At 46.2% G+C, this 140,760-nt stretch overlaps 2 protein-coding genes across 5 annotated transcripts; one reads left to right on the forward strand and one right to left on the reverse strand.

Moving 5' to 3' along the window:
- Positions 1–7,365: 7,365 nt before the first annotated feature.
- MTMR6 (myotubularin related protein 6) lies at positions 7,366–36,433 on the reverse strand. Of its 3 annotated transcripts, none has more exons than XM_048294909.1 (14): positions 36,336–36,426; positions 30,391–30,507; positions 28,279–28,441; positions 27,189–27,346; positions 26,354–26,482; positions 25,165–25,299; positions 23,961–24,093; positions 19,216–19,325; positions 18,043–18,168; positions 16,777–16,826; positions 15,781–15,981; positions 15,088–15,222; positions 14,882–15,008; positions 7,366–13,057 (listed from the first exon to the last, which is right to left on the reverse strand). In XM_048294909.1, the coding sequence occupies exons 1-14, from the start codon at positions 36,390–36,392 to the stop codon at positions 12,797–12,799; spliced, it is 1,902 nt and encodes a 633-aa protein (XP_048150866.1). In that variant the 5' UTR covers positions 36,393–36,426; the 3' UTR covers positions 7,366–12,796. The 3 variants fall into 3 exon arrangements, with proteins under 3 accessions (XP_048150866.1, XP_048150867.1, XP_048150868.1); XM_048294910.1 differs by lacking the exon at positions 36,336–36,426 and adding an exon at positions 34,401–34,512; XM_048294911.1 differs by lacking the exon at positions 7,366–13,057 and adding an exon at positions 13,745–14,057 and having other exon boundaries at positions 36,336–36,433.
- Positions 36,434–37,018: 585 nt separating this feature from the next.
- NUP58 (nucleoporin 58) lies at positions 37,019–72,960 on the forward strand. Of its 2 annotated transcripts, none has more exons than XM_048294913.1 (16): positions 37,019–37,306; positions 41,121–41,260; positions 42,579–42,617; positions 44,047–44,199; positions 45,209–45,343; positions 45,828–45,938; positions 48,654–48,678; positions 49,122–49,187; positions 49,972–50,146; positions 51,423–51,502; positions 52,145–52,263; positions 54,363–54,445; positions 57,405–57,606; positions 63,467–63,565; positions 66,362–66,457; positions 70,983–72,960. In XM_048294913.1, exons 1-16 carry the CDS (start codon positions 37,197–37,199, stop codon positions 71,150–71,152), a joined length of 1,803 nt encoding a protein of 600 aa, XP_048150870.1. In that variant the 5' UTR covers positions 37,019–37,196; the 3' UTR covers positions 71,153–72,960. The 2 variants fall into 2 exon arrangements, with proteins under 2 accessions (XP_048150870.1, XP_048150871.1); XM_048294914.1 differs by having other exon boundaries at positions 42,582–42,617.
- The last annotated feature ends 67,800 nt before the right edge of the window (positions 72,961–140,760 follow it).

The raw sequence follows: 140,760 nt of genomic DNA on the forward strand, positions 1-140,760 counted from the left end.
ACGTCTTCACTGTATAGCACAATTGCTGACCACGACATGAATGGCAATTTTTATCTTGTGTTTCAAACTCTGCATTTTCAGAGAGAAGAGAGAGAGGAATTTCCTACATGTCCAAGGCAATAAAAGCTTCGCCTCTACACAACACCTGGGGCTTCATCCCCAGTGAGGAGCACTGCACTCTATTCAGCAATACAGATCCAGCTCTTCCACTTCCCAGTTAAATGTATTCAAATTTTGGCATCACTTCTCATCCTCAGACCTTGGTACACCTGTGGCATCGGGACACATCCAGAACATGCCTTGGAAATAATGAGGATCCAACACTAGTACCAGTGAGCCCTGTGGGAAGTACGTATGTAGGAGGAGAGCAATATCCCTTGGGGACATCACAATTTAATCACACAAAGTACATCTCCTTTCAGCATCACAAAGCTCTGCAGAAAATTTCTTTTTAGTTCTAGGCTGGTTTTCTCAGCACCCTACTTACAACCCAGACTACTTCAGACGTTCGCCCTTTCAGAGATAACTCATCTGCTTAAAAGTCTCTGGCCCATTAGGCTCAAATCTCCCTACCTGGGACGGGGACTGGTTCAAAGCCTTCTCCTTATGCAAGGTGATCTCACAGCGAGCTCTGAGCCCCAAGGAGTCCCAGAGCACTTGGCCAGGAAGATGAAGACGAGGGTTACAGTGCTGTTCTTAGATGAGTACACACAGAGTGGTACTCCCTTTTATGCCCCTTTTCTTCTCTTTAATTAATGTATCTTGATTAGTTATCTGGAGGCCAGCCTTGCTTCCCTGGAGGGCTAGGAAGCCCTCTGGTGCTCCATGGCAAGCTTTAGTCATCACAGAGAGGCCCAAGGAGAGACCAAAGGTAAGAGGGGGATGCTCTCTCAGGGTTTCTGCTGCACTGCAACCCTGCTCAGCCCAACATGCAGCCCAAGTGCCAGGACAGCTGTGCCTGAGAGGTCTCTGCCTGAACCCACCCAGGTTTGTTAGAAAAATGAACTAGAGCCTCTCCTTTCAGGTGAAACTCTTAACCAGTACATTAATAGCTAAAAGGCAGCAGAGCAGGAGGAGGATTTGGGACCTGACCTCCTTGCCTCTTTCACCAAGCACCAGTATCCCTTGCTGGCAGTATCTTAACCAGCTCCCTGCTCTTCACATCAGTGTTTTGAATCCTATTCTTCCATGTCTCTTGCCAGCCAGGCAAACCCATCTCTGGGCTGCAGCCCAAGCTTTACTACCAGCAGGATGAGACTTCAGTCTCTGGTATCTATAAATAGCATCCTGTGAGTCCCCCAACTCTCCACAAACAGCACAAGATGCCTTGCAGTGCTCCCCAGTGCTGCTCTGGAGGCCACTGCCAGGAAGTGCTCCATCCAATAACCACTGCAGTGTTGAACCTCCAGGCACTTTGCTCCTCCATCAGCCCTTACTTTCCCGGGCATGCTTCTGAGCTACTCCAAATTCCAGCCCTTTAACCTGTAAAGGCAGCTGGGATGTGACTCACAGTGCCTTGTGTGGCACGACTGAGGGGGTCACCTGAGGCTCCCTGCAGTCAAATGACAGAAACAGGCATCTGCACCATGTGGTTCCTGTGACCCATTTCAGACGTGCACCATCCCCAGGGCAGCTGTGCACCAGAAGCAGCTGTTGCTCTGTGCAGGAAGCCAGGGGTGACCAGCTCAGAGGTTACAGCTGCACAGAAGTGGGCACATAAAGCTGGGGATGAATCCCACATGGTGCCACTGGGACCTGGGTACATGCCAGCAACTTGTGATTCCTCCTTCAGGTTTGCTGGGAACAGTGCCCAAGGATTTTGATAATTTACATGGATACCGGCTGAAGTGGGCAGAGTAATTTCATCTCTCCATTGCTTGTGTATGATTTACAGCTTTGACGTGTATTTCTGCACTGCTCCTGTTTTATTAAATTAGTGTTAGGATCTCTTGAGGCAACTTTTAAATAATTTGCACAGCTTACCTAACATTACTTGCTTGCTCAAGGTCTCATATGAAATTTACTTGCATTCAACCCAAGTCTTCCAGCCACTTAAATGTATTACTCCGGAAACAACTGAGAATTTCAGGATTGATGAATTGTTCAGCAACCTCATCATTATTCTGCAGGTTTACATTCCTATTTGCAGTCTTAGAGGACTTGATAAAAGTAATGTTTTGTATCTTTCCCTAGGAAGTTATACAAATGTCTTTCCCCACCGTATTTGTGGCTTTCAGTTTTAAATAAAATCTCTTTTTCAAAAATCAAACTTTTCCAACTAAATAGTCTGATAAAACATAATCCACCACATATTAAAGTCTACAAAAAATGGCAGAAAGAAAGAGGGCAGTTGCTATTATCTTTGTAGTACAGAAAGGAAAAGAGTAATGCTTAAAGGAACAATAAATCAAGTTCTAGCTGAAAATGATAATGTCACAGCAACATAACTACATTACGTAAGTATCCTCAGGCTCTTTCCATAGTTCTGACTCAGCCTAGGTGGCACATAAAAGCTCATCAGACAAGGATTGGCAGTGGGTGTGTGGCTCCAGCCACACTGTCATTAGAATGGCAGGAAAAACAAGGAACTAAACAGTGTGGAGAGCTGCCTCTCAAACCCAGACTGACAGTAGCTAATATTTCAATTTTCAAGTCACCATAAAGACCAGTTCCAGTTATTTTATGTTCTAATAACAAGGTATACTTAGCTTTGACAGATTTTTTCTGAAGAAGCTGCTTTTCTCCCCCACTCCCCTGCCCTGGTTCTGTTTAGCTTTATGTCCAGAGAGTCAAGGTCCCTAAAGCAGAGCAAGCAGCTGGATGAGGATGTCATGAATGCAATTCTGTGCTGAGCTCTTCATCCTCCATGAGGGTTTAAAAATGAGGCTTTACTTAGCTTGTCAATATGAACTGGAGTACACAGGCTTGACAGCTCCCTCTCCTAAACATCAGCGTATTTGTAACACTCCAGAATGGGCAATTAAAGCATTGTAGAGTAAATGTCATCATAATTTGATGGATATTAATAAAATATGCCACAGAGTAAAAAAAATTTGGAAAAAATATAGAGACTGTGGACACAGCATTTCCTTCACCCAAAACAAGTCTCTGCCTCTGCAGAGTATCTGACTAGGAACATCTTCAAGACAATGGATCACTTTGAAACACACCTTGCATGTGTGTTTCATCCTATTCCTAACAAAGTTAGGAAAATATTGAGGAAATGTTGTGGTTAGCAAATGTTGAGGCCACAGTGCTCATGATATTGTCTTCAGAGAAACTTTACTTACCCACTTCAGAGAGTGTGAATCCATTACAAAGAAAAGTATGAAAAAATTACACCAAATACTCAGTATTATTTTCAGAATTAAGCCAAAAGATATCTTCATTGTTTTGTTTTTTCCTTTCTTAAAACTATATGGATTAAAAAGATGTTTTACACAAAATCTCACCAGTTTTAAATTGCTACATTTAATTGAAAAACTATTAAACAGACACAGGAACATGCTGGATAATTTTTTCCTCCTATAAAGCATACTGTAATTTGTGGCCAAACACAAAATTTGTTATCTAAAGTGAAGAACTCAGTTTAGTCCAAGCTCTACCAGAGAGCTGTGAGGGCAGCTTTTCCTTAATTTAGAAGCAGTAGACATTCACTTAGTGGTGTACTTGTAGTTCTGTTTAATGGACCAAATGCTGCTAGAAAATCAAGTTCCCTTGACCTGGTAAGACCTGAGACTCCTTAGCTCCTCCCAGGCTGTGATTTCCAATTCTAACCACCTTCCCAGGGAAAGAGCACATCCTCGGTGCACACACTGCCTGCTTAACCAACATTAAAGGCAACCCCATTATCTCTTACATTAATAAGCCTACAAAGCCACAGACTGAGCATGAGCAGCACAATTTCAGAATCCCTTTTAATTGCAGGAAATCAGAGCAGCTCTCTCTAATCCTCACAATGAAAGAGCACCACACTCTTCAGATCCTCAAGTGCTGCTCAGAAGTGCTGTTCTTGCAGCACTTGCCTAATGGTCCTTTTCAGAATGGGGCCAGGCCATTAGGAAATCTGCAGACCTGCAGATACCAATACTAAATTACTGCACTGTGCTGCAGCTCAGACCCAGAGTGGTGCATGGTTGCTAAAAATCCCCAGTGGTGGTTTTCCACCTTGCTGACTTGGATAGCTGCTACCAAGAGGAGCAGCTCAGTAGTAAACCATTGTCCCTTGGCTGACCTCTGCAGCTACATGTGAACAGCTCTCCTCAGCCTCACTTGCCTTGGAGTCGGACTGAATACGGACAGAGAAAGGAAAAGCAAGAGAATAGCAGAAATCACCAGAAACTGAATAGCCATTAGAGCACTTAACCACAAGAGAGCATAGGGGACTCAATACAAATCTGCAGATAAGAGAGCGGTCTCTACCAGGTTTTGCTCTTTAAATAAACTTTTGGCAAGACTTTAGGACAGCAAAGCAGAATTTTACATATGGATGCTCTTCCTAAAATAGAACAAGCCAAATAGAGACCCAGGAATTTGAACTTTTAGGACTATAAATAACCCAGCTTTAGGGTAATATAAATAGATCAACTGCTCTATACATTATGATACTTCAAATATCAACTACTTGAACTCAGTTAAAGTAGTTCTTATTGCCAACCCTAATCCTTTCCCTACTGCCCAACTTCAGCTGACCAGCCTTTCCTGCAACAGTCCAAGGAGAAATTCATCCTCTGATAATCACTCTTGGTATGCAATCTTCTCCACATGATCTCTTCTTGGGAAGCAGCTCTCCTTTCCTTTTCTTGGCTGGTATCAGGAAATTACCAGATATCAGTTATCTCTCTTCTCCCAGGCTGTCTTTTGGCAGCATGGATGGACCTGTGTGCTGTGGGATACAAGCAGCAGCAAAGGAATTAGAGGGCAGTTCAGCCTCAAATGTTTTTACAGCTACCAAAACCTCAGTGCTCTCCTCTGCACCGCATTTCCCAAAATTCATAGTGATGCTTACATTCAACTGTGCTCCATGTCCCCCCTTTACATTCTCCTGCCTCAAAATGCATTCCATCCAAAGTCAACTCACCATAATGTTAAAAAGAACCATTAGATTAATATTTACAAAGCCATCTTGATAAAGCACCAGGCTAAAAGTGCTTAGGCATCTCTTTTGAGACTACTAACCATGCACCTCTTGATGCATTCACACTGGAATTTAAATCACTTATGAAGTAGCATTTTCAAAACAAATCCCTCCTTAAATGTAGAATCAACATATGCATAAACATTAATCCTTTTTCATCCACTTATCATTCCTTTCAGTATGTGTCATAATAGCTATAGGTAAGTCTCCTCTGACATTTCCTGGACGCACAATGAGCATTTAAAAGCCATTCATATAAATGATATAATACCAATTAGAACAATTTTTCCTGCTAGCGTGCTGTCTTTATCACAATCAAGGAAAAAAGTACTCAAAGTTATTATTCTATCTTGTCAGACACACTTTAATCTCTTGAATATATTGTGGACTAATGGGACACATCACCAGATTAACCAGAAAGCCAGTGCACATGCAAAGTCCAGCGACCAAGCAAAAATCATTTGGTTTATCAAGAATCATTTCCTCCGCCAATATATGACAGAGAACAAGTTTACTAAAAGCTTAAAGTGGGATTAAAAGATAAAGAAGGATCCAATCACTGACAGCATTTTCCTCTAAAGCATTCTCACATGAATCTTAGAGCACTAAGCTGCAGCAGTCTTGTACTTTCCTAGAGGGACTCAGCTTGAGCAGTGTCAGAGCCGAGGAACACATCTAACAACATTCACACTGCTGAATATTCAGAGAACAGCCCTGTCCTCTGCCAAGCCATTCTCTTGCAAGAAAGCAACCATCTTAAGTGTGTTACCCAGGGCAGCTTCAGGGGATGGAAAAATAAACACAAAGCAGACAGCGTTTTTAGGATCACTCAATCTTTTGTCAGATTCTGGAACTAACTCACAGCCAGCATTAAAGCCCTCAAGCCACTGCTATATCAGCCTTTCCTCTTCCCACAGCCCAGTGGGGCCACCACAAAGATGAAGAATGGCATATCCACGTCCATTTGGCTTTTATATAGTTTTTAAGTCCCACTTGCTTCACTTCAATCCTTCTGCACAGTAGGCAGCTATTTCTCACACGTGCTGTCTGTCCTCTGTCTGAACACGCACTCTACAAGTACTGCATGAACTCTGGCAGGCTATAGTTGTAGACAAGAGAGGCAACGACTGCACCCTGGACTAAGGCAGTGAAATAAATCAGCCAGCCTGGTTATACTCAGAGCAAGTTAAGCTTAGCTTTTCCCCCCACTTGTGTATGCACATATGGAACCAGTGCTTCCACCACAACCAGCAGCATCCACACACAGGAGATGTGGATGAACACGCTCATGCCCTTCGTGTTCTGTGCCACTGGACACAGAACCAACAGAGGCCACCATCGTTGTGGCATATGCTTAAATCATACTGCTCTGACTTCTGAGTTTTGACATTTTCCCCTAATGGCACTAGCCAGATTCTCCCATCGTGTATTCCAACCACCCAGCCTGCCTTACCTGAAAGGAAGCCATTGAGTAAAATGGATCGAGGAGAGCCCTCTAAGTTGCATCTACCTACGGCAGGAGGGTCCCATTCTGTAATAGACATCACATTGACTAGAAACTGCACAGTCCAATGCTCCAGTGCATGAGTTTCCACCTGTACTATGCACAGAAACCATATTCTCAGCACAGATCACGATGAAGCTGGATGTGGCTTAAATAAATATGAGCTGTTGGAAGAAGCCTGAGCACTGTGTAGCAAGCACTAATTAGGGAGAGCTTTAGCAACCATTTTTGCCATGGTACTATCTTTGCTAAATGAGGAATCAGCTGTATAGACCCTAAGAGGCCTCAGAATTAAGAAGAAAACTGTTTTTAATAGTTAATGGAAAAGTCACTGAGAACAGAAGCTGGCGTTTTCAGAAAATCACTCCAATTTCCTAACCAAATGTAGTGTTGCTGTTGAAAACACTTGTCTGGATAACCAAGTATGCAGTAATGGTAACAATAAGTAAATACAGTACTCTCTTCTCCTGACACTTAAGTCCTAAATTAAGCTCAGAATTGTGCCTGTAATTAACAAGCCAGCAGTCGAGTCAGTAACACAAAGCTGAGCCAGTCTCCCATATCTAAAAGTTACAGAGGCATTCAAGAAACTAATAAATAGGTCAACTCATTTCTGTATTCTATACTCTGTATCAGGTATGATTCATCCATAAAATAAAAATGTCAGTGTTCACACAGTTTTTATAAATGCTTATATATGTTATTATAAATATTTAATGTCCAGTTAGATTGGCAATATTAAGATCACTTTATTTTAAGCCATATGGATTTTGAAAACACATACAAATAAAATACTTGCTACAAAATTCCATTTGCTAAAGTTCCTTCAGGAATATACATCAAGCATGATCCCAGCACACAGATAAATGACTTTTACAGAAAACATTACATAGAGCAATAAATGCTAGTGAAACAGCCAGTCTTTCCAGATACTTTACAATGAAAAGTTCTCTTTCCCTTTGCCATATCTAATATTGGACTAAGTTTTATATTTATTTATTTTAAATAGCCATGTCTGAATTTAAAATGTGTAACCAAACTGACTGTGGAAGTCAACAGGCACTGCAAAGCCCCAAAGGGGAGAGTAAGCGCTACTTTTCAAGTTCACTAGTTCAGGGGTAAAAATCCCTGAGAGACAGAAAAACACTAAACCCATTTTCTTCGATGGAAAGACACTTGTCAAGGGACATTGCCAACAGACAGCCATAAAGATAAACTGTAAGGCTGAAGAGCAATAGTAAAACAAAGCAAGGAAACCAATCTGTAATGTTAGGTAACGAGGAATGCTTGGTGGAGCAGCATCATGGGACCAAGGCTGCCTGCTTGCAAGAAAAGCACTCAGCAGAAATATATGCAGAGATACAAAGCACAAGATATGTATGTGCTAACCTTGTCATTAAGATGGAAAACACTTACAGTGCGTGCCAAAACTATAATCCCACCTAGTTACAAACAGTATGCAACTGACCTCAAGAGTTAAAATATAAACAAGAATAAACAAGATATTGTGCTCCAATTTCAACGTCACCTCAGGACATTTATTACATGAAGCCAGTAGATTAAGAAACACACACCCATATATATTTTCTGCTCCTCGAGGCCAGCACAGAACTGCTCAGCAACAAGTGTTTAACAGACCAGGTCACTGAATTCTCTGGGACCTGGAAACTGATCTCAGAAGCAGTATGCCTCTGACCTTCCACCTCAAGTCCTGGAGTTGCTGCTGGACATCAAAATAGCTCTACTGCTTCTACTTTATGAGTCATACCCCTGCAGTGTCCTGTTCCTTGCTACATGCTGTGACAAGGGTCCCCGACTCCATCCCTTTCCTTAAGCCTATTGTGCGTACAGAAGTTGCACCACTGAATGATGATGCTGTGCTGAATTTCAGTGTTATTTAACATGGAGGCAGGTCAAGCTAGCTAGATCAAGCATGAATTCACTCACACTGTTCACTAAGGCTGATGTGCGCCTTCAGAGTAGTGGAAGAAAGCCACAGAACCCTCAGGTTATTGAAACATCCTAAGCATTAAGAAGCCCATTACATCTGATGGTTGTCAAGCACCACAATAAGCAACACTAGGAGGAAAGTGTGGCGTAAATGGTGAAAGCAAGTCCAAGCAGACCTCAATCTAAAGACCTAATTCTAAATGTTAATATAGGTTTCACAACCAGTACACTTAGCCTATGATCAGCCACAGGTTTGAAACTATTAGCAAATAAACAGGAGTTCTAAGAGCACCCTTTAGGTTATGACCTAAAGATCTATAAATACCACTGGGGGGATGATCTAGTTTGAAATCAGATTATCTTTAAACTAACTAGAAAGCAATCGTGCTTACGTGAGGCCCTCATGCCAGTCACACTTGCTCCAGAGCAGGGCAGCACTCTACAGAACTGAAGTTGACAACATGTGCCCTGTGCTATTTTAACATCCAGTTTCCCTGTATTATTTATATCACTGCCTTAAGAGAACAGTACTTAAGCCAAGCTACACCAGCGTCACTTCAGCCCTACCGTGCATCCAGTTTTGTGCTCAGTTTACCGGAATGGGAGGAGCAAGTTCTCAGAGATTTGCTGATGTGTTACTTTAGCAAAAGGCCTCAGGAAAACAGCGACTAGAGAGGAAGAACACATCAGCTTTCCCAGCAAGGCATTCTCCACTGAGCTTACCCTGAGGAGACACATCAAACTGTCACAGTTTGATTTGTGCTAGCTTTCCCTCTACAAAACCAATATATTAGGGCATCTGTTCCACATAGGGATGTGCGGTTTTATGGAAGGACTGCTGCTCCAGTTCTCTAAACGGACACTCCAGACTTCAGGCTTCTGCCCTAGATTTAGGTCACTAGTAATTGGACATGGGTAGAGAAAACGCACAGGCTCAGTTCAGTGCTGCCTAATTAATTTCTTAGTCTGTTGATTTGGCAGTCGCCCTACAAAACAGAACAGTTGGATACTTCAACTTGTATTGAAGAATACTTTATGACACTAGCAAGCCTCCCAAAAAAATAAGCCCAACTCTTTCCATACTAATGAAATAAATATTTTAAATTGCCTGGAGTACCAAAGTGAAATCAGTTTTTTCAGGTGAGACTATCAGCTTGGTTCATTAAAAGAATAAAGATCAAGCACAGCACAGAATATAGAAACTCAAAAGCTTCACCTAAGGAGACCTCCTTAAGATGAAGCACAGAATTGTCAGGTGTCAAAATCTTGCAACCTATGGAGCAGAATCAAATGTACCAACTTTCTGTCTAGGACATTATATTCCCAAGCAACTGGTGAGCATACCACCCACAAACTAATGTCACAGCCTGAGAGGATTCTGCACATTATTTTGATCTGTATGAGGTGCCTTTCCGTATGTAACTGCTCTTGGAGTAGCATATTCAGGATGAAGAAAAGCTCATCCACTGAAATTAGAATTAAAATTAGTTCTTTTCCTAGGCTTCTGCCACAGTATTTTAGTTCATTTGCTTGATTTTTTTTAAAATCCTTCTCGAAGGACACAGAACAGCCCCACTGTGCTGAGTCCTGGCCATCCTGCCAAGCTTTCTGTTGGAGCTCACTTGACTACCATCTATTCACTTCACCACAGGTCCCATGTGCTTTAGGTAGTTTTGGCTTAGACCTAAACAGCAAATGAGAAGGGACAGATGCCTCTCTGCAGGAACTTTCCTCACTGGTGACCCTAGGGGTTGAGTTGGCAGAGCTACCTGAACCTTACAAGGTGGTTGCTCTACAAAACAGCCTTATAAAACTCTATTCACATATTAACTGGAGTAAAATATTTACTTCACATCAGGAAGTATTGTATTTTTTGATGGGGAAGCAAGCTCAGAGAGTTTTATGGCCCTTTAAAGGTGATCTGACGTGCATACCTTGATTTAAAATATAAACACATTCCAATTTCTTTCCCTAAGAAGTGAACTCTGCCAATAAAAAGGACCTGAAGACTGAAATAAACTCACTGTAACCGTACTGGAAGGGAACAGATTTCTCTCCAAAAGCCTTGTATACAGGGGCACTCAGATGGCTGTTACAGTAAAAACAACATACGACGATATTTGCAAAAAAGCTTAATATAATCTTTTGAGTCTATAAACTCTAAACAATAAATAGGAAAAGTGTACATGGCACACCAGAGCAGCTAAATATTAATACAAGTACAAATTGGTAACACCTACCTATATTGTCAGCAATAAGTTTGTTTCACTACTGTGATACAATACAAGCTTAATATACAAGATGTTTTTACAAAGGAAAACCATGGAACAAAGTTAATACAGAAGGTGAGGGAGAAGAGGAGACAATAAATAACAAGGCACAAAAACCCTCTCATGCTGCAACCCTGTAAGGCACCACTTGTGCACACATGAAACTATCAAAACCTGTAGTGGAGACATTCTAAATGTGTTTAAATAACTGGACAATGTATTTTAAATATGACACCATGCTTGTATCTTTGGAAATAGAGATGCTTATGTTTTAAAAATTAAATAAGTGAAATGGGTGAATTAATAGCCCAATACAAGAGTCACAGCTAGTTTCTCCCAGACAGCTCCACAAGTGCACCTTGATCTTGACCTATACTGGCCTTGCTAAGAGCCCTGGATCCAATATGGTGCAGAGGGAAATGCTGCCAAATTCTGTCAAATTGTGCACACCAGTAATTGTGACAAAATACACTTCAGGGATTAGGATGAGAATTAAATTATTTTCATTTGAAACCAAAAATTATTTTAATCAAGATGTAAAAGGTCACTAGCATTAATCTAACATAATTAGGGATCTTAATACCCAAAGTTATCATTCATACCTCTATTTAAAAATGGACCAACATTTTTCTCCCTTATTCTGTTACATGATCAGAAAATCTATCATGAGACAAAGTTCAGAAAATCCTTCACCCTTACTAGAAGATTACAGATACATAGTTAAGCACACAAACTGTAAATTTCCCCCTTTTTTCTTGTGTTCCATGATCTCTACTGCATGCTGCTAGAAGTTTTTGTCCTCTCTCCAAATACATAAAAATCTCCAGATACTAAAATTACTTAAAATATGCACAGGTTGGACACGTTTTTACAAGGTGAGAAGGGTTTTCACGAATAATCAAAATTTTCTTCTACTGAAACATTTAGGAGGCACTCCATTTCTCATGAGCTTCAGACACGTGATTTTTTTTTTTTCTAACTTGGGAACAACGTCAGTAGACTACATTTCTAAAAGTTCTGCTTGCATTCTTGCACAGTAAACAATCTGAATGAACCTGACTATTCAGTTATTGGCTAGGTTTTGTTTTCTTACGTAACATGTCTTATTTCACATTTAAATACCTTGCCACAAATCAAAACACTTAAGGTCAGACAACCTGCAGCTTTAATGATGCTCAATCTACTGAGCTGCCAGAGAGGAAAATCAGGTCAATCTATAATATTTTAAACAACAGAGGAAATGGAAGAAAAAAGTCTTAAGTGATAAGTTAACATTCATATAGCTATTTGCTGAAAGGCTGTGCCAGCTTAGGCATGCTTCATTTGCTATATTCAGTCCTGTTTTAAGGATATAAAAATTTGAGCAAATACAATGTAAACAGAGCCAGGTAGACTGCAGTAGTAAAGGACAAAATCATTGATCTGACAGGTTTAAGGCCAACTATTTACGATTTGAAATATGTCATACTTTTCCATGGCACTTAACACACTGAAAGTTAGTACTCGGTGACACTAAGCAAGGGAATACATATTCATATGAGATATATACAAGTAGCTTCAGTTCCTAAAATAGAAAGTTCAAGTTTTCTTGTCCAAATAAAATCAACTTGTGAAAGACCACCTGTGGTTTCCTATACTGAATAAAGAAATATTACTATTTAAATCAATTTAGTGCAAACTGACCTAAGTCCAAAGACATACCACTCCTTGATTTTTTAGTCACTCCTTACCAAATGCCCTATTCCTTTCAAAAAGACAACTACATCTTTTTTTCCCCCCCCTTAAAAGAACAGCAAACACTTGACAACTAGCATGCTGTTCTAGTCTACATTGACAAAACTTGCAGATATACAAATCGTGCTTTGGTCATGCAGTCCTGAAAATGACCCATCTCTCCATTTAATCAGTCTAGAAGAACACAGGGCCAGATTTCAATTAGCAGGTCATCCTGGCCACTCCGTACTCCAAGCTGACAACGGCAGGCTCAGCTTTGGAGAACTCGGACACAAGTTCGCTGTAGCGGTTGTCTGCCGTGTTGCTGCCCTCTATGGTTCGCACGGCGTCATTCACTGGCATCGGCGGCTGCTCCTTCTGGAAGCACGGAGGGGTCTTCTGTGCCACGGGGGAGAGACGATCCGTCTGTTCCTGCTCCTTCACAAGGACCACATCTGACTGGCCGTTTCTCTGCTTTATTTTCTGAAATACAAAGAACAGTTACTAACAGCGTGCATGACTCTTTACTGATAATATTGTGCTTTTAAAGGAAATGTATCCCCTTCTTTTGCTGGCTAACTCAGTGTCTGCAGAACTCTGTGTTACATACCCTAGGTTAGACAGGTAACAGTATTGTTGAATGTTAGGCCATTCCTTATGATTTTATTCCCCACAGTTTACAGCAGATGCTACAAGCACTGTTTGCTTACAATTTGCAGATAAGCAGAAAACAAAGAACACCTATCAATATCTCAAGAGAAGGAGAGGTTCCTCCAGGGTTGTCCCTTGTTTGGTTGCTATCAAGATGGGAATACTTTCTGGAGTAGAGGCAGAGGAAGACAGGCCTTGGTACTGTAGCAAACAGGGATCTTGCCGTCTCTTAAAGACCACGAGTCTCTTAATGACAAAGCAGTTTGATACCTAAAGCCTTTCTATCCTTCATAAAAACCTTCAAAAACATCTTTCCTTTAGATCCAAGAAATGCCAATACAGTTTGTTCAAATGCATGAATATGCTAAAAAAGTCAACTGAAAAACAGGAAAGGGGAAAAGAATGTATCCTGCCAGCATGAGCAAGAGAATAGGAAAGATTTGGATTGAGGGATTTCTCAGTTCCATGGTTCAGGTTGTTTGCTTGTTTTGTTTTTGTTTTTAATTCAAACTCACTCACCCAGTAACTGGGAGCTTGCACTAGTTACGTGAACAGATTTCTTTGTTGATGTGCTTGTGTTTTATTAGAACTGAGACTAGAACCAGAAGACTGGTGTCTCTTGACATCAACTTTTTATAGATGACAACAGCAATAGCAAAATCTACATCAGGATTTCAAACAACTACATCTCTTCTTCACTCAAGTGAGAAATGTAGGCTCAGGTGAAGTTAACATCTTGGAATGAGGTTCTAGAAAATTCAAAGCTGAGGCTCCACTTTCCATCTTGCTTATTCTTTGGATGGCTTCATCTTGAGTTTTCTTCACCTTACTGCTTCAATTGTATAAAAATTTTAAAATATAAAATTAAGATTTGAAACAGTATTAGATTAAGTGACATTCATTCATTACATTACAGGAGGATCAGTCTAATAAAATCTCTCCTCCTAGAAAAGCTGTACTTCCTCCCTTTCCCTCCCAACATAATATACAGGAGTTGTGTAACCATTTCTATCCACACACAAGTATTAAAACTTATAGTCAAAAGACTTTTGCATTCTTTAAAAGGTTATTATTCTGAAGTTTCAGCACCTTAACTGACTGTAACAGAAGTATCTATCAGCCTTTCCTGGCTGTTTACTGTAGCACCTAGAAGTCAATTATAGACATCTGATCGCTGGATTTAGCCCTGTCTTCATAAAAGCATTACAATGTCCATGACCCATCATTATGGTGACTTACAACAGCATGCACCTGCATATGAAGTTAAAAGAAGGACAATACTTACTGTTTCCATTTTAGTAGCTATAATGAAAATAAAACATTTTCAGTCTCCTTAGTTTAGCAACACAGCTGCAGCTACATGGATACCTCATTACCAAAGACAGCTTAATGTAGGTTAAGCTTCTGTGAAACTTACCATCAGTAAGGCTTTGATAGTAGCACTTTCACATAATACAGTTCATTAATAAAGCAGAATAAATAGTGCCTTAGAGCACTGATCATAGAAGCAAACAGTGAAAGTCCAAGTCACCATTACACAGTGAAAGTGCTAGGCCATACAGCAGTGACATTCATGTGAAAGCCAGCAGCACTATTACAACTGTCATCTGAAGAACAGAACAGGTCACAAGTACACATTTATTTTGTAATACTTACAGCTTCCAGTTCTTTAATGTCTTCCTCCAGTTGTTTATTTTGCTCACTCGTATTCATGATAAGATTGAACACAGACTGCCTGGGATGCATACTTCGATCAAACTGATGGTACATATTTCTCCAAAACCTGCACAAAACAGACAGGTTTAACTATGCAAGATAATGACAGAGCTGAAGAAAAAATACTGTATCTTATTTAGACTTACTTAAAATTGAATGATACTGTATTAGGCTCCAAAAGAGTTAGTTCTGGAGAAAAGTCTGGATTATACAGAGGATTCTGGTATTTCTTCTGTTCAGCCAAAAGGAACGGCCACAAGGAATAGGTCTTCTCTTTTAGTCTTAAAGCAAAAAGAGATAGAGGTCAACACACTGACTGCAAGCAGAAAACCAGAAGATACTGCTTATGGTGTTCAAGTTTTGCCTATTTGAAATAAATGCTTTTAAAATACAGTGTGAGATGAACTGATAAAAACTTCACAGAAGTTTTCCAACTAAATGCATTGGAAGATATCCTACTAATAGTTCTAACTGAGTAGTCTTGAGCAGGCAAGAATTTTAAGGTTACCTAAAAAGAGATTGGGAGAGGAAATGCCATGATGCTTCCAAACTTAAGCTTACCTACTTTTAGAGTGAAAAAAAACCACCAAAAACTAGATGAGGAGGAAAGATACTTTAATTTTCCCTATGAAAACGAAGCATGTGATTTTCTCCCAGTATTAGAAAGACTGTCTTCAGCACGTAAAAGCACAAGAAGCACTGCTGTTCCCTGATGCAGTTCAACATAGTTTTCAGTACTACCAATCCTTCCTCTATTCAGAGCCTAAAATGAAGAAGATTCATGGAAGTTCTTAGTCTTCCAGAATAAACAAAAGACACATTACAATGTGCCTGCTTACTTTAGCTCTTCTCGTTCTTTTTGACAGTTTCCAAGGAAGTTACCAAACTGGCACGAATGGACGTGTTCATGGATTTGAAGGAGGAAAGCTTCATTGTACTCAAAGGCTTGTGGAAACTGCTCAGTCAGATTCCACACACTTTCTAAAAACTGGGTGAACACTGGTGAGATCTCTTTTGGATCACCATCCAACTGACAACACCTGAAAAAGATTCCATAAACAGATTGAAACTGGTTTAAGTTAGAAATCAAGAAAGTTTTAGCTGCAATTGTTTTTAAATGACAGCACCTTAATTTGACACTAGCTTTGATTTGGAAATTGAGCACCTAACTTCAAGAACTGGGACAATTTTTGAATAGAAATAAGTCTATATTTAACCTGTTTTTCTGACTTGTAAGTAATCACATCTATATTAAGTACAAAATAGCAACATAAGACAGTTAAGTTCCTTTGTGTCTAACAGTCACAGTCAACATGTGGAGTATACCAGCTAAAAGCAAATGAATAAGCAGTAAATAGCAGCAAGGCTATTGTCATACGTGATGACAGGCAGATCAAGGGAAAAAACAGAACTCTTAACATAGAGGACTTCTAAAGGTAGGCGTGACTTCATCATCAAAGTAAACGTAAATGCAAACTTATCTTTAAAGATATCAAAACTATGTGTTTCATATTGCCTAAATAGCTGGGATGTAGTTTTAGATTGGTTTTGCACTGTCTATACATAGGTGCAGACCTTGCTGCAGTCATCAGCTTCTGAGAACAAGGCACCAGGAGCACTAAAAATTTATGTCTGCAATAAAGATCAATTATCCAACAGGTATTCGAATAAATTGCAATACACTGTAGACAGCAAGACGAGTGCCTTGTCTCCTGAAAACAGCTTACTCACTGCTGGACTGGTGCAGCGTGTCTAGAAATGTAAGCTGTCTTTTGTTTAAAAATACTTAGTTCGGTTCACTGTATACACGTTCCTGTATCGGAGGAGTGAACTACCTGTCAGAGAATTTGTGCCCAAAAGAGATCCAGTCTTTCTCTATCAAGACCTGGAGGGTAAAAAAACCAAAATGTCATGTAAAATATTACTCAATCTTACACCTACAGTATTAACCCCACAGGATATCAATATATTGTACTTTAAATCTGAGTCCAATAAGCTACAGTAGAAAGAACTATTTATCACTTTGTAGCTTCTTGATTTTCTTGGAAGTTTTTCACACGATTCTCAAAGTACATTTCTAAAACTAGTAAAAAAAGTTAAGCAACTTGCTAATCAGGTACCTGATAATTTTAAGAAAAACGTTGCATGATTTCACTAGTAGTTTATTAACTTTCTGTGGCAAAGAATAGGAAAAATTGCATGCCTGCTATCAGAGTTTACATAAAACCATGTAATATATTCTTTCTAACATTTATAGCAGTAAGTTTGTTAATATCCACACCAGCTTGTTTTATCACTTTGTTCACTATCAAGCACCAAAAACAACACAGGACCTTCACAGAAATTCATGTGAAAGCAAGGATTAATCAAAACCCAAAAAGATTAAATTACTTCCCTAAAGATTACACACATTCTCACTATTTACAATAAATTAATCCTCTTCTAATTCTTCCTCAACTTCACTTTCAATGTTTGTAATATTTGTAGCAGTTAGGTCTAGCCAATACACTGAACTAGTTTTATGTATTATTTTTGAGGAGTTCCCATAACACCTTGCCTTGTCACTGAAGGACACTGTTGATTTTCCTAGTCTAAAATTTGGAATAATTGTATTGAAATTCTTCTCTCTCTACAAAAAGATGAAGAAATTTAGACTGCTTAGACATCTTTAAGTCTCTATCACGGGGGGAATTGTCATTTTTAGATTTTAAAAATGTTGGTTTGGAGACAAATGATAAAACACAGAGCTGCCGTAATTTAGTACATGGGCTACCTCACATAAGCACTTTGGAATCCTTCTATGTCATAGATAAGGGACTTGTTTGGATGCAAAAGGCAATCATTGCAACATTTCTGCAGGGTGACTAAAGCAATCTGCTATTTGTATTTCAGTTTTTTAGATTTTAAATGAATGTTTTTTTCAAGTAGCAAACTATTTCTATATGAAATATTTATCAATATGCTGCAGATCTCATTTTACACTTGTAACTACAAAAAAAATCCCAAACAGCATGTTTACTCTGCTCCCTTTCACACTCAAACATTTTACACCCTTTCTTTACCAAGGAAAAACTCAACATTGCAACTCAACATCTACTTACCATGAATCCTTTGATTGTTCTGTAATAGGAATCTAGCAAGAGAGCTCCAAGAGAACAAACTTGGGAAGTCCTATCCCAGCCATCTGAACAGTGCACCAGTACACTTGCACTCTCAACTGCTATTGCCTGCAAAACACAGTTGTTTCTTAATCAATGATCTTTTATAGACAGAAGTGAAAAACTAGTAAATAAACAAAAACACTACGTTTATTTCCAACTCATAGCATAGGCCATCTTATTTAACAAAGCCAGGAAAATGTTTACTATGAGGAAAAGAATTAACATTATCAGAAAGTAGGAACTTCTCTTCATGGAAGTACAGAAAACTCCTTGAAGAAAAAAGGAATTCAACTACCACCTTTACATACCCCAACCTCTTCAGGGGTTCCCCCTTCTCTCTCTCTCTCCCTCGTAAAACTAAATTGACAAGAAAACCTAACAATAATTAGATTGCACATTACAGAGTACAGATTAAAAAAAACCAAACGACATCAACACATCATTAAGGATACCACTTGTTCATCATTATGCTACATAAAACTAAAGGCCTAGGAAATGCTTATTAGCTTCTGCTGAGAAATCAACTCCTGTTGGCTCAGACATTTTTGAGGGTCATCTTTGGGACCATCACCCACTTTTAACTGAGATAACTCCTTATTATTTGACCTAGCAAAAACAAAGATCCAGGTTTTTTCTTTACCCACTCCCATGAGATCAAGCCCTTGCCTTCATAAGTGCTTGGCAAAGGCAATTGTTCCTCTGAGTTATTCACAGAATCCTATTTCCTTGCCAAATGAAGTCAGCATAGCCACCTTGGCTGCTCTACAATTACTGCTCCGGTTCTATTTTTCAGGATACGCTGAATAATAGTTTGTTCCATCCACCACTAAACTGGTTACACCTTTCAAAAATACCTATAGAAGCAGGAAGCATAAGAATCCCTTTATCTCCCAACAACTTGACCAAATAGCATTCAAAAAATCCCAGAACATTAGCTGGAATATTTAATATCTCTAAACATAAAGAAACACATAATACTTTAACCAGCATATTAGATGTACTGGTCTAGATACTAAGCACCTACCTCCAAAAAGGTCAGTTGCAGAATTTTATACATTACATAATATTAAACATATTTTTTTCTGGTAGGTTTCAGCTTTTCATGCAAGTTACCTTGGCTAGAAAGACAGCAGCATCCAACACAGCTTTGATGTGACGCAGCCATCCAGAATTCTCCAGACCAGACAAAAAGTCATTGACAGACAAACCCCTTGTGCCACTGACTGAAAGAAACCAAGAGTTAAAAAGCCTTAAGCAGTTGCAGATACCTACACCCTGCAATGTGGAAAGAAGAATAAATGCATGTTGTTTCTAATCCACTATATTCTAAGTTGAGTGGTGGTTTCATTTCGAATCAAATGGTTAAGGGAGGGGTACTACAAATGTTGTCCAGTCAGAATTCAACTCTGCAGAACTACATAACCACGAGTGACAAGAGTACGATCTTTGTGTCTTTTTAACAAAATGACATTCCAAGTAAATACAGTGGTTATCCCCACTAGGAAGCCTTACTCTTGTCTTACCAAGGAAGGCAATGCAAATGCCAAAGACTTACTGGAAACTTAATTACTACTAGTAGGAGGGAAGTAACTGCATCCAGACAATATACACAGTTCAGAGCAGTGACACTGCCAGAGTTTCATCACTTCCACCCTGCTTAGGAGAATAAAGTAAGTGCAGTACAAGAACACAGGGACGAAATCAAATCCATTTGAGATTTTGTCTACCTTCGGACTTGACACACTACATTTCTGACTGATCTCTACCATTCTTCCCTAATATACTTGGATCCTGTAACAATAATGTCAATTCAGAGGGCAAGGAAGAACTTAAATTAAAGGAAAAATGCTTTGCAGTGTAGCAGCAAGAAACGCAGAGGTAGACCAAAAGATTCGCACACAGACACCAATTCACATGTGAGACAGGTAACCTGGTTCTTGTACAATTTTGAATAGTAACTCACACAGTTACATTACTGTCCAAACATGACAAACTTCTGACCATTAAAGCAAAAATTTGCTGGCTAACATAACTTCAGCTATATAATTCTAAGAGAAGATACCCAAGGCTGGCAGCTACAAAAATACCTGCCTCTTCCACAGTGGAAGCCTACTTTCCACTAAGCTTAACAGCTGGACTTGATGATCTTACAAGTCTTTTTCAACCTAAATGATTTTACGATTCTAAAGCATTGGGCCCCAGATGAAAATAAAAAGGTTCTGTAGATGAAAGTCAGCAGTAGGGATACAACAGCTGCAAAATCATCTTTATATCTGACCATGGAAGGAAGTGAGTCAGCAGCAAAAGTAGAGAACAAAATTCATCAAATCATTCTGTGATGCAGCTTCATATTCAATCAAGTCCCCTGATGTAATGAGGGCTATAAACTCAAATCACTGCATCAAAGAGCTTTCCTGTATCTGCACTAGATGTTTCTCAGCTTTCAACCAAACAAGTTTTGGTACACTTCCCACTGCTCAGGAAGATTCATAGTGCCAGGTGCTGCTAAATACTAGAAGAATGACAGGCTTCCAAATAAGTATTGCAGCACCTTTTCTAAAACCCACAGATCTTCATCAACTACAAAACTATCTAGCAAACCACAGCACAATGAGGTAACAAAACACCAAGAAATCCCAGGACAGAAGACCTACTTTTAAAGGTTAGTCTGTAAATATCAGTAAAAGAACTAAAAGCAAGCCAGCTTTCCTTTGTCCTTGAAAGGCATCATTAGGCAAGAGTTCTGCTTCCAAAAGATCTAGCACGTGAAGGAAATCAGATGAGAATGTGAGCTAGCTGAATGGATCAAGTCATTCTCTATACCAGTGGTTCCATACACCTCATCAGTCACAACAGTACACAAACAGGTCCACCACTCTTTGGTAAAGGAAAGAAACTGAAAATAGTCAAGTATCTGGAAATTCAAACATCTGCAGGGAAGGAACTGGACAGACGAAGCCATGTCTAGAGATATTCTTCATGGCAGCACACCCACACATTCTGTAACTTAAGAGTATAAAGCACAAGCTTTCCCGCTAGAAAATAAACAGGCTTCCAGCCCTCAGTTTGTTTTCACCCAGATACTGCTGTCAAAATCTGCTTCTGATCACAATTTTCAGCTTGGCAGAAATATTTCACCACTAGTATTTCCCCTTTCTAGCTAGATTTCTATATTTTTATAAATGAAGGCAGAGATGGGAACACATATGTTGAGCCCCAAGAGTTACTTTCCATTTCTGTTAATTAACACAGGCATTTTTATACTGGTTGGTGATTCAATCAACTGCATTGATACTGTTCCAATTCTTAAATGCTGAAAAAAGTTATTTTCCAGTTCCTTATGGTCTTCTAAAAGGTCAAAGATGATTTATGGTACCATTTTAGTACCACTAAGTTAATTCAGCTACTTCACAATAAATGAGATTCAAGATAGTTCTGCCTATATGGATCCCATCACAAAAAACACAAGCCCTGCATGGATGTAAGCCCCAAAACCTCAATGTTCCCTTGTCCGATTGTCATTATTCACACTACTAGCAAAGCCTCAGGCAGCAGTTCAGGAGGTGACTAGACCTGCAGAGTGAAGCACAGCAGGTTGTAGACAGAGGTTGTTTTTTAACAAATAAAAAAACCTAGCTAATCCCTTTCCCTATACAGAAAACTCCACATAACTCACAAAATGGCCTCAGTTAACCCGCTTCCACCATAAAAACATATGCAACAGATCGCAGCATCTGTTGGGCTTTTCCCCCAAACATCTGCAGAAATGCTCCCTCTTGATATACACAAAATCCTTTTGCTTATCAGAGTTCAATCTCTTCTGTTATGCAACTTTGTAATTTAAATATATAAAAACTGAACTTTGTATTTAATATCACAGCTACAAATTTAGCCTATGTGAAGTTTCGCCCATGAGTGTTGTAGTCTGCTCATTGGGGGCCAGAGTCATTATGCTCATGCTGAAGAAAACTATTTTAGAAAAGTTTTGAACCACTGCATGCAAGATATTTGAGTAACAGCTGAATCCAAAATGAAGAATAGACTGTAAATCCCCCTAGCATGCTCCATGGTGTTGTCCCATTACAAGAGGATGTTGGGAAGGATTACGTCTCACATTCGGCTTGCCGCTGGAATCATTAGGTTCTGAAGGAAATCAGGCAGACAGACACAGAGCCAAGGAGCAGGACACACACCAAACAATGAATAACAGTTGTTTGGTATAAAAAGCCCAAACAACTGAGGGCAGTCCCAGTTACAGTGGTGCTTGAACAAACAGCGTCACTGGTATCACGCTCTGATTTGAGAACGTTCAGTTCAGCACATTCAGGGGAAATGAGTACACAGAAGCTAAATGGCATTTTCCTCATTTCAAGCTATGAGCCATTTTCATGGCATTTTCTCCCTGATCATCCCACCAATGGCACATTTCTAGAGGGGGATGAAGAGTAAATTATTGCATACATCCCTAAATTTTAAGGGTCCTTCCTACCCCTGAAGAGGCTCCTACTTCTAGAGTGGAATTCAGCAAAACTCTAGTGAATCTCAGTACAGACTGAACAGAGGTAGAACAACTGAGTTCATTTACTAAAAAAACTTATGTGGAAAACAAGCAATAGAGATCACTCATTACATTGTTCAATAGTGTTTAAACAAACCAATTCTCCACACAAGGAAAAACTAAAACATATTCCATCTTTAAGGAAAGTTACAGAAACATATTTACTAAGTTTTGCTGGTGGGATGCCAATTCAAATGAAAGGAATATGAAGTCTGTGAAGCTTAACTGTGTGATGCACACACTTCTGCATCAGACATTATTACACAGTAGCAGGCCTCCCAATAAAAATAAAAATAACAATTAAGATTTATTAGCTAGTTTTCTAGAATGGAACGTATTAGTAAGAGAAAGGGGGATTATGTCAAATCTAAAAACTCAAGCTCAGGATCATGCTTCTCATCTTTCCTTTAGGAAAAAAACACATGCAGGAATAACCAGAAAGATACGTATTATCAAAGCTCAGTAGGATTCCGTGCAGAGGGCCTGAAGAATAGGTTAGCAGCACATCCAATCAATGAAAGTGAAGACTACACCACTAGTCTGTAAGATATCTTGATTAATGTAGCCAGGATCCCTTCATCAAAATAGGCTTCCATACAAGCATAAACCTTCTCCACGACTGGAAATACTTGCATAATTCTAGAAGCCAAGCACTTACACAGATATTGTCTGTCAGGTGTGGAAACCTCACTTCTGCTACTGTATTCTAATCTCAGTATTGGTACTAAACAAAATGTCTTAAATTTTCTTTCAGCTGTCTACCTAAATAAAATATTAACACAATTATGAACACATTTCTGCCTCCTCATTTTCACCACCAGGAGGCAGGCAGTGGTATGGTGAAGTGGCTCTTGTTTCCTCCTGCCCCTTCTCTACAAACACCTACAAGCACTCAAGCGGCTCACCAGGTCAAGGAGCTCAAATGTTGTACATATGCTTATTGTGAATGCTGTGGAACAAAGTACTCCTTGAAGAAATGATATTCTGTAAATGAAAATGTATCTACAGACACACACTTGGAAAACACAGCAGTCTTTCTCACTGACATACTAATAAAGTTCACTAAAGATGTATGTGCCATTCAATTTTCTTCAAAATAACCCCATTCAGTTGGGTTTACAGTTTGAAGGTCGAGGTTTAAGGTAATTCGTTACCACAGAGCGCAGCAAACTGGTTCTAAACACACAGCTGGAATAAAACATAGAAATGTCAACGCAGTTTGTGAAAGCTACTACTAAAGGCTTCAGAAAAACACTTATCCTGTTTTCAAATACACTGTTTTAGTACAGTTAAAACATACCTTCCAGCAGTTTTTGCAAGCTAGATCTCATTACATGAATATTTTCAATGCCAACAAACTGGAACCTGATGTTTGAGTAGTTGTCTTCGTTCTCATAGCCTTTCCCAGCAGCTCTGTTAGCCATTGCATTAAGCTTAAAAGAGGAAAATAAAAATACTGAAAAACATTATTGGGATAAAAATATTAAATTAAGAAACAAAATTCAAGCAATTTCAATTGAATACATTGGGAAAAAAACACAAGAGCACATAGTATAAACAGATTCTAATGCACAGTTTGTGGCAAACCAGCTTGAAAGCACTGAAGAAAGGGACAGTATCGATATAAAAAAAAGAAATAGTCTATATTTAGAACTGATACATCTGAATAATGCATTTAGTAATTTCTATCCTCTTCTCCAGATTCCTAACTAATGAAGCTTTACTTGTGTCCAAACATTTCTGAGCAAAGACACTACAAAACAACTCATCTACAAAGGAAAGAGTAAGACCCAGACATTTTCAGCTCCTGTGTTCAGACACTTGAGTGAAATTAATACTAACTGAAATGCTGATGGGTATAAAGAGTGAAAGTTACCCACAGATTGTAACACAGGTCATAACATAATTCAACTTAATTTATTAACAGAATTTAATTTAATTAAACAGTGATGAAGTATGATGGTGAGGCACTGGAAAAGTGCCCAGAGAAGTTGTGGATCCTGGAAGCGTTCAAAGCCAGATTGGACAGAGCTCTGAACAACCTGATCAGAGGGGTTGGAGATGATGTTTAAGACCCCTCCTAACTCAAGCCATTCTATGATGACCTCAGAATGTTACAACAGAATTTCCCCCACTTCCTCCTTTCTGAGACACAGAACATAGTACTCTCTCCCATTCCAAAAAGAAACCCCATCACAGCTCACCATCTCATGAATTTCATTTCAAACAGTTAAAGTACTTGGATCCCACTCAACTATTACTTCTTAACTACGATTTAAGTATATTTTATATGCACCTCTCAAAATTCAGTGGATTCTAGCTGACTACTGGGACAGGTTCAACTTCTTTAAGAAAGCAAGTAATTAAACACCTGAAGAGAGGCCTAACCTTATCTTTAAACCATTTTTGCTTATACTTAACTCCAAATTTTTCAGAATTACACTCTATCCCTGTACTCTAATGTTCAGGAGGGGAGGCTTGTCTGTAGCACCCAGAGTACCTACCTTCGGCCTGGTATCCATCACGTACATGTAGCGATTTGAAGGATTTGCTTTACTGATGGCTTGCAACATGTGCTCATCTTCCAGGCACCTGGCACTGAAACCTGAGAGAGGTTGACTGCATCTGCAAATTGCAGCCTACCAGAGACAACAAAGAACAAATTAGCATCAGTTTAACACCTGTACTTGAAGTGCTTTGCAGAATCTCAAAAGACACTGAAACGAATTGTTTCATTCAGCCGATAGCACCAGGAAACTGAATAAAGTTCAGGTGTTCCAACTTTTTAAGCGCATCTCTTGGAAACCTTACAACACAGTACCTACATCTTAAACCTACAGGTTCATCAAAACAGTTTTTCAGGTTCATCTACACGGGCAAGGTATCAGTTTACATAATGGACATAAAAACTCACAGAAGTACAGGCTGGAAAAACTACACTTTAGGAAAGCAAGCTACTCCCTTAATATGGAATGAATTAAGTGTGGTTTTATTAATGCAGACATGATTTTATTATTGCAAGTGCAATTTGTTATCACCTAATGTAATTTTTGTAATGTAATTTTCAATGATATGTTGTATTTCAGAAGGCATCAGCTACCTCTTCCAATGTTTAAATAATAACATAATTATGTTTAAATCCATCTAGTAGCTTCACATTCATCAGTCAAGATCTTTAACTCACCAAGGTGACAGTCCTCTCCTTCCACAGCTGAGACTCATACATGCTGCTTTACATCCCTCTCTGCAAAATCTTATTTCCTACTCTGTAGGGTTTTTTACCTTGCAAATAACTCCTTAAGGAACCAATTCTGTTATTTTGTTGGTCCATCATTGGTTTTGTTTAGGTTTTTTTCCCACTATCTTGACCTAACAGATTTTATTCCTGATACACCAAGGAAGACAGATCCCTTAACAGAAAGCTATCTTCAGTTACCTTAATGTTAGTTCCTGAAAACTTTAGGAGATTCGACTGATTATCAGCTGATTACTTAAGGATTTCTTTTAAACTGCCTAGGCTTACTCAGCATCCTGCTAGGCATCACTCCTGTCAGCTGTATTCAGGGTTATCCTGAGTCACACCCTTGCCACACAAGCCACTGTACTTGAACCTCCTTACCAGCCCTTGAACTACTGCCAAGTGTTGAGAAACACTTTTCAGCACATTTGCAGCAAAAGGAAGTCACACTATACCTCTTTATTTTTGTGATAATATGACAGCACTGGGAATCTTCCTTTGCTTCTGAACTTGGAGCTACCAACAATTATGGGCTTGCTTGCAGTTCTGGGAACATAAAGTTCTCTAGGATAGGTTTCACAAATCTGAAAGACACAGACAAAAACGATTTTATGGGGAAGGTACAAAGTCTGCCCTAGTTTTATTGTATTCAATTTGAAAGATGTAAGGTGAATCAAGACACAAAGGATAAACACTACCATGTTTCTTTACACACATGTAAATAACTCAAAGGAGACAAGCCATGGATAAAGTAGAACAAACTGCTATCCAAGTTACACAGCCAAGCATCACCATACCAGCATTCATTCTCAAACAGGCAACTCTGCAGTAGAAATGCTAAGAATGTGTTTCAGATAAAATACTGCAATTATTTCCCTCTTTTTTAGTATTTGCAGACCACAAAGTAAGATGAAATCTAATCTCAGAATCAGCCACACCACCACAGCCAGCACTGCAAATGCTAAAGTAGAATCCTGCTCAGTTAAGAGAGAGATCACAAAGCTGCAGAGCTCCAGAATCACTGGGGCTGAGCTTCCAACAGTAAAGTATACTCTCCAAACAATCCCAAAGAACCCATGCATCCATGCACACATGCTCTCTCAATGAGGCCTCAGGAAAAACTTCAATCAGGAAGTTGTAAGATTGCACACTGATTAAGGAGTTAACTCTCTCTCCCTGCAAGTTTTTGCTTGTATTGCAAGCCAAGTGATTTTATAGTATTAGGCTGTTTTCTGTAGGTCTCATCAGAAACAGATGCAGAGCAGAATGTGTTTCCATTACAACACTTACCTTGTAATCACGATTTGCATCAGACAACTGCCAGTAAGCATTTGGCACTCCCATTCTCTTATATTCTTCTGCTAGATCAATAAGTTGCCAACCTTTGACTTGCTCAGATTCATTTTGTTTTGGATTATAAGAAAAGGCATAGAGTTCTTCATATTTTGCTGAAAGGTAAAGAATATGTAATGGAGAGAAAGTCTCAGGCTTCAAGATTCACAGAAGCAAGACTAAATAACAGATACTTGACACGTTTGAAATATCTATTTGCAAATATCCTACAGTTAACTGACACAATTACAGATACTTAGTCAGAGGTAGGTTATGAAAATTTTCCTGAGTGTGCTTGACCTATTTCAGAAGAGACATTTCTAAAGCCGTAAGGGCAAAGCACAGGTCACAAAATGAAGACTGACAAACTTAAGGCAAAAGGCAAAATTATTAGAAGACTTCACAGGAGCTTAAAGAACAAACTATTTTGGGAGGCAAGAACTGAAATTTATACCTACTGACCTTTAAAACACTAAATTTTAAAGTTTCCCTGAAAAAATAAAAGCTTTCAAACATTTTGTTTTTCCTAGTATGCTATTTACTTATCACAGATGACACTTTGCACTGTTCTAAACACAAAGCAGAAAATGCAAAAGACCATACTAAGTGACAGAAGTCTCTTGCAAAGCTGAATTGGTAATGTTATTCTAGCATCAAAATTTCAGCTTTATTTTTGAAACTGCATGAAATTAGTAACAACTGATTTGCTTAGTGGGTTTTTTATCTATGAAACACAATTAAGAGAGACTACACAAATTTATAATCACAATTTCAGGAAGAACACTAGAAATGCAAAAAAAAACCTAAAGGGATCTCTCATGCTGTTAAGAAACATTAATGACATACAAAAGCCAGACAACACAGCTTCTAAATTTTTATGCAGATTAATATTTAATCAAAAAAACTATTTATATACCAAATCCATGTAAGACTTTACATTACACGTGTTTAAAAAAAATAAATGAAAGAGACATGGTTTACACACACACCCCCCCCAACTTGTTATCCATGCATATACTGCAAAGGCTTTTTTAGCTACAAGTATTACCTGTTCTTGATAGCTGAAGCAAAGAGTTATAAATGTCATGGCAATCTCTCTCTCTGGGTACAACAAAGTGAACTATCCTGAAGTTCTTGCACTGGATGACAAGGGGGCAGCCAGAAGTAGTCAAGGGAAGCTTTTCCACTGCAGCAATGTGATGATGTAGTATCTGTGACATACAAAAACTCACAGAGTAAGCATGCTGATTAAAAATAAGAACAGCATACTGTTTAGATCAGCAGATGTAAGACAACACACTAAGCAATGCTGAATATGGATTTTGACTAATTTTGTCGGTCAGTTATAAAAAGAAATACATTTAGAGGCAGAAATCCAAAAATGCCATTTTGATCAGGATACTAAAATTTATAAAAATTTAATTATTCTCTTCTGTCATTTTGAAGTGTTACCTAGTGTTTGTAAGAAACACTAAATATCCTTCTAAATGCAAAAGTGAAATGTAAAACTCCAATGTGGTTGTTCAGTCTTCTTTTAACTTTGTTAACTGACAGGCTTATATCTCATTAGGCAGTGTCCAGACAAGATATCTATTTTATTAAAGGATCTACAGGAACATACTTCAGAATTTTCAGACAAAATAAAGCAAGTAAGGGAAAAGAATTCAATGTTTGAAAGATAAAGAAGATCCTGAAGATGTCAGAACTCCAGTATTTAACATCTACAGAAGAAACAGGACGTAAGAAAAACATCTCCTATATTACTTGCTGTATTAGATAAACATGACAGTTTCTCAGCTAAATGTTCATGACCACTTTAACAGAACTGCCACAGCAATGGACATACAAAAGCCTTCTGTAGATTTATCTGTGTGGCAAATCTACACAAGATTTAGGTAAACACATGGAAAGTAACATCTGTTCAACTGTAGGAAGAAAGGTCCAGATACATTACCTCAACTGAACAAGATGTTCTCGATAGAATTTCAATTACCTCACTGAAGCAATCAAATCCTCTTAAACATTGATCAGAATTTGACAGGCATATGAAAACTATGCTGCCAAATATGCATTTACAAAGAGACTATCATGGAGACATTATGATAATTATACTTGGTATTTGCATTATCATCAAAAATGCAGTACTTGGAGTATAGGTTCAATTTCCCCACAATGAAACCTTTTAATGTAGTGCATAGGGAAGTGCAAGCAAGCAATGCTTCTGAACCATGTTCTCCCCAAAAACCCATTCTGTAGGAAAAGATAACAGTTTGGTTTGTACAAAGTTGTACGTTGTATCCAAGAAAAAATAACAGAAAAATAAATTTTCTTGAAAGCACCACAAGGCATTTAGTCAGATAACCAAGATACAGGATTAAGGGTAATCCAGGAAAATACACCTACAGAAAAAAAAAAAAACTACAACCACAGCCAGGGAGATGATATTTCATCCTGGAGGATGAAAGACTTAAGGCACTAACTCAAGCCAAGTGGCTGGGCTCCAGTGGGAGCCACAACTTGATCTCCACATGTATGCCATTAGGGCACTGAGCATAAAAACTAATGGGAATTACTGTACTAGCCAGCTTTGACTGCACAACACTGGTAATGGTCAACAAAAAGCTGTGGCCCCATCTGAAACCTTTTATTCCAGAGATGAACACTTGTGAAGAAACAGCTGCTTACTGCTCTAAAAAAGTGCATGTTATCTTTGATATTCCACCAAACCCGAGATCTTAGGATTTTTGCTATCTCATTTAACCTAAATACAATCTAATTACAATGTAAGTTAACTCTGAAATTTTAAACCTGATGCTTAACCTATGTATCAGGTCTCCCACTCCTGCCTCAGAATTATGGTGCCAGTCAGTTATTTAAAGAAAACCACTACACATGCATTCAGAAATACCAGTTAAGGCTACAGAAGAAATTACAGCAGCTTGAGGAAAAGTCAAAATTTTCAACATGACCTGATTTCAACTGCAGCAGTGTCACGCAAGAGTATAATCTGTGAACCATTAACTTATTATGATACCATGAAGGAGGAGAGTAGAGGTAACAACAAAGAACATTTTAGTAAACAAATTCAACCTTAGATCAGGAAGAACAAATGCATCTGGACAGCCCATGCCTTTAAGCTGCAAGCATTCATTATCCTTACCCACGTCTCTCTCTGGCTTGAATCTATGAATAACAGATGAGTTGCTGTAAGGTACAGAGTTCCCGTCAGTGACTTATTGCTTGTGCTGAACCTATCCAGTAATTTCACTTGCTCTACCTGTAACAAAAAAGGGGAGTGGGGAATAAAACTTAATTTTTAATTTTTGCAGAGATGTAAATCCTAACTTAGCAAAGGCTTTGTCAGTTTGTGCAATAATTTTGAAAATGGTAGGACACAGCACACACAAGGCTCTTCGGGCCAAACTATAGTGGTCACAAGCTTTGAGACCAACTAGTTCAAATATCCTGTTTCATTACAGAAGTATTAAGCTTTTTTTAGTTTCAGGCTTTTTTACAAGGAAGAATTATTAATTACTAAGCTTTTAGGCTGCTTCCCCAAAAGACAGCAAACATACACTAAAAATTTCCTGTTATCGAGGTGCCAGCACTGAATTAACAGCTGATCTCAGCAACATGCTTTATTGGCTGTATGCAGGCTCCAAGACATAAAGATTATGCTCTCCTGATTTCAATTTTAGCTACGTACTGTCTTTTATAAATTCTCCAACTTCAAAAATCTCTATTATTATAACCTTGCCTCATAGTCAAAACACATTCTTAACAAAATGCAAACATTATACTAATAATTACAAAAACCCCCTAGAAATTCAAGGACTGTGCTGGCATTTGAAGCAGATAATTCAGGCCTGAGCCTCACAAGGGCCAATGACTCCTGGTATTCCATCAACATTGTTATCTCAACCCTGTGGAAAATATTTCAAAAGAAAAATTATTTCTAGATAGCCTGCATTTTATCTGCTCCTCCTAACTTCATGGGCTCCACAGAGTGCTTTATTTGAACCAAGCATTACCCGATTCTTTGTGTGCAAGAACAGGAAAGGAGTGCATCGAATGGCTTATCTCCACACATTCCTCTATTTCTTGGCAGCACTATCTCGTTAATGCCAAGTTAAAACTATGTGCTACCATTAAATGCATGGCAGAACGCCAAAAACTTCCACACCAGCAAGACCAGCACCCAGAGGAGGCAACAAGGAAGAGCCCAAATCTACTGTGCTGATGTTAAAGCAATTTTTAATTCCTATGTACAAATCTATCTAGCATTTACCTACTAAAGGTACATACAAAACAGAAAAAACCCAGGTATTTCTTATGATCTAGAAAGGCCTAATTTTGCTTTTGAAAGTTAAAAAACCAACTTAACAAACACAAAATAGAATGAAGGAAATACAAATGTATACTAGAAATCAACACTACGATAGTATTCTAGATTTCAGTTTAGAAAGCTAAAAAATTGGAAACTACATGCCTCAGTACCTTAAAATACATTTATGTTGAAACCCCCAAGGTATCAGTCCTCCGGTATAGAGTGGCATAAGTGAATACACCACAGCCAAAACACAGAATTCATACTGGGCAGGTCTGCAGCAATAATTGCTCCGGTACCTGGCACTGCACCTCCCCAGCAAACTGAGAAGTGCACAGAAACTGCTCCAGCTTTGCTCCAGTAACACAACCCACAAAATCCTGGCATGCAAGGTTTCCTTCACCTCCGTGTAACAAGGCAGCTTTTCTCAAAGCTGTATTTCTACGTTAGATGAGGACAGCCATTGGTGCTCCAACTTCCACCTAAACAGGTAAAGTCTTCAAGAATTCTGTAAGCTAAGTCATAGATAAACTTTTCTTAAAGACAACTGAAGTGCTATTTTAGATTCAGCCTCCATAGATGACACATTCATTTAAACCTGATTCAGGTTATTATACAGCTTATTTTTTGTTGTTTAATTTCATTTAGCAAACTAAGCAAAATTTTCCATCTCCAATAGAAATCCAGCAGTATTTTCACTAAAACAAATTTGATGTCAAATATGCAAACAGATTTGACTGAAGAATTTTCAGTCTTTTCTACTACATTTTGCTTTAAAATATCCTTAAGGATACTAAAGATTCACGGTAAAACCACATAATTCTTAATTTCACCACCACACTTAATAAATTGAGTTTGATCATTTGTTACTACATAAATATAAATATAAAACTCTCAGAAGTTATTTTTAAATTGACCTCACTTCCATATTCAACATAAATCTGTTGGACAGTTTAATTTCACAAAAACCTTAACTTCAGGTAGCTGTGTTGACAGTTTTAAGAAAATTTTAACTTCACCATTCCCAGCAAACTGAAGTTGGAGGAGGTATAAAACCTATTCCATCACCTTCTCCTGGGGATAACAGCTGCCCTGTACAGCAGTTAATTTACACAAGACAGCACTGTTATTTCAAGTTTATTTCACTATGACTTAACTAAACTAAACTGAAAAAACAGGAATGCCATCAGAATAGACAAAGCAGGGATGTCTCAGAACAGTTGGCATGAGATCCAACTTGAACCTACACACAAATTGAACTTTAAAGACCCACAGTGCAGGTTGTACTTTACTTTTCTTGCTTCCTATACCTGCAATGCTCTCCTATATGCATTTTAATCCATCTAGGTATTCGATAAACCAATAGCTTACAAAAAGCTAAGCAAGAAACACAGTTGTAACAAAAGAAATACCACACTATTTCTCACCATGACACTGATTTTTTAGAATGTATAATTTTTTTTTGGTATGAATTATAAAAATAACTCCTTCAAGTAGTAAGTCTTGCATCTTACAAACTGTGTTCAGAGCTCATTTCTCTCTTCAGTTATATTGTTATATGAAGTATTTTTTTCCTTAGCAGCGCTCCAAAAACATGCAGAAACACAATCTGATGCAAGGAAGTCAGCAACCTGCAGCCTTTCTAGTCTCAATTTCAGGTCTGAAACTTAAACAGCTACTCTGATCATCAAGTCTCGTTGGCCTTAGTCTAGCTTTAATTTCAAAATCAGCTACTGACTGTAACAATACAATATTAAGTTTCCAAACAAGGACTTACATGTTTATAAATAAACAGGCTGATAAAGAAACTTTATCTCCAATCTGTCAGCATGGTGCAAGATTAATAAAGTGCCACTAACAGTAATTTCATCAGAGACCTTCCTTCTGTTTCACATATACACGTGTATATGAAAAATAAAAGTAGCTATACACATTTATATAAAAGTTACGTAAGCTGTTACTCAAAAAATTTAAAAGTCTGTTCCTTTATGTAATTATTGGTTATAAATCCACTATTTGGACAATAATATGAACACTCCTTCTCTAAACATATCTATAAATCCACTTTAAAATCAGACTACCACGTTCAGGAATTAATCACTTGACAATTTCCAGGACCCAAGAGACAGGGGGAGTCTTTTCAGCAACCTCTGCAGTCAGGGATGATGAGCAAGGTGAGAAAAATACTGTTAGAAATTTAATTCCATAAAAGCTGTGACTTAAAAACTTTCTTAAAAATTAGTCACAACAAGAAAACCTTCCTTTTGCATCTTCATTATACAAAGAATACTAACATACTAATAATAGGAAATAAAAGTCAGAGAAGTCCAAAATGTCAACTACAGCTTGGCTGACATTTTTTTAATAGCCTAACACATTACACATGCACTGACGGCCTGCGTATTTAACAACACACACTAGAGTCTTCAAAAACAAAAAAACCAGATCAGTTGTTTTCAGAACCGATTTGCCTCCAAAACTAGAAAAAGCTGCACAGAACCATATCCAGAGCACACAAAACAACTGCAGTCCTCTCCCAGCTCGCTTCTCCTGCTCCCCACTCCACCACAAAACCCCCTAAACCAGGATTTTTAGCGTCTTCCCCTTATTACAAACATGGGGCCCCACTGGAGCAGCATGCCCCGAGCCCTCCACCCCTCCGAGCGCCACGGGCCGCTCCAGAGCCCCTCGCGGGGAGGCACGAGCCACAAAACAGCAGGAGGGAGGGAAAACAACAACGCCCTCGCCCGCAGCGGCCGCGATGGGCTGGGCAGGCCGTCCCGGCCCCACAGTTACCGCGGCTCTCCTGCCGCCCCCCGCCCGTGCAGCAGCACCGGGAGTACCTTGGTGGTGCGGATGTGCTCCATGGCGGTGCCGCCCCGACCACAGCCACCTCCCGCCCGCCGCCGCCACAGAGCCGGGCCGGCGGCCGCTCCGGCTGCGCTTCCGGGGCGGGGCCGCGCCGGCAAAGGGGCGGGGCCAGCGCGGCGCGCGCCCTTCAGCGCCCCCGCGCGGCGGGCGGCGGGAATGGCGGGAGCGTGGGCAAATGACTGGGGGTAAAACGGTACCGGTGAGGAAGGTACAAGGGAAACACGGTTGTTACTCCCGGGTGGGAAAATGACTGGGGGTAAAACGGTACCGGTGAGGAAGGTACAAGGGAAACACGGTTGTTACTCCCGGGTGGAACGCGGTCGGCGCACCCGACCTCCCACACACAGTATAACCCAAGGGGGACTAAACGGAGGGCGGAGCAGAGGGGAGACTCCGCAGCCAGGTTCAGTCGAAATCCTTGCAGATGTGGGGACTTGGTGATGCTTTCCAGCTGATAAGCTGCACAGCAGCTGAAAACCAAGGGAGATAAAGAAAGAGGTCCTGCTGTTGAATCAGCAGCCATGGTGAAATCTCTCTCCTTGGGCTGATACATGTTCCCATCACCAAGTTATTTCAGGTACTATCCTGAGATACCCCCCTGCCAAGGTACGACCACCCCTCACTGAGTAAGATACATTACTAAAGTCACTCAGTCTCCACCTAGACATAAAGGAATAATACAAAAGTGAGTTAAGAGTGAGAAATTAGGGAAGACTCCATCATAACTTCTGGGATCAGTCAATGGGCCAAACCTGTCTTCTACCCCATGGAGATGTCTAAGAATCGTACCCGTGCGTGCTGAATGATTGTCTCCTCCTAGCTTTTGTTAGGGATTACAGTTTGTTAATATATTGCTTTGAATTAATACATTGCTTTGAATACATTTTTGCAGTCAGATACTATCCCAGGTGGAAGGAATAAGACGAATGTGTCTTTACAAATAGACCGTGTGAATCCACTTGTGGATAGGGCTAGGAACTTACAGATAGGGAAGCAACAGAAGAAACTATTAGTTCTGCAAAAGGTTACTAATCAACACAGACCCTTGCTCAGCCAAGGCAATGTTAAATTCCTGAACCTAGAGAAAAAGAACAAAGACTTAATAGAATTATTAATTGTTTCTTTTTCTTTCTTTATATAACAGAAGGGGAGGTGCATATTAAAGGGGGGCATAGAGTAGGCGATTTGGGAAGTCTGTACCTTCTGAGTACCTCAGCCAGTGGGGAAGAGGGTGATGCACCTGGGAACTTAGGACAAAAAGGGGGCTGCGTCCCCCAACAATTTAAGAGACCCCATGGGAAATGCTCCATGGCCTCTCCCTTTACTTGAATAAATTACAGGACTCCTCTGTCTCCTTTTTGGACATAAACCAGTGGCATCTTGGATTAATTTTCCTAATAACGGGGTGACAGTAGGTGTGTGGGAAATGAGCCATTCCCTGGTTATCCAGGCCTCTGTTTCAGTCTGTGAGTCTTGCACATGAGGATATTCCTCGAAGATGGTTCTTTTTGTTGTCTCTGGATGTGCCTCCAGAGACACGTGCCTAAACAGGGCCCCTCTGAGCCAGTTGCCCAAGACCATGTCCAGGCAGTTTTTAAGTATTGTTAGAGATTCAGACTCCACCACCACTTATTTGGGCAACTTCGTAAGTTCTCAGTCCCTCTAGCAGTGTTTCCTGATGTTAAGATGGAACCTCTCATATTTCAGTCTGTGCCCACTGCCTCTGGTCCTGTCACTGGGCACCGCTGGGAAGAGCCTGGCTTTGTGCTCTTTGAACCCTCCCTTCAGGAATTTATGTACATTATGTAAGTGCCCCCTGAGCCTTTCTAAGCTGCAGACTCCCAGCTCTCTCAGCCTTTCCTCATATGAATGGCATTCCAGTCACGCACACAAAAATATGGACTCACCAGGATCCTTTCTCCGACCTGCTGGCAATGCTTTGCTGGTCGACAGTGGCAGAACATGAGCCAGAAGCGTGCACCTCCAATCCTGTGTTCAGTTCTGGGCCCCTAACTACAAGAAGGACATTGAGGGGCTGGAGCGTGTCCAGAGAAGGGCAACAGAGCTGGGGAAGGGTCTGGAACACAAGTCCTGTGAGGAGCAGCTGAGGGAGCTGGGGGTGTTAGCCTGGAGAAAAGGAGGCTCAGGGGGGAGCCCTGAGCTCTTATCGCTGTCTACAACTGCCTGAAAGGAGGCTGTAGCCAGGTGGTGGTCAGCCTCCTCTCCCAGGTAACAAGTGACAGGATCAAAGGACACAGTCTTAAGCGGCGTCAGGGGAGGTTTAGGTTGGAAAGACCTGGAACTCAGATTCCAGAACCATGCAACAGTAGGAATTTCTTCACAGAAAGGATGATTAAAAGAAAAAAAAAAAAAAAAAAAAAAGATTAAACATCAGAACCGTGGAGAAGCCACCGTCCCTTGAGGTGTTTAAGCGACGATATGGCACTCACTGCCATGGTCCAGTCGACTTGGTGGTGCTGGGGCATAAGGTGGACGCACCAATCCCAGAGGTCTTTTCCAACCCAACTTCCGGGGGTTACTGTCTCTTTAAGGGCCGTCAGGCCGTCCCGTGGTGCACTGCGGCGGGCGCGCGGAGGGGAGCGTGGCCGGTGTCCGTCCGCGCGCTCGGTGCCGCCGCTCGCTCTGCAGTTGGTGGCGGGCGCCATGCGGGGCTGAGGGGCCGCCATCCCACGACCGCCCGACCTACTCACCCACCGGCCCTCGCCTCCGGCTCCCGGCCCCGCTCTCCGGCTCTTCCCGCCGCCGCCATGTCTGCAGGCTTCTCCTTCGGCGCGGGCACCCTGGGCTCCACGGCGGCCGCCGGGGCAGGAGGAGGAGGAGCAGTCGGGGGCTTTTCCTTCGGAACCGCCACGCCGAGGTAACGCGGCGCCCCCGCCCCTCTCGGTTCGGCCGTGCCGGCAGCCCCCCGCGGCCTGAGGCTGCCGCGCGGGTCCGGGCCCAGCCCGAACCAGGGCCCCCGTGGTGCGGAGGGTCGGGGTGGCCCGTGCGTATGTGTGTGAGTGAGCGAGCGAGTCCCTGCCCCGGGCTCGTGGCTCGGCGCCTCGCCCACTCCTGGAGGGGCCCGGGGCTCCGGCAGTCCCGGCCGCAGGGCCCTTGGTGCGCGGGCGAAACGGCTGCACCGTGTCTGCTCCGGCCTCCTTGCCTTGTCTCCTTCCCGGCGTGCGCCTTCAGCAGAAACGTAGGGAGCGACCTGTTCAGCAGCTAATAATTAAGAGAGTTGTTCTTCTTATTGTGCTTTGGTTTGGCTTTGGATTCCTCCCTCCACGGTTCACCCTGCCGCTCTGAACGCAGGATGTGAATCAGTTGTGTATCCAGGTTTCTCTCAGAGTCAGCCTGAGTTTGTGTCCGCGGCGTGGAGCACTTTGATGCCAGAGCCCACGTGTTCAGTGTCCAAAAGTGATGTTCCGTACGTGTTTTCAAAGTTAGGTTCGATCTTACACTTTCGGACAAAAATAACCTTGTGTTTGGCGTACAGTATCTTAGAGGAAAAGGAGATCTTTGTGCATGTGATATACAGCAGGCTCTGTACTCAAAGCGTTATGGTTTAGGCTTCTTAGAATAACAGGTAAGTCTTTCTTGTTGGTGGGGTTTTTTCTGTTTTCTGTTTCTTTGCACACAACTGGACTAGCAGAGCCTGTTTATTCTGACCTGCTTGCTGTTGTACTTCTGTTGAAGAATAAGGCTTTTATGGGACTTTGTGTCAGAGATTTTCCCAAACGTGATCAGAATTGATCACTGTAGTGTAAACTAAATGGACAGGGGCGATTACTCAAGGGAGATTCGCTTAAGGTGATACATTTGGAAATACCTGTTAGAAACGTCAGGAAATAGGATTGTGAGATGGAGAGAACAGAACATCTGGATCTGAAGGACATCCATTTAATCCTTGGATTAAATGGCAGTATTGCTTCTTTGGAAACCCATATGAGAGGGAACAAGATTTCTGAGTTTCTTGTAATAATGTAGATGTTGTGGTTGTGACAGATTGATGACTTTCTTGTGTTATTGCTGCTTGTTTTGGGGGGAGGGATTATTTGGGGATTTGGGGGTTTTGAGGTTTTTTTGGGGGGGGTGTTTTTTGTTTTGTTTTTGGGGTTTTTTTGTTTGGTTAGTTTTGGGGGGTTTTGTTTGTTTGTTTGTTTTTTGGGGTTTTGTTTATTTTAACTCCTGTAGTGAAACTGATGTGGACTTTAGGTAAAGAGTTTTTGCTCTTTTGCTTTATGCCTTCTTAATGTAGGTTTCCTGTGATTAAAATGAACAAGTTAAAATAATATTTTTTAATTCAAAACTATTCTTCTAAACGTAGTGAAATAAGGGAAACTCTTTTATCTTGTTGATATGCACCTTAAAAAACTGCCTGTTGAACTTAAATATTTCTGTTTGGTGGGGTTTTTTTGTGTTCTGTCTGGCTTTCCTATCCCTTAAAAAAAGTTTAATAGGTGCTAAGTAATAGCAGTACGGTGCTCTGCATTTTTGTTCATTAATTTATTTTTACAAGCAGGACCAGTCTTCAGAGCTGTTGGTCAAGAAATATCATAGAGGAAGGGGCCTTCTATCTGCTTCTTGAGCATCCCTATGAGATAGTTTGCTTGAGAACATGTTGGAGACTGTAAGAAGAAGCTGTTCTTCTGATCTGGGTCTAAGATAATATTGCCAGGTGTTGGGAGAAAAAGAATTTGGTTGTCTGGTCCAAGCATAAATAATATGTGACCAAAGACTATATTCTGGTAGCCAAAAGCCTTTGTGACCTGCCAGCCTATCTAATTCCTGCTTTGCACCAGTAGCCTTTCAGGTACTTGCACTCTTTTTAGTTGGTGTTCTGCATCTCACGCTTTAGCCAGGTGCAGTGCTTCAATCTAGCTCTAGAATTAAGAGTTCAGGCCTGACTTCAGTGACGTGAGCTCTTCTTCCTTCCATCTGTGTCCTTCTGGCCCATGCTTTCTCCTGCTGGTGAGAATGCTGCCATTACTTTGTTCCTACATTTTTGGATTCTTTCTACCTTGGAAAAAAGGCCACTTCATTTTATTTGTGTTGGTTTGGGGTTTTTTTTTGTCCTCCTATAGTGCTGGGTATCATAGTTTGTACCTTAGCTTTCTTCTATGGGAATGCTGTAACACAAAAAACTTTAACAGAAGCATCATCTACTGGAAAAAAGATGAGACACATAAGCTCTTGACTAGCGAGAGAAGCACCATTTTGTGTGTTTAAGTTTACAAGCACTTAGGTCATGGTGCTGCATTTTGGTATGTTGAAATTTTGGAAGTAAGGATGGCTGAAATGCTCTGGATTTATGGGACAGTTAGTGAGTCTTTGTCCTTCTAAACTTCTTGGCCACTCTGCTTCCCAAATTACTGCCTAAAAAATAACTCACACCTAGTTCTGAACTTGCAACCAACTGGGCTTGCCATGATCAGTTTTATAGATAGTTTGAAGAGTTCTAATTCAAGAGCTAATTGTACCTTTTTTTAAGGATTTACTTTTGTGTTTGACTTGTTATTTTAGGAACTGCCCTCATACAAAAAGAGAGAGGAGATTAGGGAGCAATGAGAGAATACTAAAACATCTGAAAGAAAGAACTCCTTGGCACCTACTAGCCTGAAGTCTAAATTGCATTTTGTTTCAGTGCTGCTGTTGTACTTAAACAGAAGTGTTTGTGAAAACCAAACCCTGTTTCTAAAAAGGCTCACAAATGGGACCCGGAAGTTACTGTTACTCATCTGATAAATTGTTCATCTGTTCTTTCCTCAATTAAGAACAAAATTTTTAAAACCATAGACTCATCTGGGTGCTAGTACCTGTAATTTCATTGGCTGGAGATAACCATGATTATTGTATTCTCTTGTGTTCTGTGCTAACTGTAAAGCTTGTTCTCTATTTGGCATGAAATCTCTAAAATGTGTAGTTATCCAAAATAAATATTAAAGCCTTCATTTTCCTAGGGATGACTGATCTGATTCTCTCTTGTTCTTTCTCTTCACCTGTAAAAATAGATCTGGAAGTTTTTTTTCTGTAACCTTCTGACAGGTAGACAGTCTGATAAAGTACAGTAGGAATACGGTTGGCACCTGTGCAAAAGGATAGCATTTTGGTTAGAAAATTAATTCATGCTTCAGTGTGTTTTGATAGCAAGATAGTGAAGTTGTGCTGTTGATGTGAATGGTTCTGTATCTCTGCTTATCACTTAAGAATGAAAGAAAGCAACACTGGTTGAAGTTTCTGGTCAGAGATAACTAACTGGACTTGTAACCTGCTTTGAAAAGATCTTCATACAGATTTGTTATCATCTTTGTGCTTCCTCTAGCATTTGTTCTCTCATTTCAGTAGCACAGGGAGAACAATTAGGCAGAATGAATGAGATATTCTAACACAGGAAAGTTTAAATATCCAAGACGTCTAGTAAGATCTGTCAGCTCAACAGCAGTTGAACAAATGCTGGAGTTAGTGTCAGGGAAGCAAGGAGAGTTATGGAGCTGTGGAAGGAAGGAGGGAAATGGGCTCCTTCTTTCTGCTCAGTGTCAATGAGGTTGGACTGTCTTGCCCAGCTGGGTTGTTTGTGATGAATGGTGTGTTTGGGAAAGTGAATGAAATCAGAAAGAAATTGAGGGGGGGGGGGGGGGGGGTTGTTTTCATTTTGAAATAGAATTACTGCTAATAGTCTTATTTTGTAATAGCTCAACAGGAGGACTTAATTTTGGAACTCTGGGCTCTTCCACTGCTACAGCAACTACATCAGCTCCTTCATTGGGCTTTGGGAGTGGACTTTTTGGATCAAAATCAACCACTGGCTTTACACTAGGAAGCACCAGTACAGGTAGAAAAGAAATCTTATACTGCAGATTTTGGATTCAGCAGTGAAGAAATAAATTATATATATTCAAAAAACTGGGTCATCCTAAAGTGTTTACTATTTTATGGTAGTTCTGTAGCTCAGAATATTACTTATACAGTTTTATAAAATGGCTTCATTGAGCAGTTTAAAAGATTATTCATTGAGAATTAAGCGGTACCAGTGCAGCAGAAACACAAATGCAATTACTAGGAAACTTCCTGGGCTATGTGTAAATTGTTCTGTAGTTTGAATCCTGGTGTATTTTAGAAATCTTAACTCTTCATCCAGGATACTCCAAATTGAATTAAGATTGAGGTATATTTAGATTTTAAAAGTATTTTAAAATTTCGTGGGGTTGTTTGCATTTGTGATGCAGTACTTCTAATTCTACAGTAGTGAACCTTTCTCAATTTGTTGTTTGAGGATTTTGAGTGCTACATGCCTGAAGGAATTGAATATTTTCTTAGGTCTCTAATTCAGCCTATGAACATAGTTTCTTACAGGAGTAAGGGACTACAAAAGAATAAAACTTTTCTGACTGGGGGTATTTTTTTTTCAGCCATCAAGCAGACATAACTTAATAATTGCTGCAATATTGCTGGATAAAATAGTCTTTTTCTTGTATGCTTATATGAGTAGATGGGGAAAATTCTAAGAACCAATCTATTAAAAGTAAATTCAGCAATAGACTGAAAGCTTGTATTACTGTGGTTGGCTACATTGGGGTAATTTTCTTTCAGTGGTTCTCTTGATAATCTAATCAGACGGCTTTTAAAATATGAAATGGCCTAACACTGTGTCCAGAATAATCTCTTTAAATTATCAGTGGGGCAGAAACCCTAAACCAAGACACAGGATTTTACAAGGACTTCAGACTCTATAATCCTCTTCGTTATACTGTAAATCTGATGGTTTACATGCTGGTGTTATGTACTACCACGTGGCTGAAAAAAATACTTGATAGAATTACTAGTTTTCATCTTTTTACCTTAATTTATTTGAAATTTCAGATAATTTACATGTTAATGTGTTAACATTAGCTTCTTTGTTAGCAGCCTCTTACAAAGAAAAGTTATGTTTTTTGAAGTCAGTTGTGCTTTCATTTGTGCTGCTGGTGCTTACCAGTACTATTTTCTGTGTTTGTCTTATTTTCAATACACTACAGAAAAAAACTGGTATAGTAGTTGTCTCATAATGTTGCATTGTTTCAGGATTTTATTTCATGTTTTTTTACTGTCATAACTTCTCCGTAGCCTTCTACTACTGTTCTTACCCTGTTTATTTGTTCTCATTCTTAAAGCAGGAACAGCAACAACTATTGCTACAGGACTGACGTTAGGTAAGGACCTAATTTGGATTTTAATGTTATGCAGATAAAAAAACCCAAGAGACAGATCTTTCTTGAAATGTATAGAGTTAGTGATCATATGTGAGCTTTTTCCCCATTACTAATTGCAGTTTGCTTTACAGCCCACATGTTAAGGCCATAAATCAGAATGGAGCCCTGCAGTTCTGGGCACTGTTACGTGTTAAAGGATTATTCAATTCTTGTACAACAGTGACAATCAAAAGTTGAACTGTGTATTTATGCTCCCCTAATGAGTTTCATCCTTCAGCAGAGGGGAGGGAGATATGTTATCAAAGAAATATTTATATGGAATTTCTTGATTTAGTGAACCCTGTGTGAACACATCTATTTGGTAATTACCTCTTCTGGAAGAATAAAGAAGGTTGAACTGGGAACAGACTTTGAGGATATTTTTTGTTTCTCTGATCCATCTGTGGTGACTATTTTGCAGCTGTCATTAGAAATAGAGGAGTAAATGAGTTGTTGTTGGCTTGGTTTTGATTTTTTTAAACAGCAGCTGAGATCTGAGGAATAACTGAGCTTGCGTATCATGACTGTTAGGGGTGGAGGTGCTACAAGACACACTTCAGTCAAAGAACTTAGGAAGCCATACTATGAATAAATAGGAAAAAATAGTGTTGAATAAAGAAGCAAATCAAGTGGGCAGAAGAAGGGAGGAGCAGCAACTAACCCAGAAGAGACTGTGTGATATGTAATCGTATGTGGAGGTCACTACTGTGCAGATGAACATTAATTCTGTTCGCTAGCTGGATGAAATTGTCATCCAAAACAGACAGCAGTTACTGAGAATACAAAATATGTGTTTGCTGTAGTGGTTTGTGTATGTATTTGCACGCTCCTTTATTTTGGAATAGGGATTCTAGAATGTGAAGTGTGTTCTTACCATGAAAACAGCAGGAAGTGGAAGTTTATTGCTTTACTTAAAAATATTCAAAAGTGAACTTTGAGGAAGTAACATCTCAATGTATTTTTCTTGTTTACAAATTGGAAGGATATATGCATTCATTTTGGCATGCACATCTAACTGAGAATTTGTAGTCTGTATTTTGAGTGGTGTTGTTTATAGCTTCATTTACTGTTTGTGTCACCTACTAGATGCTTTTGATGGAAGCTTTTTTTTTAATTCTTTTTACACAGTTTAAAGATTGCTACTAGATATAATTGCCAGTCCAGAATTGAAGCCCGCTGGATCCCTAGGAATTCTGGAGTAAAATGTCTGTGCAGTTGATGTAAACCACTGAAATTTATTTTAAAGTTCTCTGGGAGTATTTTACTTGATGCAAGTGATGTTTTGTGCTATGTCACTCATGCTGGTTAAATGAGATGCAGAAGAGGTGGTGAATTTAGCTTTTATTCTCAGAGTGTTCAAGAGTGATAACTGGTTTTGGGTTTCTTTTAGGCACACCTGCCACCACATCAGCAGCTACCACAGGTTTTAGTTTAGGTTTCAACAAACCTGCAGGTTCAGCCACACCATTTGCTTTACCTGTTACTTCTACCTCAGCGGGTGGCCTGTCATTATCATCTGCTCTTACATCAACTCCTGCAGCAGGTAGGAAAATGTTTGGGGCTATTTTTTGTTTGTTTAACAATAAAATTTTATTGTATAACAGTTCTACATTTATTTTTCTATTATTTACATAATCTTGTACTTAAATAAAGGGGTTCATTGGACTGCTTGAGTTCTACATTTGGGTACCCTAATACAGATAGAATTATGGTCAGTGTACCTAGCAATATAGACAACATAGAGTCCAAGTCATTAGAAGTGTAGCAAGAGCTGATTCATCATGTAAAATTATTTCTCTTATTGTTAACTCTGCTGAAGATTGAAAGCTTCCTACTTGTGCATCTGCAAAGTTTGTAAAATGCCTACCTATTGCGGGTGGCCTGAAATGGTTAACTAGCAGTGGAAATAATGTTTTTCCTAATCACTTCTCATACTGTCATACACCTGCCACCATATTTAACTCGGCTGAACTGCACCAAGCATGATGGTAATTGAGACTGGAGTTAATTTTTCTTAACCTTACAAGTTCTGCATTTGAGTTCAGCTCTCTGTGCCCTCTGTTAGCTGTCCCTTTATGCTTGTGGTCTTTCTCTACTCAATTCTTCCCTATTCTACTGAAAGTTGGGATGCTTAATTCCAAAAGGCACCTCAAGCTACTATGGAAATGTTGTTGTATCATGTCTTGTATAAATATTTTAATGTTGAACATTAAACACTAAAATTTCAGTATTTTAATATAAAAATCATTATCATGAGTTCCATTATGCTGTAAAATAAATTGTGTTAGGTTCTAGAGTCTGTAGTGTTCTGGCAGACTGCCAAAATTTTTATATGGTTGCAGGTAAATACAGACTAATTAGGGTTATGCGGTTATAAAGCAAAATAACATAATTCAAAAGGCTATGGCTGTGTGTGAAAACTCTGCAGGAAGTAAAAACACTTATTATCCAATTATGATAAAGATGCTATTCAGACCTTTCAGTTATTTCAGATTGTCTGTGGATGTATTTGAAGGCAGTGTCTACATGAAGCTGGTGTCCTTTCTCTGCAGGAACTACTGGCTTTACTTTAAATTTGGGTGGTGCAACTGCTCCAACTACAACTGCTTCCACAGGCCTTTCCTTAGGAGGAGCCTTAGCAGGCTTAGGAGGTTCACTCTTCCAGAATACAAGCACAGCAGCAACAGGTGAACATTATTTTAGTTTTTTCCTCTTGTCTCAAAGCAGTGACATTTAATGTCACAGATTGTATAATGTAAGATTTAGTTTATACAAAGTGTTAACACTGTGGAAATGTAGTTTTTAAGTGTTACGGTTAAGAACAGTCTTGCTATCCATGGACAATAAAAATGAAACTGAAATAATTGGCTCCTTTCTTATTCTTAAATTCATTTGTACTTAACACTTCTTAAAAAATGAAAATGCAAGGAAATCTTTGTCACTCCCATAATTGGCTCAAGGAAGTTGATCATGTATGGGGAGAGGGCAATTATACAGGACTGATTCTATCTGTGGAGAAATGGAAAGCTCCTTATTTTTGGTGAGTTTTGGTCTGAATAAAGTATCTCACTATCAGTGTTGTCATTTCACAGCTCCAGAGGAAGAATTTGTGCTATGTTGTAGTCTTGATAACACTGCAAAATGCAAAAATGCTGTTTGGATTTCTTGTAGGACTTGGGCAGAATGCTTTGGGTTTGACTCTGGGCACAACTGCAGCTCCTTCAACTACTGCCAATGAAGGTCTTGGTGGCATTGATTTTAGTAGTTCTTCAGACAAAAAGAGTAAGTTTGTTTTAAAACACTCCTTTTTTTTTTTTTTTCTTTTTTTAATTGAGAGAATGATCAGAACACTACAGCAAACCATTTAATTGGTTAGGAATGTGGTATTGAAGTTGATAACTACTTCCCTCTTAACAAAGGCATTTCTGTTGATTTCATTCTTAGATATTGTGCTTGTACAGAAGAACAAGATCATGCTTGCAAATGCAATGCAGTATTAATTATTTTAAAAATAAATATAGACTTGAGAACCAGGACCTAAATCCTTTAGCTTTTTGGGAGTGAAGACTCAGGGCTGCTTGCTGAGATGCTGTCACAGGTTTCTGCAGAGCTTTGTGTCAGATTGTCACTAGAGGGAGGAGCAGAGCAATGTTTAAGTAGCGTGTTGCAAGTATGAAAAGCACTGGTTTGGAACTAGCGTTGTCTAGCTGTAACAGATCTTAAACTTGGGGTTTTTTTGAAAACCTGCACGACTAAAGTGTCCTAATTTTAGATGTTACTCTTCAAAACTGTTTCTGGTGGTGTGTAGTTCTATATTATGTGTTCTGTCAGGTTGTTAAAACCAGTTACAAAAACTTTACTTCTGCAGTAGCTTTAAAGTACTTAAGGGAATACCGAGCATGGACATATGGATGCTTGCCTTGCTTTTACTGGGGAATCAGTACTGTTAATTTAGTCTCTTGATTTCATTTGGGACTGAAATTTTGATTTAGGTATGCCAATAGCTAAAAGAGAAGAATATATATAAGCTCTATGAAACCAGCTTTACAGAGTAGCATCATTTGTGGAGAGTTACTTGTAAAAGAGAGGACATATTGACTGTCAAAACTGGAGTGCTTTGCATGATGTTGATTGTTTTTGGAATTTATTACTGAAACTTGGAGTAACGAAAAGGCTCTGATACTTAGGGATTTCCATTAGTGCAATATTAGGATATCATAACACTTCCATAACATACAGGTATCATAAAATAAGGACCAGAGAACCACAGAGTCAAAATCGACTTTGGTAGTAGTGTTATGTTCACCTTTTAGGGTGGAAACTTATAGCATATCCTGAATTCCCCCATATGTTGTATAGCGGAACTGGGTGAGTTGGACTATTGCTGTCAGGATGAGCAGAGATCCCTTAGCTAAGCAGTGGGAAATGTCAGAGGAGACTATGTTTTTTGAGGTTTTAATTCAGAAGTGTTTCCCTTAATGGCTAGTGCTGGCTTAAGCAGCCTTTGTAAATATCCCTACCCATGTGCTGCTATTTAGTTCTGTCAGTACGGTTGCTTATACTACTATATGGGGAACTGCATTAAGGTTTGAATGTGGTGGTTCCATGGTTTTGAGGTTTTTATTTCTCTTTTCCTTATGAAGAAAAGGAAGGGGGTGATATGGCTATGAAAGAAAAGTGCCCCAGGAGTCCCAGGACAGATAGGGACTAGCACCTCTGTGATCTCTTCTGGAACTGGTTATAAGAGTTTTTGCTTCTGAAGACTGACCATCTGGTATTTCTTTAAAATATGGCTGCAGGGGGGAAAAAACCTGTTCTAATACATATTTTCCTCTTTTTTTTGCTAAAGAGAATGTTAAAAAATACAAAATCTGAAGCACTCACTTGCCCAGAAAGTAGCAAAATCTGATGTGAAATTTGTATCTTGTAAGTATGGTGATGTACAGCAACAACAAGGTGGCTGAAGCACAAAAGCAAAGTGTGCTTAGTTTTCTGCCTTTTAGATTATCAGCAGACAAAGAAGTCCTAAATTCTGATGTTTGTCCCTCATGCTTTTTTTCCCCCTAATTTTGTGTGGTTTTTTTCCCCTTTAGCAGAAGGCATAGGGAATGGTTGTGAGTGCAGTCTGTCTAAAGTACTGGGTGACGGAGTCTGCCAACGGTTTAAATAGATGTTGCTTCTAAAAGTAGTAGCTTCTCCTGGCAGGAGCACTGACTTGTGCAGCTTCAAATGTCTGTGGTACTAGCATTAGCAGTGTAGCTGCTTTCTGTCTTGGTGGTGCTGACAGGATGTGAATTGGATTCAGCTGAAGAAGACGAAGCCTTTTTCTTGGGCTGAGTGCGTGCTCTTCCTAGCACACTGCTGTGGTATGGAATGCAATTACTGCCACAGCCATGAATAGAAATAGTCATGCCCTGTGTTATGCATGATGCTGTTTGCAGCTCTGTTCTGTCACTCAGAGGCATTTGGTATCTTGATCCACAGGTGTGTAGTTTAGAGAGTATAGGTGGCAGGTAAGCAGTAACATTTTCAGTTCTGTAAAATCTCACTCATTTCTGGAGTTAATACAATAGCAGAATTCTTAGGAAGCTCAAGTGGGCAAATGTTCATTGCTTTCATATCTGAGAAGAGACTGCCATTGCTGAATTTGAGCACTCGAATGTTTTGTGGCTGCAGGTTGAAGTGAGTTGAGGCTGCATAAGCAGAAACATTTCTTATGCAACTGCAGTTGTTTATGCATTTGTAGTGACTTGTGTAGTGACACAAGAGGTTGTTACTCTGAGTGCCAAGAAATTAGCACCTCAGCTGTTGAACCATTGTTCCTGACAAGATAGTTATCTCTGAAGGGGGTGTAAATTAAAACCTTTTTTTCTGTTCTGCTTATCATGAGAAATCAAGCAGATTGTAGTTATTAGTTCTTTCTTAAAATCTCATTAAGATAGGGGTTTTTTTTGTTCTTCAGAGCTTCATTTATGACCTACAGTTTTTATTTTCTAGGTGACAAAACGGGAACAAGACCAGAGTAAGTGTCAGATTTTCTTCGCATTCCATGTTTTAATAGGAAACACCTAAACGAATACTTTAGCTTTTGTGCTGATTTGTTATTGAAAAAAGATATGCATAACTAATATTTGCAATATGGGCAATTTAGTAATGTTTGATCGTGATTTTAAGCATTGCAATTCTTCCTTCAAATGCAATGCCTACAGCTTATCTGGCACCTGCTATAGACTGATCATCTGGTCTGAAAAGTGGTTTCTGCAAATGTGTACCGTGCTTACACCACAGGCTTGGACCCTGGATAGGATCTGTGTGCATTAATACAAATCATTCCTAGTTGCAACATTCATGCAATGGGTGCAAAACTCTGTAATCACTTGCTTGAATGTTTTAGTGATATTTACTAGTCTGCAAAAACGTTTGGCGGTATTGAAGGACCATCTAAACATTCATTGTCTCCTGTAGAGATAGCAAAGCACTGAAGGATGAAAATCTACCTCCTGTAATATGTCAAGATGTAGAAAATCTACAGTAAGTAGTGGTTTTTATTTATGATAGTTGTTTAGCTGAAGTATTGTATACTGTTGATGCTCTGTGACAAGAACACGTTCCTGCAGGCTGCATGAAGGATAAGTTATTAGCCAGAGGCCCTTCAGCAGGTCAGCCTTGGGAACAGAATGGATGGATAATTCCAGTAGCTGAAATCTTAGTCTGGTTTTTTTCAGTCTCACTTTTACATGCATTTATGCAAATGGGCCTGCCCAACAATACACTCTTAACCATCTCTCTCGGAGTATTAAGCCTGTTGCACGTGTATAGTAAGTATCGAACCTTATGTCTGTATTGCATGTGCATCGTGGATCTTCTATGGAATAGAGAATTGTAAAAGAGTTTTCCCTCGGGCAGGAGGGAAATGGTTTGTAGGCTAGGCTGCATGCATTGTATTTGTGAGTTCAAAGTGGTAATTGCTTTTACATAGATGTGTATATATTACTGTATATATATAAAATGTTCTATATATCTTAGTTTGTCAGGGGTCAGCATAACATTTTTAAACACTTGCTATTTAAAGTTGAGGAGTTTGGGGGAGGGGGATTGTTTTTATTTTGGTTTGGTTTTTTACAGTATTAACATGCTAGGAGTTAAGATCGTACTATGCCATACTGTAATTTTACTGTTCAGTACTTTGTTTTGGAAAAATAAATGTAATAGCTATTAAAATAATGTGACCGAGAGCTAAACACTTGGGTACTTCAGGTTCATTTTTTTATGTTTCTTTCCTCCCCACCCCCATTTTTTTTTTTACATTCCCCAGGAAATTTGTGAAAGAACAAAAACAAGTTCAGGAAGAAATTAGTAGAATGTCCTCTAAAGCAATGCTTAAAGTACAAGAAGACATTAAAGCTTTGAAACAACTTCTCTCTGTAGTTGCCAGTGGATTACAGAGAAACATTCTTAATATTGACAAGCTGAAAGTTGAAACTGCACAGGTATAGTGAATATAACTTTTATGTAGAGTTTGTATGTTGATTATTTCATATAGGATAGCTAGCCTTCTTTATTAGTCAAGTTAACACGTGTCCCAGCTAAGCAGTTGTAAACAGGATGAAAAATTTAATCGCTTCTGATCTATTTGAAGTTTCTGGGGGAAACTGAAATCTGTGATGTCAGTATTTTCAGATAAATACAACAGCAGTAAAATGACTTCTATTCAGGAAAGCATTCCTACGTATCAAAGGCAGTGGAAGGGAATGTATGTCCACTTTAGTTCAGTTTCAGCAATATATTCAGCTGCTAGTGAACACATTTGTAACAACATGATGGACTCTGGAGCAGCAAAAATACAAATACATGTTCTTCTGGTAACTTTGGAGAAAAAAAATCCCGTAATGTTTCAAGACCAAAATTTCTTGATTAGCACTCTAGTATTCATTTAGGGAACCTGAGTCACATCTCCCTCCACCAGTGTATGTCTTAACTGTGCAGACAGTTTGAGCTCAAGTTTTGATGCAGATGCTTTTCAAGTTAAGTTCTGTACCACCTTTTATTTCATCTAGCATGTCAAGGCTGCTTGCTATATAAATAAGTGATAATTTATTCTCAAGTCAAAAATTCAATGGTTCTCTTTATTTTACTCTATATTTGCACCTTGCCAGCAGTTTTCTGTGAAAACAAAAGCTTGTTAATGATATTCTCATTTCTGTACATGGGTTGAGTGTAATCACAGACCCAGGCACTAAGAAATTCTTAATGGTTAAGTCGTTAGGAAGTATTAAGCAGAAGTTTATGCTGTAATTATCATGTACAGCTTGATCATTTCTATAGAGGCATTTTTCTAAACTAGTTTATATTTTTTTAAAAAGTCAAAATAATCTTTTTTGTCCTATTTTTTCTCTTTTAGGTGTGTTACTTCCTTGTACTTGGCTGCTTTTTTTCCCTCTAGTTCTCAATAATTATTATATTTCTGAAGTACAATAGAAAAATTTTGTCTCTGAGAGTTAGGTGCAGTATTTTCTCAACTTCTGAGCACTTAATGTGCTTTCAGTATGTGCTATCTTTCGTTCTGTCCCCAGACTTCTGTTGGTATTTGCAGTTCTCCAACTTTCTGGTAGTGTATTCTTTGGAGCAATTCTGATCAAATTCTATCACAGTGTTAAATACACAAAGAAAATATTTTATGTGAATGAAGAGTAGAGTCCTAGCATTTTTATTTTTGAACAGTTCATGCAGAACCTTATATTTTATTAATTTTCTCTGTTTATTTAGGAGCTAAAGAATGCAGAAATAGCATTGAGAACACAGAAAACTCCTCCTGGTCTTCAGCATGAAAATACAGCCCCAGCAGAGTAAGTTGCTGTTAGTCATAAAAAATAGTCAATAATATGACTTGGAGAAGAGAAACTGAGGAGACCTCATTGCAGCCTTTCAGTACTTAACAGGGGCTTGTAAAAAAGGCAGGGACAGAGTTTTCAGTAGGGCCTGTTATGACAGGGGAGATGATGTTAAACTGAAGAGGGCAGATTCAAAGTAGATACAAGGAAGAAACTTTTTCAGTGAGTATGGTGAAAGTGGACGAAGTTGCCCAGTGACATGTTGGATGCCCCATGTCTGTAAATATTCAAGGCCAGGATGTCCCTGCTTATGGCAGAGGATTTGGAATGGACCTTTCAAGGTAATCTAGTCCAATCCAACTGTTTAAAGATTCTATTAACTTCATAATACAGGTTTTTTCCCCCTGCTTCTTGTAACATTTATATGGAGTGCTTCATAGAATCAGTATTTTATTTCTTCACTTAAATTATCTTTATGTCTTAGACATCAGAAATAGTCTTCACACTTGTTCCGGTTGTAGAGTGACATCAGGAATGTCATACAACCTAACCGTGCCATTAACTGAATGAAAATTGGCAGCTAATAGAGATCAGGTAAAAAAGTTCCGACAAATTAGTAAAGTTTAATCATACAATTTCACTGTATTACTCATCTAGCTACTTCAGAATCCTGGTTGAACAGTTTGAAGTACAGCTGCAGCAGTACAGGCAACAAATAGAAGAACTGGAAAACCATCTTGCTACTCAAGCAAATAATTCACACATAACTCCGCAAGGTAAATGTTTCAGTTCTAATCTTTTGTACATGAAGAATTTAGCAAACTTATACCTATAATGAAAACTGAGTCATTAATCTCTCTTCTCTTTTGTTATTGTTGGGTTTTCTCATTTAATGTACTGAACAAATTAGTGTTCAGATAAATTCTGCAGTTGTTCGGTGCAAAGATTTGCAATTAAAGGTTCTATTCATAAGGGTTCTTGAGCTATTTAAGATGGATCAATTTTCCGAGTTGTGATTTTTAAGCCTGGTTTGCTTTTGACATCCACATCTCCTTCCCTTCCGCCTCTAGCTGATGTCTGGCACCTTCTGTCTTGCACTGGGCTTTCTGGCCAGGCAAATATGGTGCCTGCTCTGTCAGCACCAGATCAAAATGAGAACTCGTCTGTAGTTTGGAGCCTGTTAGTGTTGCCTTCAGCTCTGACCAACTGAGAAAATTTAGTCTTGTTTGCTGCCACATCATTCAATCTTGAGAAAATCTCTCTGGTCAAAGAATGCTGACCTCTGGACAATAGTCTTCTGGTTGGTTCTCATTCCTGTGGTTATAGAGAGTTTTATCTTTTGGGCCATTTTAGGTACGGGTCCTGCAATAAGCAGTGATTTCAAGTCCTTGTCTTTTTCTGCTAAATCGTACTCAAACATCTTGCCATCAGAGGATGGTGCACAGACTTTGGACGTTGTATGTCAAAAAGCAAGAGGACTGTCTAGACCTAGCTGCCATAATGAAAGATCTGCTGAATCTTGAGGGTCCTCTATCTTTGTGTGACCTTCTTGTCCATCAAGAGTATGAGAAGGATGCCTTCACAGATTTTTTTGTAAGGTTTTCAGCAGTTTCTGCTATAATGGAAAGATTCCTTGCTTGTGTAAGCAAGGCTCAATCTGTTGTGCCAATATGAGCATATTGTCAGCAATGATCTAATGATGTAGTTAACACTCCATTGCATGTGTAGCCTTTATCATTCAGAAAAGCTTCCTTTGCCATGCAGGTTTCCATGACTCAGAATGTCCTGAAAATTTTGAAATACCTAGTAGTCAGTATCAATAAATTGCCTCCAAACTATTTGGATACTTGTGTCCAGTCTTCCTAGATACTACTGCCTCTGCAACCCTGTGGGTTGGCATGAGATTGATTCTACAGCTTTTCTGTTTTACAAGGGTGAAATTCCCCTATGGAAATGCAAACGTTTTCAGTTAGAGAATCATTGCTAGACCTATGCATCTTCAAGAACTTGATAGCTACTATATGCGTTTCAGTGTGTGTGTGTATAGATATATAGATATATATATTTGCATTCAGACTGTGTGCATTGTTCAGAGGAAACACAGAAGCTGATCTTGTCACAATGAAAGACCCACTTCAGCACTTTTCTGTCCTCCACTTTGATACATTGTTTCAGTGCTTCTATGAGAAGAGCATTTTTTTTGAGCAGATGCCTCATTCTGCCAAAACCTTTGAAATTTTCCCTTTGGTACTAAGGTTTTGCCTTAGTGTTGGGTCAATGCCCTGAAAATACTTTTATATCTGTGTGGGAAATAGGATATCCTAAATATAAGATTTGTAGGCAAGAAGCTCCCTGTTGTGTTTCTCTGATTATGATACGCTTGTGGGTAGAGCCAGATACAGAGATCCTGTGATGCTTGTTAATTATGTCTTTAAAATGTAAATAAGGCTTCCATTCTACTGCTATCTTTGACCAAAAATCAACTGAACACTTAACTGTGCTTTAAGTCAGAAAGAGTGGAAAATACACACAAATGCAAGCAAATCTGATTTAACTGTATCTAGGTAAAAGCCGATGAGGTAAAAAATGTTCCTATGTAACTAGGTAAAATTAGTTTAAATATTACTTTTTGCCTTTGCTAAATAATAGAATCATAGGAAACTTTCTTTACCACATATATAAAAATAAATCTGAGAAAACAGTACCTTATGAAATAGTTTGAAGCCCTGTTAAAAAGTAGTCCCTGGATGATTTTTGGGGGTTTTTGTGTTTTGTGTGCTGTATGGGCTTTGGGTGAACTTCCTACTTTGGTATAAACACTAAATCTTCTGATGATGAGATTGTCACTTACCAGTGTTTTATGTGCCTCTTACAGATTTGTCTATGGCTATGCAGAAAATCTATCAAACATTTGTAGCTTTAGCCGCACAACTTCAGTCAATACATGAAAATGTAAAGGTATGTTGCTTTGATGTGTTCCTGTGTATTTCCTGTATGACTGTAAAGAGTCATTTTTTTGAAACTATGTCTTCAGATTGTCTTTTTGTTGGTTTGGTTTTTTTTTTTTTTATCCTTCTAATTAAATTGACTGCTTTTAAAAATTTTCAAACTGTCCTGGAGAAGTGCTTTGATTAAAAAAGTAGCTTTTGTTCAACTGAAGTTGCATTTAAAGTATTTACTAATAGGGATGACAGCAACTGACCAGTCATTTGAGTTACAAAATGTTTTTCATCTAACTCTTTTCCTTCTAATTGTTGATCAGTTTTTAAAATGTCTGGTTTTGAGCTCATGCTTGTATATTTTGATTTTTGCCCAATGACCTTTTGATCTCAAGCAAAGATGATCTAAATCTGCTCTTGCTCAAATAGGTAACAGGAGAAAAAAAAAGTGAGTTTCCATATGTAAGATTTTTCAGCGTATCAAGGAATGTTGGTTAAAGTTGTTCCATCTATTTTATTGTTTTTAAATCTGGTTTTCATGGTAAGTCGTATTTGTAGAAGGAAAAAGAAAAGATTATGTATCAAAGCTTATGTATCCAAGGTCCTAATTAGGTCTGTTTTTTCCATCACAGACTATGGCTCATTCCATTTCCATACAGTTCTGGATATGTTGACAAAATGTCACTGTCCTGCAATACATGATTTTTCTTGAAAACATCAGAATCCTTCTTGGCTACAAAAAACCAAACCAAAACAAACCAACATGAAGAGTACAAGTGTTTGAAATTGTTTCTGCTGAGTGACTTACTTAATGGAAATAGCTCTTAAATCTTCTGCTTCCTTCTCTAAGCTTCTTCTGCACAGCATTACTAGTTCTCTAAACTCCTGAAACTTTTTACTTTTTCTGAATAGAGCTCGGGAATACTGAGGATCTTGTATGATCTTGATTCCTTGCATTGCATTGCTTCTGTCAGCATAGATACTCACTGGTTTACAAATACCTGCCATCAGATATTTGTGCTGCTCTTAATTAAATCAGTTTTGCTGCCAGGTATGGAATATATCAGCTCCTCCATATTTTCAGCAGAATTACCCAAAAAGTATCCCAAATGTCTTCAGGCCTTGTGGCTTCTGAGATCTGAGTGTAGCCTGAATTTGTGCAGTGGTCTTTGTGATGATGATGTTTTTGTTGTTCTTAAGTATGAACAGCTGGATTAGTATGCAGGTATAAGCAATGGTATCTTCAGTACCTTGTCAGCATGACTGAATAGGAAAGACTTTCTTCAGTTTAGCGTATAATTCTATTGCCTGAAATTAAGGGGGTGGTTTGAGGATTTTTCTTCAGGGAAATTTTTTTGATATTTAATCTAGTGGGTGCACATGGATGCTGATATTTTTGGAAGGCATTTTATAAATAAAGCTTCAAAAAACAGATGAATGTACTGCTCAAGTGAATCTGTCATTATAACCATCTGTTTTAGTTTATCAGCTACAAGACGCTAGAAGAGGAGAGCACTTTTGGAACTGTGGTCTCTGCCTTATCAGATGGATGTGATACAGTTTGTGAAAGGCAGAGCCGTGATCACAGTTAATTTCTTTTCCTGAAGTAGGCTTTCTGGTTTGCACATACACTTTGATTCAGTGGTTTGAAGTTGTAAAAAAGAAAAATTTTGGCCTTAAAGATCTTTGTACTGTAATTGGGGTTAGTTGCTGAATATATCCCTATCTTGTATGAACATAGAGCTGCATTCTGTACCTCAGGTCAGTGAAAAGTGAGAATTCGCTTGGGTGCAGTTGGAGTAGGTAATGTCATTAAATCATTCAGTGTAGTTTAGCCTTAAGAATTGCTCCATGATATCGAATGCCATTTGTCAACTCAACAGTGTGGCACTGTGTTAAATCCCATCAGAATTCTACAAATGTCTTTTCTCTCCAAAGACAGCACTTCTGATGTGATAATGAGGTCATTCTTTGTGTGTTTCTTTCTGTTGCTGATAGATTTGGGATTATAGCTGTTCAAATCCCAAGTCAGAATTTTTGGACTGTAAACTCCTCTTTGAGGAAACAAGCATATATTTAGCCAGGAACACAGGACATAGTATGCCTTCCATAAACTGGAAATTGTTGTCCTTTAATAAATCTATTGCATTTAAAGATTTTCTGTTATAAGATGGAAATAATTCTATCAGTTATCTAGTTAAAGCTATTTATTCTTTTTTTGTTACGCAGGATATCTGTAGTTTCCTCATCTGTGACAGAAATTGCTCATGATGAACAAGCCAAGCTGGGCTGTTGCCACAGAAGGTGGTGGAGTTTTGAGGGTGGAAAGGACAGGGGCAAGGGAAGGTGGGACACGGCACAGCAGATTAGTTACCCTAAGGCAGAATGATGTGTTGCATTTGGACTGTGTTACACTGCTAATGAAATGCATCAGAAACAAGAGTGAGTTCTAAAATTCTGGTAGCTTCTTTGTGGTAAGAAGAAATGCAAGAGTGAAAGGAAGGAAAGAAACACAGGTGAAGGTGATGGGGGAGCAAAAGGAGACTCCATGGAGAAAGGGTAACACTTAAGAAAAGTGTGTTATTTTATAAGCTAGTAATGTGGCTTTATTCTGCCTCTTGGATCAGCTAAGTACAGTGATACAAATTGAATTGTGGTGATTTGCACCAACATTGAAAGACTTAGGTTAACATACTGAATGGTATCAGTTACGCTAACAGCTTTGCAGAATTAAAGTATGGAACCTGTTCTGGCTGTAGCTGTTGCAAACCAGTTCTTTCTAGCTCATAGCCTGACAAGGTTTTTTGGGTTTTGGAGGGAGCTTCTAGTTTGTTTTGGTGGTGGTGTTTGTTGGTTTGGTTTTTTGTGGGATTTTTTGTCCTTTTAGGAAATGTTATTTACAACTTCTCTTTCCTTATTAAGTTAAGGGTTCATGTCCAATACATGGAACTAAAATGGCTTCCTCACATCCCCTTCAGATGCTCAAAGACCAATACCTTGGCTACAGGAAAAGCTTTCTGGGAGATGCCATGGATGTGTTTGAGGCAAGACGAACAGAAGCTAAGAAGTGGCAAAGCGCGCCACGTGTTACCACTGGACCGACCCCTTTCAGCAACATACCAAATGCAGCAGCCGTTGCAATGGCTGCAACACTTACTCAGCAGCAACAGCCTGCTACAGGTCTGAGTGCATTCAAGTTATAGATTATTAGTGTTACAACAATAGTAAATTCGTGTAATATTTTCTATGAAGTCTTCCTTTGTGTTAGACTAAAAATCTGAACGTTGTGATGAGCGAAGTTACTGATACATAGCCAATAGAAAAATGCAGGGTAGACTTAGCAATAATTATACAACAGATACTTAATCTTGTGAATTTACTTGTATTAGTGATATTTACTGTATTGTTCTGACTTACCCCTCGGAATGTGAGTCTTCACTCTTAAGTAACATCTCTGAATACATGTAGTATAGTCTCTTTCCAGAAATTGTATCATTGCAGTAAATTATTTTAAATTGGAGAGGAGAGAATACCTAAATGCATAGTATCTTTTCCTTATGTAAAATTAGTAATTCATTTTTATATAGCACTTTGGAACTGTAAAATGAAAAAGGCTGTAGAACAGGAAAGATAGTGAAGCAAACCTCTGTAGAATAGGAAGTCAGATGCCTGGCTTATTTTGTAGCCAACTGCTTTGTCAGTATGATGTTGGAGCAGTTTTTGCTAGCCATTCTGCTATTGTGCATAATTAATAGAGAAAGTAGAGTGGGTCAGTGGTTCTGCCTAGGCGTGTGAGTAAGAGGAAGGCCAAAATAGAGGAAATGCATGACCCACTCCTAATAAAGAATGGATACATACGGCAAAGGAAATAACTTAAGGCACCTTAATTGACATTGTTATACTAAGCAACCCTCTCTGAGAGGGATTTCAGAATACGGACAACTGAATTTATATGTCATCATTGAACAGAAATAAGGTCAATTCCATTTAATTTTACTTGAACCCCTGTTCATGGATATATATCTATGTCAGCAAATTATGAAACGTATAGGTAGCTTCATTCTACCTTTAATTTTCTAAAATGTTATTTACGTAGGTGTACTGAAAATCATAGTGCTTTCTCTGGTGTTGTAACAGCAGTGATATTTTGAATGATGTAATTGGAGACATATGCAGCAACCACCTTAAGTTTGACACATTATTAGACTGTCGTTGCCTTTTCATAAGAGAAATACAATGTGCTTCCAGCCCTTGCCCTTCTGAACAGCAGGGAGATGGGTTTAAATTACAAGTATGCCAAACTACTTTGAACAGAACAAAACCCAAAATCTTTATGAAATACTTCTTTTTGGAATTTCAGTCATAGACCACAGTCTTTCTGTTGCTGCTATGTTAATCCATGGAAATTTTGTTGAAGTGGCATCTTGAAAAGAGTTTGGTTTTAAACAGAAAACATGAGTTAATGTAATGTCATGCTTTAGTGGTTTTAATACAGATAGTAGTATTGTTGCACACTGCTTGTGCAGCCTAATGTTGCCAAAGTAATTTACTCTTCATTTTTTTCCTTTTCTTACATTTGTTTTTTTTAAAGACTCTCAGTGGTCATTACAGGATTAGTTGTTTATGGAAGTCATACTGTTGGGTAGTCACACTTAAAGTCATTCCTGCATTTTCATGAATCAAGGTGAGGGATTTGAAGTTCCTGAACTTCTTAGTCCAGATTCAAGGGAACTGCTAATGACTTCAGTAAACTTATGCCACTTATGGCATGACTTTGTGAATACTCTTAGTAATAGGAATGAAGAGAGGAGGGGGGGAAAAAAAAAACCCAAAACAAATGGCAGAATTGGCCTGTACCAACACAACTGAGGTAATGTGACTCTGTACTGTGAGATACTTTGTAACATTTTATAGTGAAAGGAACAAATCGGAATTTGTGAAGGTTGGTTTGGGGTTTGTCTCTTTTTTTGTGGTTGTTTTGACAGAGTATTTTAAACCCCAAAAATATGTCAGCTACAAGAGTGATGCAGATAGAACAAAGCCATTAATTTATATCAAACATGCCAACAGAAGTAGGCATCAATCTTTTTACTGCTTATTCAGTTGTAATACTTTTGCCCTCTGTGCAACTCACTTGAGGAGCTGAAGAAATAGAAATAGATCGATGTTCTGAGTGGCACTTCAAGAATACTTAAAACTCTTTAGGGTTAGATGAACAAAAAAAGGTACTTTGAGTTCCCTCTAGATCAAAACTACAGTTAGTCAGGCCTAAACTATTTCAAAGATATCTTGAGGTCCTAAAGGCTTGTTAGATGGGAACATTTTGTAGCTTTCCTAAATTACTGATTTCAGTGCTTGACTTTTTCCTAGTTTCAGATTAAGGCTGCCACTTTTTGTTTTGGAAAAGGAGAAGAATCTGTTTTTTCAACTTTGCAGGAATCTTTAAGGACTGCCTTCTCTTCGTTTCGTTGTTTGAGTTTTCTGATGGCCATTTGCTGTAGTAGAACTGCAAATGCTGCATGTTCTAGCTTTGTATTATGTTGTTATGAATTGGAAATACTATCTGCTAGAAGTTAAAAGCGCACATATTTCTTCGCAAGATCTAGATCCTGAAGGGTGGGCTAGATGAGGGTTGGTAAAAGGTTCTGAGAAAAAAGGCTATGAAAAGAGGTACATGTAAAGGGAGGGGCAAGGAATGTCTGTGTACTACCTGATATGCTGTTGCTGTTTTTGAAGATGAGAATAAAACAAGAGAATCAATCTGGCCTTCAAAGTTTTTGATGAAAAATGTAATATATAATACTCTAGTATTGGATCAGGATGCTTAGTCTCTTTTTAAAAGTGTTCAATGTTTACAGGGTTAAGTATTTCATAAGATTAACTTAGAGTTAGTTACTGTTCTTTCTCTGAAAAAGATAATAATTTATTTTACATTTATTTTTAGAAGCCAAAAGTTTAGTAGCTACATCTAAGATGTGGGATCAGGGAATGTTTCCCCAGTTCCTGGGTGTAGATATGCACCCTGTGTTCTCTCTGTATGCCAAGACATTTCTGGCTTCTACTGAAATAAAGCCAGTGAGTCGTGGCCGTATGGAGGAAAGGGAGCAAAAATGCACTCCACTGCTCGCCTGGGATGGATAATCAGGACTGTGGTGTGCACATTAAAGCACAATTTTTGTGCAGTTTTTTGGAGCTAGAATTATTGAAATTATGCTTAAGTTTTGTCTGTACACAACTTTTCTCTCTAGTTTGGCACGTTGATTCTGAGCACAGCTTTATTGGTAGCAGCGAGGCTGGTCATGCCTTCCTGTAGTAGCAGCTGGAGTTTTAAACACTGCCTCACCTGCACCCTCCCTGAGCAATCTTGAGCAGCATGGAAGTTAAAGTGGTGGTGACTAATCTATTATGATTAATGGGATTACAGTAAAATATTTCAAAGGAAGTGAAAGCCTAGTGCAGTGAGACCTGTAAATGCATGAGGCTGCAACTGATCTTTTTCGGGTAAGACTAAATTCCTAAAAAAATGCTTTTCTTTGAGCTCACCTTTTCTCCTCTATAAAGAACCCCTGAACAACTCACTCTCTCCTTAACTGGTGAAGTACAAAGTTAGTCAAAGCATTATGACTTGACTCAGTATGAGATTGAAGTTGTAATGGGAAAGGATACTGAAATCTTTATAGCACTTAAAAATTTTATTGTGTGGTTTGATATTGACCTCGGTTAAAATTAACTGGTGTATTACTTTGTCAGAATCAGATCTAAATTGTGACGCTAAATTTGCTCACTGTTGGAGCAGCTGTGATTTAAAAAATTGTAGAACATCAATAGGAAATCTGTCTGACCTGTCTGGGCTCTCTGTAATGGGTCCTGTTCATTAAACTGAAGAGCTCTACAGGGCAAATACATCAAGTTTTAAAATGTTAAAGTACTTGTTACAAAGAATTTGTCTAGTACCTGTAATAGCCAGAAGTGCCATTTTTTTCTTGCTAATACTCTAGGCATCAAAGAGTCTTACTAGTTTTTTGCTATTGAAGATGATGTTTACTTACAAGAATATAAGCAGTGATGATACCTTCAGAACATTATGGTACAAAATCAACAAATACCATATGCTGTTGCTCAATAAAAAGCTTGTTAGTCTAAGGCATAAGATCCTGTTTTATATTATCTGAGGTGTTTTAGTATCATGTTTTATACTGGCGCTAAAAAAAGCATATTGCATTTGGTAAAAAGCTTGGCCTGGAGGACTGTAGTGTTTTGTTTATAAGGTCTTCCACTAACAGTGCCTCCTACTGAGATAGAAACCTGTGTACTTGAGAAGGAACTGGATATGTGGGTTTGGGTTCTTTTAGTTTATTAGCTTACTGACTTGTAGGGGGTTTTGGTTTTTTTATTGTCAATCTTTTTTCTTATTTTTTAAGAGCTGCTAGGTAGATGTATCAGTATTTAAACTGGATGTAAACAACTTTAGTTTGAAATCTGTTGAAATTTGTAATTGTGACATCTGATATACTTTTTTTTAAGTGGAAGAAATAGCTTGGGTTTCCCAACTATTCCCTGCTAAGCAGAGACTGAAGGCTAACAACTTTAGTTGCCCTTAAAATTTAGTTTTAACACTACTTGGAGTATACAGATGTCATTCAGCTTGGATCACAAGAATTTTGTGTTCCTAGTGAAAGATGTTAATTTTCAATATACAGTGCCTTTCACTTGATTCAAAATGATTTCCATTTAAATCTTCAAATACTGAAATGATTTTAAGAGCTTCAAATACATTTAAAAACTTTATATAAATATTAATAATGGGAAATTTTGAATGAAAATAGCCCAGATGTGATAATGGTTTAGGAAAAAGGCCAAAATCATCTGAGCTTTATCGTAATATTTGAATAAATCACCACTTTCACAGATATTAGGATGTCAAGTATGTTCAAAGATGGAGAAGGCCATCTTGAGCAGAGGTGCAGATGTCTGTGGATTAAGAGTTTGGCACTGTATTTTATCTTTAATGGTTACACTTCTATAATAGTGCACTGAAAACTGTTGGAAAAAGACAGGAATAGAGTATGGTACTGTGAAAACTGTCAAAATATATTAATTATTTATCAGAATTAATTATTTTAAAATGTGTTAGTAATGGGCTAGCAAGTTGATTCTTTATTCCCCATGGTTAAGGTAAAAAAAAAAAGGAACTGAGACTGTAAATTTCATCTTGCAGACTGAAATTGTTTTTTGGCAGTCCTGCATCTTAATGTGAATATGCAGGGAGAGTACTGTCAGCTTTTTTAAATTATGGAACAAACTCTGACTCTGAAATTTTGAATGTATCTAATTCATTAAGGTACACGGAACTGTGCCTTCTGTAAATGGTTATTTAAACAGGTGGTTTGACTAGTTTACCTTATTGAATGGTGTTATGTAGCAGAGCTTAACAGAACTCAGTTATCACTTGTGTGGAAAAAAATGAATTGTCATGTTACTGTGTAATTGACTTGCTTAAAAATGAACAATAAATTTAATAAAATAAAGTCATTGTCTTGTTTTTTATCTTAATGTTCTGTTTAAATTTGGATGGAATACTTGAGTAGTTTTGAAGAAACATATTTATTAAATTAACTTCAGGTAATACAGTTTTAGGTACATTAGTGTCAGTTCTTATGTTTTTAATTTGAAAGTGTTCCCTTACTCTGATTCCATTAATATACAGGTGGCAAAATGTTGTTATCTATGAGTTCTCTCAAGGTTTTCATTAACGTTTTACAGTTTAAGGTGAGACTGGTTAACTTTTAAAAATACTAAATTATGGTTTTATGTTATTAGTTTTGGTTAGTTTCACCTTATTACAATCAGTATTTTCTTAGATTTTTGCCAATGTAGAGGCAGACAGTTAAGTGAGAAATTTTGAGGTAAAATCTGGGGTCTTAATGGGATTTGTTGAAAGCAATGATGTTCACATTATCAGATACTTGAATAAGTAAATAAAGGACCTCTTTACTATGAAAAGAGTAAGGCAAGTTTGTTCTCATTTTTTTTGTACCAGGGCCACAGCCATCTCTGGGAGTTAGTTTTGGAACGCCATTCGGTTCAGGTATTGGCACTGGCTTGCAATCAAGTGGCTTAGGTTCTTCAAGCCTTGGAGGTACACTTTAACTTTTCTAATCTTTCATTGAATTATTATACCGCACAGCTGAATCTCTTGCAAACCTTTAACTCCACTAAGAGGATGATCTGTTTCAGGGAAAACCTCACAATTTGGCAGGTCTGTGCTTTCCAGGCTTCTTCCTGCCTTGCAGAAGGAATTGCTAGGACTAAGCCATTGTAGTGAAACCCCAAGATGAACAGGATGAGGTAATAACATAGAAGTTGTGCTCTAAAAGCTAGGGAAAGACATCAAGTACTTCCATTTGGAACTAAACTTGACTGAATTTTACGTATATGAAAGTTGGGCACCTGAGACATTAGATCACGCTCTAGGTAATCCTCAGAAGTTTTTTACCTTTTAACTGTAGGGACCCATTTCTGCTTGTATTAAGAATAAATGTTAAAAAAGTTACTGCTGTTCTGGAATCCTGTTTGCTCAAATTTGTTTGCTTTAGCAGTCACTCTGTGCCTCAGTGGTGAGGTGGAAAAAAAAATCTTTCTCCAGGCTGAAAAAGCAACGTGTGAAAGTGAGGGAAAAATACTTACGAAAATGTTAATAGTGCTGGTGGGGAATATGTTCCAGGAGGACACATGACTGTGAAAGAGTAGACCTTTTCTTTTAAGTGTAGTGTGTTCTCAGTACTAGAACTACAGATAGCATTTAAGTGGTTAGTAGAATCTAATCGGCATATAAATTTCCTGTCTATATAGGTTGGCGTTCCTGCAGACACTAATGTCTTCTGAAGCTTTTAGAAGATCTGCAAAGAAAATTGTTACCTCTGCTGACCACAAACATAATGTGGTTTTTCTTGTTACATCCTCCCTTCTCTGCAGCCTCAGTCCACATTCCTACATTTTACCTATGAGCTGAACATATGAGTCAGTGTTGTAATGCATTTAAAATAATTAAATGTCCCTCAGTATTGGGAAGGTGATGTAACTTGAACATTACATGAGTTTTACCTTAAATAATCATCTTGAAATTATCTTTAAATCTACCAATGTCCCTTCTCATCAGATTTTTAAGCTGTTTCAGGTGAAAGAAAATCTGTATATCTAAACAAGAAAAAAAGTGAAAATAATGGGCTAAAAGGAAATTACTTTGGAATTACCACTTTTTCCTCACCATGTTTTAAATGCCTTAAAAAAAACCCCATAAAATTCTTCCATTTCTGCTGAAAAGGTTGTAGACTAAAGATTGTTCACCAGTCTTACCAAGTAAATAAATGCTAAGTAAACTGCTTCTAGTTTTGGCCAAAAAACCTGACTTCTCTTACCTGTATTCTCTTTTTTTTCCTAGCTGTCTACTTAGGAAGGTATTTGCTTGCATTATTAATTTGCAAAATGTCTTTTAAAAAATCCGTAAGAGTATCAGATGGAAGCAAGTGTAGAAGAATAAATACCTGCAAAATAGCCTGTAGGTGTGTTCTTGGAAACAAATTAGCAGATTGATTACTTAAGTTTGTTTGGGTTTTTTTAATCTTAAGGATTTAGGTGTTTGAACAGGACAAATTCTAGTGTATGCTCTGGAAGTGCCATTTTAATTGGGGAAATTTGCTCTTTCCTTGATTAATGGTCTGCATACTTTGTCAGTGATAAACAGAGGCTTTTGCATGTAAGTGTATATATTATTAGCATAGATCCTATGCTTTGTTAAATATTTACAGAAGCCTTGCCTGATCATTGGTTATGAATTTCAGCCTGGATAGGGCAAAAGATTGTATCATTTAAACAAACTGTCCTACACTGAAATGATACTTGCCATTATCTACCCTTAATACCCCTTTGATTTAAAATTTTCAGGAAACTGGAGAACACTGCTTCAGATAGCGTGTTCAGTCCTTACTGGTTTTAAAATCTCAAAAATATTTCTGTAAAGGAATGCTAACGGCTCAGTTTGCAGTAAATAAAAGGATTTTTCCTGATACTTGAAACGTAAGATGGGAGCATGATTTCCTCAAATACAAATACTGTTCTCTTTGAAAATCTAAGATAGCTGATAGGAGAATATACAGTTTTCTTACAGTTCCTATTGTCTGGCCTCTATTTCAAGCTGCAAATATCAACTTACTTTTCCTTCTAAGTGACCTCCTATTAATAACACAATTTGAAACCTTAACAAATTTATATTATAAAATTATGAATGTCAATTACAAAATCAACAGCATTAAATTTTATCACAGCTATATGTCTATGGCTGCCCTTTTATGATGATTTTTCACATTAAATATTGTGAAATTTGTTTCTATTCTCTGTTTAACCTATTCTGTAGTTTCCTAGATAAAGCTGATCCCAAATAAACTGGAAGGGGAGCGGCTCTAAAATGAGCTAAGTGTAAACTGAAGAAAATGCTTACTCTGTTTTAAGCATATTTTTTTTTCTAGAGTTATAGATTAAGACTGTGTCTTTCTGTAATAAAAGTCATGCAACTTGTATCTGAAATTTCTTAGTTTTAGCTCATTTTGTTACCATTTCCTGCCAATTTAACAGCAATTCAATTGAAGTTTCTTAAACTCTGATAGTTTACAATGCCTGTTTTTATAACTTTTCCTTTACTCAGTTTTGGATTTTGAAGGTAGTATTTTTCTCAATGCTTTCCAGTTTGCACTGTTTTCTTAACACTATGCTGTGTCGAGAATAAAATACTCTTCAGGCAATAATCTTAGGAATATTTGTTTACCAAATAATGCTTAGAATTATGTTTGGGTTTAGAATACTCAGCTAAAACCTATGTGTCTTTAATTGCTGTTTCTGTAATTTTTTTTGTTGTATGTCTTTACTATTATCCTCCTAGGATTTGGAAGTAGCTCTGCCTTTGGAAGTAGTGCCACAGGAGCATCATCATTTGGGTTTGGAACTACAAGTAAACCATCAGGAAGTCTAAGTGCAGGTTGGTTTGTTTCTTTTGAATTCGTGGCATCTCTATTTACCTTTTAAATAGGAATAATAGTTTGCTAAGCTGTTACCAATCAAATAGCTTCTATAGTCTGTTTTACAATCTTTTTTCAGTGGCACATTGAAGGAGGATCATGTCTCAAGAAAAATATTTGTTCAACTGCTATTAAAAGAAAACAGAATTTTGCTGGTGTTTACTAGGAAGCACTGATTTTTTGTTCTGGATTCTCCTTGGTTAGTGATGAGTTGTTAGGCCTGTAAAATACTTTAAGCTTTGTATTATAGGGTAGAAATCACTCACTAAGCTGGCTGTGTAACATTCACGAATGTTAACAGCCTAGTAAGTTCTTGATGGAACTCTCTTTACAGGATCTGGTGTCCAAGCATCAACCTTCTTTTACTTAGCTCTTAATATGAGAAACAACTGGAAGACTTACACTGCTTAAGGTTTTCCCCTGCAGCTTATTGTTCCTAATCCTATATTAAATTAGCCATTGTATATAAATAACATTGCAGCGTTTCAAGCTGCTGAATTACAAAGTTAAAAATTTAGTTTTAATATATTAAATAGAATTAGAAAACTACTTGTATGGCTCAGTTGTCCGTCACTACGGGAGTATCAAGCCAAAGTAAATAGCAAGTCTGTCTTAGCTGTGGTGGTGGTGGTGTGCAGAGGCAATTTAAATACCATTTCCCTCAGACCAGGCTTTGTCATGGAGCCAGTGCTGTCAGTGTCTCTTTTGCAAGTGAGAAGGTTGCATCAAATAAAATAAAGATTTTCAACTATCTCAAGAGTCTCAGCTACAGAAAGTGGTAACCAGGAATAAAAAGAGTTGAAATGTAATTTCTGTCATTTTGTGCTTAGAAAATCAAGTGGTCATGAAATCCTTATCTAGACTGGGATTATGGAATAGAAACCACTATTAAAAATTTGGTAGCCCAGAAGCACACTAACTTTTACGTTTTATATCCAAAACATTGTCACATAGCATCTGGATTGCATAGGATTTTTAATTTTATTGAGGGTGTATAAATGGGTTTGAATGATATCTGAGGCTAGCCAGGTTATATATACTTTTTTTTAATCTATTGTGTCCTCTTTCTTAGATATCATTTACAGGATTCTGAAAGTGTATACTGGTTTATATTACTGTGTAATGGTTGCATCTTATTTCTGAATCTGGGTTCTGGAATTCACTGTTGCTGCTTGGATTTAGATATGAGCACTCAAGTATTTTCCCAGACTAATGTGTATGGGAATACTAGTTAAGTGTGTGTTCCAACACACACTGTTCCAGGCTGTTAGGCTGCCCCAGGTCTCCTCCATAGGTTTTCCATTGGTTTGATCTTATCTTACAATTAAAATTAAAGATCCCCAAATTGGTTCTGTCAGATGTTTATTTTTTTTGAGTTAGATTTAATTGCTTTAAAAGATGTGAAAATGTTTCTAGTGGTATTACTGCTCTTCTCAGTTTCAAGTTGTGTGTTTGAGGAGAAAATTGAGTCCTCTGATAGTCCTTGAGTTCCTTTAGTGCACACAGATGTGAGATGGAAGTGTCTCAGGCTTCCCTCTGAAACACAGAGACATTGTGGAAAGCTGACTCCAAAAGAAGTCCCATTTAATTCCTACTCTTATTCATTTAATGGCAGCCAGAAAGGCTAATGTGAGTGGGCTGTTGTAAAGGGCATTAAGACTCTTAAAGTAACAGGAAAAGGGAAAAATCACCATTGAATTTCCCTAACAATTTCATAAAACATTAAGAGGAGGGGGAGTGTATAAATGCAATTTTTGTGCAAACATGCTGAATATACTTTGAAGATCTGAGTTGAAAATTCTTGTTGGAGACTTACTTTTATTGAAGAATTGCAGCCTCAGTAAATGACATAAGAGATAATCAAGTGGGATCATGACTGGATGCACTCATACTGCTGAAAAACAGACCTTAATATAATCCATGAGCAACTTTTAGATAGAGAGGCTAATAAATCAGTCAAAGCTGTTCTTGAAATACTTTTTGACCTAGAGCACCCATTGTGGTATGTAAGATGAAAGCAGGAATAGGTTGCCATGTGATCAACTGCTGTTTTTCCCTGTAGTATTAAAACTACCAAAAATATACTGTTATGGGGAGTTGTGTACTCATCTTTGGCTTACTGACAGAAGCAGAGATGCACAAGCCCAGTGAATAAAGTGTGATCATAACACCCTTCAGGGAGATGTGAAGGCTGTGTCCTCGAAGGGCAGGTTGTCGTTTACTTCCTGAAAATCACTGTTTGCACATTAAATAATTCTAATTTCAGCAAGGACATTGTTGATCACATTGTACCTATGGTTTGAGACTTTGTGAGTCTTCCCTCTAAACTGAGCTATTCTTTGACTGATTATCTTTTCTTGCAACAGGAATAAGACTCAATATATACCTTGTTCAAGTTTTTTATCTTGAAAATTTTTCATTTGAATGTTCAGCTTTAGTGTTTGGTTTACTTCTAACAAAACTTGGTACCTTGGCCTTGTTATGCTGCCATGACAGGAGAAAATCATTTAGATGAATTTCACATCTGCCTTTCTATACTTTTATGGCTGCCCTTAATGTCACTTCTAACAGCTATTACTTTCCAAGCTGTATCTAAATTAACAATTCTCAGTCTTCTATCACATAGTTTATGCATCTCTTACTGTAATATTACTCAAATAAAGCATAGACTGCCTTCTCTGCATGCTTGAAAATAATCCCTGCATCTGGAAGCAGCAAGGTGGAGGTAATTTATGAGCACTGTGCTCTTGCCTGCTGTGCCCCTGACATGATACGTCACATGCAGCTTTATTATGAATGGCATTCATGATGTTTTCTATGGGAAGCAATGCTTGCCTGTTACCCTGCGAGGTTACTCGCATACCTGAAGTAAAAAGATAACTTTTTGTCATTCATGAGACTCCCTGATACATCTTGGCTGGGATTCAGAGTTGTCAGGGAAATGGAAGAACACCTGCATGTGTTTCACCCCTTACATCCTAGGATGAGAGACAAATTAACCCACAAAATTTAGACAAGACCCAAATGAACACTATCAGTCACTATCATCAGTCACACTCTAGATGTGCACAGCCATTACACTGACAATGAGTTCCATGCAGACCACTGCATGCCAGAGGACTGAGAGTTACTGGAATGTTAATGATGAATTTTTTTAACAATATGATGTGTGTAACCCAAGTCCAGACATTGCAGGAAGAAGAGTTTCGTGTTATGTTTTGAGGTAGTTCTTAATGCAGAGTGTCAGTAGCAAATGAGAGAATAGAAAACATCAGGCTTGTAAGGGCTACTTTAGGATTCTGATGAGACAACCACTTGGGCTTTTATTTCTGTCCGCCAGAAATATTTTAAGCATTGAGTTGAAGATACTGATGTGACCAAAGAATTGCTTTAAGTGTCTCCTAGAGACAGTTAATGAAGCAATATAAAGTAATGCATATTGAGAATATACTCTTTCTTGATTGTGAACCAGTCCTATTTTTCTTGTTATCTTAATTGTTTGCAGGTTTTCAGGTACAACTTGTATAAAGCTCTTTATTAAAATCTGAACTTGGCTCATGTCATACTTACTAGTTTGTGGTCTCTTGAGACAACAAAAAGTGAAGTTACGAAGTTCTGCTTCTTTTTAAGTAATCTTTGAGAAATTTCTAGCATTCTCTAATACTATCCAATTATTATCCAAGTTGGTTGTGCATAACTGATATAAATTTATAAAAGAAAGTCAAATAAGTTAGTGTTGCTGGAAACTGTAGGAAGACTTTCTTAAACAGATGTTGTTTCATAGCTGAACCACATGTTCAGTTTGTTTACCTTGATAGAAGGGGGTGGAGGAGTTAAAACAGCACAATTTGCTCAGCTAGTCGCTCAGTTTTTCCAAAGCTTTGTTTCTAGTGCTGTTTTTTGGTCTGTCATAAAAGGGTGTTTTTAAATATAAGCAATTTGGCAAGGATTTTGAACCTTTTCTGCCTCACATTTAAGGTGTTGTCTGTGCCACGTATGTTACAAAGGCTGGCAGAGGTAGCCAAGTCAGTAGGAAGAAGGCTGAGCACTCCAACTCCAGCTTTGCCATTTCTCTGCTGTGAGTGAAGTGAGTGGTCCATGGTCCACCTGTATCTTCTGCCTTCCCTCCCACCTTAGGGAGTGCATTGCATGTTTATGCTGAGAACCTGAGGAATTATGGTTCTTCTGTTGTACAGTTTCAGTGAGACTTCTGTGTGCTACTCTTGTATGGATAATGGTATAACAGACTTGTGATTTAGGATGTAATTGCACTCACTGAGGTAGTCTGTGTTAGTGCTGCAATATCCAAGTTGTCATGGCAAGTCCAAGTGCTCTAGCAGAGTGATTTACCATTGTTGATCCATGTTGGTAGAAGGTGTTTCAACTGCTGGTAATAAAGTGGCTGGTGTTCAAAACTTCAAGGAGAAAAAATTTACAATCCTGATATAACTTATATTTTTAAAATATTTTTCCCTCCCCCATAAGGCTTTGGGAGCTCGACTACATCTGGGTTTAACTTCAGCAATCCTGGCATCACAGCATCAGCTGGCCTGACATTCGGGGTGTCTAATCCTGCATCTGCAGGCTTTGGGACAGGCGGGCAACTTCTTCAGCTGAAGAAACCTCCAGCTGGAAACAAGCGAGGGAAAAGATAGGCCCTCCTTTTAGGGAGGGGGAAGTGCATCAACTTTGTTCATCTGAAAAGTCTATTTTTCTAGATTGATATGTTAATTAAATTGCATCCCAGGAGATTTATAAAAATTTTGCTACTTTTCCCTAGTGAAATCATAATGAACAGCTATTTTCTTGTGAATAGAAACTCGTTTATGTATTCTTATTTTGGGCCCTAGTTTTAGAAATGTTCTATACTGCATTATTATTAAAGATTCTTGTAAAATCATCTATTTAACCTAATGTTAGTAGCAGAATATTTTTTGTTAATAAGCTTTATACCATATGAATATATGCATATTTGTTTTTTTTTGTACAGATAAAATATATTCTAGTACAAATACTAGAGTTCATATCTTCTGTTCCTGGATATGGCCTTTAAATCTACTTCAGGGTGTTTTTGTTTATATGGATGTAAATATATACAGTACAGTGCACACGTCTGTGTGTATGTATGTGTATATATATATATGTATAAAACACAGATGTGCATACCTTACCCCATAGACAGATCTCCTTTTCTTTGTGTGTTCTGTTTCTCCATGTTGCCCTGTGGTCCCATATCTTGATGTTCCTAGGAATTTCAAATAGTGGGTCCCAGGCTATGTCATCATTGCTTCTGTGTTTTGTTGTTTAAAACCAGCTGAAATACAGTGTTTACTGTTTCATAGAGTTTGGTAGATAGTGGTTAGCAGCTGTTTTGTTTTTGGTTTGGTTTTTTTTAACCTTTTTCTTGACCCATTTAGCAGCCAACTCTGAAGAAGAATCTGAGATTTCAACAGAGACATTTCATAGATGATGTTCCCAAACTGTTTGATTTTGGTTTTTATTCTCCTGAGCTGGAGAGTAGGGCTCTGCAGGATTTCAGCTGAAAGCTCAGGATGCCACAAGGTCTGCGTTGCAAGCAGGAGTTGTCAGGCTGGATAAGCTTTCCCCTGCAGTTGAGGGAGAGAGGATGTGCTGTCCTAGTGAAAACCCGAATTAGGCGTTACAAACCCAAGTTGATTCATGAGCTTCTTGTCAGCACTGCCTTAAAAGCAGTTGGGCATCTGCTTCCAAACAAGGTGTAGTACAGTAGCTTGCTGCTCAAGAACAGAGGAGGAAAATGATGTAATTTGAAGGTTAAAGCTATTGCAGCAGTAGTTTATGAATCTTACATACCGCAACATCATAGCTTGTTGTTCTGCATCTCCAATTGGGTGTGCACAAAGAATATCTGGGAAAATATCTTAAGAAGGAAATAATAGATCAATTCTTTGCAAATAATGATACCAGTTGATGTGTGAGCATGAAACTTTGGAGCCAAGTTGATTTTATGTATAGGTTTTGTCTTTTGCTTTCTATTGTTAAAGCGTTACTACCATTTTGTATGGTTTGGAAGTGTCTGCCTACAGCAGTGATTGCTCTTTGACAAATGTTTGGTATGTCACTTAATCTGATAAAATTAAGGGAAACTGAGCACAGAATTCTTCACTTTTGTACTTGTATGTTATTGCATCTTTGTGAGCAGTCTCTGAGGAAGGGATATGTGTTTTTTTAATGTCACAGAAAAATAAAGCTTACGGTTTATTTTGATTTCAGTCTGTTTTTAAACTTTTATTGGGCTGCAGTCAAAACTGTAATGTTTATATTCCTTTGTTACTGCTTTTTTTAATAGTTAATATGTTAAACCACTGGACTCTTATAATGTATTAATTTGTGAAACTAATTCTAAATGTGTACTGTTTGTCCATATGTGCAACTTACCATTGTGCAAACAATAAAACAATAATGCTGTGATCCTTGTAATACATATTTGCCTGAGAGATCATTTTCTGATGTTCTCCTACTTTATAGGAGAAACAAAAACCTCATTGGCTAATATGTAGAACTGTTTTTCCTAGAATTCATATAGTACAGAATTGTTCTTGCTGAAATTAGGGCCTTGATCCTGGATTGAAAGTGCAGAGGGAGGGGGGTAAAGGGAGGTACTGTATTGTGGGGTTGTCTAGAATTTCTTCACAGTGCATGATATAAACCTGGATCATGGTGTAATATAACACAGCACTAGGAATGGCTTTGTAAACTGGGAAACAGTCTGAGCCTCCTGGGTACCTGTGCTCTGTTTCTTTTCACATTAAAAACCAGTTATGTCCTTAATTTAGCCCAAGTGAAAAAGTGATTATATAATAGAATAATCACATATTGTAGTACAAACTAAAGTCAAAACGGGATTTTAAATGATTATATTCCCAGAATATTACTATGGGTGGTTGAATTTAGCCATGGTTTTCAGGGATCAGCACTGTAGACACTGTTTCAAATTATTCCCCCTCCCCCAATTTAAGGACATTTTAATATGATTAGAGTGTAAAATACAAATGTATTCAAGGTGTGGCTTGGTTTTCTACAAAGCCAGTTAAGAAGCTGACCTATATTTAAACACCATGAAATTAAATCAAGTCTGGATTACTTGTTCTGTGAAGAAAGACAAGTCTGTACTGGAAGAAGGTTCAAGGGACATGTAAGACAAGGTTTTCTATTAGTTTGTACTTTGTTGTACAGCTGTGGGATAAACTTAGATATGTGACCTCTTTCTTTTAGTAGAATTAACTTGTTTTTCCTTCAGCGTTTTCACTACGATGAAGACAGCAGGAGAAGGGAAAGAGGTATGCCTTAGATTGGTTGGTTCAGGAACCTCTTTCTGATCCAGAACTTCTTTGCACTCACATTTGTCTTTGTTCCTGTCAGATCAGTTTGGTAGATACACCTGCTTCTTTCTTGTGAATTGTGAGGGAGGAGATTGAAATGAGGTGGAGTGGGACAGAGTTTATGCATCTTCCTCACCACAAAAAATCCAAATTCAGCTACACTCCATCTACATATTCCTAACAACTGCATTTTGCATCTTGATTGTATTTATAGCATCATTTTTTAAAATTAAGGTTCGGGAATACAGCTTTAGTGGCCTTTTCCTCCCTCTTTAATGTCAGTGGCAATTCTTTAGTTATTTCCACTCTGCTACTCATGAGAACAGTAGAAATAATCCAGAAATGATGTCAGCTCAGTTATGTTACTGGTTATACTTGGAATGTCTCAGCAGAAGAAATGCCTTGTAGATTCTTGATGAGAAATTAAGAGTATCTATCAGTACCCTAGAGCATAAATGCCTTATGCTCTGTAAAAAGTTTGTTCCCCTAAAACTCTTTTGCAAGTTTCTAAGAGCAAAGAACTGTCTATGTGCAAAAATTTCCAGCAACAAATTACGTAGTTTTGGAACTAACTGCTGGGCTTGTGCTGTCAGGCTGTTCCTCTCATCCCTCTCATGAAGTACCTTTCAGCACTGTGGCTGCTGTCTCCAGACACCGATGGACAGTTAAAGTATCACAGTCATTGACTGGTATGGATTCTATTGGAAATGGGCACCTGGGTTTGGGGAGGGGCGTGACATGGAGTTGATGCCTGCAGCATCCCTGGAAGACTATGTACCCACTGCAAGTGTCCATGGAGCTCCAGCACAGCTGTGATGTGCCATCTCCACTCAACCAGGCTCATGGGTTCCTTAAAAGGAGAATGGAGGTGTGATGGGGATAAAGTGTGGGGAGAGGTGAGGGGATGTAAGGCACAAGGCTTTCTGCTGTGAATGGGACAACTCGTTTTAATTCAGTTCAGGATCATTTCGTCTGAGCTCAGTGTTGAATGTTCACCAGGTGGCAGGAGGCTGCCAGTTCCATACTGCCATCACAGGGCCCTTGCAGGAGTAGCTGACATGCAGCAAATACAGGGAAATGGTCAGTGACCTGCCATGCCCCCTAGCCCCAAGTCTGTGGGGCTGGATGGGATCCACCCAAGGATGCTGAAGGAGCTGGTGGAAGAACTGGCCGAGCTACTTTGAATCATTTACCAGCAGTCCTGGCTAACCAGAGAGGTCCTGGTTGACTGGAGGTCAGCAAATGTGACACCTGTCTGCAAGAAGGGTCAAAAGGAAGACCCAAGGAACTACAGCTCTGTCAGCTTGACCTCAGTGTTGGGGAAGGTCATGGAGCAGATCCTCTTAAGTGCCATCATGTGGCATGTGCAGGAGAACCAAGGGATCAAGCCCAGCCAGCAGGGGGGGTTGTGAAGGGCAGGTCCTGCTTGAGCAACCTGATCTCCTTCTGTGACAAGGTGACAAGCTCAGTGGATGAGGGAAAGGTTGTGTATGTTTTCTACCTGGACTGTTGTAAAGCCTTTGACACGTTCTCCCACAGAGTTCTCCTGGATAAACTGGCTATTCATGGCTTGGACAGGTGCACTTCTGTCAGCAATGGTGTGGCCAGCAAGACCAGGGCAGTGATCATCCCCCTGTAGTTGGCACTGGTGAGGCCACTCCTCCAGTCATGTGTTCAGTTTTGGGCCCCTCACTACAAGGACATTGAGGGGCTGGAGTGTGTCCAGAGAAGGTCAGCGGAAGAGGGGAAGGGTCCGGAGCACAAGTCCTGTGAGGAGCGGCTGGGGGTGTTAGCCTGGAGAAAAGGAGGCTCGGGGGGGAGCCCTGAGCTCTTATCGTTGTCTACAACTGCCTGAAAGGAGGGTGTAGCCAGGTGTGTGTCAGTCTCCCAGGTAACAAGTGACATGACAAGAGGAAATGTCCTCAGGTTGTGCCAGGGGAGGTTTAGTTTGGATGTTAGGGAAAAATTCTTCACTGGAACAGCCTGTCCAGAAAAGTAGTTGAGCCACTGTCCCTGGAAGTGTTCAAAAACAATGAGGACTTGGTGTTTAGGGACGTGGGTTAGTGGTGAACATGGCCATGCTAGGTTAATGGTTGGACTTGATCTTTCAATCTAAACAATTCTATGACAAGGTATGTCACCTTTTGTCTCCATGTCATAAACATATTCTTTTTTTTAAGGTGGTAGAATTTTGGTGAACTCAACATTTGAACAATCCTTTTGAGCCATTTGAATCCTGTTGCTAAGAGGTTTATTACTTAATGCTTTTTTCAGTCCACCTCAGGAATTTAATCTTTATAACCCATGGCTGCAGTTAAATGCCACAGTGAGGAGGTGAGTAGGCTACATGTTTCATTAGCTTTGTTTTCTGTTTTCTCACCTTTTAGGGATAAGGCAATTCTAGCTTATTATCAACAGGTTATGATTAAGTTTAGAACCTTCTACAAACTACAAGTTTGAGCTTACATTTGTTTGAGTACAGATCAGGCCCCACCAGGATATCAGGTCATTTCTGTTGCACAGTTGTATGGAAAACTTGAAATACATACTTCTGTCCTAAATAGGTCAATAGCTGAAGAGGGAAAAGATACTTGTTTGTTCAAGTAATGTTTCACAGACTGATGGATTTCTCTTTTTTTCTTTTCTCTTTAATGCAGGGATCACTCTACGGCATGTGCTTGGGTACCAGCAGGACAGCAGTTTATTAGAATGTCGGGTAATTGCTTCCAAAATAAAGTTCTGATTAGAGGCTGGTATATAGCTCCTGGGAAAAAAAGTCCCTCTGTGCATTTAATGTGGCACTTTGTGGCAACAGGATATGCTTCTGGGGAAATGATGATGCTGGTCACAAAAGCAAGCTAGGAGGATGAGGTTTTGATCAGTCACTGTGCTGTAGTAAAAAGGGAAAGAAACACGGACTCGATGAATATGCAAAGTCAAGAATTCAAAATCAAATTTTATTTGAAAAATACTTATTAAGAGGAGAAAGGGATAAGTTCTCATGTGGGGAAAAAAGTGATGGGCAGCTTGAGTAGACTTTCAGTGGAGTGAAACCTTGGGGAAAAAAGTATGCACAAGCTGTGTACAGTTGGGTAGTCTATTAACTCCGTGGTTAAGTACCTAAGTAGAAGCTACCCTGAAGTGGAAAAACACCCTAACCTTCTTGTTCTGTTGACAGTGTTAGCATACCTTGGCTGTTTGGGCCACCCTTATTTCTTTATTAACATACACATATAGGAATGTAACCTTTGAGCATAAACACTTTCGCTGTGGTTCTATCCAGGGGTAAGGTAAAATAGATGTGATAAAGGTGTCCTTACTGAAAAAAAAAAGTCCATCTTTCAAAACAAAGTTTGGAATGAGTGGGCCCAAATGCTTAATGGAAGCAATGTCAGTGAGCAGTTAGTCCTGAGTAGTGTGGGGACATCTCTCCGTCTCTGCCAGAGACCACTCCTTTTGTGACAATGCGTGGAGGAGTGATGGTGAGCATACCTGTATCTTACCACTGTGCTGCCTTTGTTTGGTGCACCTGTGCGTGGCACAGCTCTCCAGAGTGTTGCCTCCTTTAACAACTATGGGGCTTCCAATTTAACGTCGGGTCAGACAAAGTGAATGGACAGAAGTGATATGAAGGAATCATATCATTAAGGTGTCAGCCTTAATGCCATGGAAATGAGTCTTTGTAATGCACATTACATCTGTTTCAAATAGGAATTGTCTTCTATCTTATTTTATTTAGTTGCTGACTAAGGGAACTGGTGGCTGTCTGAAGGAACTCCCTGCACCTGACATGGCCATTGCTTGCCCCCACAGTAGCAATTTCGTGCTTAAACTACAGGAACAACTTTCAAGGAGCAGGCAGAGGTTCACATACCTCCAGCAGCCAAACCAAAACAAGTCTTATTCCCGGGGAGGGGGAGACCTTTGGCTGCTAACTAAGCTTATGTGGTACAGCCCACAGGGCAAAGCTCCTACCTGATCCTGTGGTGGCAAGGAGAAGTTGATGCTGAGCACTGCTCTGAGACCAAAGAGGGAAGGCTTTTAACATTGCTTGTATTGGCTTCTGGCGTGATGATGCTGTCAGTGCCAATAGCAACCTCCTGTTTCTATCGGGCAAGTGAAAAAGAGGCTGGAACTGTGGCAGCTTGTACAAATTTAATTTCTGTAGTGGAGAGGCAGGTCAAATACAAAGGTATATTTAGCTTAAATTTATACTTTTTTAGTAACAATATTTAGCTAGAAATACTCTGAATAATTTGCCATTTTACACTTGAGAATTACCACCTTCATCATCACCTCTCCCAATGACTTGTTTCTAATGCTGCAGTACCTGGTGCTTGTTGCTGTGTCACGGTGATATCCGTATTGGGGTGGCATCAGAGCTTGCCAAGCTTTGGAGCTGCTGGGAAATACAGGGACAGAAGAGATAAGGGGGTAAGATCCTGGTCTCAGGTAGATGGTTGGTGATACCATGCCAGCAGGTTATATACCAACACAATGGTACAGCAGTACCAGAAGAACAGAAATATAAAAAATCTAACACTGCTGCAGAGTGCTGGATGTATCATTTAAAGTTAGCCCTGGGAAGTGGAGGGAGGGGCAAAATTCTAAAGCCTCCTTGCCAGGCTAGATAACTGTCAAGTAAAATAGGAATGATTCAAGCAGATACAGTCTTTTTTACTTCTTCTCTAAGCAGTATAAAAATGTCCTGATCTAGGAAATATTCTCAGCAATATTGTTAATTTTCCTCAACAAGTTGCTGCTTCTTGCTTGTCTGATGTAGTAATCCCTATATAAACCCCCAAACTGCAATCTTAGCTGTACTAAGTCCTGTTGAGCTGTACCTAGAGAAGAAGCACTTTTTTCTTCTTGGACCTCACTGATTTTACAGTGCAGGCAGTAAGTGCAATAAAAGGTAACATCCGTGGGCTGATGCTACTTCCATAGCATATATGGTGCCCAAATCCTTGTCCTGCAGTATGGCTTTAGAAGGTGAACAACAGTAAATTTCTTCTTTGAAATATCCTTAGTATCCTCTTCCTGCATTTGATAAAATTCTAATACTTGATGCTCTGCATGGCATAAACTGAAGTGTAAATGTGGAAAATTCCTATATTTTAATGTAGTTTTCATATTTTAGCTGAAATAACTTTATGAAAATAATGACTTACCACATTGGCCAGTCTCACTATGAGAGCAGACAGTCGAAAGATGGATCTACTCCACAAGTGAACACTCCTCTGCATTTTGGCTCAGGTGAGTACCAAGCAGAAAGAAGAGTAGGGAGCGATGTTGGGGCAGAGTCGCGCTCCGCTTGGCATGCCTTTCACACTGTAAGTATCCCCGTAGCTCTGAGGTTTGTGGTTGACTGACGGCTAACCCTACGCGTAGCCCTATGCCGAGGCACAGCCAAAGAAACAGCATTGGTCGGAGGGAGGTCCCAATGAGGGAATCACTAAAGCTGCAACATAGGCTGACTACTTTGTTCTCCTTGGCATTCCTTCCGCATTGTCAGTGTCCCTGGAGCTGTGGGCTTTGTGCTTTTCTGAAACCTAACCCTAGGCGTAACCCTAAGCCTAGCCCTAGGTCGCAGCCTAAGAAAGAGCATTGGGCTGAATTGGGTTCTAATGAGGAAGCCACTGAGGCTTCAATGTTGGGGCAGTACCGCGCTCTCCTTGGCATTCCTTCCGCATTGTCAGTGTCCCTGGAGCTGTGGGCTTTGTGCTTTTCTGAAGCCTAACCCTAGGCGTAACCCTAAGCCTAGCCCTAGGTCGCAGCCTAAGAAAGAGCATTGGGCTGAGTTGGGTTCCAATGAGGAAGCCACTGAGGCTGCAATGTTGGGGTCGTACCGCGCTTTCCATGGCATTCCTTCCGCATTGTCAGTGTCCCTGGAGCTGTGGGCTTTGTGCTTTTCTGAAGCCTAACCCTAGGCGTAACCCTAACCCTAGCCCTAGGTCGCAGCCCAAGAAAGAGCATTGGGCTGAGTTGGGTTCCAATGAGGAAGCCACTGAGGCTGCAATGTTGGGGCCGTACCGCGCTCTCCTTGGCATTCCTTCCGCATTGTCAGTGTCCCTGGAGCTGTGGGCTTTGTGCTTTTCTGAAGCCTAACCCTAGGCGTAACCCTAACCCTAGCCCTAGGTCTCAGGCTAAGAAAGAGCATTGGGCTGAGTTGGGTTCCAATGAGGAAGCCAGTGAGGCTGCAATGTTGGGGCCGTACCGCGCTCTCCTTGGCATTCCTTCCGCATTGTCAGTGTCCCTGGAGCTGTGGGCTTTGTGCTTTTCTGAAGCCTAACCCTAGGCGTAACCCTAAGCCTAGCCCTAGGTCGCAGCCTAAGAAAGAGCATTGGGCTGAGTTGGGTTCCAATGAGGAAGCCACTGAGGCTGCAATGTTGGGGCTGTACCGCTCTCTCCTTGGCATTCCTTCCGCATTGTCAGTGTCCCTGGAGCTGTGGGCTTTGTGCTTTTCTGAAGCCTAACCCTAGGCGTAACCCTAACCCTAGCCCTCGGCTCAGCCCAAGAAAGAGCATTGGGCTGAGTTGGGTTCCAATGAGGAAGCCAGTGAGGCTGCAATGTTGGGGCCGTACCGTGCCCTCCTTGGCATTCCTTCTGCATTGTCAGTGTCCCTGGAGCTGTGGGCTTTGTGCTTTTCTGAAGCCTAACCCTAGGCCTAACCCTAACCCTAACCCTAGCCCTAGGTCTCAGCCTAAGAAAGAGCATTGGGCTGAGTTGGGTTCTAATGAGGAAGCCAGTGAGGCTGCAATGTTGGGGCAGTACCGCGCTCTCCTTGGCATTCCTTCCGCATTGTCAGTGTCCCTGGAGCTGTGGGCTTTGTGCTTTTCTGAAGCCTAACCCTAGGCGTAACCCTAACCCTAGCCCTAGGTCGCAGCCCAGGAAAGAGCATTGGGCTGAGTTGGGTTCCAATGAGGAAGCCACTGAGGCTGCAATGTTGGGGCCGTACCGCGCTCTCCTTGGCATTCCTTCCGCATTGTCAGTGTCCCTGGAGCTGTGGGCTTTGTGCTTTTCTGAAGCCTAACCCTAGGCGTAACCCTAACCCTAGGCCTAGGTCGCAGCCTAAGAAAGAGCATTGGGCTGAATTGGGTTCCAATGAGGAGCCCAGTGAGGCTGCAATGTTGGGGCCGTACCGCGCTCTCCTTGGCATTCCTTCCGCATTGTCAGTGTCCCTGGAGCTGTGGGCTTTGTGCTTTTCTGAAGCCTAACCCTAGGCGTAACCCCAAGCCTAGCCCTAGGTCGCAGCCTAAGAAAGAGCATTGGGCTGAGTTGGGTTCCAATGAGGAAGCCACTGAGGCTGCAATGTTGGGGCTGTACCGCGCTCTCCTTGGCATTCCTTCCGCATTGTCAGTGTCCCTGGAGCTGTGGGCTTTGTGCTTTTCTGAAGCCTAACCCTAGGCGTAACCCTAACCCTAGCCCTAGGTCGCAGCCCAAGAAAGAGCATTGGGCTGAGTTGGGTTCCAATGAGGAAGCCACTGAGGCTGCAATGTGTGGGCAGTACCGCGCTCTCCTTGGCATGCCTTTCGCCTTGTCAGTGTCCCTGGAGCTGTGGGCTTTGTGCTTTTCTGAAGCCTAACCCTAGGCGTAACCCTAACCCTAGCCCTAGGCGCAGTCCGAGAAAGAGCATTGGGCTGAATTGGGTTCCAATGAGGAAGCCACTGAGGCTGCAATGTGTGGGCAGTACCGCGCTCTCCTTGGCATTCCTTCCGCCTTGTCAGTGTCCCTGGAGCTGTGGGCTTTGTGCTTTTCTGAAGCCTAACCCTAGGCGTAACCTTAACCCTAGCCCTAGGCGCAGCCCAAGAAAGAGCATTGGGCTGAGTTGGGTTCCAATGAGGAAGCCAGTGAGGCTGCAATGTTGGGGCCGTACCGCGCTCTCCTTGGCATTCCTTCCGCATTGTCAGTGTCCCTGGAGCTGTGGGCTTTGTGCTTTTCTGAAGCCTAACCCTAGGCGTAACCCTAAGCCTAGCCCTAGGTCGCAGCCCAAGAAAGAGCATTGGGCTGAATTGGGTTCCAATGAGGAAGCCAGTGAGGCTGCAATGTTGGGGCAGTACCGCGCTCTCCTTGGCATTCCTTCCGCATTGTCAGTGTCCCTGGAGCTGTGGGCTTTGTGCTTTTCTGAAGCCTAACCCTAGGCGTAACCCTAACCCTAGCCCTAGGTCGCAGCCTAAGAAAGAGCATTGGGCTGAGTTGGGTTCCAATGAGGAAGCCACTGAGGCTGCAATGTTGGGGCCGTACCGCGCTCTCCTTGGCATTCCTTCCGCATTGTCAGTGTCCCTGGAGCTGTGGGCTTTGTGCTTTTCTGAAGCCTAACCCTAGGCGTAACCCTAACCCTAGCCCTAGGTCTCAGCCTAAGAAAGAGCATTGGGCTGAGTTGGGTTCCAATGAGGAAGCCACTGAGGCTTCAATGTTGGGGCCGTACCGCGCTCTCCTTGGCATTCCTTCCGCATTGTCAGTGTCCCTGGAGCTGTGGGCTTTGTGCTTTTCTGAAGCCTAACCCTAGGCGTAACCCTAACCCTAGCCCTAGGTCGCAGCCTAAGAAAGAGCATTGGGCTGAGTTGGGTTCCAGTGAGGAAGCCACTGAGGCTGCAATGTTGGGGTCGTACCGCGCTTTCCATGGCATTCCTTCCGCATTGTCAGTGTCCCTGGAGCTGTGGGCTTTGTGCTTTTCTGAAGCCTAACCCTAGGCGTAACCCTAACCCTAGCCCTAGGTCGCAGCCTAAGAAAGAGCATTGGGCTGAATTGGGTTCCAATGAGGAGCCCAGTGAGGCTGCAATGTTGGGGCCATACCGCGCTCTCCTTGGCATTCCTTCCGCATTGTCAGTGTCCCTGGAGCTGTGGGCTTTGTGCTTTTCTGAAGCCTAACCCTAGGCGTAACCCTAAGCCTAGCCCTAGGTCGCAGCCCAAGAAAGAGCATTGGGCTGAGTTGGGTTCCAATGAGGAAGCCACTGAGGCTGCAATGTTGGGGCCGTACCGCGCTCTCCTTGGCATTCCTTCCGCATTGTCAGTGTCCCTGGAGCTGTGGGCTTTGTGCTTTTCTGAAGCCTAACCCTAGGCGTAACCCTAACCCTAGCCCTAGGTCGCAGCCTAAGAAAGAGCATTGGGCTGAATTGGGTTCTAATGAGGAAGCCACTGAGGCTTCAATGTTGGGGCAGTACCGCGCTCTCCTTGGCATTCCTTCCGCATTGTCAGTGTCCCTGGAGCTGTGGGCTTTGTGCTTTTCTGAAGCCTAACCCTAGGCGTAACCCTAACCCTAGCCCTAGGTCTCAGGCTAAGAAAGAGCATTGGGCTGAGTTGGGTTCCAATGAGGAAGCCAGTGAGGCTGCAATGTTGGGGCCGTACCGCGCTCTCCTTGGCATTCCTTCCGCATTGTCAGTGTCCCTGGAGCTGTGGGCTTTGTGCTTTTCTGAAGCCTAACCCTAGGCGTAACCCTAACCCTAGCCCTAGGTCTCAGGCTAAGAAAGAGCATTGGGCTGAGTTGGGTTCCAATGAGGAAGCCAGTGAGGCTGCAATGTTGGGGCCGTACCGCGCTCTCCTTGGCATTCCTTCCGCATTGTCAGTGTCCCTGGAGCTGTGGGCTTTGTGCTTTTCTGAAGCCTAACCCTAGGCGTAACCCTAACTCTAGCCCTCGGCTCAGCCCAAGAAAGAGCATTGGGCTGAGTTGGGTTCCAATGAGGAAGCCAGTGAGGCTGCAATGTTGGGGCAGTACCGCGCTCTCCTTGGCATTCCTTCCGCCTTGTCAGTGTCCCTGGAGCTGTGGGCTTTGTGCTTTTCTGAAGCCTAACCCTAGGCGTAACCCTAACCCTAGGCCTAGGCGCAGCCTAAGAAAGAGCATTGGGCTGAGTTGGGTTCCAATGAGGAAGCCACTGAGGCTGCAATGTTGGGGCAGTACCGCGCTCTCCTTGGCATTCCTTCCGCATTGTCAGTGTCCCTGGAGCTGTGGGCTTTGTGCTTTTCTGAAGCCTAACCCTAGGCGTAACCCTAACCCTAGCCCTAGGTCTCAGCCTAAGAAAGAGCATTGGGCTGAGTTGGGTTCCAATGAGGAAGCCTTTGAGGCTGCAATGTTGGGGCCGTACCGCGCTCTCCTTGGCATTCCTTCCGCATTGTCAGTGTCCCTGGAGCTGTGGGCTTTGTGCTTTTCTGAAGCCTAACCCTAGGCGTAACCCTAACCCTAGCCCTAGGTCTCAGGCTAAGAAAGAGCATTGGGCTGAGTTGGGTTCCAATGAGGAAGCCAGTGAGGCTGCAATGTTGGGGCCGTACCGCGCTCTCCTTGGCATTCCTTCCGCATTGTCAGTGTCCCTGGAGCTGTGGGCTTTGTGCTTTTCTGAAGCCTAACCCTAGGCGTAACCCTAACCCTAGCCCTCGGCTCAGCCCAAGAAAGAGCATTGGGCTGAGTTGGGTTCCAATGAGGAAGCCACTGAGGCTGCAATGTTGGGGCAGTACCGTGCCCTCCTTGGCATTCCTTCCGCCTGGTCAGTGTCCCTGGAGCTGTGGGCTTTGTGCTTTTCTGAAGCCTAACCCTAGGCCTAACCCTAACCCTAACCCTAGCCCTAGGTCTCAGCCTAAGAAAGAGCATTGGGCTGAGTTGGGTTCTAATGAGGAAGCCAGTGAGGCTGCAATGTTGGGGCCGTACCGCGCTCTCCTTGGCATTCCTTCCGCATTGTCAGTGTCCCTGGAGCTGTGGGCTTTGTGCTTTTCTGAAGCCTAACCCTAGGCGTAACCCTAACCCTAGCCCTAGGTCGCAGCCCAGGAAAGGGCATTGGGCTGAGTTGGGTTCCAATGAGGAAGCCACTGAGGCTGCAATGTTGGGGCCGTACCGCGCTCTCCTTGGCATTCCTTCCGCATTGTCAGTGTCCCTGGAGCTGTGGGCTTTGTGCTTTTCTGAAGCCTAACCCTAGGCGTAACCCTAACCCTAGCCCTAGGTCGCAGCCCAGGAAAGAGCATTGGGCTGAGTTGGGTTCCAATGAGGAAGCCACTGAGGCTGCAATGTTGGGGCCGTACCGCGCTCTCCTTGGCATTCCTTCCGCATTGTCAGTGTCCCTGGAGCTGTGGGCTTTGTGCTTTTCTGAAGCCTAACCCTAGGCGTAACCCTAACCCTAGCCCTAGGTCGCAGACTAAGAAAGAGCATTGGGCTGAATTGGGTTCCAATGAGGAGCCCAGTGAGGCTGCAATGTTGGGGCCGTACCGCGCTCTCCTTGGCATTCCTTCCGCATTGTCAGTGTCCCTGGAGCTGTGGGCTTTGTGCTTTTCTGAAGCCTAACCCTAGGCGTAACCCTAACCCTAGCCCTAGGTCTCAGCCTAAGAAAGAGCATTGGGCTGAATTGGGTTCCAGTGAGGAAGCCAGTGAGGCTGCAATGTTGGGGCCGTACCGCGCTCTCCATGGCATTCCTTCCGCATTGTCAGTGTCCCTGGAGCTGTGGGCTTTGTGCTTTTCTGAAGCCTAACCCTAGGCGTAACCCTAACCCTAGCCCTAGGTCTCAGGCTAAGAAAGAGCATTGGGCTGAATTGGGTTCCAATGAGGAGCCCAGTGAGGCTGCAATGTTGGGGCCGTACCGCGCTCTCCTTGGCATTCCTTCCGCATTGTCAGTGTCCCTGGAGCTGTGGGCTTTGTGCTTTTCTGAAGCCTAACCCTAGGCGTAACCCTAAGCCTAGCCCTAGGTCTCAGGCTAAGAAAGAGCATTGGGCTGAGTTGGGTTCCAATGAGGAAGCCACTGAGGCTGCAATGTTGGGGCCGTACCGCGCTCTCCTTGGCATTCCTTCCGCATTGTCAGTGTCCCTGGAGCTGTGGGCTTTGTGCTTTTCTGAAGCCTAACCCTAGGCGTAACCCTAACCCTAGCCCTAGGTCGCAGCCTAAGAAAGAGCATTGGGCTGAATTGGGTTCTAATGAGGAAGCCACTGAGGCTTCAATGTTGGGGCAGTACCGCGCTCTCCTTGGCATTCCTTCCGCATTGTCAGTGTCCCTGGAGCTGTGGGCTTTGTGCTTTTCTGAAGCCTAACCCTAGGCGTAACCCTAACCCTAGCCCTAGGTCGCAGCCCAAGAAAGAGCATTGGGCTGAGTTGGGTTCCAATGAGGAAGCCACTGAGGCTGCAATGTGTGGGCAGTACCGCGCTCTCCTTGGCATTCCTTCCGCATTGTCAGTGTCCCTGGAGCTGTGGGCTTTGTGCTTTTCTGAAGCCTAACCCTAGGCGTAACCCTAACCCTAGCCCTAGGCGCAGTCCAAGAAAGAGCATTGGGCTGAATTGGGTTCCAATGAGGAAGCCACTGAGGCTGCAATGTGTGGGCAGTACCGCGCTCTCCTTGGCATTCCTTCCGCATTGTCAGTGTCCCTGGAGCTGTGGGCTTTGTGCTTTTCTGAAGCCTAACCCTAGGCGTAACCTTAACCCTAGCCCTAGGCGCAGCCCAAGAAAGAGCATTGGGCTGAGTTGGGTTCCAATGAGGAAGCCACTGAGGCTGCAATGTTGGGGCCGTACCGCGCTCTCCTTGGCATTCCTTCCGCATTGTCAGTGTCCCTGGAGCTGTGGGCTTTGTGCTTTTCTGAAGCCTAACCCTAGGCGTAACCCTAACCCTAGCCCTAGGTCGCAGCCCAGGAAAGAGCATTGGGCTGAGTTGGGTTCCAATGAGGAAGCCAGTGAGGCTGCAATGTTGGGGCCGTACCGCGCTCTCCTTGGCATTCCTTCCGCATTGTCAGTGTCCCTGGAGCTGTGGGCTTTGTGCTTTTCTGAAGCCTAACCCTAGGCGTAACCCTAACCCTAGCCCTAGGTCGCAGCCTAAGAAAGAGCATTGGGCTGAATTGGGTTCTAATGAGGAAGCCACTGAGGCTTCAATGTTGGGGCAGTACCGCGCTCTCCTTGGCATTCCTTCCGCATTGTCAGTGTCCCTGGAGCTGTGGGCTTTGTGCTTTTCTGAAGCCTAACCCTAGGCGTAACCCTAACCCTAGCCCTAGGTCGCAGCCCAAGAAAGAGCATTGGGCTGAGTTGGGTTCCAATGAGGAAGCCACTGAGGCTGCAATGTGTGGGCAGTACCGCGCTCTCCTTGGCATGCCTTTCGCCTTGTCAGTGTCCCTGGAGCTGTGGGCTTTGTGCTTTTCTGAAGCCTAACCCTAGGCGTAACCCTAACCCTAGCCCTAGGCGCAGTCCAAGAAAGAGCATTGGGCTGAATTGGGTTCCAATGAGGAAGCCACTGAGGCTGCAATGTGTGGGCAGTACCGCGCTCTCCTTGGCATTCCTTCCGCCTTGTCAGTGTCCCTGGAGCTGTGGGCTTTGTGCTTTTCTGAAGCCTAACCCTAGGCGTAACCTTAACCCTAGCCCTAGGCGCAGCCCAAGAAAGAGCATTGGGCTGAGTTGGGTTCCAATGAGGAAGCCACTGAGGCTGCAATGTTGGGGCCGTACCGCGCTCTCCTTGGCATTCCTTCCGCATTGTCAGTGTCCCTGGAGCTGTGGGCTTTGTGCTTTTCTGAAGCCTAACCCTAGGCGTAACCCTAACCCTAGCCCTAGGTCGCAGCCCAGGAAAGAGCATTGGGCTGAGTTGGGTTCCAATGAGGAAGCCAGTGAGGCTGCAATGTTGGGGCCGTACCGCGCTCTCCTTGGCATTCCTTCCGCATTGTCAGTGTCCCTGGAGCTGTGGGCTTTGTGCTTTTCTGAAGCCTAACCCTAGGCGTAACCCTAACCCTAGCCCTAGGTCTCAGGCTAAGAAAGAGCATTGGGCTGAATTGGGTTCCAGTGAGGAAGCCAGTGAAGCTGCAATGTTGGGGCCGTACCGCGCTCTCCTTGGCATTCCTTCCGCATTGTCAGTGTCCCTGGAGCTGTGGGCTTTGTGCTTTTCTGAAGCCTAACCCTAGGCGAAACCCTAACTCCCTAGCCCTAGGTCGCAGCCTAAGAAAGAGCATTGGGCTGAGTTGGGTTCCAATGAGGAAGCCACTGAGGCTGCAATGTTGGGGCCGTACCGCGCTCTCCATGGCATTCCTTCCGCATTGTCAGTGTCCCTGGAGCTGTGGGCTTTGTGCTTTTCTGAAGCCTAACTCTAGGCGTAACCCTAACCCTAGCCCTAGGTCGCAGCCTAAGAAAGAGCATTGGGCTGAATTGGGTTCTAATGAGGAAGCCACTGAGGCTGCAATGTTGGGGCAATACCGCGCTCTCCTTGGCATTCCTTCCGCATTGTCAGTGTCCCTGGAGCTGTGGGCTTTGTGCTTTTCTGAAGCCTAACCCTAGGCGTAACCCTAACCCTAGCCCTAGGTCGCAGCCCAGGAAAGAGCATTGGGCTGAGTTGGGTTCCAATGAGGAAGCCACTGAGGCTGCAATGTGTGGGCAGTACCGCGCTCTCCTTGGCATGCCTTTCGCCTTGTCAGTGTCCCTGGAGCTGTGGGCTTTGTGCTTTTCTGAAGCCTAACCCTAGGCGTAACCCTAACCCTAGCCCTAGGTCTCAGCCTAAGAAAGAGCATTGGGCTGAATTGGGTTCCAATGAGGAAGCCACTGAGGCTGCAATGTGTGGGCAGTACCGCGCTCTCCTTGGCATTCCTTCCGCCTTGTCAGTGTCCCTGGAGCTGTGGGCTTTGTGCTTTTCTGAAGCCTAACCCTAGGCGTAACCCTAACCCTAGCCCTAGGTCGCAGCCCAAGAAAGAGCATTGGGCTGAGTTGGGTTCCAATGAGGAAGCCACTGAGGCTGCAATGTTGGGGCAGTACCGCGCTCTCCTTGGCATTCCTTCCGCATTGTCAGTGTCCCTGGAGCTGTGGGCTTTGTGCTTTTCTGAAGCCTAACCCTAGGCGTAACCCTAACCCTAGCCCTAGGTCTCAGCCTAAGAAAGAGCATTGGGCTGAGTTGGGTTCCAATGAGGAAGCCTTTGAGGCTGCAATGTTGGGGCCGTACCGCGCTCTCCTTGGCATTCCTTCCGCATTGTCAGTGTCCCTGGAGCTGTGGGCTTTGTGCTTTTCTGAAGCCTAACCCTAGGCGTAACCCTAACCCTAGCCCTAGGTCTCAGGCTAAGAAAGAGCATTGGGCTGAGTTGGGTTCCAATGAGGAAGCCAGTGAGGCTGCAATGTTGGGGCCGTACCGCGCTCTCCTTGGCATTCCTTCCGCATTGTCAGTGTCCCTGGAGCTGTGGGCTTTGTGCTTTTCTGAAGCCTAACCCTAGGCGTAACCCTAACCCTAGCCCTCGGCTCAGCCCAAGAAAGAGCATTGGGCTGAATTGGGTTCCAATGAGGAAGCCACTGAGGCTGCAATGTTGGGGCAGTACCGTGCCCTCCTTGGCATTCCTTCCGCCTTGTCAGTGTCCCTGGAGCTGTGGGCTTTGTGCTTTTCTGAAGCCTAACCCTAGGCCTAACCCTAACCCTAACCCTAGCCCTAGGTCTCAGCCTAAGAAAGAGCATTGGGCTGAGTTGGGTTCTAATGAGGAAGCCAGTGAGGCTGCAATGTTGGGGCCGTACCGCGCTCTCCTTGGCATTCCTTCCGCATTGTCAGTGTCCCTGGAGCTGTGGGCTTTGTGCTTTTCTGAAGCCTAACCCTAGGCGTAACCCTAAGCCTAGCCCTAGGTCGCAGCCCAGGAAAGAGCATTGGGCTGAGTTGGGTTCCAATGAGGAAGCCAGTGAGGCTGCAATGTTGGGGCCGTACCGCGCTCTCCTTGGCATTCCTTCCGCATTGTCAGTGTCCCTGGAGCTGTGGGCTTTGTGCTTTTCTGAAGCCTAACCCTAGGCGTAACCCTAACCCTAGCCCTAGGTCGCAGCCCAGGAAAGAGCATTGGGCTGAGTTGGGTTCCAATGAGGAAGCCAGTGAGGCTGCAATGTTGGGGCCGTACCGCGCTCTCCTTGGCATTCCTTCCGCATTGTCAGTGTCCCTGGAGCTGTGGGCTTTGTGCTTTTCTGAAGCCTAACCCTAGGCGTAACCCTAACCCTAGCCCTAGGTCGCAGCCTAAGAAAGAGCATTGGGCTGAATTGGGTTCCAATGAGGAGCCCAGTGAGGCTGCAATGTTGGGGCCGTACCGCGCTCTCCTTGGCATTCCTTCCGCATTGTCAGTGTCCCTGGAGCTGTGGGCTTTGTGCTTTTCTGAAGCCTAACCCTAGGCGTAACCCTAACCCTAGCCCTAGGTCTCAGGCTAAGAAAGAGCATTGGGCTGAATTGGGTTCCAATGAGGAAGCCACTGAGGCTGCAATGTTGGGGCCGTACCGCGCTCTCCATGGCATTCCTTCCGCATTGTCAGTGTCCCTGGAGCTGTGGGCTTTGTGCTTTTCTGAAGCCTAACCCTAGGCGTAACCCTAACCCTAGCCCTAGGTCGCAGCCTAAGAAAGAGCATTGGGCTGAATTGGGTTCCAATGAGGAGCCCAGTGAGGCTGCAATGTTGGGGCCGTACCGCGCTCTCCTTGGCATTCCTTCCGCATTGTCAGTGTCCCTGGAGCTGTGGGCTTTGTGCTTTTCTGAAGCCTAACCCTAGCCCTAGGTCTCAGCCTAAGAAAGAGCATTGGGCTGAGTTGGGTTCCAATGAGGAAGCCACTGAGGCTGCAATGTTGGGGCCGTACCGCGCTCTCCTTGGCATTCCTTCCGCATTGTCAGTGTCCCTGGAGCTGTGGGCTTTGTGCTTTTCTGAAGCCTAACCCTAGGCGTAACCCTAAGCCTAGCCCTAGGTCGCAGCCTAAGAAAGAGCATTGGGCTGAATTGGGTTCTAATGAGGAAGCCACTGAGGCTGCAATGTTGGGGCAATACCGCGCTCTCCTTGGCATTCCTTCCGCATTGTCAGTGTCCCTGGAGCTGTGGGCTTTGTGCTTTTCTGAAGCCTAACCCTAGGCGTAACCCTAACCCTAGCCCTAGGTCGCAGCCCAAGAAAGAGCATTGGGCTGAGTTGGGTTCCAATGAGGAAGCCACTGAGGCTGCAATGTGTGGGCAGTACCGCGCTCTCCTTGGCATGCCTTTCGCCTTGTCAGTGTCCCTGGAGCTGTGGGCTTTGTGCTTTTCTGAAGCCTAACCCTAGGCGTAACCCTAACCCTAGCCCTAGGTCTCAGCCTAAGAAAGAGCATTGGGCTGAATTGGGTTCCAATGAGGAAGCCACTGAGGCTGCAATGTGTGGGCAGTACCGCGCTCTCCTTGGCATTCCTTCCGCCTTGTCAGTGTCCCTGGAGCTGTGGGCTTTGTGCTTTTCTGAAGCCTAACCCTAGGCGTAACCCTAACCCTAGCCCTAGGTCTCAGCCTAAGAAAGAGCATTGGGCTGAGTTGGGTTCCAATGAGGAAGCCTTTGAGGCTGCAATGTTGGGGCCGTACCGCGCTCTCCTTGGCATTCCTTCCGCATTGTCAGTGTCCCTGGAGCTGTGGGCTTTGTGCTTTTCTGAAGCCTAACCCTAGGCGTAACCCTAACCCTAGCCCTAGGTCTCAGGCTAAGAAAGAGCATTGGGCTGAGTTGGGTTCCAATGAGGAAGCCAGTGAGGCTGCAATGTTGGGGCCGTACCGCGCTCTCCTTGGCATTCCTTCCGCATTGTCAGTGTCCCTGGAGCTGTGGGCTTTGTGCTTTTCTGAAGCCTAACCCTAGGCGTAACCCTAACCCTAGCCCTCGGCTCAGCCCAAGAAAGAGCATTGGGCTGAGTTGGGTTCCAATGAGGAAGCCACTGAGGCTGCAATGTTGGGGCTGTACCGCTCTCTCCTTGGCATTCCTTCTGCCTTGTCAGTGTCCCTGGAGCTGTGGGCTTTGTGCTTTTCTGAAGCCTAACCCTAGGCCTAACCCTAACCCTAACCCTAGCCCTAGGTCTCAGCCTAAGAAAGAGCATTGGGCTGAGTTGGGTTCTAATGAGGAAGCCAGTGAGGCTGCAATGTTGGGGCCGTACCGCGCTCTCCTTGGCATTCCTTCCGCATTGTCAGTGTCCCTGGAGCTGTGGGCTTTGTGCTTTTCTGAAGCCTAACCCTAGGCGTAACCCTAACCCTAGCCCTAGGTCGCAGCCCAGGAAAGAGCATTGGGCTGAGTTGGGTTCCAATGAGGAAGCCACTGAGGCTGCAATGTTGGGGCCGTACCGCGCTCTCCTTGGCATTCCTTCCGCATTGTCAGTGTCCCTGGAGCTGTGGGCTTTGTGCTTTTCTGAAGCCTAACCCTAGGCGTAACCCTAACCCTAGCCCTAGGTTGCAGCCCAGGAAAGAGCATTGGGCTGAGTTGGGTTCCAATGAGGAAGCCAGTGAGGCTGCAATGTTGGGGCCGTACCGCGCTCTCCTTGGCATTCCTTCCGCATTGTCAGTGTCCCTGGAGCTCTGGGCTTTGTGCTTTTCTGAAGCCTAACCCTAGGCGTAACCCTAACCCTAGCCCTCGGTCGCAGCCTAAGAAAGAGCATTGGGCTGAATTGGGTTCCAATGAGGAGCCCAGTGAGGCTGCAATGTTGGGGCCGTACCGCGCTCTCCTTGGCATTCCTTCCGCATTGTCAGTGTCCCTGGAGCTGTGGGCTTTGTGCTTTTCTGAAGCCTAACCCTAGGCGTAACCCTAACCCTAGCCCTAGGTCGCAGCCTAAGAAAGAGCATTGGGCTGAGTTGGGTTCCAATGAGGAAGCCAGTGAGGCTGCAATGTTGGGGCCGTACCGCGCTCTCCTTGGCATTCCTTCCGCATTGTCAGTGTCCCTGGAGCTGTGGGCTTTGTGCTTTTCTGAAGCCTAACCCTAGGCGTAACCCTAACCCTAGCCCTCGGCTCAGCCCAAGAAAGAGCATTGGGCTGAGTTGGGTTCCAATGAGGAAGCCACTGAGGCTGCAATGTTGGGGCAGTACCGTGCCCTCCTTGGCATTCCTTCCGCCTTGTCAGTGTCCCTGGAGCTGTGGGCTTTGTGCTTTTCTGAAGCCTAACCCTAGGCCTAACCCTAACCCTAACCCTAGCCCTAGGTCTCAGCCTAAGAAAGAGCATTGGGCTGAGTTGGGTTCTAATGAGGAAGCCAGTGAGGCTGCAATGTTGGGGCCGTACCGCGCTCTCCTTGGCATTCCTTCCGCATTGTCAGTGTCCCTGGAGCTGTGGGCTTTGTGCTTTTCTGAAGCCTAACCCTAGGCGTAACCCTAACCCTAGCCCTAGGTCGCAGCCCAGGAAAGAGCATTGGGCTGAGTTGGGTTCCAATGAGGAAGCCACTGAGGCTGCAATGTTGGGGCCGTACCGCGCTCTCCTTGGCATTCCTTCCGCATTGTCAGTGTCCCTGGAGCTGTGGGCTTTGTGCTTTTCTGAAGCCTAACCCTAGGCGTAACCCTAACCCTAGCCCTAGGTCGCAGCCCAGGAAAGAGCATTGGGCTGAGTTGGGTTCCAATGAGGAAGCCAGTGAGGCTGCAATGTTGGGGCCGTACCGCGCTCTCCTTGGCATTCCTTCCGCATTGTCAGTGTCCCTGTAGCTGTGGGCTTTGTGCTTTTCTGAAGCCTAACCCTAGGCGTAACCCTAACCCTAGCCCTAGGTCGCAGACTAAGAAAGAGCATTGGGCTGAATTGGATTCCAATGAGGAAGCCAGTGAGGCTGCAATGTTGGGGCCGTACCGCGCTCTCCTTGGCATTCCTTCCGCATTGTCAGTGTCCCTGGAGCTGTGGGCTTTGTGCTTTTCTGAAGCCTAACCCTAGGCGTAACCCTAACCCTAGCCCTAGGTCTCAGGCTAAGAAAGAGCATTGGGCTGAATTGGGTTCCAGTGAGGAAGCCACTGAGGCTGCAATGTTGGGGCCGTACCGCGCTCTCCTTGGCATTCCTTCCGCATTGTCAGTGTCCCTGGAGCTGTGGGCTTTGTGCTTTTCTGAAGCCTAACCCTAGGCGAAACCCTAACCCCCTAGCCCTAGGTCGCAGCCTAAGAAAGAGCATTGGGCTGAGTTGGGTTCCAATGAGGAAGCCACTGAGGCTTCAATGTTGGGGCAGTACCGCGCTCTCCTTGGCATTCCTTCCGCATTGTCAGTGTCCCTGGAGCTGTGGGCTTTGTGCTTTTCTGAAGCCTAACCCTAGGCGTAACCCTAACCCTAGCCCTAGGTCGCAGCCCAAGAAAGAGCATTGGGCTGAGTTGGGTTCCAATGAGGAAGCCACTGAGGCTGCAATGTGTGGGCAGTACCGCGCTCTCCTTGGCATTCCTTCCGCATTGTCAGTGTCCCTGGAGCTGTGGGCTTTGTGCTTTTCTGAAGCCTAACCCTAGGCGTAACCCTAACCCTAGCCCTAGGCGCAGTCCAAGAAAGAGCATTGGGCTGAATTGGGTTCCAATGAGGAAGCCACTGAGGCTGCAATGTGTGGGCAGTACCGCGCTCTCCTTGGCATTCCTTCCGCATTGTCAGTGTCCCTGGAGCTGTGGGCTTTGTGCTTTTCTGAAGCCTAACCCTAGGCGTAACCTTAACCCTAGCCCTAGGCGCAGCCCAAGAAAGAGCATTGGGCTGAGTTGGGTTCCAATGAGGAAGCCAGTGAGGCTGCAATGTTGGGGCCGTACCGCGCTCTCCTTGGCATTCCTTCCGCATTGTCAGTGTCCCTGGAGCTGTGGGCTTTGTGCTTTTCTGAAGCCTAACCCTAGGCGTAACCCTAACCCTAGCCCTAGGTCGCAGCCCAGGAAAGAGCATTGGGCTGAGTTGGGTTCCAATGAGGAAGCCAGTGAGGCTGCAATGTTGGGGCCGTACCGCGCTCTCCTTGGCATTCCTTCCGCATTGTCAGTGTCCCTGGAGCTGTGGGCTTTGTGCTTTTCTGAAGCCTAACCCTAGGCGTAACCCTAACCCTAGCCCTAGGTCGCAGCCTAAGAAAGAGCATTGGGCTGAATTGGGTTCTAATGAGGAAGCCACTGAGGCTTCAATGTTGGGGCAGTACCGCGCTCTCCTTGGCATTCCTTCCGCATTGTCAGTGTCCCTGGAGCTGTGGGCTTTGTGCTTTTCTGAAGCCTAACCCTAGGCGTAACCCTAACCCTAGCCCTAGGTCGCAGCCCAAGAAAGAGCATTGGGCTGAGTTGGGTTCCAATGAGGAAGCCACTGAGGCTGCAATGTGTGGGCAGTACCGCGCTCTCCTTGGCATGCCTTTCGCCTTGTCAGTGTCCCTGGAGCTGTGGGCTTTGTGCTTTTCTGAAGCCTAACCCTAGGCGTAACCCTAACCCTAGCCCTAGGCGCAGTCCAAGAAAGAGCATTGGGCTGAATTGGGTTCCAATGAGGAAGCCACTGAGGCTGCAATGTGTGGGCAGTACCGCGCTCTCCTTGGCATTCCTTCCGCCTTGTCAGTGTCCCTGGAGCTGTGGGCTTTGTGCTTTTCTGAAGCCTAACCCTAGGCGTAACCTTAACCCTAGCCCTAGGCGCAGCCCAAGAAAGAGCATTGGGCTGAGTTGGGTTCCAATGAGGAAGCCACTGAGGCTGCAATGTTGGGGCCGTACCGCGCTCTCCTTGGCATTCCTTCCGCATTGTCAGTGTCCCTGGAGCTGTGGGCTTTGTGCTTTTCTGAAGCCTAACCCTAGGCGTAACCCTAACCCTAGCCCTAGGTCGCAGCCCAGGAAAGAGCATTGGGCTGAGTTGGGTTCCAATGAGGAAGCCAGTGAGGCTGCAATGTTGGGGCCGTACCGCGCTCTCCTTGGCATTCCTTCCGCATTGTCAGTGTCCCTGGAGCTGTGGGCTTTGTGCTTTTCTGAAGCCTAACCCTAGGCGTAACCCTAACCCTAGCCCTAGGTCTCAGGCTAAGAAAGAGCATTGGGCTGAATTGGGTTCCAGTGAGGAAGCCAGTGAAGCTGCAATGTTGGGGCCGTACCGCGCTCTCCTTGGCATTCCTTCCGCATTGTCAGTGTCCCTGGAGCTGTGGGCTTTGTGCTTTTCTGAAGCCTAACCCTAGGCGAAACCCTAACCCCCTAGCCCTAGGTCGCAGCCTAAGAAAGAGCATTGGGCTGAGTTGGGTTCCAATGAGGAAGCCACTGAGGCTGCAATGTTGGGGCCGTACCGCGCTCTCCATGGCATTCCTTCCGCATTGTCAGTGTCCCTGGAGCTGTGGGCTTTGTGCTTTTCTGAAGCCTAACCCTAGGCGTAACCCTAAGCCTAGCCCTAGGTCGCAGCCTAAGAAAGAGCATTGGGCTGAATTGGGTTCTAATGAGGAAGCCACTGAGGCTGCAATGTTGGGGCAATACCGCGCTCTCCTTGGCATTCCTTCCGCATTGTCAGTGTCCCTGGAGCTGTGGGCTTTGTGCTTTTCTGAAGCCTAACCCTAGGCGTAACCCTAACCCTAGCCCTAGGTCGCAGCCCAGGAAAGAGCATTGGGCTGAGTTGGGTTCCAATGAGGAAGCCACTGAGGCTGCAATGTGTGGGCAGTACCGCGCTCTCCTTGGCATGCCTTTCGCCTTGTCAGTGTCCCTGGAGCTGTGGGCTTTGTGCTTTTCTGAAGCCTAACCCTAGGCGTAACCCTAACCCTAGCCCTAGGTCTCAGCCTAAGAAAGAGCATTGGGCTGAATTGGGTTCCAATGAGGAAGCCACTGAGGCTGCAATGTGTGGGCAGTACCGCGCTCTCCTTGGCATTCCTTCCGCCTTGTCAGTGTCCCTGGAGCTGTGGGCTTTGTGCTTTTCTGAAGCCTAACCCTAGGCGTAACCCTAACCCTAGCCCTAGGTCGCAGCCCAAGAAAGAGCATTGGGCTGAGTTGGGTTCCAATGAGGAAGCCACTGAGGCTGCAATGTTGGGGCAGTACCGCGCTCTCCTTGGCATTCCTTCCGCATTGTCAGTGTCCCTGGAGCTGTGGGCTTTGTGCTTTTCTGAAGCCTAACCCTAGGCGTAACCCTAACCCTAGCCCTAGGTCTCAGCCTAAGAAAGAGCATTGGGCTGAGTTGGGTTCCAATGAGGAAGCCTTTGAGGCTGCAATGTTGGGGCCGTACCGCGCTCTCCTTGGCATTCCTTCCGCATTGTCAGTGTCCCTGGAGCTGTGGGCTTTGTGCTTTTCTGAAGCCTAACCCTAGGCGTAACCCTAACCCTAGCCCTAGGTCTCAGGCTAAGAAAGAGCATTGGGCTGAGTTGGGTTCCAATGAGGAAGCCAGTGAGGCTGCAATGTTGGGGCCGTACCGCGCTCTCCTTGGCATTCCTTCCGCATTGTCAGTGTCCCTGGAGCTGTGGGCTTTGTGCTTTTCTGAAGCCTAACCCTAGGCGTAACCCTAACCCTAGCCCTCGGCTCAGCCCAAGAAAGAGCATTGGGCTGAATTGGGTTCCAATGAGGAAGCCACTGAGGCTGCAATGTTGGGGCAGTACCGTGCCCTCCTTGGCATTCCTTCCGCCTTGTCAGTGTCCCTGGAGCTGTGGGCTTTGTGCTTTTCTGAAGCCTAACCCTAGGCCTAACCCTAACCCTAACCCTAGCCCTAGGTCTCAGCCTAAGAAAGAGCATTGGGCTGAGTTGGGTTCTAATGAGGAAGCCAGTGAGGCTGCAATGTTGGGGCCGTACCGCGCTCTCCTTGGCATTCCTTCCGCATTGTCAGTGTCCCTGGAGCTGTGGGCTTTGTGCTTTTCTGAAGCCTAACCCTAGGCGTAACCCTAACCCTAGCCCTAGGTCGCAGCCCAGGAAAGAGCATTGGGCTGAGTTGGGTTCCAATGAGGAAGCCACTGAGGCTGCAATGTTGGGGCCGTACCGCGCTCTCCTTGGCATTCCTTCCGCATTGTCAGTGTCCCTGGAGCTGTGGGCTTTGTGCTTTTCTGAAGCCTAACCCTAGGCGTAACCCTAAGCCTAGCCCTAGGTCGCAGCCCAGGAAAGAGCATTGGGCTGAGTTGGGTTCCAATGAGGAAGCCAGTGAGGCTGCAATGTTGGGGCCGTACCGCGCTCTCCTTGGCATTCCTTCCGCATTGTCAGTGTCCCTGGAGCTGTGGGCTTTGTGCTTTTCTGAAGCCTAACCCTAGGCGTAACCCTAACCCTAGCCCTAGGTCGCAGCCTAAGAAAGAGCATTGGGCTGAATTGGGTTCCAATGAGGAGCCCAGTGAGGCTGCAATGTTGGGGCCGTACCGCGCTCTCCTTGGCATTCCTTCCGCATTGTCAGTGTCCCTGGAGCTGTGGGCTTTGTGCTTTTCTGAAGCCTAACCCTAGGCGTAACCCTAACCCTAGCCCTAGGTCTCAGGCTAAGAAAGAGCATTGGGCTGAATTGGGTTCCAATGAGGAAGCCACTGAGGCTGCAATGTTGGGGCCGTACCGCGCTCTCCTTGGCATTCCTTCCGCATTGTCAGTGTCCCTGGAGCTGTGGGCTTTGTGCTTTTCTGAAGCCTAACCCTAGGCGTAACCCTAAGCCTAGCCCTAGGTCGCAGCCTAAGAAAGAGCATTGGGCTGAATTGGGTTCTAATGAGGAAGCCACTGAGGCTGCAATGTTGGGGCAATACCGCGCTCTCCTTGGCATTCCTTCCGCATTGTCAGTGTCCCTGGAGCTGTGGGCTTTGTGCTTTTCTGAAGCCTAACCCTAGGCGTAACCCTAACCCTAGCCCTAGGTCGCAGCCCAAGAAAGAGCATTGGGCTGAGTTGGGTTCCAATGAGGAAGCCACTGAGGCTGCAATGTGTGGGCAGTACCGCGCTCTCCTTGGCATGCCTTTCGCCTTGTCAGTGTCCCTGGAGCTGTGGGCTTTGTTCTTTTCTGAAGCCTAACCCTAGGCGTAACCCTAACCCTAGCCCTAGGTCTCAGCCTAAGAAAGAGCATTGGGCTGAATTGGGTTCCAATGAGGAAGCCACTGAGGCTGCAATGTGTGGGCAGTACCGCGCTCTCCTTGGCATTCCTTCCGCCTTGTCAGTGTCCCTGGAGCTGTGGGCTTTGTGCTTTTCTGAAGCCTAACCCTAGGCGTAACCCTAACCCTAGCCCTAGGTCGCAGCCCAAGAAAGAGCATTGGGCTGAGTTGGGTTCCAATGAGGAAGCCACTGAGGGTGCAATGTTGGGGCAGTACCGCGCTCTCCTTGGCATTCCTTCCGCATTGTCAGTGTCCCTGGAGCTGTGGGCTTTGTGCTTTTCTGAAGCCTAACCCTAGGCGTAACCCTAACCCTAGCCCTAGGTCTCAGCCTAAGAAAGAGCATTGGGCTGAGTTGGGTTCCAATGAGGAAGCCTTTGAGGCTGCAATGTTGGGGCCGTACCGCGCTCTCCTTGGCATTCCTTCCGCATTGTCAGTGTCCCTGGAGCTGTGGGCTTTGTGCTTTTCTGAAGCCTAACCCTAGGCGTAACCCTAACCCTAGCCCTAGGTCTCAGGCTAAGAAAGAGCATTGGGCTGAGTTGGGTTCCAATGAGGAAGCCAGTGAGGCTGCAATGTTGGGGCCGTACCGCGCTCTCCTTGGCATTCCTTCCGCATTGTCAGTGTCCCTGGAGCTGTGGGCTTTGTGCTTTTCTGAAGCCTAACCCTAGGCGTAACCCTAACCCTAGCCCTCGGCTCAGCCCAAGAAAGAGCATTGGGCTGAGTTGGGTTCCAATGAGGAAGCCACTGAGGCTGCAATGTTGGGGCTGTACCGCTCTCTCCTTGGCATTCCTTCCGCCTTGTCAGTGTCCCTGGAGCTGTGGGCTTTGTGCTTTTCTGAAGCCTAACCCTAGGCCTAACCCTAACCCTAACCCTAGCCCTAGGTCTCAGCCTAAGAAAGAGCATTGGGCTGAGTTGGGTTCTAATGAGGAAGCCAGTGAGGCTGCAATGTTGGGGCCGTACCGCGCTCTCCTTGGCATTCCTTCCGCATTGTCAGTGTCCCTGGAGCTGTGGGCTTTGTGCTTTTCTGAAGCCTAACCCTAGGCGTAACCCTAACCCTAGCCCTAGGTCGCAGCCCAGGAAAGAGCATTGGGCTGAGTTGGGTTCCAATGAGGAAGCCACTGAGGCTGCAATGTTGGGGCCGTACCGCGCTCTCCTTGGCATTCCTTCCGCATTGTCAGTGTCCCTGGAGCTGTGGGCTTTGTGCTTTTCTGAAGCCTAACCCTAGGCGTAACCCTAACCCTAGCCCTAGGTTGCAGCCCAGGAAAGAGCATTGGGCTGAGTTGGGTTCCAATGAGGAAGCCAGTGAGGCTGCAATGTTGGGGCCGTACCGCGCTCTCCTTGGCATTCCTTCCGCATTGTCAGTGTCCCTGGAGCTCTGGGCTTTGTGCTTTTCTGAAGCCTAACCCTAGGCGTAACCCTAACCCTAGCCCTAGGTCGCAGCCTAAGAAAGAGCATTGGGCTGAATTGGGTTCCAATGAGGAGCCCAGTGAGGCTGCAATGTTGGGGCCGTACCGCGCTCTCCTTGGCATTCCTTCCGCATTGTCAGTGTCCCTGGAGCTGTGGGCTTTGTGCTTTTCTGAAGCCTAACCCTAGGCGTAACCCTAACCCTAGCCCTAGGTCGCAGCCTAAGAAAGAGCATTGGGCTGAGTTGGGTTCCAATGAGGAAGCCAGTGAGGCTGCAATGTTGGGGCCGTACCGCGCTCTCCTTGGCATTCCTTCCGCATTGTCAGTGTCCCTGGAGCTGTGGGCTTTGTGCTTTTCTGAAGCCTAACCCTAGGCGTAACCCTAACCCTAGCCCTCGGCTCAGCCCAAGAAAGAGCATTGGGCTGAGTTGGGTTCCAATGAGGAAGCCACTGAGGCTGCAATGTTGGGGCAGTACCGTGCCCTCCTTGGCATTCCTTCCGCCTTGTCAGTGTCCCTGGAGCTGTGGGCTTTGTGCTTTTCTGAAGCCTAACCCTAGGCCTAACCCTAACCCTAACCCTAGCCCTAGGTCTCAGCCTAAGAAAGAGCATTGGGCTGAGTTGGGTTCTAATGAGGAAGCCAGTGAGGCTGCAATGTTGGGGCCGTACCGCGCTCTCCTTGGCATTCCTTCCGCATTGTCAGTGTCCCTGGAGCTGTGGGCTTTGTGCTTTTCTGAAGCCTAACCCTAGGCGTAACCCTAACCCTAGCCCTAGGTCGCAGCCCAGGAAAGAGCATTGGGCTGAGTTGGGTTCCAATGAGGAAGCCACTGAGGCTGCAATGTTGGGGCCGTACCGCGCTCTCCTTGGCATTCCTTCCGCATTGTCAGTGTCCCTGGAGCTGTGGGCTTTGTGCTTTTCTGAAGCCTAACCCTAGGCGTAACCCTAACCCTAGCCCTAGGTCGCAGCCCAGGAAAGAGCATTGGGCTGAGTTGGGTTCCAATGAGGAAGCCAGTGAGGCTGCAATGTTGGGGCCGTACCGCGCTCTCCTTGGCATTCCTTCCGCATTGTCAGTGTCCCTGTAGCTGTGGGCTTTGTGCTTTTCTGAAGCCTAACCCTAGGCGTAACCCTAACCCTAGCCCTAGGTCGCAGACTAAGAAAGAGCATTGGGCTGAATTGGATTCCAATGAGGAAGCCAGTGAGGCTGCAATGTTGGGGCCGTACCGCGCTCTCCTTGGCATTCCTTCCGCATTGTCAGTGTCCCTGGAGCTGTGGGCTTTGTGCTTTTCTGAAGCCTAACCCTAGGCGTAACCCTAACCCTAGCCCTAGGTCTCAGGCTAAGAAAGAGCATTGGGCTGAATTGGGTTCCAGTGAGGAAGCCACTGAGGCTGCAATGTTGGGGCCGTACCGCGCTCTCCTTGGCATTCCTTCCGCATTGTCAGTGTCCCTGGAGCTGTGGGCTTTGTGCTTTTCTGAAGCCTAACCCTAGGCGAAACCCTAACCCCCTAGCCCTAGGTCGCAGCCTAAGAAAGAGCATTGGGCTGAGTTGGGTTCCAATGAGGAAGCCACTGAGGCTGCAATGTTGGGGCCGTACCGCGCTCTCCATGGCATTCCTTCCGCATTGTCAGTGTCCCTGGAGCTGTGGGCTTTGTGCTTTTCTGAAGCGTAACCCTAGGCGTAACCCTAACCCTAGCCCTAGGTCGCAGCCTAAGAAAGAGCATTGGGCTGAATTGGGTTCCAATGAGGAGCCCAGTGAGGCTGCAATGTTGGGGCCGTACCGCGCTCTCCTTGGCATTCCTTCCGCATTGTCAGTGTCCCTGGAGCTGTGGGCTTTGTGCTTTTCTGAAGCCTAACCCTAGGCGTAACCCTAACCCTAGCCCTAGGTCTCAGGCTAAGAAAGAGCATTGGGCTGAGTTGGGTTCTAATGAGGAAGCCACTGAGGCTGCAATGTTGGGGCTGTACCGCGCTCTCCTTGGCATTCCTTCCGCATTGTCAGTGTCCCTGGAGCTGTGGGCTTTGTGCTTTTCTGAAGCCTAACCCTAGGCGTAACCCTAACCCTAGCCCTAGGTCTCAGGCTAAGAAATAGCATTGGGCTGAATTGGGTTCTAATGAGGAAGCCACTGAGGCTTCAATGTTGGGGCAGTACCGCGCTCTCCTTGGCATTCCTTCCGCATTGTCAGTGTCCCTGGAGCTGTGGGCTTTGTGCTTTTCTGAAGCCTAACCCTAGGCGTAACCCTAACCCTAGCCCTAGGCGCAGTCCGAGAAAGAGCATTGGGCTGAATTGGGTTCCAATGAGGAAGCCACTGAGGCTGCAATGTTGGGGCAGTACCGCGCTCTCCTTGGCATGCCTTTCGCCTTGTCAGTGTCCCTGGAGCTGTGGGCTTTGTGCTTTTCTGAAGCCTAACCCTAGGCGTAACCCTAACCCTAGCCCTAGGCGCAGTCCGAGAAAGAGCATTGGGCTGAATTGGGTTCCAATGAGGAAGCCACTGAGGCTGCAATGTTGGGGCAGTACCGCGCTCTCCTTGGCATTCCTTCCGCATTGTCAGTGTCCCTGGAGCTGTGGGCTTTGTGCTTTTCTGAAGCCTAACCCTAGGCGTAACCCTAACCCTAGCCCTAGGTCGCAGCCCAAGAAAGAGCATTGGGCTGAGTTGGGTTCCAATGAGGAAGCCACTGAGGCTGCAATGTTGGGGCAGTACCGCGCTCTCCTTGGCATTCCTTCCGCATTGTCAGTGTCCCTGGAGCTGTGGGCTTTGTGCTTTTCTGAAGCCTAACCCTAGGCGTAACCCTAACCCTAGCCCTAGGTCTCAGCCTAAGAAAGAGCATTGGGCTGAGTTGGGTTCCAATGAGGAAGCCACTGAGGCTGCAATGTTGGGGCCGTACCGCGCTCTCCTTGGCATTCCTTCCGCATTGTCAGTGTCCCTGGAGCTGTGGGCTTTGTGCTTTTCTGAAGCCGAACCCTAGGCGTAACCCTAACCCTAGCCCTAGGTCGCAGCCTAAGAAAGAGCATTGGGCTGAGTTGGGTTCCAATGAGGAAGCCAGTGAGGCTGCAATGTTGGGGCCGTACCACGCTCTCCTTGGCATTCCTTCTGCATTGTCAGTGTCCCTGTAGCTGTGGGCTTTGTGCTTTTCTGAAGCCTAACCCTAGGCGTAACCCTAACCCTAGCCCTAGGTCTCAGGCTAAGAAAGAGCATTGGGCTGAATTGGGTTCTAATGAGGAAGCCACTGAGGCTTCAATGTTGGGGCAGTACCGCGCTCTCCTTGGCATTCCTTCCGCATTGTCAGTGTCCCTGGAGCTGTGGGCTTTGTGCTTTTCTGAAGCCTAACCCTAGGCGTAACCCTAACCCTAGCCCTAGGTCGCAGCCCAAGAAAGAGCATTGGGCTGAGTTGGGTTCCAATGAGGAAGCCACTGAGGCTGCAATGTGTGGGCAGTACCGCGCTCTCCTTGGCATTCCTTCCGCCTTGTCAGTGTCCCTGGAGCTGTGGGCTTTGTGCTTTTCTGAAGCCTAACCCTAGGCGTAACCCTAACCCTAGCCCTAGGCGCAGTCCGAGAAAGAGCATTGGGCTGAATTGGGTTCCAATGAGGAAGCCACTGAGGCTGCAATGTGTGGGCAGTACCGCGCTCTCCTTGGCATTCCTTCCGCCTTGTCAGTGTCCCTGGAGCTGTGGGCTTTGTGCTTTTCTGAAGCCTAACCCTAGGCGTAACCCTAACCCTAGCCCTAGGTCGCAGCCTAAGAAAGAGCATTGGGCTGAGTTGGGTTCCAATGAGGAAGCCAGTGAGGCTGCAATGTTGGGGCCGTACCGCGCTCTCCTTGGCATTCCTTCCGCATTGTCAGTGTCCCTGGAGCTGTGGGCTTTGTGCTTTTCTGAAGCCTAACCCTAGGCGTAACCCTAACCCTAGCCCTAGGTCTCAGGCTAAGAAAGAGCATTGGGCTGAATTGGGTTCCAGTGAGGAAGCCAGTGAGGCTGCAATGTTGGGGCCGTACCGCGCTCTCCTTGGCATTCCTTCCGCATTGTCAGTGTCCCTGGAGCTGTGGGCTTTGTGCTTTTCTGAAGCCTAACCCTAGGCGTAACCCTAAGCCTAGCCCTAGGTCGCAGCCTAAGAAAGAGCATTGGGCTGAGTTGGGTTCTAATGAGGAAGCCACTGAGGCTGCAATGTTGGGGCAGTACCGCGCTCTCCTTGGCATTCCTTCCGCATTGTCAGTGTCCCTGGAGCTGTGGGCTTTGTGCTTTTCTGAAGCCTAACCCTAGGCGTAACCCTAACCCTAGCCCTAGGTCGCAGCCCAAGAAAGAGCATTGGGCTGAGTTGGGTTCCAATGAGGAAGCCACTGAGGCTGCAATGTTGGGGCAGTACCGCGCTCTCCTTGGCATTCCTTCCGCATTGTCAGTGTCCCTGGAGCTGTGGGCTTTGTGCTTTTCTGAAGCCGAACCCTAGGCGTAACCCTAACCCTAGCCCTAGGTCGCAGCCTAAGAAAGAGCATTGGGCTGAGTTGGGTTCCAATGAGGAAGCCAGTGAGGCTGCAATGTTGGGGCCGTACCACGCTCTCCTTGGCATTCCTTCTGCATTGTCAGGGTCCCTGTAGCTGTGGGCTTTGTGCTTTTCTGAAGCCTAACCCTAGGCGTAACCCTAACCCTAGCCCTAGGTCTCAGGCTAAGAAAGAGCATTGGGCTGAATTGGGTTCCAGTGAGGAAGCCAGTGAGGCTGCAATGTTGGGGCCGTACCGCGCTCTCCTTGGAATTCCTTCCGCATTGTCAGTGTCCCTGGAGCTGTGGGCTTTGTGCTTTTCTGAAGCCTAACCCTAGGCGTAACCCTAACCCTAGCCCTAGGTCGCAGCCTAAGAAAGAGCATTGGGCTGAGTTGGGTTCCAATGAGGAAGCCACTGAGGCTGCAATGTTGGGGTCGTACCGCGCTTTCCATGGCATTCCTTCCGCATTGTCAGTGTCCCTGGAGCTGTGGGCTTTGTGCTTTTCTGAAGCCTAACCCTAGGCGTAACCCTAACCCTAGCCCTAGGTCGCAGCCCAAGAAAGAGCATTGGGCTGAGTTGGGTTCCAATGAGGAAGCCACTGAGGCTGCAATGTTGGGGCCGTACCGCGCTCTCCTTGGCATTCCTTCCGCATTGTCAGTGTCCCTGGAGCTGTGGGCTTTGTGCTTTTCTGAAGCCTAACCCTAGGCGTAACCCTAACCCTAGCCCTAGGTCGCAGCCTAAGAAAGAGCATTGGGCTGAATTGGGTTCTAATGCGGAAGCCACTGAGGCTTCAATGTTGGGGCAGTACCGCGCTCTCCTTGGCATTCCTTCCGCATTGTCAGTGTCCCTGGAGCTGTGGGCTTTGTGCTTTTCTGAAGCCTAACCCTAGGCGTAACCCTAACCCTAGCCCTAGGTCTCAGGCTAAGAAAGAGCATTGGGCTGAGTTGGGTTCCAATGAGGAAGCCACTGAGGCTGCAATGTTGGGGCAGTACCGCGCTCTCCTTGGCATTCCTTCCGCATTGTCAGTGTCCCTGGAGCTGTGGGCTTTGTGCTTTTCTGAAGCCTAACCCTAGGCGTAACCCTAACCCTAGCCCTAGGTCGCAGCCTAAGAAAGAGCATTGGGCTGAGTTGGGTTCCAATGAGGAAGCCACTGAGGCTGCAATGTTGGGGCAGTACCGCGCTCTCCTTGGCATTCCTTCCACATTGTCAGTGTCCCTGGAGCTGTGGGCTTTGTGCTTTTCTGAAGCCTAACCCTAGGCGTAACCCTAACCCTAGCCCTAGGTCTCAGCCTAAGAAAGAGCATTGGGCTGAATTGGGTTCCAATGAGGAGCCCAGTGAGGCTGCAATGTTGGGGCCGTACCGCGCTCTCCTTGGCATTCCTTCCGCATTGTCAGTGTCCCTGGAGCTGTGGGCTTTGTGCTTTTCTGAAGCCTAACCCTAGGCGTAACCCTAACCCTAGCCCTAGGTCGCAGCCTAAGAAAGAGCATTGGGCTGAATTGGGTTCTAATGAGGAAGCCAGTGAGGCTTCAATGTTGGGGCAGTACCGCGCTCTCCTTGGCATTCCTTCCGCATTGTCAGTGTCCCTGGAGCTGTGGGCTTTGTGCTTTTCTGAAGCCTAACCCTAGGCGTAACCCTAACCCTAGCCCTAGGTCGCAGCCCAAGAAAGAGCATTGGGCTGAGTTGGGTTCCAATGAGGAAGCCACTGAAGCTGCAATGTTGGGGCCGTACCGCGCTCTCCTTGGCATGCCTTTCGCCTTGTCAGTGTCCCTGGAGCTGTGGGCTTTGTGCTTTTCTGAAGCCTAACCCTAGGCGTAACCCTAACCCTAGCCCTCGGCTCAGCCCAAGAAAGAGCATTGGGCTGAGTTGGGTTCCAATGAGGAAGCCACTGAGGCTGCAATGTGTGGGCAGTACCGCGCTCTCCTTGGCATTCCTTCCGCCTTGTCCGTGTCCCTGGAGCTGTGGGCTTTGTGCTTTTCTGAAGCCTAACCCTAGGCGTAACCCTAACCCTAGCCCTAGGCGCAGTCCGAGAAAGAGCATTGGGCTGAATTGGGTTCCAATGAGGAAGCCACTGAGGCTGCAATGTGTGGGCAGTACCGCGCTCTCCTTGGCATTCCTTCCGCCTTGTCAGTGTCCCTGGAGCTGTGGGCTTTGTGCTTTTCTGAAGCCTAACCCTAGGCGTAACCCTAAGCCTAGCCCTAGGTCGCAGGCTAAGAAAGAGCATTGGGCTGTGTTGGGTTCCAATGAGGAAGCCACTGAGGCTGCAATGTTGGGGCCGTACCGCGCTCTCCTTGGCATTCCTTCCGCATTGTCAGTGTCCCTGGAGCTGTGGGCTTTGTGCTTTTCTGAAGCCTAACCCTAGGCGTAACCCTAAGCCTAGCCCTAGGTCGCAGCCTAAGAAAGAGCATTGGGCTGAGTTGGGTTCCAATGAGGAAGCCACTGAGGCTGCAATGTTGGGGCTGTACCGCGCTCTCCTTGGCATTCCTTCCGCCTTGTCAGTGTCCCTGGAGCTGTGGGCTTTGTGCTTTTCTGAAGCCTAACCCTAGGCGTAACCCTAACCCTAGGCCTAGGCGCAGCCCAAGAAAGAGCATTGGGCTGAGTTGGGTTCCAATGAGGAAGCCACTGAGGCTGCAATGTTGGGGCCGTACCGCGCTCTCCTTGGCATTCCTTCCGCATTGTCAGTGTCCCTGGAGCTGTGGGCTTTGTGCTTTTCTGAAGCCTAACCCTAGGCGTAACCCTAACCCTAGCCCTAGGTCGCAGCCTAAGAAAGAGCATTGGGCTGAGTTGGGTTCCAATGAGGAAGCCACTGAGGCTGCAATGTTGGGGCCGTACCGCGCTCTCCTTGGCATTCCTTCTGCATTGTCAGTGTCCCTGGAGCTGTGGGCTTTGTGCTTTTCTGAAGCCTAACCCTAGGCGTAACCCTAACCCTAGCCCTAGGTCTCAGCCTAAGAAAGAGCATTGGGCTGAGTTGGGTTCCAATGAGGAAGCCAGTGAGGCTGCAATGTTGGGGCCGTACCGCGCTCTCCTTGGCATTCCTTCCGCATTGTCAGTGTCCCTGGAGCTGTGGGCTTTGTGCTTTTCTGAAGCCTAACCCTAGGCGTAACCCTAACCCTAGCCCTAGGTCTCAGCCTAAGAAAGAGCATTGGGCTGAGTTGGGTTCCAATGAGGAAGCCACTGAGGCTGCAATGTTGGGGCCGTACCGCGCTCTCCTTGGCATTCCTTCCGCATTGTCAGTGTCCCTGGAGCTGTGGGCTTTGTGCTTTTCTGAAGCCTAACCCTAGGCGAAACCCTAACCCCCTAGCGCTAGGTCGCAGCCTAAGAAAGAGCATTGGGCTGAGTTGGGTTCCAATGAGGAGCCCAGTGAGGCTGCAATGTTGGGGCCGTACCGCTCTCTCCTTGGCATTCCTTCCGCATTGTCAGTGTCCCTGGAGCTGTGGGCTTTGTGCTTTTCTGAAGCCTAACCCTAGGCGTAACCCTAAGCCTAGCCCTAGGTCGCAGCCTAAGAAAGAGCATTGGGCTGAGTTGGGTTCCAATGAGGAAGCCAGTGAGGCTGCAATGTTGGGGCTGTACCGCACTCTCCTTGGCATTCCTTCCGCATTGTCAGTGTCCCTGGAGCTGTGGGCTTTGTGCTTTTCTGAAGCCTAACCCTAGGCGTAACCCTAACCCTAGCCCTAGGTCGCAGCCTAAGAAAGAGCATTGGGCTGAGTTGGGTTCCAATGAGGAAGCCACTGAGGCTGCAATGTTGGGGCAGTACCGCGCTCTCCTTGGCATTCCTTCCGCATTGTCAGTGTCCCTGGAGCTGTGGGCTTTGTGCTTTTCTGAAGCCTAACCCTAGGCGTAACCCTAACCCTAGCCCTAGGTCGCAGCCCAAGAAAGAGCATTGGGCTGAGTTGGGTTCCAATGAGGAAGCCAGTGAGGCTGCAATGTGTGGGCAGTACCGCGCTCTCCTTGGCATGCCTTTCGCCTTGTCAGTGTCCCTGGAGCTGTGGGCTTTGTGCTTTTCTGAAGCCTAACCCTAGGCGTAACCCTAACCCTAGCCCTAGGTCTCAGCCTAAGAAAGAGCATTGGGCTGAATTGGGTTCCAATGAGGAAGCCACTGAGGCTGCAATGTGTGGGCAGTACCGCGCTCTCCTTGGCATTCCTTCCGCCTTGTCAGTGTCCCTGGAGCTGTGGGCTTTGTGCTTTTCTGAAGCCTAACCCTAGGCGTAACCTTAACCCTAGCCCTAGGCGCAGCCCAAGAAAGAGCATTGGGCTGAATTGGGTTCCAATGAGGAGCCCAGTGAGGCTGCAATGTTGGGGCCGTACCGCGCTCTCCTTGGCATTCCTTCCGCATTGTCAGTGTCCCTGGAGCTGTGGGCTTTGTGCTTTTCTGAAGCCTAACCCTAGGCGTAACCCTAAGCCTAGCCCTAGGTCGCAGCCTAAGAAAGAGCATTGGGCTGAGTTGGGTTCCAATGAGGAAGCCAGTGAGGCTGCAATGTTGGGGCCGTACCGCGCTCTCCTTGGCATTCCTTCCGCATTGTCAGTGTCCCTGGAGCTGTGGGCTTTGTGCTTTTCTGAAGCCTAACCCTAGGCGTAACCCTAACCCTAGCCCTAGGTCTCAGGCTAAGAAAGAGCATTGGGCTGAATTGGGTTCCAGTGAGGAAGCCAGTGAGGCTGCAATGTTGGGGCCGTACCGCGCTCTCCTTGGCATTCCTTCCGCATTGTCAGTGTCCCTGGAGCTGTGGGCTTTGTGCTTTTCTGAAGCCTAACCCTAGGCGTAACCCTAAGCCTAGCCCTAGGTCGCAGCCTAAGAAAGAGCATTGGGCTGAGTTGGGTTCTAATGAGGAAGCCACTGAGGCTGCAATGTTGGGGCAGTACCGCGCTCTCCTTGGCATTCCTTCCGCATTGTCAGTGTCCCTGGAGCTGTGGGCTTTGTGCTTTTCTGAAGCCTAACCCTAGGCGTAACCCTAACCCTAGCCCTAGGTCGCAGCCCAAGAAAGAGCATTGGGCTGAGTTGGGTTCCAATGAGGAAGCCACTTAGGCTGCAATGTTGGGGCAGTACCGCGCTCTCCTTGGCATTCCTTCCGCATTGTCAGTGTCCCTGGAGCTGTGGGCTTTGTGCTTTTCTGAAGCCGAACCCTAGGCGTAACCCTAACCCTAGCCCTAGGTCGCAGCCTAAGAAAGAGCATTGGGCTGAGTTGGGTTCCAATGAGGAAGCCAGTGAGGCTGCAATGTTGGGGCCGTACCACGCTCTCCTTGGCATTCCTTCTGCATTGTCAGGGTCCCTGTAGCTGTGGGCTTTGTGCTTTTCTGAAGCCTAACCCTAGGCGTAACCCTAACCCTAGCCCTAGGTCTCAGGCTAAGAAAGAGCATTGGGCTGAATTGGGTTCCAGTGAGGAAGCCAGTGAGGCTGCAATGTTGGGGCCGTACCGCGCTCTCCTTGGAATTCCTTCCGCATTGTCAGTGTCCCTGGAGCTGTGGGCTTTGTGCTTTTCTGAAGCCTAACCCTAGGCGTAACCCTAACCCTAGCCCTAGGTCGCAGCCTAAGAAAGAGCATTGGGCTGAGTTGGGTTCCAATGAGGAAGCCACTGAGGCTGCAATGTTGGGGTCGTACCGCGCTTTCCATGGAATTCCTTCCGCATTGTCAGTGTCCCTGGAGCTGTGGGCTTTGTGCTTTTCTGAAGCCTAACCCTAGGCGTAACCCTAACCCTAGCCCTAGGTCGCAGCCCAAGAAAGAGCATTGGGCTGAGTTGGGTTCCAATGAGGAAGCCACTGAGGCTGCAATGTTGGGGCCGTACCGCGCTCTCCTTGGCATTCCTTCCGCATTGTCAGTGTCCCTGGAGCTGTGGGCTTTGTGCTTTTCTGAAGCCTAACCCTAGGCGTAACCCTAACCCTAGCCCTAGGTCGCAGCCTAAGAAAGAGCATTGGGCTGAATTGGGTTCTAAAACGGAAGCCACTGAGGCTTCAATGTTGGGGCAGTACCGCGCTCTCCTTGGCATTCCTTCCGCATTGTCAGTGTCCCTGGAGCTGTGGGCTTTGTGCTTTTCTGAAGCCTAACCCTAGGCGTAACCCTAACCCTAGCCCTAGGTCTCAGGCTAAGAAAGAGCATTGGGCTGAGTTGGGTTCCAATGAGGAAGCCACTGAGGCTGCAATGTTGGGGCCGTACCGCGCTCTCCTTGGCATTCCTTCCGCATTGTCAGTGTCCCTGGAGCTGTGGGCTTTGTGCTTTTCTGAAGCCTAACCCTAGGCGTAACCCTAACCCTAGCCCTAGGTCTCAGCCTAAGAAAGAGCATTGGGCTGAATTGGGTTCCAATGAGGAGCCCAGTGAGGCTGCAATGTTGGGGCCGTACCGCGCTCTCCTTGGCATTCCTTCCGCATTGTCAGTGTCCCTGGAGCTGTGGGCTTTGTGCTTTTCTGAAGCCTAACCCTAGGCGTAACCCTAACCCTAGCCCTAGGTCGCAGCCTAAGAAAGAGCATTGGGCTGAATTGGGTTCTAATGAGGAAGCCAGTGAGGCTTCAATGTTGGGGCAGTACCGCGCTCTCCTTGGCATTCCTTCCGCATTGTCAGTGTCCCTGGAGCTGTGGGCTTTGTGCTTTTCTGAAGCCTAACCCTAGGCGTAACCCTAAGCCTAGCCCTAGGTCGCAGCCCAAGAAAGAGCATTGGGCTGAGTTGGGTTCCAATGAGGAAGCCACTGAGGCTGCAATGTTGGGGCCGTACCGCGCTCTCCTTGGCATTCCTTCTGCATTGTCAGTGTCCCTGGAGCTGTGGGCTTTGTGCTTTTCTGAAGCCTAACCCTAGGCGTAACCCTAACCCTAGCCCTAGGTCGCAGCCCAAGAAAGAGCATTGGGCTGAGTTGGGTTCCAATGAGGAAGCCACTGAAGCTGCAATGTTGGGGCCGTACCGCGCTCTCCTTGGCATGCCTTTCGCCTTGTCAGTGTCCCTGGAGCTGTGGGCTTTGTGCTTTTCTGAAGCCTAACCCTAGGCGTAACCCTAACCCTAGCCCTCGGCTCAGCCCAAGATAGAGCATTGGGCTGAGTTGGGTTCCAATGAGGAAGCCACTGAGGCTGCAATGTGTGGGCAGTACCGCGCTCTCCTTGGCATTCCTTCCGCCTTGTCCGTGTCCCTGGAGCTGTGGGCTTTGTGCTTTTCTGAAGCCTAACCCTAGGCGTAACCCTAACCCTAGCCCTAGGCGCAGTCCGAGAAAGAGCATTGGGCTGAATTGGGTTCCAATGAGGAAGCCACTGAGGCTGCAATGTGTGGGCAGTACCGCGCTCTCCTTGGCATTCCTTCCGCCTTGTCAGTGTCCCTGGAGCTGTGGGCTTTGTGCTTTTCTGAAGCCTAACCCTAGGCGTAACCCTAAGCCTAGCCCTAGGTCGCAGGCTAAGAAAGAGCATTGGGCTGTGTTGGGTTCCAATGAGGAAGCCACTGAGGCTGCAATGTTGGGGCCGTACCGCGCTCTCCTTGGCATTCCTTCCGCATTGTCAGTGTCCCTGGAGCTGTGGGCTTTGTGCTTTTCTGAAGCCTAACCCTAGGCGTAACCCTAAGCCTAGCCCTAGGTCGCAGCCTAAGAAAGAGCATTGGGCTGAGTTGGGTTCCAATGAGGAAGCCACTGAGGCTGCAATGTTGGGGCTGTACCGCGCTCTCCTTGGCATTCCTTCCGCCTTGTCAGTGTCCCTGGAGCTGTGGGCTTTGTGCTTTTCTGAAGCCTAACCCTAGGCGTAACCCTAACCCTAGGCCTAGGCGCAGCCCAAGAAAGAGCATTGGGCTGAGTTGGGTTCCAATGAGGAAGCCACTGAGGCTGCAATGTTGGGGCCGTACCGCGCTCTCCTTGGCATTCCTTCCGCATTGTCAGTGTCCCTGGAGCTGTGGGCTTTGTGCTTTTCTGAAGCCTAACCCTAGGCGTAACCCTAACCCTAGCCCTAGGTCGCAGCCTAAGAAAGAGCATTGGGCTGAGTTGGGTTCCAATGAGGAAGCCACTGAGGCTGCAATGTTGGGGCCGTACCGCGCTCTCCTTGGCATTCCTTCTGCATTGTCAGTGTCCCTGGAGCTGTGGGCTTTGTGCTTTTCTGAAGCCTAACCCTAGGCGTAACCCTAACCCTAGCCCTAGGTCTCAGCCTAAGAAAGAGCATTGGGCTGAGTTGGGTTCCAATGAGGAAGCCAGTGAGGCTGCAATGTTGGGGCCGTACCGCGCTCTCCTTGGCATTCCTTCCGCATTGTCAGTGTCCCTGGAGCTGTGGGCTTTGTGCTTTTCTGAAGCCTAACCCTAGGCGTAACCCTAACCCTAGCCCTAGGTCTCAGCCTAAGAAAGAGCATTGGGCTGAGTTGGGTTCCAATGAGGAAGCCACTGAGGCTGCAATGTTGGGGCCGTACCGCGCTCTCCTTGGCATTCCTTCCGCATTGTCAGTGTCCCTGGAGCTGTGGGCTTTGTGCTTTTCTGAAGCCTAACCCTAGGCGAAACCCTAACCCCCTAGCGCTAGGTCGCAGCCTAAGAAAGAGCATTGGGCTGAGTTGGGTTCCAATGAGGAGCCCAGTGAGGCTGCAATGTTGGGGCCGTACCGCTCTCTCCTTGGCATTCCTTCCGCATTGTCAGTGTCCCTGGAGCTGTGGGCTTTGTGCTTTTCTGAAGCCTAACCCTAGGCGTAACCCTAAGCCTAGCCCTAGGTCGCAGCCTAAGAAAGAGCATTGGGCTGAGTTGGGTTCCAATGAGGAAGCCAGTGAGGCTGCAATGTTGGGGCTGTACCGCGCTCTCCTTGGCATTCCTTCCGCATTGTCAGTGTCCCTGGAGCTGTGGGCTTTGTGCTTTTCTGAAGCCTAACCCTAGGCGTAACCCTAACCCTAGCCCTAGGTCGCAGCCCAAGAAAGAGCATTGGGCTGAGTTGGGTTCCAATGAGGAAGCCACTGAGGCTGCAATGTTGGGGCCGTACCGCGCTCTCCTTGGCATTCCTTCCGCATTGTCAGTGTCCCTGGAGCTGTGGGCTTTGTGCTTTTCTGAAGCCTAACCCTAGGCGTAACCCTAACCCTAGCCCTCGGCTCAGCCCAAGAAAGAGCATTGGGCTGAGTTGGGTTCCAATGAGGAAGCCACTGAGGCTGCAATGTGTGGGCAGTACCGCGCTCTCCTTGGCATTCCTTCCGCCTTGTCCGTGTCCCTGGAGCTGTGGGCTTTGTGCTTTTCTGAAGCCTAACCCTAGGCGTAACCCTAACCCTAGCCCTAGGCGCAGTCCGAGAAAGAGCATTGGGCTGAATTGGGTTCCAATGAGGAAGCCACTGAGGCTGCAATGTGTGGGCAGTACCGCGCTCTCCTTGGCATTCCTTCCGCCTTGTCAGTGTCCCTGGAGCTGTGGGCTTTGTGCTTTTCTGAAGCCTAACCCTAGGCGTAACCCTAAGCCTAGCCCTAGGTCGCAGGCTAAGAAAGAGCATTGGGCTGTGTTGGGTTCCAATGAGGAAGCCACTGAGGCTGCAATGTTGGGGCCGTACCGCGCTCTCCTTGGCATTCCTTCCGCATTGTCAGTGTCCCTGGAGCTGTGGGCTTTGTGCTTTTCTGAAGCCTAACCCTAGGCGTAACCCTAAGCCTAGCCCTAGGTCGCAGCCTAAGAAAGAGCATTGGGCTGAGTTGGGTTCCAATGAGGAAGCCACTGAGGCTGCAATGTTGGGGCTGTACCGCGCTCTCCTTGGCATTCCTTCCGCCTTGTCAGTGTCCCTGGAGCTGTGGGCTTTGTGCTTTTCTGAAGCCTAACCCTAGGCGTAACCCTAACCCTAGGCCTAGGCGCAGCCCAAGAAAGAGCATTGGGCTGAGTTGGGTTCCAATGAGGAAGCCACTGAGGCTGCAATGTTGGGGCCGTACCGCGCTCTCCTTGGCATTCCTTCCGCATTGTCAGTGTCCCTGGAGCTGTGGGCTTTGTGCTTTTCTGAAGCCTAACCCTAGGCGTAACCCTAACCCTAGCCCTAGGTCGCAGCCTAAGAAAGAGCATTGGGCTGAGTTGGGTTCCAATGAGGAAGCCACTGAGGCTGCAATGTTGGGGCCGTACTGCGCTCTCCTTGGCATTCCTTCTGCATTGTCAGTGTCCCTGGAGCTGTGGGCTTTGTGCTTTTCTGAAGCCTAACCCTAGGCGTAACCCTAACCCTAGCCCTAGGTCTCAGCCTAAGAAAGAGCATTGGGCTGAGTTGGGTTCCAATGAGGAAGCCAGTGAGGCTGCAATGTTGGGGCCGTACCGCGCTCTCCTTGGCATTCCTTCCGCATTGTCAGTGTCCCTGGAGCTGTGGGCTTTGTGCTTTTCTGAAGCCTAACCCTAGGCGTAACCCTAACCCTAGCCCTAGGTCTCAGCCTAAGAAAGAGCATTGGGCTGAGTTGGGTTCCAATGAGGAAGCCAGTGAGGCTGCAATGTTGGGGCCGTACCGCGCTCTCCTTGGCATTCCTTCCGCATTGTCAGTGTCCCTGGAGCTGTGGGCTTTGTGCTTTTCTGAAGCCTAACCCTAGGCGAAACCCTAACCCCCTAGCGCTAGGTCGCAGCCTAAGAAAGAGCATTGGGCTGAGTTGGGTTCCAATGAGGAGCCCAGTGAGGCTGCAATGTTGGGGCCGTACCGCTCTCTCCTTGGCATTCCTTCCGCATTGTCAGTGTCCCTGGAGCTGTGGGCTTTGTGCTTTTCTGAAGCCTAACCCTAGGCGTAACCCTAAGCCTAGCCCTAGGTCGCAGCCTAAGAAAGAGCATTGGGCTGAGTTGGGTTCCAATGAGGAAGCCAGTGAGGCTGCAATGTTGGGGCTGTACCGCGCTCTCCTTGGCATTCCTTCCGCATTGTCAGTGTCCCTGGAGCTGTGGGCTTTGTGCTTTTCTGAAGCCTAACCCTAGGCGTAACCCTAACCCTAGCCCTAGGTCGCAGCCTAAGAAAGAGCATTGGGCTGAGTTGGGTTCCAATGAGGAAGCCACTGAGGCTGCAATGTTGGGGCAGTACCGCGCTCTCCTTGGCATTCCTTCCGCATTGTCAGTGTCCCTGGAGCTGTGGGCTTTGTGCTTTTCTGAAGCCTAACCCTAGGCGTAACCCTAACCCTAGCCCTAGGTCGCAGCCCAAGAAAGAGCATTGGGCTGAGTTGGGTTCCAATGAGGAAGCCAGTGAGGCTGCAATGTGTGGGCAGTACCGCGCTCTCCTTGGCATGCCTTTCGCCTTGTCAGTGTCCCTGGAGCTGTGGGCTTTGTGCTTTTCTGAAGCCTAACCCTAGGCGTAACCCTAACCCTAGCCCTAGGTCTCAGCCTAAGAAAGAGCATTGGGCTGAATTGGGTTCCAATGAGGAAGCCACTGAGGCTGCAATGTGTGGGCAGTACCGCGCTCTCCTTGGCATTCCTTCCGCCTTGTCAGTGTCCCTGGAGCTGTGGGCTTTGTGCTTTTCTGAAGCCTAACCCTAGGCGTAACCTTAACCCTAGCCCTAGGCGCAGCCCAAGAAAGAGCATTGGGCTGAATTGGGTTCCAATGAGGAGCCCAGTGAGGCTGCAATGTTGGGGCCGTACCGCGCTCTCCTTGGCATTCCTTCCGCATTGTCAGTGTCCCTGGAGCTGTGGGCTTTGTGCTTTTCTGAAGCCTAACCCTAGGCGTAACCCTAAGCCTAGCCCTAGGTCGCAGCCTAAGAAAGAGCATTGGGCTGAGTTGGGTTCCAATGAGGAAGCCAGTGAGGCTGCAATGTTGGGGCCGTACCGCGCTCTCCTTGGCATTCCTTCCGCATTGTCAGTGTCCCTGGAGCTGTGGGCTTTGTGCTTTTCTGAAGCCTAACCCTAGGCGTAACCCTAACCCTAGCCCTAGGTCTCAGGCTAAGAAAGAGCATTGGGCTGAATTGGGTTCCAGTGAGGAAGCCAGTGAGGCTGCAATGTTGGGGCCGTACCGCGCTCTCCTTGGCATTCCTTCCGCATTGTCAGTGTCCCTGGAGCTGTGGGCTTTGTGCTTTTCTGAAGCCTAACCCTAGGCGTAACCCTAAGCCTAGCCCTAGGTCGCAGCCTAAGAAAGAGCATTGGGCTGAGTTGGGTTCTAATGAGGAAGCCACTGAGGCTGCAATGTTGGGGCAGTACCGCGCTCTCCTTGGCATTCCTTCCGCATTGTCAGTGTCCCTGGAGCTGTGGGCTTTGTGCTTTTCTGAAGCCTAACCCTAGGCGTAACCCTAACCCTAGCCCTAGGTCGCAGCCCAAGAAAGAGCATTGGGCTGAGTTGGGTTCCAATGAGGAAGCCACTGAGGCTGCAATGTTGGGGCAGTACCGCGCTCTCCTTGGCATTCCTTCCGCATTGTCAGTGTCCCTGGAGCTGTGGGCTTTGTGCTTTTCTGAAGCCGAACCCTAGGCGTAACCCTAACCCTAGCCCTAGGTCGCAGCCTAAGAAAGAGCATTGGGCTGAGTTGGGTTCCAATGAGGAAGCCAGTGAGGCTGCAATGTTGGGGCCGTACCACGCTCTCCTTGGCATTCCTTCTGCATTGTCAGGGTCCCTGTAGCTGTGGGCTTTGTGCTTTTCTGAAGCCTAACCCTAGGCGTAACCCTAACCCTAGCCCTAGGTCTCAGGCTAAGAAAGAGCATTGGGCTGAATTGGGTTCCAGTGAGGAAGCCAGTGAGGCTGCAATGTTGGGGCCGTACCGCGCTCTCCTTGGAATTCCTTCCGCATTGTCAGTGTCCCTGGAGCTGTGGGCTTTGTGCTTTTCTGAAGCCTAACCCTAGGCGTAACCCTAACCCTAGCCCTAGGTCGCAGCCTAAGAAAGAGCATTGGGCTGAGTTGGGTTCCAATGAGGAAGCCACTGAGGCTGCAATGTTGGGGTCGTACCGCGCTTTCCATGGAATTCCTTCCGCATTGTCAGTGTCCCTGGAGCTGTGGGCTTTGTGCTTTTCTGAAGCCTAACCCTAGGCGTAACCCTAACCCTAGCCCTAGGTCGCAGCCCAAGAAAGAGCATTGGGCTGAGTTGGGTTCCAATGAGGAAGCCACTGAGGCTGCAATGTTGGGGCCGTACCGCGCTCTCCTTGGCATTCCTTCCGCATTGTCAGTGTCCCTGGAGCTGTGGGCTTTGTGCTTTTCTGAAGCCTAACCCTAGGCGTAACCCTAACCCTAGGCCTAGGTCGCAGCCTAAGAAAGAGCATTGGGCTGAATTGGGTTCTAATGCGGAAGCCACTGAGGCTTCAATGTTGGGGCAGTACCGCGCTCTCCTTGGCATTCCTTCCGCATTGTCAGTGTCCCTGGAGCTGTGGGCTTTGTGCTTTTCTGAAGCCTAACCCTAGGCGTAACCCTAACCCTAGCCCTAGGTCTCAGGCTAAGAAAGAGCATTGGGCTGAGTTGGGTTCCAATGAGGAAGCCACTGAGGCTGCAATGTTGGGGCCGTACCGCGCTCTCCTTGGCATTCCTTCCGCATTGTCAGTGTCCCTGGAGCTGTGGGCTTTGTGCTTTTCTGAAGCCTAACCCTAGGCGTAACCCTAACCCTAGCCCTAGGTCGCAGCCTAAGAAAGAGCATTGGGCTGAGTTGGGTTCCAATGAGGAAGCCACTGAGGCTGCAATGTTGGGGCAGTACCGCGCTCTCCTTGGCATTCCTTCCGCATTGTCAGTGTCCCTGGAGCTGTGGGCTTTGTGCTTTTCTGAAGCCTAACCCTAGGCGTAACCCTAACCCTAGCCCTAGGTCTCAGCCTAAGAAAGAGCATTGGGCTGAATTGGGTTCCAATGAGGAGCCCAGTGAGGCTGCAATGTTGGGGCCGTACCGCGCTCTCCTTGGCATTCCTTCCGCATTGTCAGTGTCCCTGGAGCTGTGGGCTTTGTGCTTTTCTGAAGCCTAACCCTAGGCGTAACCCTAACCCTAGCCCTAGGTCGCAGCCTAAGAAAGAGCATTGGGCTGAATTAGGTTCTAATGAGGAAGCCAGTGAGGCTTCAATGTTGGGGCAGTACCGCGCTCTCCTTGGCATTCCTTCCGCATTGTCAGTGTCCCTGGAGCTGTGGGCTTTGTGCTTTTCTGAAGCCTAACCCTAGGCGTAACCCTAACCCTAGCCCTAGGTCGCAGCCCAAGAAAGAGCATTGGGCTGAGTTGGGTTCCAATGAGGAAGCCACTGAGGCTGCAATGTTGGGGCCGTACCGCGCTCTCCTTGGCATTCCTTCCGCATTGTCAGTGTCCCTGGAGCTGTGGGCTTTGTGCTTTTCTGAAGCCTAACCCTAGGCGTAACCCTAACCCTAGCCCTAGGTCGCAGCCCAAGAAAGAGCATTGGGCTGAGTTGGGTTCCAATGAGGAAGCCACTGAAGCTGCAATGTTGGGGCCGTACCGCGCTCTCCTTGGCATGCCTTTCGCCTTGTCAGTGTCCCTGGAGCTGTGGGCTTTGTGCTTTTCTGAAGCCTAACCCTAGGCGTAACCCTAACCCTAGCCCTCGGCTCAGCCCAAGAAAGAGCATTGGGCTGAGTTGGGTTCCAATGAGGAAGCCACTGAGGCTGCAATGTGTGGGCAGTACCGCGCTCTCCTTGGCATTCCTTCCGCCTTGTCCGTGTCCCTGGAGCTGTGGGCTTTGTGCTTTTCTGAAGCCTAACCCTAGGCGTAACCCTAACCCTAGCCCTAGGCGCAGTCCGAGAAAGAGCATTGGGCTGAATTGGGTTCCAATGAGGAAGCCACTGAGGCTGCAATGTGTGGGCAGTACCGCGCTCTCCTTGGCATTCCTTCCGCCTTGTCAGTGTCCCTGGAGCTGTGGGCTTTGTGCTTTTCTGAAGCCTAACCCTAGGCGTAACCCTAAGCCTAGCCCTAGGTCGCAGGCTAAGAAAGAGCATTGGGCTGTGTTGGGTTCCAATGAGGAAGCCACTGAGGCTGCAATGTTGGGGCCGTACCGCGCTCTCCTTGGCATTCCTTCCGCATTGTCAGTGTCCCTGGAGCTGTGGGCTTTGTGCTTTTCTGAAGCCTAACCCTAGGCGTAACCCTAAGCCTAGCCCTAGGTCGCAGCCTAAGAAAGAGCATTGGGCTGAGTTGGGTTCCAATGAGGAAGCCACTGAGGCTGCAATGTTGGGGCTGTACCGCGCTCTCCTTGGCATTCCTTCCGCCTTGTCAGTGTCCCTGGAGCTGTGGGCTTTGTGCTTTTCTGAAGCCTAACCCTAGGCGTAACCCTAACCCTAGGCCTAGGCGCAGCCCAAGAAAGAGCATTGGGCTGAGTTGGGTTCCAATGAGGAGCCCAGTGAGGCTGCAATGTTGGGGCCGTACCGCGCTCTCCTTGGCATTCCTTCCGCATTGTCAGTGTCCCTGGAGCTGTGGGCTTTGTGCTTTTCTGAAGCCTAACCCTAGGCGTAACCCTAAGCCTAGCCCTAGGTCGCAGCCTAAGAAAGAGCATTGGGCTGAGTTGGGTTCCAATGAGGAAGCCACTGAGGCTGCAATGTTGGGGCCGTACCGCGCTCTCCTTGGCATTCCTTCTGCATTGTCAGTGTCCCTGGAGCTGTGGGCTTTGTGCTTTTCTGAAGCCTAACCCTAGGCGTAACCCTAACCCTAGCCCTAGGTCTCAGCCTAAGAAAGAGCATTGGGCTGAGTTGGGTTCCAATGAGGAAGCCAGTGAGGCTGCAATGTTGGGGCCGTACCGCGCTCTCCTTGGCATTCCTTCCGCATTGTCAGTGTCCCTGGAGCTGTGGGCTTTGTGCTTTTCTGAAGCCTAACCCTAGGCGAAACCCTAACCCCCTAGCGCTAGGTCGCAGCCTAAGAAAGAGCATTGGGCTGAGTTGGGTTCCAATGAGGAGCCCAGTGAGGCTGCAATGTTGGGGCCGTACCGCTCTCTCCTTGGCATTCCTTCCGCATTGTCAGTGTCCCTGGAGCTGTGGGCTTTGTGCTTTTCTGAAGCCTAACCCTAGGCGTAACCCTAAGCCTAGCCCTAGGTCGCAGCCTAAGAAAGAGCATTGGGCTGAGTTGGGTTCCAATGAGGAAGCCAGTGAGGCTGCAATGTTGGGGCTGTACCGCGCTCTCCTTGGCATTCCTTCCGCATTGTCAGTGTCCCTGGAGCTGTGGGCTTTGTGCTTTTCTGAAGCCTAACCCTAGGCGTAACCCTAAGCCTAGCCCTAGGTCGCAGCCTAAGAAAGAGCATTGGGCTGAGTTGGGTTCCAATGAGGAAGCCACTGAGGCTGCAATGTTGGGGCAGTACCGCGCTCTCCTTGGCATTCCTTCCGCATTGTCAGTGTCCCTGGAGCTGTGGGCTTTGTGCTTTTCTGAAGCCTAACCCTAGGCGTAACCCTAACCCTAGCCCTAGGTCGCAGCCCAAGAAAGAGCATTGGGCTGAGTTGGGTTCCAATGAGGAAGCCAGTGAGGCTGCAATGTGTGGGCAGTACCGCGCTCTCCTTGGCATGCCTTTCGCCTTGTCAGTGTCCCTGGAGCTGTGGGCTTTGTGCTTTTCTGAAGCCTAACCCTAGGCGTAACCCTAACCCTAGCCCTAGGTCTCAGCCTAAGAAAGAGCATTGGGCTGAATTGGGTTCCAATGAGGAAGCCACTGAGGCTGCAATGTGTGGGCAGTACCGCGCTCTCCTTGGCATTCCTTCCGCCTTGTCAGTGTCCCTGGAGCTGTGGGCTTTGTGCTTTTCTGAAGCCTAACCCTAGGCGTAACCTTAACCCTAGCCCTAGGCGCAGCCCAAGAAAGAGCATTGGGCTGAATTGGGTTCCAATGAGGAGCCCAGTGAGGCTGCAATGTTGGGGCCGTACCGCGCTCTCCTTGGCATTCCTTCCGCATTGTCAGTGTCCCTGGAGCTGTGGGCTTTGTGCTTTTCTGAAGCCTAACCCTAGGCGTAACCCTAAGCCTAGCCCTAGGTCGCAGCCTAAGAAAGAGCATTGGGCTGAGTTGGGTTCTAATGAGGAAGCCACTGAGGCGGCAATGTTGGGGCAGTACCGCGCTCTCCTTGGCATTCCTTCCGCATTGTCAGTGTCCCTGGAGCTGTGGGCTTTGTGCTTTTCTGAAGCCTAACCCTAGGCGTAACCCTAACCCTAGCCCTAGGTCGCAGCCCAAGAAAGAGCATTGGGCTGAGTTGGGTTCCAATGAGGAAGCCACTGAGGCTGCAATGTTGGGGCCGTACCGCGCTCTCCTTGGCATTCCTTCCGCATTGTCAGTGTCCCTGGAGCTGTGGGCTTTGTGCTTTTCTGAAGCCTAACCCTAGGCGTAACCCTAACCCTAGCCCTAGGTCGCAGCCTAAGAAAGAGCATTGGGCTGAATTGGGTTCTAATGCGGAAGCCACTGAGGCTTCAATGTTGGGGCAGTACCGCGCTCTCCTTGGCATTCCTTCCGCATTGTCAGTGTCCCTGGAGCTGTGGGCTTTGTGCTTTTCTGAAGCCTAACCCTAGGCGTAACCCTAACCCTAGCCCTAGGTCTCAGGCTAAGAAAGAGCATTGGGCTGAGTTGGGTTCCAATGAGGAAGCCACTGAGGCTGCAATGTTGGGGCCGTACCGCGCTCTCCTTGGCATTCCTTCCGCATTGTCAGTGTCCCTGGAGCTGTGGGCTTTGTGCTTTTCTGAAGCCTAACCCTAGGCGTAACCCTAACCCTAGCCCTAGGTCGCAGCCTAAGAAAGAGCATTGGGCTGAGTTGGGTTCCAATGAGGAAGCCACTGAGGCTGCAATGTTGGGGTCGTACCGCGCTTTCCATGGCATTCCTTCCGCATTGTCAGTGTCCCTGGAGCTGTGGGCTTTGTGCTTTTCTGAAGCCTAACCCTAGGCGTAACCCTAACCCTAGCCCTAGGTCTCAGGCTAAGAAAGAGCATTGGGCTGAGTTGGGTTCCAATGAGGAAGCCACTGAGGCTGCAATGTTGGGGCCGTACCGCGCTCTCCTTGGCATTCCTTCCGCATTGTCAGTGTCCCTGGAGCTGTGGGCTTTGTGCTTTTCTGAAGCCTAACCCTAGGCCTAACCCTAACCCTAACCCTAGCCCTAGGTCTCAGCCTAAGAAAGAGCATTGGGCTGAGTTGGGTTCTAATGAGGAAGCCAGTGAGGCTGCAATGTTGGGGCAGTACCGTGCTCTCCTTGGCATTCCTTCCGCATTGTCAGTGTCCCTGGAGCTGTGGGCTTTGTGCTTTTCTGAAGCCTAACCCTAGGCGTAACCCTAACCCTAGCCCTAGGTCTCAGCCTAAGAAAGAGCATTGGGCTGAGTTGGGTTCCAATGAGGAAGCCACTGAGGCTGCAATGTTGGGGCAGTACCGCGCTCTCCATGGCATTCCTTCCGCATTGTCAGTGTCCCTGGAGCTGTGGGCTTTGTGCTTTTCTGAAGCCTAACCCTAGGCGTAACCCTAACCCTAGCCCTAGGTCGCAGCCTAAGAAAGAGCATTGGGCTGAATTGGTTTCCAATGAGGAAGCCACTGAGGCTGCAATGTTGGGGCCGTACCGCGCTCTCCTTGGAATTCCTTCCGCATTGTCAGTGTCCCTGGAGCTGTGGGCTTTGTGCTTTTCTGAAGCCTAACCCTAGGCGAAACCCTAACCCTAGCCCTAGGTTGCAGCCCAAGAAAGAGCATTGGGCTGAGTTGGGTTCCAATGAGGAAGCCACTGAGGCTGCAATGTTGGGGCAGTACCGCGCTCTCCTTGGCATTCCTTCCGCATTGTCAGTGTCCCTGGAGCTGTGGGCTTTGTGCTTTTCTGAAGCCTAACCCTAGGCGTAACCCTAACCCTAGCCCTAGGTCTCAGGCTAAGAAAGAGCATTGGGCTGAATTGGGTTCCAGTGAGGAAGCCAGTGAGGCTGCAATGTTGGGGCAGTACCGCGCTCTCCTTGGCATTCCTTCCGCATTGTCAGTGTCCCTGGAGCTGTGGGCTTTGTGCTTTTCTGAAGCCTAACCCTAGGCGAAACCCTAACCCCCTAGCCCTAGGTCGCAGCCTAAGAAAGAGCATTGGGCTGAGTTGGGTTCCAATGAGGAAGCCACTGAGGCTGCAATGTTGGGGCAGTACCGCGCTCTCCTTGGCATTCCTTCCGCATTGTCAGTGTCCCTGGAGCTGTGGGCTTTGTGCTTTTCTGAAGCCTAACCCTAGGCGTAACCCTAACCCTAGCCCTAGGTCGCAGCCTAAGAAAGAGCATTGGGCTGAATTGGGTTCCAATGAGGAGCCCAGTGAGGCTGCAATGTTGGGGCCGTACCGCGCTCTCCTTGGCATTCCTTCCGCATTGTCAGTGTCCCTGGAGCTGTGGGCTTTGTGCTTTTCTGAAGCCTAACCCTAGGCGTAACCCTAACCCTAGCCCTAGGTCGCAGCCTAAGAAAGAGCATTGGGCTGAATTGGGTTCTAATGAGGAAGCCAGTGAGGCTTCAATGTTGGGGCAGTACCGCGCTCTCCTTGGCATTCCTTCTGCATTGTCAGTGTCCCTGGAGCTGTGGGCTTTGTGCTTTTCTGAAGCCTAACCCTAGGCGTAACCCTAACCCTAGCCCTAGGTCGCAGCCCAAGAAAGAGCATTGGGCTGAGTTGGGTTCCAATGTGGAAGCCACTGAGGCTGCAATGTTGGGGCCGTACCGCGCTCTCCTTGGCATTCCTTCCGCATTGTCAGTGTCCCTGGAGCTGTGGGCTTTGTGCTTTTCTGAAGCCTAACCCTAGGCGTAACCCTAACCCTAGCCCTAGGTCGCAGCCCAAGAAAGAGCATTGGGCTGAGTTGGGTTCCAATGAGGAAGCCACTGAAGCTGCAATGTTGGGGCCGTACCGCGCTCTCCTTGGCATGCCTTTCGCCTTGTCAGTGTCCCTGGAGCTGTGGGCTTTGTGCTTTTCTGAAGCCTAACCCTAGGCGTAACCCTAACCCTAGCCCTAGGCGCAGTCCGAGAAAGAGCATTGGTCTGAATTGGGTTCCAATGAGGAAGCCACTGAGGCTGCAATGTGTGGGCAGTACCGCGCTCTCCTTGGCATTCCTTCCGCCTTGTCAGTGTCCCTGGAGCTGTGGGCTTTGTGCTTTTCTGAAGCCTAACCCTAGGCGTAACCCTAACCCTAGCCCTAGGCGCAGTCCGAGAAAGAGCATTGGTCTGAATTGGGTACCAATGAGGAAGCCACTGAGGCTGCAATGTGTGGGCAGTACCGCGCTCTCCTTGGCATTCCTTCCGCCTTGTCAGTGTCCCTGGAGCTGTGGGCTTTGTGCTTTTCTGAAGCCTAACCCTAGGCGTAACCCTAACCCTAGGCCTAGGCGCAGCCCAAGAAAGAGCATTGGGCTGAGTTGGGTTCCAATGAGGAAGCCACTGAGGCTGCAATGTTGGGGCCGTACCGCGCTCTCCTTGGCATTCCTTCCGCATTGTCAGTGTCCCTGGAGCTGTGGGCTTTGTGCTTTTCTGAAGCCTAACCCTAGGCGTAACCCTAAGCCTAGCCCTAGGTCGCAGCCTAAGAAAGAGCATTGGGCTGAGTTGGGTTCCAATGAGGAAGCCACTGAGGCTGCAATGTTGGGGCCGTACCGCGCTCTCCTTGGCATTCCTTCTGCATTGTCAGTGTCCCTGGAGCTGTGGGCTTTGTGCTTTTCTGAAGCCTAACCCTAGGCGTAACCCTAACCCTAGCCCTAGGTCTCAGCCTAAGAAAGAGCATTGGGCTGAGTTGGGTTCCAATGAGGAAGCCAGTGAGGCTGCAATGTTGGGGCCGTACCGCGCTCTCCTTGGCATTCCTTCCGCATTGTCAGTGTCCCTGGAGCTGTGGGCTTTGTGCTTTTCTGAAGCCTAACCCTAGGCGAAACCCTAACCCCCTAGCGCTAGGTCGCAGCCTAAGAAAGAGCATTGGGCTGAGTTGGGTTCCAATGAGGAGCCCAGTGAGGCTGCAATGTTGGGGCCGTACCGCTCTCTCCTTGGCATTCCTTCCGCATTGTCAGTGTCCCTGGAGCTGTGGGCTTTGTGCTTTTCTGAAGCCTAACCCTAGGCGTAACCCTAAGCCTAGCCCTAGGTCGCAGCCTAAGAAAGAGCATTGGGCTGAGTTGGGTTCCAATGAGGAAGCCAGTGAGGCTGCAATGTTGGGGCTGTACCGCGCTCTCCTTGGCATTCCTTCCGCATTGTCAGTGTCCCTGGAGCTGTGGGCTTTGTGCTTTTCTGAAGCCTAACCCTAGGCGTAACCCTAAGCCTAGCCCTAGGTCGCAGCCTAAGAAAGAGCATTGGGCTGAGTTGGGTTCCAATGAGGAAGCCACTGAGGCTGCAATGTTGGGGCAGTACCGCGCTCTCCTTGGCATTCCTTCCGCATTGTCAGTGTCCCTGGAGCTGTGGGCTTTGTGCTTTTCTGAAGCCTAACCCTAGGCGTAACCCTAACCCTAGCCCTAGGTCGCAGCCCAAGAAAGAGCATTGGGCTGAGTTGGGTTCCAATGAGGAAGCCAGTGAGGCTGCAATGTGTGGGCAGTACCGCGCTCTCCTTGGCATGCCTTTCGCCTTGTCAGTGTCCCTGGAGCTGTGGGCTTTGTGCTTTTCTGAAGCCTAACCCTAGGCGTAACCCTAACCCTAGCCCTAGGTCTCAGCCTAAGAAAGAGCATTGGGCTGAATTGGGTTCCAATGAGGAAGCCACTGAGGCTGCAATGTGTGGGCAGTACCGCGCTCTCCTTGGCATTCCTTCCGCCTTGTCAGTGTCCCTGGAGCTGTGGGCTTTGTGCTTTTCTGAAGCCTAACCCTAGGCGTAACCTTAACCCTAGCCCTAGGCGCAGCCCAAGAAAGAGCATTGGGCTGAATTGGGTTCCAATGAGGAGCCCAGTGAGGCTGCAATGTTGGGGCCGTACCGCGCTCTCCTTGGCATTCCTTCCGCATTGTCAGTGTCCCTGGAGCTGTGGGCTTTGTGCTTTTCTGAAGCCTAACCCTAGGCGTAACCCTAAGCCTAGCCCTAGGTCGCAGCCTAAGAAAGAGCATTGGGCTGAGTTGGGTTCTAATGAGGAAGCCACTGAGGCGGCAATGTTGGGGCAGTACCGCGCTCTCCTTGGCATTCCTTCCGCATTGTCAGTGTCCCTGGAGCTGTGGGCTTTGTGCTTTTCTGAAGCCTAACCCTAGGCGTAACCCTAACCCTAGCCCTAGGTCGCAGCCCAAGAAAGAGCATTGGGCTGAGTTGGGTTCCAATGAGGAAGCCACTGAGGCTGCAATGTTGGGGCCGTACCGCGCTCTCCTTGGCATTCCTTCCGCATTGTCAGTGTCCCTGGAGCTGTGGGCTTTGTGCTTTTCTGAAGCCTAACCCTAGGCGTAACCCTAACCCTAGCCCTAGGTCGCAGCCTAAGAAAGAGCATTGGGCTGAATTGGGTTCTAATGCGGAAGCCACTGAGGCTTCAATGTTGGGGCAGTACCGCGCTCTCCTTGGCATTCCTTCCGCATTGTCAGTGTCCCTGGAGCTGTGGGCTTTGTGCTTTTCTGAAGCCTAACCCTAGGCGTAACCCTAACCCTAGCCCTAGGTCTCAGGCTAAGAAAGAGCATTGGGCTGAGTTGGGTTCCAATGAGGAAGCCACTGAGGCTGCAATGTTGGGGCCGTACCGCGCTCTCCTTGGCATTCCTTCCGCATTGTCAGTGTCCCTGGAGCTGTGGGCTTTGTGCTTTTCTGAAGCCTAACCCTAGGCGTAACCCTAACCCTAGCCCTAGGTCGCAGCCTAAGAAAGAGCATTGGGCTGAGTTGGGTTCCAATGAGGAAGCCACTGAGGCTGCAATGTTGGGGTCGTACCGCGCTTTCCATGGCATTCCTTCCGCATTGTCAGTGTCCCTGGAGCTGTGGGCTTTGTGCTTTTCTGAAGCCTAACCCTAGGCGTAACCCTAACCCTAGCCCTAGGTCTCAGGCTAAGAAAGAGCATTGGGCTGAGTTGGGTTCCAATGAGGAAGCCACTGAGGCTGCAATGTTGGGGCCGTACCGCGCTCTCCTTGGCATTCCTTCCGCATTGTCAGTGTCCCTGGAGCTGTGGGCTTTGTGCTTTTCTGAAGCCTAACCCTAGGCCTAACCCTAACCCTAACCCTAGCCCTAGGTCTCAGCCTAAGAAAGAGCATTGGGCTGAGTTGGGTTCTAATGAGGAAGCCAGTGAGGCTGCAATGTTGGGGCAGTACCGTGCTCTCCTTGGCATTCCTTCCGCATTGTCAGTGTCCCTGGAGCTGTGGGCTTTGTGCTTTTCTGAAGCCTAACCCTAGGCGTAACCCTAACCCTAGCCCTAGGTCTCAGCCTAAGAAAGAGCATTGGGCTGAGTTGGGTTCCAATGAGGAAGCCACTGAGGCTGCAATGTTGGGGCAGTACCGCGCTCTCCATGGCATTCCTTCCGCATTGTCAGTGTCCCTGGAGCTGTGGGCTTTGTGCTTTTCTGAAGCCTAACCCTAGGCGTAACCCTAACCCTAGCCCTAGGTCGCAGCCTAAGAAAGAGCATTGGGCTGAATTGGTTTCCAATGAGGAAGCCACTGAGGCTGCAATGTTGGGGCCGTACCGCGCTCTCCTTGGAATTCCTTCCGCATTGTCAGTGTCCCTGGAGCTGTGGGCTTTGTGCTTTTCTGAAGCCTAACCCTAGGCGAAACCCTAACCCTAGCCCTAGGTTGCAGCCCAAGAAAGAGCATTGGGCTGAGTTGGGTTCCAATGAGGAAGCCACTGAGGCTGCAATGTTGGGGCAGTACCGCGCTCTCCTTGGCATTCCTTCCGCATTGTCAGTGTCCCTGGAGCTGTGGGCTTTGTGCTTTTCTGAAGCCTAACCCTAGGCGTAACCCTAACCCTAGCCCTAGGTCTCAGGCTAAGAAAGAGCATTGGGCTGAATTGGGTTCCAGTGAGGAAGCCAGTGAGGCTGCAATGTTGGGGCAGTACCGCGCTCTCCTTGGCATTCCTTCCGCATTGTCAGTGTCCCTGGAGCTGTGGGCTTTGTGCTTTTCTGAAGCCTAACCCTAGGCGAAACCCTAACCCCCTAGCCCTAGGTCGCAGCCTAAGAAAGAGCATTGGGCTGAGTTGGGTTCCAATGAGGAAGCCACTGAGGCTGCAATGTTGGGGCAGTACCGCGCTCTCCTTGGCATTCCTTCCGCATTGTCAGTGTCCCTGGAGCTGTGGGCTTTGTGCTTTTCTGAAGCCTAACCCTAGGCGTAACCCTAACCCTAGCCCTAGGTCGCAGCCTAAGAAAGAGCATTGGGCTGAATTGGGTTCCAATGAGGAGCCCAGTGAGGCTGCAATGTTGGGGCCGTACCGCGCTCTCCTTGGCATTCCTTCCGCATTGTCAGTGTCCCTGGAGCTGTGGGCTTTGTGCTTTTCTGAAGCCTAACCCTAGGCGTAACCCTAACCCTAGCCCTAGGTCGCAGCCTAAGAAAGAGCATTGGGCTGAATTGGGTTCTAATGAGGAAGCCAGTGAGGCTTCAATGTTGGGGCAGTACCGCGCTCTCCTTGGCATTCCTTCTGCATTGTCAGTGTCCCTGGAGCTGTGGGCTTTGTGCTTTTCTGAAGCCTAACCCTAGGCGTAACCCTAACCCTAGCCCTAGGTCGCAGCCCAAGAAAGAGCATTGGGCTGAGTTGGGTTCCAATGTGGAAGCCACTGAGGCTGCAATGTTGGGGCCGTACCGCGCTCTCCTTGGCATTCCTTCCGCATTGTCAGTGTCCCTGGAGCTGTGGGCTTTGTGCTTTTCTGAAGCCTAACCCTAGGCGTAACCCTAACCCTAGCCCTAGGTCGCAGCCCAAGAAAGAGCATTGGGCTGAGTTGGGTTCCAATGAGGAAGCCACTGAAGCTGCAATGTTGGGGCCGTACCGCGCTCTCCTTGGCATGCCTTTCGCCTTGTCAGTGTCCCTGGAGCTGTGGGCTTTGTGCTTTTCTGAAGCCTAACCCTAGGCGTAACCCTAAGCCTAGCCCTCGGTCGCAGGCTAAGAAAGAGCATTGGGCTGTGTTGGGTTCCAATGAGGAAGCCACTGAGGCTGCAATGTTGGGGCCGTACCGCGCTCTCCTTGGCATTCCTTCCGCATTGTCAGTGTCCCTGGAGCTGTGGGCTTTGTGCTTTTCTGAAGCCTAACCCTAGGCGTAACCCTAAGCCTAGCCCTAGGTCGCAGCCTAAGAAAGAGCATTGGGCTGAGTTGGGTTCCAATGAGGAAGCCACTGAGGCTGCAATGTTGGGGCTGTACCGCGCTCTCCTTGGCATTCCTTCCGCCTTGTCAGTGTCCCTGGAGCTGTGGGCTTTGTGCTTTTCTGAAGCCTAACCCTAGGCGTAACCCTAACCCTAGGCCTAGGCGCAGCCCAAGAAAGAGCATTGGGCTGAGTTGGGTTCCAATGAGGAAGCCACTGAGGCTGCAATGTTGGGGCCGTACCGCGCTCTCCTTGGCATTCCTTCCGCATTGTCAGTGTCCCTGGAGCTGTGGGCTTTGTGCTTTTCTGAAGCCTAACCCTAGGCGTAACCCTAACCCTAGCCCTAGGTCTCAGGCTAAGAAAGAGCATTGGGCTGAGTTGGGTTCCAATGAGGAAGCCACTGAGGCTGCAATGTTGGGGCCGTACCGCGCTCTCCTTGGCATTCCTTCTGCATTGTCAGTGTCCCTGGAGCTGTGGGCTTTGTGCTTTTCTGAAGCCTAACCCTAGGCGTAACCCTAACCCTAGCCCTAGGTCTCAGCCTAAGAAAGAGCATTGGGCTGAGTTGGGTTCCAATGAGGAAGCCAGTGAGGCTGCAATGTTGGGGCCGTACCGCGCTCTCCTTGGCATTCCTTCCGCATTGTCAGTGTCCCTGGAGCTGTGGGCTTTGTGCTTTTCTGAAGCCTAACCCTAGGCGTAACCCTAACCCTAGCCCTAGGTCTCAGCCTAAGAAAGAGCATTGGGCTGAGTTGGGTTCCAATGAGGAAGCCACTGAGGCTGCAATGTTGGGGCCGTACCGCGCTCTCCTTGGCATTCCTTCCGCATGGTCAGTGTCCCTGGAGCTGTGGGCTTTGTGCTTTTCTGAAGCCTAACCCTAGGCCAAACCCTAACCCCCTAGCCCTAGGTCGCAGCCTAAGAAAGAGCATTGGGCTGAATTGGGTTCTCATGAGGAAGCCACTGAGGCTGCAATGTTGGGGCCGTACCGCGCTCTCCTTGGCATTCCTTCCGCATTGTCAGTGTCCCTGGAGCTGTGGGCTTTGTGCTTTTCTGAAGCCTAACCCTAGGCGTAACCCTAAGCCTAGCCCTAGGTCGCAGCCTAAGAAAGAGCATTGGGCTGAATTGGGTTCTAATGAGGAAGCCACTGAGGCTTCAATGTTGGGGCAGTACCGCGCTCTCCTTGGCATTCCTTCCGCATTGTCAGTGTCCCTGGAGCTGTGGGCTTTGTGCTTTTCTGAAGCCTAACCCTAGGTGTAACCCTAACCCTAGCCCTAGGTCGCAGCCCAAGAAAGAGCATTGGGCTGAGTTGGGTTCCAATGAGGAAGCCACTGAGGCTGCAATGTGTGGGCAGTACCGCGCTCTCCTTGGCATGCCTTTCGCCTTGTCAGTGTCCCTGGAGCTGTGGGCTTTGTGCTTTTCTGAAGCCTAACCCTAGGCGTAACCCTAACCCTAGCCCTAGGCGCAGTCCAAGAAAGAGCATTGGGCTGAGTTGGGTTCCAATGAGGAAGCCACTGAGGCTGCAATGTGTGGGCAGTACCGCGCTCTCCTTGGCATTCCTTCCGCCTTGTCAGTGTCCCTGGAGCTGTGGGCTTTGTGCTTTTCTGAAGCCTAACCCTAGGCGTAACCTTAACCCTAGCCCTAGGTCGCAGCCCAAGAAAGAGCATTGGGCTGAGTTGGGTTCCAATGAGGAAGCCACTGAGGCTGCAATGTTGGGGCCGTACCGCGCTCTCCTTGGCATTCCTTCCGCATTGTCAGTGTCCCTGGAGCTGTGGGCTTTGTGCTTTTCTGAAGCCTAACCCTAGGCGTAACCCTAACCCTAGCCCTAGGTCGCAGACTAAGAAAGAGCATTGGGCTGAATTGGGTTCCAATGAGGAGCCCAGTGAGGCTGCAATGTTGGGGCCGTACCGCGCTCTCCTTGGCATTCCTTCCGCATTGTCAGTGTCCCTGGAGCTGTGGGCTTTGTGCTTTTCTGAAGCCTAACCCTAGGCGTAACCCTAACCCTAGCCCTAGGTCTCAGGCTAAGAAAGAGCATTGGGCTGAATTGGGTTCCAGTGAGGAAGCCAGTGAGGCTGCAATGTTGGGGCCGTACCGCGCTCTCCTTGGCATTCCTTCCTCATGGTCAGTGTCCCTGGAGCTGTGGGCTTTGTGCTTTTCTGAAGCCTAACCCTAGGCGAAACCCTAAACCCCTAGCCCTAGGTCTCAGCCTAAGAAAGAGCATTGGGCTGAGTTGGGTTCCAATGAGGAAGCCACTGAGGCTGCAATGTTGGGGCCGTACCGCGCTCTCCATGGCATTCCTTCCGCATTGTCAGTGTCCCTGGAGCTGTGGGCTTTGTGCTTTTCTGAAGCCTAACCCTAGGCGTAACCCTAACCCTAGCCCTAGGTCGCAGCCTAAGAAAGAGCATTGGGCTGAATTGGGTTCCAATGAGGAGCCCAGTGAGGCTGCAATGTTGGGGCCGTACCGCTCTCTCCTTGGCATTCCTTCCGCATTGTCAGTGTCCCTGGAGCTGTGGGCTTTGTGCTTTTCTGAAGCCTAACCCTAGGCGTAACCCTAAGCCTAGCCCTAGGTCGCAGCCTAAGAAAGAGCATTGGGCTGAGTTGGGTTCCACTGAGGAAGCCAGTGAGGCTGCAATGTTGGGGCTGTACCGCGCTCTCCTTGGCATTCCTTCCGCATTGTCAGTGTCCCTGGAGCTGTGGGCTTTGTGCTTTTCTGAAGCCTAACCCTAGGCGTAACCCTAACCCTAGCCCTAGGTCGCAGCCTAAGAAAGAGCATTGGGCTGAGTTGGGTTCCAATGAGGAAGCCACTGAGGCTGCAATGTTGGGGCAGTACCGCGCTCTCCTTGGCATTCCTTCCGCATTGTCAGTGTCCCTGGAGCTGTGGGCTTTGTGCTTTTCTGAAGCCTAACCCTAGGCGTAACCCTAACCCTAGCCCTAGGTCTCAGGCTAAGAAAGAGCATTGGGCTGAATTGGGTTCCAGTGAGGAAGCCAGTGAGGCTGCAATGTTGGGGCAGTACCGCGCTCTCCTTGGCATTCCTTCCGCATTGTCAGTGTCCCTGGAGCTGTGGGCTTTGTGCTTTTCTGAAGCCTAACCCTAGGCGAAACCCTAACCCCCTAGCCCTAGGTCGCAGCCTAAGAAAGAGCATTGGGCTGAGTTGGGTTCCAATGAGGAAGCCACTGAGGCTGCAATGTTGGGGCAGTACCGCGCTCTCCTTGGCATTCCTTCCGCATTGTCAGTGTCCCTGGAGCTGTGGGCTTTGTGCTTTTCTGAAGCCTAACCCTAGGCGTAACCCTAACCCTAGCCCTAGGTCGCAGCCTAAGAAAGAGCATTGGGCTGAATTGGGTTCCAATGAGGAGCCCAGTGAGGCTGCAATGTTGGGGCCGTACCGCGCTCTCCTTGGCATTCCTTCCGCATTGTCAGTGTCCCTGGAGCTGTGGGCTTTGTGCTTTTCTGAAGCCTAACCCTAGGCGTAACCCTAACCCTAGCCCTAGGTCGCAGCCTAAGAAAGAGCATTGGGCTGAATTGGGTTCTAATGAGGAAGCCAGTGAGGCTTCAATGTTGGGGCAGTACCGCGCTCTCCTTGGCATTCCTTCTGCATTGTCAGTGTCCCTGGAGCTGTGGGCTTTGTGCTTTTCTGAAGCCTAACCCTAGGCGTAACCCTAACCCTAGCCCTAGGTCTCAGGCTAAGAAAGAGCATTGGGCTGAGTTGGGTTCCAACGTGGAAGCCACTGAGGCTGCAATGTTGGGGCCGTACCGCGCTCTCCTTGGCATTCCTTCCGCATTGTCAGTGTCCCTGGAGCTGTGGGCTTTGTGCTTTTCTGAAGCCTAACCCTAGGCGTAACCCTAACCCTAGCCCTAGGTCGCAGCCCAAGAAAGAGCATTGGGCTGAGTTGGGTTCCAATGAGGAAGCCACTGAAGCTGCAATGTTGGGGCCGTACCGCGCTCTCCTTGGCATGCCTTTCGCCTTGTCAGTGTCCCTGGAGCTGTGGGCTTTGTGCTTTTCTGAAGCCTAACCCTAGGCGTAACCCTAACCCTAGCCCTAGGCGCAGTCCGAGAAAGAGCATTGGTCTGAATTGGGTTCCAATGAGGAAGCCACTGAGGCTGCAATGTGTGGGCAGTACCGCGCTCTCCTTGGCATTCCTTCCGCCTTGTCAGTGTCCCTGGAGCTGTGGGCTTTGTGCTTTTCTGAAGCCTAACCCTAGGCGTAACCCTAACCCTAGCCCTAGGCGCAGTCCGAGAAAGAGCATTGGTCTGAATTGGGTTCCAATGAGGAAGCCACTGAGGCTGCAATGTGTGGGCAGTACCGCGCTCTCCTTGGCATTCCTTCCGCCTTGTCAGTGTCCCTGGAGCTGTGGGCTTTGTGCTTTTCTGAAGCCTAACCCTAGGCGTAACCCTAAGCCTAGCCCTCGGTCGCAGGCTAAGAAAGAGCATTGGGCTGTGTTGGGTTCCAATGAGGAAGCCACTGAGGCTGCAATGTTGGGGCCGTACCGCGCTCTCCTTGGCATTCCTTCCGCATTGTCAGTGTCCCTGGAGCTGTGGGCTTTGTGCTTTTCTGAAGCCTAACCCTAGGCGTAACCCTAAGCCTAGCCCTAGGTCGCAGCCTAAGAAAGAGCATTGGGCTGAGTTGGGTTCCAATGAGGAAGCCACTGAGGCTGCAATGTTGGGGCTGTACCGCGCTCTCCTTGGCATTCCTTCCGCCTTGTCAGTGTCCCTGGAGCTGTGGGCTTTGTGCTTTTCTGAAGCCTAACCCTAGGCGTAACCCTAACCCTAGGCCTAGGCGCAGCCCAAGAAAGAGCATTGGGCTGAGTTGGGTTCCAATGAGGAAGCCACTGAGGCTGCAATGTTGGGGCCGTACCGCGCTCTCCTTGGCATTCCTTCCGCATTGTCAGTGTCCCTGGAGCTGTGGGCTTTGTGCTTTTCTGAAGCCTAACCCTAGGCGTAACCCTAACCCTAGCCCTAGGTCGCAGCCTAAGAAAGAGCATTGGGCTGAGTTGGGTTCCAATGAGGAAGCCACTGAGGCTGCAATGTTGGGGCCGTACCGCGCTCTCCTTGGCATTCCTTCTGCATTGTCAGTGTCCCTGGAGCTGTGGGCTTTGTGCTTTTCTGAAGCCTAACCCTAGGCGTAACCCTAACCCTAGCCCTAGGTCTCAGCCTAAGAAAGAGCATTGGGCTGAGTTGGGTTCCAATGAGGAAGCCAGTGAGGCTGCAATGTTGGGGCCGTACCGCGCTCTCCTTGGCATTCCTTCCGCATTGTCAGTGTCCCTGGAGCTGTGGGCTTTGTGCTTTTCTGAAGCCTAACCCTAGGCGTAACCCTAAGCCTAGCCCTAGGTCTCAGCCTAAGAAAGAGCATTGGGCTGAGTTGGGTTCCAATGAGGAAGCCACTGAGGCTGCAATGTTGGGGCCGTACCGCGCTCTCCTTGGCATTCCTTCCGCATGGTCAGTGTCCCTGGAGCTGTGGGCTTTGTGCTTTTCTGAAGCCTAACCCTAGGCCAAACCCTAACCCCCTAGCCCTAGGTCGCAGCCTAAGAAAGAGCATTGGGCTGAATTGGGTTCTCATGAGGAAGCCACTGAGGCTGCAATGTTGGGGCCGTACCGCGCTCTCCTTGGCATTCCTTCCGCATTGTCAGTGTCCCTGGAGCTGTGGGCTTTGTGCTTTTCTGAAGCCTAACCCTAGGCGTAACCCTAAGCCTAGCCCTAGGTCGCAGCCTAAGAAAGAGCATTGGGCTGAATTGGGTTCTAATGAGGAAGCCACTGAGGCTTCAATGTTGGGGCAGTACCGCGCTCTCCTTGGCATTCCTTCCGCATTGTCAGTGTCCCTGGAGCTGTGGGCTTTGTGCTTTTCTGAAGCCTAACCCTAGGTGTAACCCTAACCCTAGCCCTAGGTCGCAGCCCAAGAAAGAGCATTGGGCTGAGTTGGGTTCCAATGAGGAAGCCACTGAGGCTGCAATGTGTGGGCAGTACCGCGCTCTCCTTGGCATGCCTTTCGCCTTGTCAGTGTCCCTGGAGCTGTGGGCTTTGTGCTTTTCTGAAGCCTAACCCTAGGCGTAACCCTAACCCTAGCCCTAGGCGCAGTCCAAGAAAGAGCATTGGGCTGAGTTGGGTTCCAATGAGGAAGCCACTGAGGCTGCAATGTGTGGGCAGTACCGCGCTCTCCTTGGCATTCCTTCCGCCTTGTCAGTGTCCCTGGAGCTGTGGGCTTTGTGCTTTTCTGAAGCCTAACCCTAGGCGTAACCTTAACCCTAGCCCTAGGTCGCAGCCCAAGAAAGAGCATTGGGCTGAGTTGGGTTCCAATGAGGAAGCCACTGAGGCTGCAATGTTGGGGCCGTACCGCGCTCTCCTTGGCATTCCTTCCGCATTGTCAGTGTCCCTGGAGCTGTGGGCTTTGTGCTTTTCTGAAGCCTAACCCTAGGCGTAACCCTAACCCTAGCCCTAGGTCGCAGACTAAGAAAGAGCATTGGGCTGAATTGGGTTCCAGTGAGGAAGCCAGTGAGGCTGCAATGTTGGGGCCGTACCGCGCTCTCCTTGGCATTCCTTCCTCATGGTCAGTGTCCCTGGAGCTGTGGGCTTTGTGCTTTTCTGAAGCCTAACCCTAGGCGAAACCCTAACCCCCTAGCCCTAGGTCTCAGCCTAAGAAAGAGCATTGGGCTGAATTGGGTTCCAATGAGGAAGCCAGTGAGGCTGCAATGTTGGGGCTGTACCGCGCTCTCCTTGGCATTCCTTCCGCATTGTCAGTGTCCCTGGAGCTGTGGGCTTTGTGCTTTTCTGAAGCCTAACCCTAGGCGTAACCCTAACCCTAGCCCTAGGTCGCAGCCTAAGAAAGAGCATTGGGCTGAGTTGGGTTCCAATGAGGAAGCCACTGAGGCTGCAATGTTGGGGCAGTACCGCGCTCTCCTTGGCATTCCTTCCGCATTGTCAGTGTCCCTGGAGCTGTGGGCTTTGTGCTTTTCTGAAGCCTAACCCTAGGCGTAACCCTAACCCTAGCCCTAGGTCGCAGCCCAAGAAAGAGCATTGGGCTGAGTTGGGTTCCAATGAGGAAGCCACTGAGGCTGCAATGTGTGGGCAGTACCGCGCTCTCCTTGGCATGCCTTTCGCCTTGTCAGTGTCCCTGGAGCTGTGGGCTTTGTGCTTTTCTGAAGCCTAACCCTAGGCGTAACCCTAACCCTAGCCCTAGGCGCAGTCCAAGAAAGAGCATTGGGCTGAATTGGGTTCCAATGAGGAAGCCACTGAGGCTGCAATGTGTGGGCAGTACCGCGCTCTCCTTGGCATTCCTTCCGCCTTGTCAGTGTCCCTGGAGCTGTGGGCTTTGTGCTTTTCTGAAGCCTAACCCTAGGCGTAACCTTAACCCTAGCCCTAGGCGCAGACTAAGAAAGAGCATTGGGCTGAGTTGGGTTCCAATGAGGAAGCCAGTGAGACTGCAATGTTGGGGCCGTACCGCGCTCTCCTTGGCATTCCTTCCGCATTGTCAGTGTCCCTGGAGCTGTGGGCTTTGTGCTTTTCTGAAGCCTAACCCTAGGCGTAACCCTAACCCTAGCCCTAGGTCGCAGACTAAGAAAGAGCATTGGGCTGAATTGGGTTCCAATGAGGAGCCCAGTGAGGCTGCAATGTTGGGGCCGTACCGCGCTCTCCTTGGCATTCCTTCCGCATTGTCAGTGTCCCTGGAGCTGTGGGCTTTGTGCTTTTCTGAAGCCTAACCCTAGGCGTAACCCTAACCCTAGCCCTAGGTCTCAGGCTAAGAAAGAGCATTGGGCTGAATTGGGTTCCAGTGAGGAAGCCACTGAGGCTGCAATGTTGGGGCCGTAGCGCGCTCTCCTTGGCATTCCTTCCGCATTGTCAGTGTCCCTGGAGCTGTGGGCTTTGTGCTTTTCTGAAGCCTAACCCTAGGCGAAACCCTAACCCCCTAGCCCTAGGTCGCAGCCTAAGAAAGAGCATTGGGCTGAGTTGGGTTCCAATGTGGAGCCCAGTGAGGCTGCAATGTTGGGGCCGTACCGCTCTCTCCTTGGCATTCCTTCCGCATTGTCAGTGTCCCTGGAGCTGTGGGCTTTGTGCTTTTCTGAAGCCTAACCCTAGGCGTAACCCTAAGCCTAGCCCTAGGTCGCAGCCTAAGAAAGAGCATTGGGCTGAGTTGGGTTCCAATGAGGAAGCCACTGAGGCTGCAATGTTGGGGCAGTACCGCGCTCTCCTTGGCATTCCTTCCGCATTGTCAGTGTCCCTGGAGCTGTGGGCTTTGTGCTTTTCTGAAGCCTAACCCTAGGCGTAACCCTAACCCTAGCCCTAGGTCGCAGCCCAAGAAAGAGCATTGGGCTGAGTTGGGTTCCAATGAGGAAGCCAGTGAGGCTGCAATGTGTGGGCAGTACCGCGCTCTCCTTGGCATGCCTTTCGCCTTGTCAGTGTCCCTGGAGCTGTGGGCTTTGTGCTTTTCTGAAGCCTAACCCTAGGCGTAACCCTAACCCTAGCCCTAGGTCTCAGCCTAAGAAAGAGCATTGGGCTGAATTGGGTTCCAATGAGGAAGCCACTGAGGCTGCAATGTTGGGGCAGTACCGCGCTCTCCTTGGCATTCCTTCCGCCTTGTCAGTGTCCCTGGAGCTGTGGGCTTTGTGCTTTTCTGAAGCCTAACCCTAGGCGTAACCTTAACCCTAGCCCTAGGCGCAGCCCAAGAAAGAGCATTGGGCTGAATTGGGTTCCAATGAGGAGCCCAGTGAGGCTGCAATGTTGGGGCCGTACCGCGCTCTCCTTGGCATTCCTTCCGCATTGTCAGTGTCCCTGGAGCTGTGGGCTTTGTGCTTTTCTGAAGCCTAACCCTAGGCGTAACCCTAAGCCTAGCCCTAGGTCGCAGCCTAAGAAAGAGCATTGGGCTGAGTTGGGTTCTAATGAGGAAGCCACTGAGGCTGCAATGTTGGGGCTGTACCGCGCTCTCCTTGGCATTCCTTCCGCATTGTCAGTGTCCCTGGAGCTGTGGGCTTTGTGCTTTTCTGAAGCCTAACCCTAGGCGTAACCCTAACCCTAGCCCTAGGCGCAGTCCGAGAAAGAGCATTGGGCTGAATTGGGTTCTAATGAGGAAGCCACTGAGGCTGCAATGTTGGGGCCGTACCGCGCTCTCCTTGGCATTCCTTCCGCATTGTCAGTGTCCCTGGAGCTGTGGGCTTTGTGCTTTTCTGAAGCCTAACCCTAGGCCTAACCCTAACCCTAACCCTAGCCCTAGGTCTCAGCCTAAGAAAGAGCATTGGGCTGAGTTGGGTTCTAATGAGGAAGCCAGTGAGGCTGCAATGTTGGGGCAGTACCGTGCTCTCCTTGGCATTCCTTCCGCATTGTCAGTGTCCCTGGAGCTGTGGGCTTTGTGCTTTTCTGAAGCCTAACCCTAGGCGTAACCCTAACCCTAGCCCTAGGTCTCAGCCTAAGAAAGAGCATTGGGCTGAGTTGGGTTCCAATGAGGAAGCCACTGAGGCTGCAATGTTGGGGCAGTACCGCGCTCTCCATGGCATTCCTTCCGCATTGTCAGTGTCCCTGGAGCTGTGGGCTTTGTGCTTTTCTGAAGCCTAACCCTAGGCGTAACCCTAACCCTAGCCCTAGGTCGCAGCCTAAGAAAGAGCATTGGGCTGAATTGGTTTCCAATGAGGAAGCCACTGAGGCTGCAATGTTGGGGCCGTACCGCGCTCTCCTTGGCATTCCTTCCGCATTGTCAGTGTCCCTGGAGCTGTGGGCTTTGTGCTTTTCTGAAGCCTAACCCTAGGCGTAACCCTAACCCTAGCCCTAGGTTGCAGCCCAAGAAAGAGCATTGGGCTGAGTTGGGTTCCAATGAGGAAGCCACTGAGGCTGCAATGTTGGGGCAGTACCGCGCTCTCCTTGGCATTCCTTCCGCATTGTCAGTGTCCCTGGAGCTGTGGGCTTTGTGCTTTTCTGAAGCCTAACCCTAGGCGTAACCCTAACCCTAGCCCTAGGTCTCAGGCTAAGAAAGAGCATTGGGCTGAATTGGGTTCCAGTGAGGAAGCCAGTGAGGCTGCAATGTTGGGGCCGTACCGCGCTCTCCTTGGCATTCCTTCCGCATTGTCAGTGTCCCTGGAGCTGTGGGCTTTGTGCTTTTCTGAAGCCTAACCCTAGGCGAAACCCTAACCCCCTAGCCCTAGGTCGCAGCCTAAGAAAGAGCATTGGGCTGAGTTGGGTTCCAATGAGGAAGCCACTGAGGCTGCAATGTTGGGGCAGTACCGCGCTCTCCTTGGCATTCCTTCCGCATTGTCAGTGTCCCTGGAGCTGTGGGCTTTGTGCTTTTCTGAAGCCTAACCCTAGGCGTAACCCTAACCCTAGCCCTAGGTCGCAGCCTAAGAAAGAGCATTGGGCTGAATTGGGTTCTAATGAGGAAGCCAGTGAGGCTTCAATGTTGGGGCAGTACCGCGCTCTCCTTGGCATTCCTTCTGCATTGTCAGTGTCCCTGGAGCTGTGGGCTTTGTGCTTTTCTGAAGCCTAACCCTAGGCGTAACCCTAACCCTAGCCCTAGGTCGCAGCCCAAGAAAGAGCATTGGGCTGAGTTGGGTTCCAATGAGGAAGCCACTGAGGCTGCAATGTTGGGGCCGTACCGCGCTCTCCTTGGCATTCCTTCCGCATTGTCAGTGTCCCTGGAGCTGTGGGCTTTGTGCTTTTCTGAAGCCTAACCCTAGGCGTAACCCTAACCCTAGCCCTAGGTCGCAGCCCAAGAAAGAGCATTGGGCTGAGTTGGGTTCCAATGAGGAAGCCACTGAAGCTGCAATGTTGGGGCCGTACCGCGCTCTCCTTGGCATGCCTTTCGCCTTGTCAGTGTCCCTGGAGCTGTGGGCTTTGTGCTTTTCTGAAGCCTAACCCTAGGCGTAACCCTAACCCTAGCCCTAGGCGCAGTCCGAGAAAGAGCATTGGTCTGAATTGGGTTCCAATGAGGAAGCCACTGAGGCTGCAATGTGTGGGCAGTACCGCGCTCTCCTTGGCATTCCTTCCGCCTTGTCAGTGTCCCTGGAGCTGTGGGCTTTGTGCTTTTCTGAAGCCTAACCCTAGGCGTAACCCTAACCCTAGCCCTAGGCGCAGTCCGAGAAAGAGCATTGGTCTGAATTGGGTTCCAATGAGGAAGCCACTGAGGCTGCAATGTGTGGGCAGTACCGCGCTCTCCTTGGCATTCCTTCTGCCTTGTCAGTGTCCCTGGAGCTGTGGGCTTTGTGCTTTTCTGAAGCCTAACCCTAGGCGTAACCCTAAGCCTAGCCCTCGGTCGCAGGCTAAGAAAGAGCATTGGGCTGTGTTGGGTTCCAATGAGGAAGCCACTGAGGCTGCAATGTTGGGGCCGTACCGCGCTCTCCTTGGCATTCCTTCCGCATTGTCAGTGTCCCTGGAGCTGTGGGCTTTGTGCTTTTCTGAAGCCTAACCCTAGGCGTAACCCTAAGCCTAGCCCTAGGTCGCAGCCTAAGAAAGAGCATTGGGCTGAGTTGGGTTCCAATGAGGAAGCCACTGAGGCTGCAATGTTGGGGCTGTACCGCGCTCTCCTTGGCATTCCTTCCGCCTTGTCAGTGTCCCTGGAGCTGTGGGCTTTGTGCTTTTCTGAAGCCTAACCCTAGGCGTAACCCTAACCCTAGGCCTAGGCGCAGCCCAAGAA

This window comes from Corvus hawaiiensis, chromosome 2 (assembly GCF_020740725.1).
Source record: "Corvus hawaiiensis isolate bCorHaw1 chromosome 2, bCorHaw1.pri.cur, whole genome shotgun sequence".
NCBI lineage: Eukaryota > Metazoa > Chordata > Aves > Passeriformes > Corvidae > Corvus > Corvus hawaiiensis.

Excerpts from the sequence above, each read along its gene's own strand:
- NUP58 (XM_048294913.1), top strand. The coding sequence starts at position 37,197 with ATGTCTGCAGGCTTCTCCTTCGGCGCGGGCACCCTGGGCTCCACGGCG. Across the intron at positions 37,307-41,120 it reads TTCGGAACCGCCACGCCGAG|CTCAACAGGAGGACTTAATT; the intron begins GTAACGCGGCGC and ends ATTTTGTAATAG. Across the intron at positions 63,566-66,361 it reads AGGTTCTTCAAGCCTTGGAG|GATTTGGAAGTAGCTCTGCC; the intron begins GTACACTTTAAC and ends TTATCCTCCTAG.
- MTMR6 (XM_048294909.1), bottom strand. The coding sequence starts at position 36,392 with ATGTTCTGCCACTGTCGACCAGCAAAGCATTGCCAGCAGGTCGGAGAA. Across the intron at positions 19,326-23,960 it reads CTTGCAAAAACTGCTGGAAG|TCAGTGGCACAAGGGGTTTG; the intron begins GTATGTTTTAAC and ends GGTTTCTTTCAG. Across the intron at positions 15,223-15,780 it reads AAAGAACGAGAAGAGCTAAA|ACTAAAAGAGAAGACCTATT; the intron begins GTAAGCAGGCAC and ends TTTTGCTTTAAG.